At 37.9% G+C, this 144,179-nt stretch overlaps 6 protein-coding genes and 1 long non-coding RNA gene across 22 annotated transcripts; 2 read left to right on the top strand and 5 right to left on the bottom strand.

The window, feature by feature from the left end:
- Positions 1-4,293: 4,293 nt before the first annotated feature.
- Positions 4,294-33,021, bottom strand: CLEC2B (C-type lectin domain family 2 member B). 3 transcript variants are annotated; one of them, NM_001256364.1, is given in 6 exon segments: positions 4,294-5,006; positions 10,703-10,811; positions 12,091-12,185; positions 15,984-16,144; positions 18,488-18,571; positions 32,705-33,021. In NM_001256364.1, coding segments are annotated over 5 exon segments (549 nt in total). In that variant the 5' UTR covers positions 32,805-33,021; the 3' UTR covers positions 4,294-5,006.
- A 4,580-nt stretch (positions 33,022-37,601) lies between these two features.
- LOC100623691 (C-type lectin domain family 2 member E) lies at positions 37,602-51,512 on the bottom strand. Of its 5 annotated transcripts, none has more exons than XR_014803850.1 (5): positions 45,447-45,812; positions 44,587-44,679; positions 41,230-41,417; positions 40,333-40,594; positions 37,602-37,761 (listed from the first exon to the last, which is right to left on the bottom strand). XR_014803850.1 is itself a non-coding variant. In XM_021092367.2 (5 exons), exons 1-5 carry the CDS (start codon positions 51,439-51,441, stop codon positions 37,647-37,649), a joined length of 531 nt encoding a protein of 176 aa, XP_020948026.2. In that variant the 5' UTR covers positions 51,442-51,512; the 3' UTR covers positions 37,602-37,646. The 5 variants fall into 5 exon arrangements, 4 of the variants coding, with proteins under 4 accessions (XP_020948026.2, XP_084812911.1, XP_084812910.1 ...); XM_021092367.2 differs by lacking the exon at positions 45,447-45,812 and adding an exon at positions 51,414-51,512 and having other exon boundaries at positions 40,333-40,439; XM_084956785.1 differs by having other exon boundaries at positions 40,333-40,439; positions 45,702-45,831.
- A 5,512-nt stretch (positions 51,513-57,024) lies between these two features.
- LOC146403425 (uncharacterized) lies at positions 57,025-119,178 on the top strand. 10 transcript variants are annotated; one of them, XR_014803855.1, is made up of 7 exons: positions 57,025-57,259; positions 63,079-63,147; positions 72,497-72,635; positions 83,374-83,429; positions 114,337-114,490; positions 116,256-116,356; positions 116,938-117,113. It is a non-coding gene; the product is annotated as an uncharacterized LOC146403425 (long non-coding RNA). The 10 variants fall into 10 exon arrangements; XR_014803854.1 differs by lacking the exons at positions 114,337-114,490; positions 116,938-117,113 and adding an exon at positions 118,798-119,178; XR_014803853.1 differs by lacking the exons at positions 114,337-114,490; positions 116,938-117,113 and adding an exon at positions 118,937-119,067.
- On the bottom strand, positions 63,331-83,239 carry LOC100520308 (uncharacterized). The gene is made up of 7 exons (XM_021092364.2): positions 82,977-83,239; positions 81,343-81,444; positions 76,247-76,345; positions 72,696-72,809; positions 69,889-70,052; positions 65,938-66,046; positions 63,331-64,600 (listed from the first exon to the last, which is right to left on the bottom strand). Exons 1-7 carry the CDS (start codon positions 83,065-83,067, stop codon positions 64,584-64,586), a joined length of 696 nt encoding a protein of 231 aa, XP_020948023.1. The 5' UTR covers positions 83,068-83,239; the 3' UTR covers positions 63,331-64,583.
- CLEC12A (C-type lectin domain family 12 member A) lies at positions 92,867-106,564 on the bottom strand. The gene is given in 6 exon segments (NM_001301669.1): positions 92,867-93,065; positions 96,732-96,838; positions 98,391-98,542; positions 99,893-100,060; positions 100,340-100,438; positions 106,449-106,564. Coding segments are annotated over 6 exon segments (792 nt in total). The 5' UTR covers positions 106,540-106,564; the 3' UTR covers positions 92,867-92,890.
- On the bottom strand, positions 114,268-121,126 carry CLEC12B (C-type lectin domain family 12 member B). The gene is given in 6 exon segments (NM_001302088.3): positions 114,268-114,563; positions 116,266-116,381; positions 116,584-116,738; positions 117,246-117,461; positions 118,958-119,056; positions 120,768-121,126. Coding segments are annotated over 6 exon segments (828 nt in total). The 5' UTR covers positions 120,859-121,126; the 3' UTR covers positions 114,268-114,412.
- Positions 121,127-132,821: 11,695 nt separating this feature from the next.
- On the top strand, positions 132,822-139,624 carry CLEC1B (C-type lectin domain family 1 member B). The gene is made up of 6 exons (NM_001315794.1): positions 132,822-132,885; positions 133,721-133,819; positions 134,828-134,941; positions 135,101-135,252; positions 137,557-137,663; positions 139,467-139,624. Exons 1-6 carry the CDS (start codon positions 132,822-132,824, stop codon positions 139,609-139,611), a joined length of 681 nt encoding a protein of 226 aa, NP_001302723.1. The 3' UTR covers positions 139,612-139,624.
- The last annotated feature ends 4,555 nt before the right edge of the window (positions 139,625-144,179 follow it).

Below are 144,179 nucleotides of genomic sequence, written 5' to 3'. Positions count from 1 at the left end.
CTTGCTTCATGATGCCGTTCCACACTGGGGCAAGGTCTGGGCTGTGAGACACAGAGGTAGTTCAGACCTGCAGCACTATCTGAGCAGGGTGGTGCTTACACAGGAAGCACATCAGAAGCAGTCCAAGTCTTTGTCCCTGGTCAAGCTACTACTGCCCATGCCTCGGTTCAGACTGAAAGTTCATGCTGGCCCCTCTTACTCCAGCATTGCTCTCCTCTGGGGTGAGAGCACACATTTAAAGGGAAAAGTGTCAGCCTAGACCCAACCATCAAGGCTTCTGGTCCAGTAACCTGGGACCTGCCCTTGCCCCAGTAACATGATATAGGGCACTGAGCAGAGGGGAAGCCCTGGCTCACATTTAGTTCTATCCCTAGTCCCTCCATTTCTACCCCCATCTCCTAACAAGGTGACAGCTACCAGCACACCCCAAGGAAAAGTGCAATTTTGTGTTGACCTCAAATCCAGATCTTCCACCAAATCTTCTGCTCTGTGTGTGTGTGTGTGTGTGTGTGTCCATACAAAAGTGTATGTATGAAGACTGTATAGGGATGATCCCACATAAGAACAACCCTAAAAGTTGCAATAAGTAATGGGTTTCACCTAATTTCATAGACAGTTAAACAAAATGAGAAGACAGAGAAATTTGCTTCAGTTGAAAGAATGAGAATACCCTTGAAAAAACATAATAGAACAGAAATAAATAATTTACCAGATAAAGAATCAAAGCATTAGTAATAAGAATGCTAACCGAAGTAGAGGAAAGTAAACACAGAGAGACCTTTAACCAGGAACTAGAGAATATAAAAAAGAATCAGTCAGAACTGGGAAATAAAATAACTGAAATCAAAAACAAGCTAGAAGGGATTATTAGCAGAATAAGGGATACAGAAGAATACATTTGTTATTTGGAGGAAAGAATAATGAAAATCACCCAATCAGAACAATAAAAAGAAAAAACAAATTTAAAAAATGAGAAGACTTTAAGGGATCTATGGAACAACATCAAGCATAACAGTATTTACATTATAGGGGTGCTAGAAGGAGATGACAGAGAAAGGAATAAAAAATATGTTTGATGAAATTATGGCTAAAATCTTCCGAAATATGAAGAAGGAAACAGATATCCATTCAGGAAACACAAAGGTGCTTGTGTTTCTAAACAAGAAAAACTGCAAAGGACACACATCAAGACATATCATAATTAAAACAGCAAAAGTTAAAGAGAGAATTCTAAAGACAGCAAGAGAAAAACAAAGAGTCATATACAGGAACCCCCTATGAGACTATCAGTTGATTTGTTTGAGGAAATTTTACAGGACATAAGGAAGTGGCATGATATATTAAAAGTGCTGAAAGGGAAAAACCTCCAATCAAGGTTTTTCTACACATCAAGATTATCAGTTAGAATTGAGGAGAGATGAAAAAACTTCTCAGACTAGCAAAAAATAAAAAAGTTTATCAAAACTAAAAACACCCTAAAAGAAATAGTAAAGTATCTATTCTAAGTGAAAAAGAAAAGCCTATAACAAGAACTAAGAATCTATAGGAAAGAAAAAAAAAAAACACTAGTGAAGTAAATATACAATAAAGCTGAGCATCAATCACCTAAATAAGCTAGTCTGAATATTAAAAGACAAAAAAAATCAACTATGACCACAACAACCAACAGAGAGACAGATATGAAGATTTGTCTTGGAACATTCGCCAAGACAGATAACATAACTGGGCCACAAAACAAGTCAAACCAAATTTAAGAAAATAGAAACTATATCAAGCATTTAATCACAATAGTATGAAACTAGAAATCAATTGCAGGAAAATAAATAGAAAAAAGTACAAACAGGTACAGACTAAACTACATGCTATTAAAAAAAAGGTCAATGAAGAAATCAAAGAGGAAATCAGAAAATACCTCAAGGCAAATGAAAGTGGCAACACAACTTTTCAAAATTTGTGGGATTCAGCAAAGGCTGTTCCAAGAAGAAAGTTGATAGTGGTACAGGCTTACTTCAAGGAATAAACAAAAATCCCAAATAAACAACCTAACTTACCATCTAAAATAATTAGAAAAATAAAAACAAACAAAATTCAAAGTCAGAAGAAGGAAGGAAGCAATAAAAATCAGAGATGAAATAAATAAAATGAGACATTTTTTGGAGAATTTTAATGAAAACAAAAACTGGTTTGTTGAAAACACAAAATTGATTAAACTTTAGCCAGCCTCCTCAAAAAGAAAAGAGAGGACCCAAATAAACAAAATAAGAAACGAAAGAGGAAAAGCAACAACTGATACCACAGAGATAAAAAAAAAAAAAAATCATGAAAGAATACCATGAAGTTGTATTCCAACAAATTAGATAACCTAGAAGAAATGGAAAATTTCCAGAAACACATAATCTGCTAAGACTGAATTAGGAAGAAATAAACAATCTGAATAGACTATTAATAGTGAAATTGAATTTACAATTTAAAAACTCCTAGAAAACAAAAGTCCAGAACCAGGCAGCTTCATTGGGAAATTCTACCAAAAATATAAATATAAGAGAAAATACCCATCCTATTCCAACTATTCCAAAAAATTCAAGAGAATGGAATGCTTCCAGATTATTTATACAAGGTAACAGTTATCCTGACACCAAAATCAGGGAAAGCAACCACACACACACACACAAAATTCATGGCAATATCTCTGATGAATATAGAGTCAAAGTCCTCAACACAATATTATCAAACCAAATTCAACCATATATAAAAAGGATCATACACCATGATCAAGTGGGATTTATTCCAGGGATTCAAAGATGGTTTAGCATTTGCAAATCACAGTATTTGGCACAGGCATGGCCAAAAAAGAAAAAGAAAAAAAAGCATTTTCAAATCAATCAATGTGATACACCACAGTAAAAAAAGGAAGGATAAAAATCATATGGTCATCTCAATAGATGCAGAATAAGCATTTTACATAATTCAATATCCATTCATGATAAAAAGGAAAAAAACTTTCATCGAATTTGATACAGAAAGAACAAATCTCAACATAAAAAATCCACTTATGACAAATCCACTAACATCATACTCAATGGTGAAAAGCTGAAAGCCTTTCTCCTAAAATCAGGAACAAGAAAAGGATGTCCATTTTTGCCACTGCTATTTAACATAGTATTTGAAGTCCTAGACACAACAACCAGACAAAAAAAGAAAAGGCAACCAAACTGAAAGGGAAGAAGCAAAACTGTCACTATTTGCAGAGGATTTGATACTGTATATAGAAAACCCTCGTCTCCATCAAAAAAGGATTAGAGGAGTTCCTGCTGTGGCACAGTGGGTTAAGGATCTAGCTTTGCCACAGCTGTGGCATAGGTTGCAGCTACAGCTTGGATTCAATCCCTGGCCCAGGGAATTTCCATATGCTGTGGGTGGAGTCAAAACAAAGAAAAAAAAACAAACAAACAAAAAACAAGCCCAATTAGAACTAATAAATGAATTCAACAAAGTTGTAAGATACAAGATTGATATTCAGAAATCAGTTGCATTTCTATAAATTAATAATGAGCTATCAAAAAGAGAAAGAAAGAAAAAAATCCTATTTACAACTGCACAAAAAAGAATAAAATACCTCAGAAGAAACTTAACCAGTGAGGTGAAAAACCTATACTCTGAAAACTATAAAACAATGGTGAAAGAATTTGGAAATGATACAAAGAAATTGGAAGATATACCACGTTCTTGAATTGGGAGAACTAACATTATTAAAATGTCCAACTGCTCAAAAATTGACAGATTTAATGAAATCCCTATGAAAATACCCATGACAATTTTCAGAGAACTAGGAAAAAATAATTATAAAATTTATATAGAACCACAAAACATCCTGAATTGCCAAGGCAATTGTGTAAAAAAAGAACAAAGCTGGAGTTATCACATTCCCTGATGTTAGACTAGACCACAAAGCTGGCATAATCAAAGCAGTATGGTACTGGCACACACAGAAAGACCCATATAGATCAATGGAACAAAAAAGAGATCCCAGAAATAAACCCATTCACTTAAGGTCAATTAATATATATATAACAAAGGATGCAAAGACATGCCTCTAAAGACCAGAAACCATAAAACTCCTAGAAGAAACATAGTTGCCATAAATCATAGCAATATTTATTTGGTTCTCTAGGACAAAGGAAATAAAAGCAAAAATAAATAAATGGTTCTAATTAAACTTAAAAATGTTTGCATCTATTAACCCCAAACTCCAGTAGATGCAATCTATTACATTTAGAATGGATAAGTGATGAGCTCCTACTGTATAGCACAGGGAACTTTAAACAGTCTCTTGGGATAGGCCATGATGGAAGTCAAGAAAGAGAATGTGTGTGCATGTGTGTATATTATAATTTTATTAAGGTTATACATGACTAAAATTTACAAAAATAAATTCTATAACGGGATAGATTGCACTATTTTTCATATTAAATACTTTTAAATATTAAATAAATTTAACACAATTATAATTTACCCTCATTTGCAAAGATTCTGTGTAATTATTGATTGCTAGATATCTGCTCTTGTAAAGGTCTAAGAGCGAACATTTTTTTGCAGGGTCTCTGTTTAAACAAACACTTTGATTAAAGTGCATTATAGAATTTGTGAGCCTATGGGTATCACAATTTATCAATAAATACAAAATGGAAAGAGGGTATTAACTATATTTTACGTTATTGTCCAGTAACTTTATAGGGGCAAGATGTCATTTCTTCTTGTTCAGAGCTAGGGACCACATCTGCCTTCTGTATTGTCAAATGTGTTTTTCCCAATTTCATTTCTTACATCATGAGAAAATTGGAAATGCATTTTTATTGAAACAATATAAATATTCTTCAGTTTGCAGCACCCTAGCAGCAAGGTTTAATGCTGATTATATCAGTGCATCACAATATCCATGGAAACTCTTCTTTAACAATTCTCTTGAAGGGTGATGCTATTCTTCACTGAAAATCTCAAGTGCAAACCTAATAAAATATGCAGAAAATATGTGAACAATAATTAATCTTTGAGATGTATGAAATTTAGCATTTACAATTTTATAGCATAACAGTAAAGCAGCATATCTCCTCCAACCATACCTTCATTGAGTTATTTAAAACATTATCCCTGCTTTCCTAGGAAAAATTATAAGGCAACCATACAAATGAATTTAGATGTGAGAATATTAAAAAATAAATATCAGAATGAATCTAGATAAATAAATATGATGTCACATCATGACCAAATTGAATTTTACCTAGGAATGCAAAGTAGTTCTTTAACATGAGAAAATTATAAATATCATTCACTACATTAACAGATTAAGGAATAGAAACTATGAGAACATCAAAATAGATGCAGGAAACAAAAGTACATAAGAAAATTTTAAATCTCTTTCTACAAAAAAAAAATCTCTTAGCAAATGGAAGTAGAAAAGAACTGCCTTAACTTAAAAAAAAAAAAAGGACATAAGAAAACTAGACACAACACAACTAATGTTAAAATGTTACAAGCATTTTCTTTAGAACGTGGAACAAGTCTAGAACATTTACCATTAATATTGTCCTGGCTGGAGTTCCCATTGTGGTTTAGAGGGCTATGATCCTGATGCTGTCTTTATGAGGATGCGGGTTCTATCCCAGGCCTCAACCAGTGGGTTAAGGATTTGGCATTGCCACAAGCAGATGCTGCTCAGATCTGGTGCTCCCATGGCTGTGGCATAGTCCTTGGCTGTAGATCTGATTCACCTCCTAGCCCAGGAACTTCCATGTGTCACAGGTGGAGCCATTAAAAAAAAAGAGGAAAAAAAAAACCAGGGAGTTCCTGTCATGGCTCAGTGGAAACAAATCTGACTAGCATCCATGAAGACGCAGGTTTGATCCCTGGCCTCACTTAGTGGGTTAAGGATCTGGCATTGCTGTGAGCTGTTGTGTAGGTCACAGATGTGTCTTGGATCCTGTGTTGCTATGGCTGTGATGTAGGCCAGTGGCTATAGCTCCAATTTGACCCCTAGCCTGGGAACTTCCAAGTGCCATGAGAGTGGCCATTAAAAAAAAAAAAAAAAAAAAAAAAAAAAAAAAAATATATATATATATATATATATATATATATATATATATACACACACATATTGTCCTGGCAGTCCTACCCATTTTAATCAGATAGGAAATATGTAATTTTTAAAATACAGGAAAAAATAAAACTTATTACTAAATGTTATGTTTTACAGTATTTAAACGAATCCACAAACTATTAGAAATTATGAGTCTTCAGAACTAAACTTGTTAAAAAGGGCAAGAACATCCAAAAATGTTACATATCAATATAAAAACAACTATTTTAAAAGAAAATAAAATTACATAATTGCAATTATAATTGCAAAATTACACTATAAAATACAAAAACATTATATACGTATAATATATAATATATAGTAACTGGTCAGAAAAATTGTAAGTTATACAGGAAGAGAAAAATCAATAAAAATTGATTAGGGGAGAAGATGGTGGAGTAGAAGGTCTTAAGCTCACCTTCTCTCACGAAAACACCAAAATTACAACTAACTGCTGAAAAACCATCAACAAAATAGACTGGAAACTACCAAAAAAGATATTCTACACCCAAAGACAAAGAAGCCACATCAAAACGGTAGGAGGGGCACTTTCATGATTTAAGCAATCTCATACCTGCTGAGTAGGCAAACCACAGACTGGAAAATAACTATATTGCAGAGACTCTCCTAAGAAATGAGAGTTCCAAACCCCATGTCAGGTTCCCCAGCCTGGGGGTCAGGCATTGGGAGGAGGATCCCTCAGAGAATTTGACATTGAAGGCCAGCCACAGGACTGGAGGGTGCACATAGGATTTCATATGCACTGGGTCCCAGGGCAAAGCAGTAGGAACAACATAGGAATCTGGGTCAGAACCTACCTGTGGGTATTGGAAGGGTCTTCTGAGAAAGCAGGGGGCATCTGCGGATAAATATGGGAGCAGGATATTGAAGATGGAGTTCCTAGGAATATTCATTGGCATGAGCTCCCACGAAGGCTGCCATTTTGGAAAAATATGGCCCACTCATCAGGTATGAGAAGCACCAGGCCAAACAACAAACAGGGTGGGAAGACAACTCCATCAACAAACAGGCTGCCTAAAGTCCTCCTAGGCACACAGCTGCCACTAATCACATTCAGAGACAAAGCCTCACCCACCAGAGGGACAAGACTCAGCTCCACCTACCAGTCCCTTCAATCAGGAAGCCCACCACAAGCCCCTGTATCAACTTCACTCACAAGGGGGAAGACACCAAAAGCAAAAGAGGCTACAACCCTATAGTCTGCAAAAAAGGAGACCATCACACAGAAAGCTATGCAAAATGAAAAGGCAAAGAAATATGAGCTATATGAAGGAACAAGACAAAACCCCAGAAAAACAGCTAAGTGAACTGGAGATTAGCAACCTCCATAAAAGACTTTAGAGTAATGATAGTAAAGATGACCCAAGATCAAAAGAAAGCTAGAAAAGCAATACTCATATCAGACAAAATGTACTTTAAAATAAGAATGTTACAAGTGACAGAGATGGACATTACATAATGATCAAAGGATCAACCCAAGAAGATGTAACAATTGTAAATATATACACATTCGACATATATAAAGCAGCTGGTAACAGCCATAAAAGGAGAAATCAACAATAACACAATAATAGTGAGGGACTTTACCACCCCACTTACAGCAATAGACAGATCATCCAGATAAAATCAGCAAAAAAACACAGCCCTTAAATATTGCACTAGGCAGAATGGACTTAATAGATATTTATAGAATATTCTATCCAAAAGCATCAGAATATGCATACTTCTCAAGTGCACACAGAACATTCTCTAGGATAGGTCACATTCTGGGCTATACAGTGAATTTAAGAAAACTGAAATCATATCAAGCATCTTTTCCAACTATGCTGTAAAACTAGAAATCAATAAGAAAAAAATACTGCAAAAAACACAAACACATAGATACTAAACAACTTGCTACTAAAAAATGAATCAGTGAAGAAATCAAAGAGGAAATTAAAAAATAACTAGAGACCAATGACAATGAAGACACAACAATCCAAAAGCTATGGGATGCAGCAAAAGCAGTTCTAAGAGGAAAGTTTATAGCAATACTAGCCTACTTCAGGAAACAAGAAAAATCTCAAAAAAAAAAAAAAAAAAAAAAAAAAAAAAGAAAACCACCTTACCTTATTCCTACAGCAACTAGAGACAAAAGAACAAACGAATCCCAAAGTTAGTAGAAGGAAAGAAATCATATAGACCATAGCAGAAGTGAATGAAATAGAAATGAATAAAACAATATGAGATTAATGAAAGGTGGTTCTTTGAAAAGATAAACAAAATTGATAAACCATTAGCCAGATTCATCAAGAAAAATAGTGAGAAGACTCAAATCAATAAAATTAGAAATGAAAAAGGAAAAGTTATAATGGATATCACAGAAATACAAAGGACCACATGAGATTACTATAAGCATCTATATGTCATTAAAATGGCCAACCTAGAAAAAATGGACAAATTTTCAGAATGGTACATTCTTCCAAGACTAAACTAGGAAGAAATAGAACAGATGAATAGAAAAGAACTAGGACAAAATTTGTTTAAATTTGTTTTGAAACACAAAAGACATCAAATATCCAAAGCAAATCTGAGAAAGAAAAATGGAGCTGGAGGAATCAGACTCTCTGAATTAAGACTAGACTATAAAGCTACAGTCATAAAGACAGTATGGTATTGGCACAAAAATAGAAAAATGGAACAGCATAGAAAGCCCAGAATTAAACCCATGCACCTATGGTCAACTAATCTGACAAAGGAAGCAAGCATATACAATGGAGAATAGACATTCTCTTCAATAAGTGATGCTGGGAAAACTGGACAGCTACCTTTAAAGGAATGAAATTAGAACAGTATCTAACATCATACACAAAAATGAACTCAAAATTGGTTAAAGAGTTAAACATAAGACCAGATACTCTAAAGCTCTTAGAGGAAAAGATAGGCAGAACACTCTCTGACATAAATAGTGGCAATATCTTCTCAGATCCACTTCCCACAATAATGAAAATAAAAACAAAAATTAACAAATGGGACCTAATTAACTTAAAAGTTTTTGCATAGCAAAGAAAACCATAAATAAAAAGAAAAGACAAGCCACAGAATGGGAGAAAATGTTTGTAAATGAAGCAAACTGACAAGGGTTAATCTTCAACATATACAAACACCTCCTGCACCAGTTCAATGTTAAAAAAGCCCAAACAACCCAATCAAATAATAGGCAGAAGACATAAACAGGTATTTCTCCAAAGAAGAAATACAGATGGCCAAAAGACACACAAAAAGCTGTTCAACATAACTAATTATTAGAGAAATGCAAATCAAAAATACTGTGAAGTACCACCATACACCAGCCAGAATGGCCATCATCAAGATGTCTACAAAGACTAAATGCTGGAGAGGGTGCAGAGAAAAAGAAACCTCTTACACTGTTGGTGGGAATGAAAATTGTTGCAAGCATTATGGAAAAGAGTAGAAAGGGTCTTCAAAAAACTGAAAATAGAACTACCATATGATCTAATAAACCCACTCCTGGACATCTATCTGGAAAAAAAAGACCATATTTGAAAAGATACATGCACCATAATATTCATTGCAACACTATTTACAATGGCCAAGACATGGAAGCAACCTAAATGTCCATCGACAGGGGAATGGATGAAGAAGATGTGATATATGTATATATCATATATATAACACACACATATATACAATGGAATATTACTCAGCCATAAAAAAGAATAAAATAATGCCATTTGCAGATGGACCTAGAGATTGTGTATTACATATATATGTATATACACACACATTGTATATATATAATATGCGCACATCATATATATAATGGAATATTACTAAGTCATAAAAAGAGTAATATAATGCCATTTGCAATTGGACCTAGAAATTATCATATTAAGTGAAGTTAGTAAAAGGCAAACATCATATGATATCACTTATGTACAGAATCTAAAAAAAGGATACAAATGAACTTATTTGCAGAACTGAACAGATTCACAGAGTTTGGAAAACTTATGGTTACCAAAAGGGATCGGAGTGGAGGGATGGAATGGGGCTCTGGGATTGGCATATGCACACTGAGGTATATGGAATTATCGGCCAATGGGGAACTGCTGTATAGCACAGGGAACTCTATTCAATATTCTGTGATAACCAATGTAGGAAAAGAATCTGAAAGAGAATGGATATGTTCATATGTATAGCTGAATCACTTTGTTGTACAGCAGAAATTGTCACAACCTTGTAAATCAACTATAATGAAACTTAAAAAAATCAATACAAAATTATGCATTGTAAAAACAACACTCCCCAAATTGACCTATAGATTCTGTGAAATTATGTTTCTTCTAAAATTGATATAGAAAACTAAGGTCCAGTCCACTAGAAAAATAGAAAAAAAAATAAGGAAATTAACAGTTATCAAGATGTTTTATCAGGCTACAATATCATAGTGAAATGTGAACAGTTTCAACAGAGGGAAAGAAAAAATATGTTACAAATATTAAAACTGTCTTACCGATGGTTGTTAAGTCCATTCTGAGAAATACTTACTCAGCGAATTTTTTTCTTGCAAATCCATTTTCTTTCTGTATAGCATCTCGCTGTTGCAATACCATCTTCATTAAGGTAAGGACATACTTCATTCTCTTTAGTGGTAAGCCTACAATAAAGGAATTAAACACTAAGTACTAGGGACTCCTATGATTTCTCCCTTGCCCAATGACACCTTTTAAAAAGTATTTGTTCGGAGTTCTGAAAAAGTGTGCTGTGACATAGTTATCTCTTACAAGGGTTAAGATATCTGCACAAATTGGACCCTAAGAGTCTTCCTTACAAGAATTTATATTTGTTAAACTGACATTAAGTTATATGTAATGACTAGAATCGTCAGTTTGTATAAACCAATGGTTCTTAAACCCAGGGTGATTTTTGCCTTCCACCCGCCCCTGCAAGGGACACTTGGAAGTGTCTGGAGAAATTGTCGGTTGTCACAAGTGGAGGGGGCAGGGGGAATTGCTACTGTTTAGTGGGTAGAGGTCAGAGGTGCTACTGGAACCCTATGATAAACACAAAAGTGCTTCCTCCACACAACAATTATTCAGTCCAAAATGTTACTTGTGTTGCTATTGAGAAATTCTAACAGGGGAGTTCCCTTTGTGGCTCAGCAGTAACAAACCCAACTAGTAACCAGGAGGATGCAGATTCAATCCCTGTCCTCACTCAGTGTGTTAAGTATCTGGCATTGCATGAGCTGTGGTGTAGACTGCAGAGGTGGCTCGGATCCAGTGTTGCTGTGGCTGTGGCATAAGCCTGGCAGCTGTAGCTCTGATTCGACCCCCAGCCTGGGAACTTCCATATGCCACACGAGCAGCCCTAAAAAGAAGCAAAAATAAAAAATAAATTTTTTAAAAAAGAAATTCTAACATGAGCAAAATGGCTAAGTGGCTCGAAGTCACCATTTGGGGTGGTACTACTGGGGTCCTGTGTGTAGTGAACTCAATTCTTTAGATCCAATTTTTCCATATTGTGAAATGGAAAGTATAAAGTCCAAGATAAACTGCATGATCAGTGCAAATAAAATCAGGTTAAAATTTAAAAATTAAACTTGAACTGTTAACGATGTCAGCAAACAGGTAGCATGAAACTTGTGGACTAGATGCAAAATTGGAGAAAATAGGTTAAAATCAAGCAAAACTTTAATTTTCTACTGTGTATATGAATCTCAGGTCTTTATTTTTAAAATAGCCAACTAAGAGATCTTCCCTCTACTATCTTGATTTTCAGCCTCTCTGTTTGACTTTTGCAACTAATCTCAATCCTATTCCATTTTTCCAACATGTGCACAAATTGTAGCCTCCAAAGAAATGTAGCTCATGTACAGGTTCTAGAGAAGGTTGTATTACCTAAATTTAAAAAATCCCAGAAAAAAAGAAACTCACCAGTGGTTAAGTGTGCTTCTTTCTGTCCATGGTTTTGTTTGACTTCCTGGATGAATCCAGTGATCAGAAGTACACTTATATCGCTTAAGAAATTGCTTTAGAGACAAAATAAAATTCATCACTTTACTCGTCAGTTGATAACTACAACCTCTTCTGTCCCTCTTGTTTTGCAGGTTGTAAGGAGTAAGATGCCAAAATTTCAACCCCTGGTTTCACCAGAACATAGCCATGCAATTTTGAGTATTTTATCCTCTGACCCTCAGTTTTTTCATATGTGAAGCAAAGAGGTGAGATACATTTTCTTTAAGGTCCTTTTGATTCCAAATTGATAAATATTCAATATGAAAATCTATTCATCCAGAATTTTAAAACTGTAAATTCCTGGAAAGTTAGACTTTTCATTTGAACACTTGTATAGTCTCCCTAATCATCAGATATTTATTGTAATGTTTTTCCACTTCGTAGAAATATTATTACATAGAGTTTAATGTAATATTTTACCTCAACTTTTCTCGCAGAGTATTACATGCACATGCATGCGTACATACACACACACACACACACACACACACCCTCATGCATCCAGTTCCTTTATAATCTAATTCTTAAATTGCATTTTTTGCCCAATATTTACATTTCTAAAGCTATCATTCTGGGGAAATATTTTTTGCCGATATTTCTCCTCTTCTCATTCATTCAATGTTGAAAATTTTTTCCTGCCTTAGAGCCTTTTTCTCTAACCACAGAATTATATTATACACAGAAAGTTATTGAGTCGATTCTGCAGTTGAATAGCTAGGAAGCCATAAGCTTGACACTTTTATCACTCTAGTTTCAATTTTATGATAAATATAAGGGCATTATGAAAGATCACAACACTACATTCCTATTTGATAGTAGTGACATTGATAACCTTTGGCATTTTAATATACCAACATCTGTAGCATTTTATAAATTTACTTGAAAAAATATCTAGTCACTTATGATGGAGCATGATGGAAGATAATGTGAGAAAAATAATGTATACATGTATGGGTGACTGGGTCACTTTGCTGTACAAAAGTGTACAGCAACACTGTAAACCAACTATAATGGAAAAAACAAAAATCATTAAAAAAAAGGATAAAAAATCAATTCACTGGGTTAAGCTGCTGATTTACAAAGGAGTAGGTTAGGAGAGCAGTGTCCCTGGATTCACAGTCTAATTTATTTATTTATTTATTTATCTATCTATCTATCTTGTCTTTTTGTCTTTTCTAGGGCTGCACCCGTGGCATATGGAAGTTCCCAGGCTAGGGGTCTAATCAGACCTGTAGTCACCGGCCTCTGCCACAGCCATGGCAATGCGGGATCTGAGCTGCATCTTCAACCTACACCACAGCTCATGGCAATGCCGGATCCTTAACCCATTGAGCGAGGCCAGGGATTGAACCCGCAACCTCATGGTTCCTAGTCAGATTTGTTAATCACTGAGCCATGACAGGAACTCCCACAAAGTTTAATTTATAGTAAGGAAGTTTATGTAAACTTGTTAGAAAACATTCTAGTAGATGAGAAGTCTATGAGTAGAGTCAATGCAAAGTAAATTTCAGTTTACAGGAAAGAACCTCTGAGTCTATACCGGAGACTTTTGTAGAAGATGTGCTGTAAGAGATGAAACCAGAGGGGATGAGTAGAAGATTCCATGATAAACGCAGAAATCCAGGGAGAAAAGGACAATCCATATTGTAGGCTTAGGAAAGGGTTTGTTTTTAACAGAAAAAAAAAATGTAAGAAGAGATAAATGTTGGAAACCAACAGGGCGTATATTACTGGAGAACTGGGAAAATTTGGAAGACGTTCAGTAATTGTGGTCTTGGTAACGGGGAACTGGAAGTGTGTTTCCTAGAGCCTGTTCTATGAAAAATGTTGATTATTCTTTGCTTAGTAAAGGATAGCCCCTGTTAAAAGGGCAACATAAGTCTACACAGGTATGAATAAATAAGGGGAAAAATTCATGAAACAAATTTATCTCATTTTTAACTAAGAAAAATATTTTGCAATTTAAAGAAACATATGTAATATTTTAATTAAACTATTTAAACAATCCTTTAAAATTCTTCTATACATTACTTTTATCCCTTATTCACAGATACCAGATGAGGTAAAGACTATATTCTATTTTTCTCTCATTATTTCTTCATCCTGCTGCTAATTTAGAACTTTTACCCCAAGAGGAACCTTAAAGGGAAGTTTTAAGTTTTTCTCAGAATGTTCATTGCAAAAGTCTCATGAAATTCAGCAGTGAAACTATTGACTTCAGAAGCTATCAACTTAAGCCTGCATCTTACTTTTTGATTTGCTGTGTCTACTCTCTTTGTTTTCTTTTTTTGTTAGGGCCACAAGTGTGGCGTATGGAAGTTCCCAGGCTAGGGGTTGAATCGATTGGAACTGCCAGCTGCCAGCCTACACCACAGCCACAGAAACGCAGGATCCAAGCTGTGTCTGCAGCCTACACTGCAGCTCACAGAAATGCCAGATCCTTAACTCACCGAGTGAGGCCAGGGATTGAACCTGCATCCTCGTGGATACTAGTCGGATTCATTACAGCTGAGCTATAATGGGAATGCTGCTGTGTCTACTTTTAACATACCTAGTTTTTCATATTTTATTCAGGTTCCTATATCTTTTGTTGCTTCCAAAGTAGTTTAGTCTCCTTATACTCATCTCTAAATCGCTCCAGCCTAGTTCATATCTATTTAGATTGGAACTAATCTCCAGACAGACTGCATAACTATACTTGTTCCCCTAAAATTAAGACACAATTCTCATTGAACAATGTTGACCACTGTGTTGTGCTATTCACATTTAAATATATCTTAATTGCACATTTTTTCACACACAATTTTTAAGTTAATTGTCTCATATGGACTCTTTACTTAACAAAACAAAAGTACAAACATATGCTTTACTCTTAAACAAAAGTACAAACATATGCTTGCCACATAAGTCACCTAGGGAAAAAACAGATTTCACAAGTATAGAGGTCGAGAGTTTCCTGATTCCTTGTTAAAGTTCTTGGAGATTCTCTTCACTTATAGAATTCTTGCCTTGGAAATCATTATTTCTTTAACGAACATTCATTAAGCTTTTAATGTGTCTCTACCTCTACGCTGCACCAACGGATGCAATTTCAAATAAAATATGGTGTCTTCTCACTGGAAATTCATACTTCAGCCTAGGGGGAAATAGTCAATTACATGCTTATTTCATCAGTGGTAAGGAGTTTGTTCAGAGACAGACAGAAAAGCAAGATTGAGAGGTCAGAGAATGCTTCCTCAAAAGGGAGTGAAGTGGAGAACCTCATCCTTCCTGAGGCAATTCTCTCTTTGTGGCTTGTAAAAGGTTTCCAAATATGATGAAGTTCTTCTATTTATATTCCTTCGCTCTTTTTTTTTTTAATCTTTTCTTTTGTGTTTTGTTTTTTGTTTTTCAGGGCTGCAGGTGCGGCAAATGGAAGTTCCCAGGCTAGGGGTCGAATCAGAGCTACAGCTGCCAGCCTATACCCCAGCCACAGCAATGCTGGATCCTTAACCCACTGAGTGAGGCCAGGGATCGAACACACGTCCTCACAGATATTATTCAGGTTTGTTTCCACTGAGGCACAACGAGAACTCCTATTTCTATTCCTTCAAATGCAAAAGTTAATGATCAAATCTACTACTCGATATGAATCAAACAAAGTATCACTAGGTTTCTCAACTGTATTTCTCATGGCATGTTCTATACAGCTTCAATATTCTGCATATATAGACAGGCACGTTTGAAACATTTTAAAGATCATAATGGTATTTGACTATTTCCAATGTTCACACTCAATATAATTCATAAAGAATGCATATTAAATTCCTTACCATTTCTTCTGGGGTGCTAATCAAAACCAGGTCAGCATTTTCAGATAAACAGCTGTCTTTACTTGAGTTCCAATTTTTCTCTTCTTTAGAAAAATAATAGCATTTATCTTGGAAACCAATCCAATTATCTGGGCAAAAATACGGAGCATTCTGAGCTTTAACTGGAAATGAGATAAATACCTATTTTAAGAGCCAGAAGAAATAACATGCTGCTGTCTTGAGATCATTGGAAAAAGACAGGATAGCGATGTAAAAGATTATGATCATGGTCAGAATTGCACAACTACCACATAAGTTGGAAAACAAATTTCATGTTAGGTTAAATGATAGCAGCTCGGAATTTGACAGTACACACATTTCTCTCAACTTCAGACTCAGACTAGACAGGCCTTCCTAGAGCAATCGGTGTAATTTCATTTGTATTGTCACTCTTGCCATTTCTGGGTGAATGAAATATAATGCAAGCCTAGCATTATCTGACCATAATAAAAATATTAATTTATGGTAACTGTTATAAATCTAGGAAACATGTTTTAATCTCTGTGAAAACAATGAAAATAATAAAACAAAACATAATTAACAAGATTTGTATTGAGTTTCCTGCTGTCAACTAGGTACCAGCATCACTGCATAATTCTGGGTTAACCAGTAAAAAGAACCCATACGAGAGTTAGAAGGTAGAAATAAAGCAGAAGTCATTATTCTTGGAGACCTTGAGCATAGCAGTTCACAGGCCTTTTCATGAGTTTCTCTTTTGTAGTCTTGGCAGCTAGATGTCTTAGTTCCTTACACATTCCTCATCTCTGGGTTCTCCAAACACGTTAGTGCTAATTTCTTACTAATGGTGAGAAAGTGGAGGTTTTTCCCTCTAGAATAAGGCACAAGGTAAGGACATCCCTTTACAAGATATTGTGGTTGGGTTAGTAGATGCAAACTACTCATTTAGAACGGATAAGAAATGAAATCTTGGAGTTCCCTCTGTGGCTCAGCAGAAACAAACCCAACTAGTATCCATGAGAATGTGGGTTTGAACCCTGGGCTTCCTCAGTAGTTAAGGATCTGGTGTTGCCTCAAGCTGTGGTGTAGGTTATAGGTGCAGCTCAGATCTGGCATTGCTGTGGCTGTGGTGTAGGCTGGCAGCTGTAGCTCTGATTTGTCCCTTAGCCTGGGAACTTCACAGGCCACATGAAAGAAAAAGGAATGAGATCCTATGGTATAGCACAGGGTATAATATCCAATCTCTTGGGATAGAACATGATGAAAGATGATATGAAAAAAAGAAAGTATATGTATGTATGACTGGGTCACTTTGCTGTACAGCAGAAATTGGCACAACATGGTAAGTCAACTATACTAAAAAATAATAAAATAGTGATTATGATAATAATAATAATAAAATAAAATGAAAAGGAGCTTAATAGTTTTGATCATCAAGAAAATGCCAGTTAAAGTCACAACAGGTATCAACAAATTTACCAACACATACTTATCAGAATGGCTGAAAATGGGTGAAACTGACAACAAAATGTTGACAAGTATGTTGAGCCACTGGCATTTTCATACACTTTTGGTTGGATTATCTATTATCTACAAAAATTGACCTATGAATACTCTACGGCATAATGAACCTTCTCATAAATATATTTCAAATGATATCCACTATTCACTAAAAGACTAAAAATATAAGGAGGTTCAAAGCTGCAGTAGTCAAAATGTGGCACAATCTAGACATCCATCCATCAAAAGTAGAATGATTCAAAAACTAATATACAACGTGGAATACTTTACAGCGAGGATCTGCAAACTACAACCTGAGGCTAAATTTTCACATTTTTAAATAATCAAAATGACCAAAAAATTTAAAAAATAATATGTTGTGACCCTTGAAAATTATGTCATATTCAAATGTTCATGTTCAATTATATTGAAACACAGACATTCTCAATTGTTTACTCATCATCTGTGGTTGATTTTGAACTACAAATACAGAGCTGTGACAAGAGGTCATAGAGCTAGCAAAGACAAAGTTCTTCACTATCTGGCCCTTTGCAGAAAAAATTTCCTACCCTCTTCTACAAAAATGAGTCAATGGATGTCAGCTATCTGTTATGACATGGAGGAGTCATACAAACATAATGTGGAACAGAAGCAGCAAGAAGCAAAGGATATATGATTTTATTTACAGAAACATTTTTAAATGGGCAAAACTAAACTTTGGCAACAGAAGTTAAAATAGTGATTGCCACCATCATGGAAATGTTGAATGGACTGTGCAATTACCAGGGTGAATGATTTTGTCATAATTATTTTCATATCTCCTCATGTCTTAATTGGTTGTGTAATTCATGATAATGCATGAATTGATCCCATTAACTATGTGATGAGAAAGAAGTGAGAATAGTGACAAAAGATTACAATTGAGACAGAAAGGAAGAGGATCATATACTAGGAAGCTCTGAAAATGAAAGATATAAGGGAAGAAATAGAGGAAGAAATTTACTCACCCAAGCAATAACTTAAAAGCGCAATAACAACCAAAGGTATGGCAAATATCCAAGCAAGGTACACCTTACACCGGAACGTAATACCTGAAAAGAAATTAGATTGACATAAAACAGAGACTAAATTTGCATGTGTAACCATACCTAAAAAACTTCTTTAGGCAGTTTATTCTAATACTTCACAAGATGACACTTTTCTGTGTGTCAGATGGAGAAAAACAAACCAACCAACCTCATTTTACCATTTGAAAATTTCTCAGGACATACTTTTTAGCCATCCAGATGTTACTGTGGGTTTTACTGCCAGAGTCCAAGGAATCAAATATCTATGCCTCTTTAGGGTAGAGTTTCCTCAAGCTTGAAGTCAATCCCAGGCCCTCAATATCCTTCCTCTATGGTGAAATATCAGCATATCCTAACATTCCTTGAATATTTCTAAGAAAATCTACTTTATAATTAATGGAAAGTTTATTTTAAAGAATAGATAGCACAGTATATTTGAAAGATTATAGAATAACCAATCAAAAGATTTAGGATGGATATTTTTACCACAACTAAGCAAAGGGAATGTGGACAAGTTGGTTTTTTTTGGGGGGGGGGTGGTTCTGTATTCCCTGATTTGCAGATTCTTTAGAAAGGAATAAATCTCTTTTGAGGAATTGTTTTTCTCTTATTAGTGCCCATTTAGGGAAAAAGTATTGTACATGTTTCTTGATATGAAAACTTTTTATTATTTCATATGATTATAAAATAGTTATCCTTATAAAATTTCATGATATGAGAAAAATTGTAGATGATACTTTAAGATAGACTCTAAACTTATTAGGAACATATATTCTTTCTTTTTTATCTAGTTGAGAACTAGTTGTTTTGTTGAACAAAATTTTTCTTTGGCGGATATATAAAAGAAATGAAATTTAAAACAAATCTAAATTTACACTACTTAAGAGATAGCTAACATTTTCATTTGGGTTAATGCCCTTCCATCTATATATCTCTTTAATCCATTTTTACACATATCACCTCCCTCCCAAATGCATATAACTTTAAATGACTATGAGACAAGCAGAGACCGGGGACCTGGGACTCTTTGCTGCAGTGGCTGCAGTGCTAGCACCTGGACAAACATCTCCAGCAGCAGAATACAAAGAAACTATAGGGGACTAAAAGTAACTGCGTACATACCCAGCTGGGGCAAATTTGGGGCAAGATACAAAATAACTAAAAACCTAACTGCTACTTCTGAAGAGCAGAGAGTAAAAGCAGGGTGTCAGTAGCAAAAATAGGGTATTATGCAGGCCCCTAGCATACAACACCACCAAAGGGTGGGCACACCACCTAAGCCACCCCTCTGGCCTGACCCCTAGACCCACCCCTACCTTAGCTCCATGTAGGGAACCAGCTTGCCTCCCCAGCAAGGGAGCAAGCAAGGGAAACTGCTGTTTGTTTTCACTTCCTCCTGATGCAGTAGGGGCCCAAATAAAGACTTGCCTATTCTCTAAGTTTGTAAGTCTGTTTCAGTATTGTATATAGGTTCATTTTTGCCATATTTTAGACTCCACATATAAGTGATAGCATATGGTATTTGTCTTTCTCTTTCTGACTTACTTCACTTAGTATGAGAAACTTTAATTGCATCCATGTTGTTGCAAATGCCATTATTTCATTTTTTATGGCTGCATAGTATTCCATCTTACATATGGACCACACTTTCTTGGTCCATTCACCTGTTGATGGACATTTAGGTTGTTTCCATGTTCTTGGCTATTGTCACAGACCTAGAGCACAGACTTGTGGTTGCCAAGGAGGAGAGAGGAGAGAGTGGGATGGACTGGATGGGGGTTTGGGGGTTGACAGGTGCAAACTATTACATTTAGAATAGATAAGCAATGAGGTCCTACTGTATAGCACAGGGAATAATATCTAGTCTCTTGGGATAGAATATGATGAAAGATAGTATGAAAAAAAGAATGTGTATATATGTATGACTGGATCACCATGATTTACAGCAGAAATTGGCACAACACTGTAAATCAACTATACATTAATTAAAAAAAAAAAAAAAAAAAAGCCTTGCCTGAATTTTCCTCTCCGGCTTCTTATCAGTTTCCATTGATTAAGAAGGCCAAGAGCCCTGGGACAGTAATAAGTACAACCATCATGTGCCCATTGTTTTACGTTCTAATGTTTTCAGTCAACAATTTGTTGTTTTTCCCATCTGTGGCAAATTGTTAAAAAAATGGCCTCCAAAGAATCATGACTCTCTGTGTCCACCACTCCTTTGACACGTGATCTGATCTTGCTATTTCTTCCACCAAGAGGTATACTGCATTTTCCAACACTTGAATGTGAATTGATCATGTGGTCAGTTTTGACCAGCAATGTGGTAGCAGTGACGCTCTGGGACTTTAGAAAACCTTAAGAGATCTTGACCATCTCTTGACCAATAAGGCAATCTCTCTTTTTTAAATTAAAAGATATATATGTGCTGTGCTTTCAGGTCTGGGTTACAATGGAAATTAAATAAAAGAAGGTTTTATTATGTTTTCTTGGGTTAGCTCTCTGACTTTTCCATAGTTTTACTACGGGGTGGGGGAGTGAAAAATTATTTACTGCTAGATGAAGCAGAATCATTTATTTACACATATGCATTCTTTTTTCTCACATTATCATGCTCCATCACAAGTGACCAGACATAGTTCCCAGTGCTGTACAGCAGGATCCCCTTGCTTATCCATTCCAAAGGCAATAGTTGGCATCTATTAACAACAATCATTTTTTAAATATATTTTCCTATTCATTGTTTCAAGCAGGTCTTCAGGCTTTTTTGGTATCCTTTAGTCCAGAAAGATTGATTAAATAAGAGAGCCTTTCATTAAAAAAAAAAATCCGGAGTTCCCGTCTGGCGCAGTGGTTAACGAATCCGACTAGGAACCATGAGGTTGTGGGTTCGGTCCCTGCCCTTGCTCAGTGGGTTAACGATCCGGCGTTGCCGTGAGCTGTGGTGTAGGTTGCAGACGCGGCTCGGATCCTGCATCGCTGTGGCTCTGGCGTAGGCCGGTGGCTACAGCTCCGATTCAGCCCCTAGCCTGGGAACCTACATATGCCGCGGGAGCGGCCCAAGAAATGGCAACAACAACAACAACAACAACAAAATGACAAAGAAATAGCAAAAAGACAAAAAAAAAAATCCTAGCTTATTAAATGGATAATTCTGAGACTCATAGAGGGCTTTAGATCAGAGGAGAGATACCTCTAAGCCACAGGGGGAAAAACAGGTAGTTCGTATCCTGACAATATGAGAAATGATCATTTTTATTTACATATGATAATGAGTCTTTTCTATCACCAAGTTGGCTAGTTATTAGATCATTCGATCTTGTGATGTATTTAGAAATATCCCACCTGCAAATGCAACAGCCTCAATCAAGATGCATATGCCATGAATGTAGCAGACAGAGTGGCTTTCCTCATACATTCAGCGCAGATATAGCAGAACTAATGGCAAAGGGTTATTAACATTGAGATATATGTTTTTACAAGTAGTCGGTGACTAAAAAGACCCTCTTGAGATTTTAGTGTCTTATGAAACTTGGGAAATTTCATATAACCCTGGAAGAATCTCCCTACTCTCAATACCACCAAACCACCAAGACTAAAGTTCCTGTCAGCTCAGTGAAAGAAGGACTTAGAGTGACAATTAGTTTGATTTAAGGCACTAAAGAATTGGAAATTTATTGTACTTCTGAAAATGCAGAACCTGGTAGGTTTATTCTCTATTTAACCTACTTCCTAAGCCCTAAAATCTAGTTTTCTACACTCAGGATAAATAACTTTCACTTTATAAGTTCCTTCTTTCTATTCTTTTACTCAATTCTCCCTACCTGTATACTGAACAAATATCCAAAAAACAAAAATCACAGAAAATGCTGGTCTCCCACTATGAATTTAGTATTGAAAGATGAATTTCAAAGCTGTTCAGCCCTCATAATGTATTCAACTAAGGGATGTTAAAGAAAACAAAAACAGAAACAAAAACAAAAACAACAGGAGTTCCTGTCCTGGATCAGGGGAAACAAATCTGACTAGCATCCCTGAGGATGCAGTTTCTATCCCTGGCCAACTCAGTGGGTTAAGGATCTGGTGTTGCGGTGAGCTGTAGTATAGGTCACAGACATGGCTCGGATCTGGTGTGGCTGTGGCTGTGGCTGTGGCGTAGGCCAGCGGCTACAGCTCTGATTCAACCCCTAGCCTGGGAATCTCCATATGCCTCAGGTGGGGCCATAAAAAAAAGAAAGAGAAAGAAGAAAAGAAAAGAAAACCAAACCAAACCAAAAAAACAAACAGTTAACACCCCAGGGCAGCTCCATAAAAACCTATTTAATTAACAATGTAACTGAAATAGTTCTATATCCAACACTGTTATAATCTAAGCAGCTAAAGACTATAATTATTTTTCCCATAAAGAAGCTTTACTGATAAATACTGTCTTAGATTCTGATATTGATCTTCTCCAAAGAGAGATAAGAGAAAAGATCCAGGGTGACCAATGAATTTAAAACTAAACAAAGTCCCTTTTTTTCCTAGTTCACAGCTATAGAAAAAAAACATAAAATAGCAATATGTAGAAAGAATATAATAAAATATTTTAAAAATACAAAAAAAATTTAAATGAATTATATCATACCTAAGTTACTACTATTCCAATGGTGTCTACAATTTAAAATTACATATCTATATGTAATAGAGATACACATGCTGTATAATATTAAGGAACTTTGATAATATATGTAATATATATGATTTATACATAAAATACATAAATTGCTACTATTGATTGGTACATAAGGTAGATTAACACTGGTTTTATGAGTGGATAGAAAGCATTATTTATATATTTATTTATTTTTTTGAGGTTTATTTATTTTTAATTTTTTTATAATTTTTTTTATTTTCCCACTGTACAGCAAGGGGGTCAGGTTATCCTTACATGTATACATTACAATTACAGTTTTTCCCCCACCCTTTCTTCTGTTGCAACATGAGCATCTAGACAAAGTTCTCAATGCTATTCAGCAGGATCTCCTTGTAAATCTATTCTAAGTTGTGTCTGATAAGCCCAAGCTCCCGATCCCTCCCACTCCCTCCCCCTCCCATCAGGCAGCCACAAGTCTCTTCTCCCAAGTCCACGATTTTCTTTTCTGAGGAGATGTTCATTTGTGCTGGATATTAGATTCCAGTTATAAGTGATATCATATGGTATTTGTCTTTGTCTTTCTGGCTCATTTCACTCAGGATGAGATTCTCTAGTTCCATCCATGTTGCTGCAAATGGCATGATGTCATTCTTTTTTATGGCTGAGTAGTATTCCATTGTGTATATATACCACTTCTTCCGAATCCAATCATCTGTCGATGGACATTTGGATTGTTTCCATGTCCTGGCTATTGTGAATAGTGCTGCAATGAACATGCGGGTGCATGTGTCTCTTTTAAGTAGAGTTTTGTCCGGATAGATGCCCAAGAGTGGGATTGCGGGGTCATATGGAAGTTCTATGTATAGATTTCTAAGGTATCTCCAAACTGTTCTCCACAGTGGCTGTACCAGTTGACATTCCCACCAACAGTGCAGGAGGGTTCCCTTTTCTCCACAGCCCCTCCAGCACTTGTTATTTGTGGATATATTAATGATGGCCATTCTGACTGGTGTGAGGTGGTATCTCATGGTAGTTTTGATTTGCATTTCTCTTATAATCAGTGATGTTGAGCATTTTTTCATGTGTTTGTTGGCCATCTGTATATCTTCTTTGGAGAAATGTCTATTCAGGTCTTTTGCCCATTTTTCCATTGGTTGATTGGTTTTTTTGCTGTTGGGTTGGGTTGTATAAGTTGCTTTTATATTCTAGAGATTAAGCCCTTGTCAGTTGCATCATTTGAAACTGTTTTCTCCCATTCTGAAAGTTGTCTTTTTGTTTTCTTTTGAGTTTCCTTTGCTGTGCAAAAGCTTTTCAGTTTGATGCGGTCCCATGGGTTTTCTTTTTGCTCTAATTTCTATTGCTTTGGGAGACTGACCTGAGAAAATATTCATGATGTTGATGTCAGAGAGTGTTTTGCCTATGTTTCCTTCTAGGAGTTTGATGGTGTCCTGTCGTATATTTAAGTCTTTCAGCCATTTGGAGTTTATTTTTGTGCATGGTGTGAGGGTGTATTCTAATTTCATTGCTTTGCATACAGCTGTCCAGGTTTCCCAGCAATGCTTGCTGAATAGACTTTCTTTTTCCCATTTGATGTTCTTGCCTCCCTTGTCAAAGATTAATTGACCATAGGTGTCAGGGTTTATTTCCGGATTCTCTATTCTGTTCCATTGGTCTGTCTGTCTGTTTTGATACCAGTACCACACTGTTTTGATGACTGTGGCTTTGTAGTATTTCTTGAAGTCTGGGAGAGTTATGCCACCTGCTTGGTTTTTGTTTCTCAGGATTGCTTTGGCGATTCTGGGTCTTTTGTTGTTCCATATAAATGTTTGGATTGTTTGTTCTAGTTCTGTGAAAAATGTCATGGGTAATTTGATAGGGATTGCATTGAATCTGTAGATTGCTTTGGGTAGTATGTCCATTTTTACAATATTGATTTTCCCAATCCAGGAACATGGAATATCTTTACATTTCTTTACATTTTCTTTGATTTCTTTGATTAAGGTTTTATAATTCTCAGCATATAGGTCCTTTACCTCCTTGGTCAGGTGTATTCCGAGGTATTTGATTTTGTGAGGTGCAATTTTAAAAGGTATCGTATTTTTGTATTCCTTTTCTAATGTTTCATTGCTGGTGTACAGAAATGCAACTGACTTCTGCATGTTCATCTTATATCCTGCTACTTTGATGAATTTATTAATCAGTTCAAGGAGTTTTGGGGTTGAGTCCTTAGGGTTTTCTAGGTATAGTATCATGTCATCTGCATACAGTGACAGTTTGATCTCTTCTCTTCCTATATGGATGCCTTTTATTTCTTTGGTTTGTCTAATTGCTGTGGCTAGGACTTCCAAAACGATGTTGAAGAGCAGTGGTGAGAGTGGGCATCCCTGTCTTGTTCCAGATTTGAGTGAGAAGGCTTTCAGTTTTTCCCCATTGAGGATTATATTTGCTGTGGGTTTGTCATAAATGGCTTTGATTATATTCAGGAATGTTCCCTCTATACCCACTTTGGCGAGGGTCTTGATCATGAATGGATGTTGGACTTTGTCAAATGCTTTTTCTGCGTCTATTGAGATGATCATATGATTTTTGACTTTTTTTTGTTAATGTGGTATATGATGCTGATTGATTTGCGTATGTTGAACCATCCTTGTGAACCTGGGATGAACCCAACCTGGTCATGGTGTATAATTTTTTGATATGTTGTTGGATTCGGTTGGCTAAGATTTTGTTGAGAATTTTTGCATCTATATTCATCAATGATATTGGCCGCTAGTTTTCTTTTTTGGTGGTATCTGTGTCTGGTTTTGGGATTAGGGTGATGGTGGCCTCATAGAATGTCTTTGGGAGTATTCCTTCTTCTTCAACCTTTTGAAAGAGTTTAAGGAGGATGGGCACCAGTTCCTCTTTATATGTTTGATAGAATTCACCTGTGAAGCCATCTGGTCCTGGACTTTTATTTGTAGGGAGTGATTTTATGACCGCTTCAATTTCATTTCTAGTGATTGGTCTGTTCAGTTGGTCTGTTTCTGCTTGATTCAGTTTTGGAAGGCTGTAAGATTCTAGAAAATTGTCCATTTCTTCCAGATTGTCAAACTTGTTGCCGTATAGTTGTTCATAGTATTCTCTTACGGTTTTTTGTATTTCTGCTGTACCCGTTGTGATTTCTCCTTTTTCATTTATAATTTTGGTTATTTGGGTTCTTTCTCTCCTCTTTTTAGTGAGTCTGGCCAGGGGTTTGTCAATTTTGTTCACCTTTTCAAAGAACCAGCTCTTGGTTTTATTAATTTTCTCTATTGTTTTTTGAGTCTCTATTTTATTGATTTCTTCTTTGATCTTTATAATTTCCTTCCTTCTGCTGACTTTAGGACTTTTTTGTTCTTCTTTTTCTAATTCATTTAGGTGGAGGGTTAAGTTGTCAATTTGGGATCTTTCTTCTTTTTTGAGAAAGGCCTGGATTGCTATAAATTTCCCTCTGAGCACTGCTTTCGCAGCATCCCATAGATTTTGAGAGGTTGTGTCTTCATTATCATTTGTTTCAAGGTAGTTTTTAATTTCCTTCTTGATTTCTTCATTGACCCATTGGTTTTTTAGTGGTATGTTGTTTAGTCTCCATGTTGTAGGTTTTTTCTCTTTCCTTTTCCCATGGTTGGTTTCTAATTTCATGGCATTGTGGTCAGAGAAGATACTTGAGATAATTTCTATGCTCCTAAATTTATTGAGATTCGCTTTGTGTCCCAATATGTGGTCGATTCTTCAGAATGTTCCATGAGCATTTGAGAAGAATGTGTATTCTGATTTTTTTGGATGTAGTGTCCTGAAGATATCAATTAAGTCCAACTTTTCTATTGTTTCCTTTAGGATCTCTGTTGCTTTATTGGTTTTCTGTCTAGAGGATCTGTCCATTGATGTGAGGGGGGTATTAAGGTCTCCTACTATGATTGTATTCTCATCAATATCTCCCTTTATGTCTGTTAATATTTGTTGTATGTATCTGGGTGCTCCTATATTTGGGGCATATATGTTGACGATAGTAACATCCTCTCCTTGGATGGATCCCTTAATCATTAAGTAGTGTCCTTCTTTGTCTTTCTTTATGTCTTTTGTTTTAAAGTCTATATTGTCTGATATGAGCGTTGCGACTCCTGCTTTTCTGTCATGTCTATTGGCATGAAATATTTTTCCCCACCCTTTCACTTTCAATCTATATGTATCTTTTGTCCTAAGGTGAGTTTCTTGTAGGCAGCATATTGAAGGTTTTTGCCTTTTTATCCACTCAGCCACTCTGTGTCTTTTGATTGGGGCATTCAGTCCATTGACATTTAAGGTGATAATTGATAGATGATTATTTATTGCCATTTGAACCTCGTGTTCCAGTTGATTCTATGGTTCTCCATTCTTCCTTTCTTTCTGTTTTTTTGCTTTTTTTTTTTTTTGGTTGGATGGTCTCCTGTTATTATCTGCTTGAGTGTATTTTTTTTTTCATTTTTTGCAAATGCAATATTTGGTTTTGGCTTGTGGTTGCCCTGTTTTTTAAGTATGCTAACCCCTTCCCATAATTGTGTGTTTTAGCCTGATGGTCCTGTAAGTTCAAACACTTCATTACTATATTAAAATTAAGAAGAGAAACATACAAACAAACAAAAAGGCTTATTTTTTTCCTAATATTCCTTGCCCACATTTTATGGTTTTGATGACTCTTTTTTATTTTTTCTTTTTAATTTTATTTTGTTTGAAGCATGTTCATGATTAAATCTGTATGCTGGCTTATTTGAGTGACTGCTCTCTGATTGCGGTTTCCTCAGTCCTAGTTCTTCCTCTTCTTCTTTTTTTTTTTTTTTTTTCTTTTCCTTTTTCTTCCCTTTCCTTCCTTTCTTTTTGGTTTAGAGAAGCCCTTTCAATATTTCCTTTAACCTGGGTTTTGTGTTGCTGTATTCTTTAAGTTTTTGTTTGTTGGGAAAAATTTTTATTTCCCCTTCTGTTTTAAATGATATTCTTGCTGGATAGAGTATTCTAGGTTGCATATTTTTTCCTTTTAGCACTTTAAATATCTCTTGCCATTCCCTCCTGGCCTGTAGTGTTTCTGTAGAGAAATCAGCTGATATTCTTATGGGGGTTCCCTTGTAGGTAACATTCTGTTTTTCTCTTGCTGCCTTTAGGATCCTCTCTTTATCACTAACTTTTGCCATTTTTATTATGATGTGTCTTGGTGTGGGTCTATTTGGGTTCAGTTTGTTTGGGGCCCTCTGTGCTTCTTGTATCTTGAATCCAGTATCCTTTAGATTTGGGAAGTTTCCATTGATAATTTCTTCAAATATATTTTCCATTCCCTTATCTTTTTCTACTCCTTCTGGAATTCCTATTATGCGTAGATTGGCCTGCTTTATATTATCCCATAGGTCTCTTATATTGCTTTCCAGTTTTTTGATTCGGTTTTCTGTCTGTTGACCAGATTGAGTGATTTCCATTATTCTATCTTCCATATCACTGATTCATTCTTCTGCATTATTCATTCTGGTTTTTACTGCCCTTAGTTCCGTTTGCATCTCTGCAAATGAATGTTCTAGTTTTTCTTGGCTCCTCCTTATATTTTCTAGTTCCTTTCTGAGGGTATCTGCATTACTGTTCATATCTTCTCTTAATTCCTTCAGTATTTTCACTATTTCTCTTTTGATCTCCAGGTCTGGCAGACTGCAGAGATCTGTTTCATTGTTGACTGTTTTAGGTGAGTTCTCCTGTTGGTTTGACTGGGGGTGGTTTCTCAGCTTCTTCACCTTGCTTGTTGTTTTCTTTCTCCTGAGGGAGTTGTACTCTCCGTTATTGGGCAGTGTTTGCCTTGTCACTGCCGTGGAATATTTCCTGAGGGCTGGCGTTGTTGGTCAATCTTTTTTGAGGCAGTGTGGCTTTTCTGGAGTGTTGATGGGGCTAACAGTGTTTCTTTGAATAAAAGGAGGACTTCCTGAGAGCAGACAGGACTGGGAGGTCCACACCACGATGGTAGCAGATTTCACTTGGTCATGCAGAGCTTGCTCTGGTGTTTTTAGGCTGTGGGGTTCTTGCAGGGGGTTGGCGGTGTTGGGCAGCTGTTCCTCAGGAGTGCAGCACCCCCCTCGGGGCTTGAGCAGCTATCTGGGTCACTGAGAACCTAAGAGGCTCTTCCCTAGGGCAGCCCAACTCAGAAGGACGGCCTGAGAATGTAGGCAGATCTTTTCACAGTCTGGCCAAGCTTGTTGCAGCTTTTCTGGGCTGCAGGGGCTCTTCCAGGGGGCTGGTGGTACTGAGCAGCTAATCCACAGGATTGGGGCACCCCCTGGGGACTTGGATGGGCAGCAGGGCCACTGGAAACCCAAGAGACTCCTCCCCAGGGCAGCCCGACTCAGAAAGACCATCTGAGATCTTTTCCCAACTCAGCCAGGCTTGTTGCAGCTTTTCTGGGCTGCAGGGGGTCCTGCCTGGAGCTGGCAGTCCTATGCAGCTGATCCACTAGGTCTCGGCACCCCCTGGGGGCTTGGGCGGGTAGCAGGGCTGTTGGAAACCCAAGAGGCTCCTCCCTGGGGCAACCTGACTCAGAAAAACCATCCGAGAATTAGGCAGATCTATTCATGGCCTGGCTAAGCTTGTTCTAGCTTTTCTGGGCTGCAGGCCTTTTCTTGGGGGCTGGTGGTGTTTGGTGCTGCTCTGCGGAAGTGTAGCCCCTCCAAAGGGCAAGCAGGCCTGTGCAGGGACAGCCCCTGCGGTGGTAGGCTTCAGGCAATTGTTGAGGCCATCAGCCCCAGGTTCGGCGAGAGCGTAGAGGGGGGTGGGGGTGGGGGATGCACTGGGAAGCACAGCTTTCAGCTAGCTAGTGGGCTTGTAAACTTGCTGTGGTGTGGGGGGTATTCTATGGGGACCCACCCCTTCTTCTCTCCCCTCCCCAGCATGGGCGCAGACCAGGCTCTTCTCCCAGGTTCCCTCTGATGTGGCTTTCCCCTTCCCCACTCCTGGAGTATTGCTCCCTTCCTCTGTGACAGCTTTGTTTTCTAGTCTCCCAGGCAGTCTCTGCCCGGTCAAATGGTTTCTAGACCTCCCAAGCAGTTTCCGCTCCGCCCCGCCCCCCCAGCCCGTTCTCGGGGTCTAACCTCTGGAGCCGAGGTCTCGGTGCCCAGCCCCAATCCAGGTGTCCCCCGGCCCTTTCTCGGGGACTAACCTCTGGAGCCGAGGATTTGGTGCCCAGCCCCCACCCAGGCGTCTCAATTTTTGGTGACTGTGCCCGTAGTACAGATGGTCCATTCAGTTCTTGATCAGCTTTTCCATACTCCATCTTACTGCTACACTCTTCTCTGCATCTGGAGATTCCTCCGGTTCGTTTGATCTTTCCCCCGTGTAGGTGACTTTCCAGGGTGCGGGATCCCTTTCTCCTCCGCAGTTCCCTTTCAGGAGTGCCCATCCCGCTTGGATTCACCTTCTCTCACTCTCCTCTTTTCTCCCGTTCTGCCCAGTAATGTCACGAACTTCTTGCCATTATTGGAGTTTAGGTTCCTCTGCCAGTGATTGGTTGCTGTTCTGTGCGAGTCATTTATTCTGTAGATGTGCTTTTTTTGTTGTGTTTGTGGGAGAGGGCGAGCGTGTCCCCCTACTCCTCCGCCATCTTGTCCTCTTCCCTTTTTATTTATTTTTAACATTTGGGTTTCTTCTTTAATGGTTTGCCTGTTCCTAGCCCTTATTATTATTGTTTTGCTTTAATTAGATTACTTTCTTTGTCTTATCATACAGTGGGTAATCTTAGTATTTCTGAAAATTGAGTGGCTAGACTTTTCACATTTTATGAAATTATTTTAAACTGTTTAAATTTTAAACTATTTAAATTTCAATGTAGTCAAAGTTATTAATTTTTTTGGAGCTTACACATTCATGTTTGTTTAATAAACTCATTTTACTTAGAGTCCTAAATATAGGCTACCACTCTTACTTGTAGAAGTGCTACAAGTTGCTCTTTATGTTTCAGTATTTACTCATCTGAGATTTGAGAATTTTTTCTATATGAGATGATATAGAAATATAGAATTATGTTGTTTTATATGGATTACTAATTTTTCTAGCATCATTTATAATACTTCATTATTTTACTTTTGCTGAAATGCCATTTATCAATATCTGCATTCTGTGTCATTAACAGAATCTAATCAATCACTTGTTTAATTCTGCAGTTATAACCACACAATCTGAAATACTAAAGCTTATTGTCTGGTTTGGCTAATTCTTAAAACATTTGGTTTAGATATTTTCATGTTGTCATCTAATTTTTGATCCCATTTTCCCCAGCCCACTTGGATCTAACCTCAGACAGAAAAATTAAGTTGTAAAAAAAAAAAAAAAAAAAAAATGAGGGAGTTCCCGTCATGGCACCATGGTTAACGAATTCGACTAGGAACCATGAGGTTGCGGTTGGATCCCTGGCCTTGCTCAGTGGGTTAACAATCCGGCGTTGCCATGAGCTGCGCTGTAGGTTGCAGACACGGCTGGGATCCCGCGTTGCTGTGGCTCTGGCGTAGGCCTGCAGCTGTAGCTCTGATTCGACCCCTAGCCTGGGAACCTCCATATGCCGCAGGAGTGGCCCTCAAAAGGCAAAAGACAAAAAAAAAAAAGAGGACTAAAGTATTTATGCATTCTAATCTGGACTACCACAACATTTTTGAATCCTGCATACTCTGGTAGATTGAAATGAAATTAAACAGCAAATGTTTAAAACTCACTGTAGTCTCCAAATCACATATTGTAGTATGTAATGCATTTTAGTTTCATTTCCCCCCTGCCCTGCCCTTCTTCACCTTATTTGACTATAAAGAGTCCTGTTGATATAACTTCAAAAGATTACCTTGTTAGATGTAGAATTTGGATTTCACCTACTCTGAACTCGCTATTTAAAGCATCCAATGCTACCAAACTGTTTTCTAAGGTTTTTTGGTTTGGTTGTATTTTGTTTGTTTGTTTTGTTTTGTTTTAGTACATTTTCTTTTCTTTTGCATTTTAAAATAGCCAGAGATTTCTCAGGAACATCAGGGTTCCAGCAATTGTTTAGATAAGAGTAGAGGAGACAGGTAACCATTATACTCTTAAGTACTTCTAAAGTGCAATTTATCTTGACTCCACTCATGGCACATGAACAATCTTTGAAAATATTACAAATATTTGCTATTTATTTTGTATCATGTATGAATTCTAGGCGTGGACCGACTACATGGTTCACACTTAAACTTCAGTACGAGGGAAGCTAAATTTGAACTGTTATTTATAGATAATCTTCCTCCATTATCAATTAAGATAAAATGAATATGAATTGTAAGGGCAAGATATCAATTACAAATCTGAATTCCATTATAACTTTTATTTATGGTGAAGTTAACTGAAAAAGGAATTTTTTTTTTGCCTCGATGGAAGAAATTACAAAACCCAATTCCTGTCTTCTAAACTTTTGCTTAACATTTTCCTTTAGTAAATACTAATTTCAGCAAACAACCTTCATTCTAAACAAGTGAAAATGTTCTTACCTCGCTCATTTTCTGTGGTTTCTTGATTTCTTTCACTGGTTTGCTGCACTCCATCACCCATAGTAGGTAACTGGATGTCTTGTGGCCTTTGGTCCAACATCTCTCTTCAAAGTTTTAACTTTTAATATAAAAAATGTCGTTTTTACAGCACAGCTCCAAACTAGAGTGATGCAGCTTAAAGCAAAACACACTTTTAAGCAGTGTTCTCAAAACGAAAGTAATCATGTAATCATGCCGTGTGCCTCCTGCGAAATAAATGCTAAACAAAACAATTGCTGGAAATGACGGAAGTTCCAGCAAGCATCGAAACAGTCATACGGCCTTCCTTCCTCAAAAGAAGATCTTCCCCTGAACAATAAAGCAAAAAAAATTTCAAGTGGCTATTTTTTAAATTCTACCAACATTGATACAAAACTATTTTCCTTCCAGAGCCATAGGAGATAAGAATACTAATTAATTAAAAGGCATGCCTTAGGACATTATGGTTTAATCATCATGTGTTAAGAAATTACCATCTCAAGAGTGATGAAATTAAAGCAAAGAAATCTATGCTTTAAAGTGGCAACTGAAACCACAATAAGAAGTATTTCCTTTGTCAAACGTCAACATCATGTGTGACAGTCCCTGCACAGACACACACACACACACACACACACACACACACGAAAAACAAAGGAGAAAAAGGAAAAGAAAATTAAAAAGTACTCAGAATGTTATCATCAATATCCAAGATGATAATGCCATTATGCTAGTGGTATCAGGACACTCTTTCTTTTTCAAATCTGTCATCATCAGAATTTTCAAATGATTTAAAAATAAACTCAAAATGGCTTAAAGACTTAAGACAGGACACCATAAACCTCGTAGAAGAGAACATAGGCAAAACATTCTCTGACATCAACCACACAAATGTTTTCTTAGGTCTGTCTCCCAAGCAACAGAAATAAAAGCAAAAATAAACCAGTGGGACCTAATCAAATTGATAAGCTTTTGCACAGCAAGGGAAACCATACAAAAAAACCAAAAAACAACAAAAAAAAAAAACAAAAAGACAACCTATGGAATGGGAGAAAATAGTTTCAAATGATGCAACTGATAAGGGCTTAATCTCTAAAATATACAGACAACTTATACATTTCAATAGCAAAAAAAAAAAAAACCAACAAACCAACTGAAAAATGGGCAAAAGACCTGAATAGACATTTCTCCAAAGAAGATATACAGATGGCCAACAAGCACATGAAAAAATACTCAACATCACTGATTATTAGAGAAATGCAAATCAAAACTACTATGATACCAAATCACACCTGTCAGAATGGCCATCATTAATAAATTCACAAATAACAAATGCTGGAGAGGGTATGTGGAAAAAAGAACCCTCCTACACTGTTGGTGGGAATGTAAATTGGTACAACCGCTATGGGAAAACAGTATGGAGGTACCTCAGAAAAGTAAATATAGAACTAACATAGGACCCAACAATCCCACTTTTGGGCATAAACCCGGACAAAACTTTCATTGAAAAATATACATGCACCTGTATGTTCATTGCAGCACTATTCACAGCAGCCAAGACATGGAAACAACCTAAATGTCCACTGATAGAGGAATGGATTAAGAAGATGTGGTATATATACACAATGGAATACGACCCAGCCATAAAAAGAACAAAATAATGCTATTTGCAGCAACATAGATGGAACTAGAGACTCTCATACTAAGTGAAGTAAGTCAGAAAGAGAAAGACAAATACCATATGATATCACATATCTGAATCTAATATATGGCACAAATGAAACTTTCCACAAAAAGGAAACTCATGGACTTGGAGAACAGACTTGTGGTTGCCAAAGGGGAGGGAGTGGGATGGAATGGGAGTCTGGGGTTAGTTAATTGATGCAAACTATTTCACTTGGAGTGTTTAAGCAGTGAGAACACAGGGAACTATACCCAGCCACTTGTGATGGAATATGATGGAGGATAATGTGAGAAAAAGAATATATATATATATATATATATATATATATATATGACATGTGACTGGATCAGTTTGCAGTACAGTAGAAATTGACAGAACATTGTAAATCAACTACAATGAAAAAATAAAAATCATAAAATAAAAAATCACACATTCACCTCCATCACTTTTGCTCTTTTAACATGTTTTTCAGTTTTGTGGTCCTGCAGTTAAATTTGTCCAAATAGGAGGATAGAATATACAAAATTCTGTTAGCTTGTATAAATATGAATATTTAAACAACAGGATGTGTGAGCCTCAATTTGTTTTCCGGCCTCAGGCTCTGTAAATCTTACAGGAAGTCACATACAATCAGATGTATTTGGCATACGGAATTCCCTGGCCGGGGATCAGATATGAGTCATAGTTGCAACCTATGCTGCAGCTCCACCCACTGTGGTGGGCCAGATAACAAACCTGCGTCCCAGCTGTCCAGAGACACCACCAATCCCATTACACCACAGCACGAACTCCTTTTGTCCGTTTTCCATTTAGTTATTGGCTTACTACTGAGTTGTAAGAGTTCTTTATGTATTTTGGATATGAATTCCCTCATCCTACGTATGTTTTAAATGTTGATTCCCAGCCTTCTTCTAGGAAGAAGAATTAAAACAGATTTAAAAGACTGAAAATAATAAATGAATTATCTGGTAACCCAGTATAAGTAGCATGGGTGGGGGGCGATAGGCCAGGTTGGCACTGATTGGGAAAGCCAAGGAGTAAGAGTGTGTGTTGCAATTTTAATAGGGTATTCAGAGTAGGCATCACCTAGAAGAGGGGATTAGAGGAAACTTGGAGGAGAGGGAGAGAGCCATGGTAGATTTATGGGAGTTTATCATCTTAAAAGAACTGCTGAAGATCCTAAAGCTGGAATATACCTGGCACACTCTAAAAAGAAGTCATTTGTGTCTGAAGGAGGGAAAATTGTGGGAGCTGAGGTCAGATAAGCACCAAGTTAATTTTGATTTTTCCATTCTAAGGTCTTGGTTAACATGCTAAGTGAAACGGGGAACTGGTGAACTACCTTAACCAGAACAGTGTTTTCATCTGACCCACGGTCTAAAGGTTCACTGGGTGCTGTCAATTGGTAGCCTCCTGAAAATTGTGCATAGCCCTGTCCATTACAATCCTGACATTCCCTCCCTAACCCTTGTTTGCTATTCTCCTCTCTCCCTCCTTATCTATAAAATTCTCATCGAACACTGTGCTTCTTTTCAGTGTGATCTTGATCTCAGTATGAACTGATTTCAATCCCGTCATTAGGAGATGCAAGGTGGCACTCTTGAGATGTGAGTCACCATTGCAGAGACTCCTAGTGAAAATACACAAGGGCCATTTCACATCCTTCTTTTGCCGATGGTGCTTATCTTTTTGTAGCATAGTCATCCGAAAAATTTAGAAATGTTTTTCTTTTTGCACAGCATGTAAATCATACTTTAACGAAGCATGTCTTCAACCTGCTAACACATTTTACACACTATGAAATCCTAGCCCTTGTGCAGAAGAAAGAATAATGTTGAGAAAATTTGCTTCTGGTGATGCTGTACATGGTTTCTATTTTTTTCTATGCTATTTTCCATATTGTTTGAATCTTTACAATGGGCATGAGACACACCTGTGTTGAAAATGTAGTTCTCTTTGTCTAGATACTCATGTTGCAACAGAACAAAGGGTGGGGGAAAAAATGTAATTGTAATGTATACATGTAAGGATAACCTGACCCCTGCTGTACAGTGGGAAAATAAAAAAATTATAAAAAAATACAATAAAAAAAGAAAGAAAATAACAAAGTCCTATATAGCATAGAGAACTATATCCAATATCCTGTAATAAAGCATAATGGAAAAGGAAGTGAAAAAGAAAAAAAAATGTAGTTCTATCATTTAATACAGCCTTAGGTAAATAATCAAAGTTTTCATTTGTCCATTTATTTAAGAAAAATTGCTATGAAATCTTCATCTTTGAGGGGTTGAAAACACTTGGCATAGTTAAGTGTATAAACCAATACTTAGAAGAGGATTACTCATTGTGTTTGTAAATGTAAACATAACGGAAAAAAATATTAACTATTAAAAAGTTAACAGATTTGTAATGAAAACTAGATGTTGATCCTCTCCCTTTCTCTCTCAGATATATGTTGACATACTATCTGGAATCAAAATCCCATAGCTCTGTGAAAGACCAGATTTCTTCAACTCATCCAGGCTTCTTTCCTCATGTTCTGCTCCATCTCCAAATACTCCTGCTCTGCTCACCATGACTCATCCTGCAAAGCCTGACTCCTTCACTGGTGTCAGGAGCAATGGCAACCACAAACCCATTTGATGTAAATAATTCTTATGTTTAGTAACTTGAACAAAATTGTAGGGAATCATGGACAGTTGTACTTGGCTTGGTGCGAATTTATCTCCATGGGGTTTGGTCCATGAGAGGGATGCAAACTAAAACCTCAATTCATCCCAATTTATTTCGGAAAGCCTATGGGCTGTCTTTCCAAACTCTAAATGCATTATATACCATGCAAGGCTGAGAGAAACACTCAATGCTCACCTCATGCCATGCTTCATCTCTTTTGTCTCCTTTAGGCAGATGTAATTAAATTCCAGATAAGTAGAGGCATCCTTCACTCTCTTCCCTTTACCCTCTGAAGTATGCAGATTAATCAGTTATGACCAAGGCCACCATCACCCCTACAGGCTTACATGCACCAACTTGCGGGTCTAGCCACACTGTGGAAAAGCTCAGTTTAGTCTCCTGGCTTCTTAGAAAAGTAATGAATGAAGATAAATATCATTTTAAAATTTCATCAGTGAACTTAAAAGCATATGTTTGATGGGAAGGAAAATATATCTATATGAATTTATAATAGACAAAAGATAACTTTTCTAATCACTTTATTTCCTTTGTGGGGAAATTCTTTACCTAAGGACAAAAACTTCTTCTGCTGCATATGTGTTTTTTGGCATCATCGCAGTCGGCGCTGCTTATGCCTGTCTTAAAGATGTAGGCACAGTTTCCACCTCCTTCAATATTAAACCTGGAACAAAACAAAGAGATTAGTTCTTTATTCATTGAACCTCCTGAAAAATAATGAAGAATGACCTAAAATGTGTAGTGTAAACTTTCGGAGACCCTGTTTCAAAACATGCAAAGTGGAAGGCGTGGAGAAAGTGAAATAAGCTGCTTCTCTCCTTTTTTCAGGCTCTTACCTCCAAATTTTACCTCGGGATTGGGGCAATGGGAAGAAAGGGAAGTAAGGGAAGTAAACATTGTAAGTCATTTTGTGAAAGAGTGTATTCTTCCCTTTATACTCTAGAATAAAAATTAATAAATGATGTGTTTTGAAGTCTACGAGTTTGTTTCTGTTTTATAAGTTCTTTTGTGTCATTTTCATTAGATTACACATATAAGTGATATCATATATTTGTCCTTCTTTGTCTGACTTACTTCACTATAATATGAGAATCTGTAGGTCTATCCATGTTGCTACAAATGGCATGATTAATTCTTCTTCATGGCTGAATAATATTTCATTGTATATATGTACCACTCCAATAAAATTAAATAAAAAATTAAATGTGTTTAGCCATTTGAAGATTATATAGAGGAAGAAGGTAACCAACATTTAATTGACCACCCTACACATGCTGCAAAAATTGGACTACCCTAAGGTAACCACTGTCATGATGAAATGGGTGCTCTTTGATAGGCTGTGATACATGTAAATAATCATAAATACAATATTTAGCAAGGATTTCCCAAATTCCTATTTTAGGTCATACATAGGGAGAGGAAAATGAAAGTTCAAAATGAAGAAAAGAAAAATAGAATGGTGAGTTATAATAAATTCCTGACATGTAATTTCTAGTAATTAAAATGCTTTCAGGATTTGGGGGGCAGGGAACTTTGTAGCACTGGTGTATACTTCCTAACTTCTAGGGAACCTTCAAATTTTCATCCTCCCTGTTTTCAAAATATATGTGTATTTCTGTGCCTATGCATTCCCTAGTGACAATTGAGAACTCAATAATTGTTATGAGCTGAATTATTATGTGCCCCCTACCCCCAAATTCATATATTAAAGACCTAACCCCTAGTAGCTCAGAAGGTAACTATCTTAGGAGATGAAGTGTTTAAAGCAGTGGTTAAGTTAAAATGAGGTCTTTACGGTGGACCCTAATCTAGTATAACTGATGTCCTTATGCAAAGAAGAAATTTAGACACGGGTGTGTGCATAGAAAGAAGATCAAGTGAAGACACAGAAAGGGAAGGTGGCCATCTGCAAGCTAAGGAGAGAGACCTCAAAAGAAAATTCTGCCAAACCTTCACCTGAGGCTTCTAGTCTCCAAAGCTATTATTCAAGCCACCCAGTCTGTGGTATCTGTTACAGTGGCCTTAGCAAATTGATACACAAATTGGATACAAATACAATGATGACAGAAGTTACTCTAAATTAAGAAACTCCTGTTACTCTCTTTATCATACCATACACTCTATATCACATCTAGCACAAATGCCACACAATGAGGGCAGTACCTATCCATTACAGGTGCTCAATAAGTTGCATCAAGTGGCCCTTTCCATGGGGTGCTCAGTATCCTTCCAATTCCATTTTCCATCCTGAAGTTGAGGAAGGTCTTAATGGTTCAAGAACAAAAATGGAATATAACTCAGCCATAAAAAAGCATGAAACAATGCCATTTGCATTAACATGGATGCAACTAGAGAGTCTCATACTAAGTGAAGTCAGAAAGAGAAAGAAAACTACCATATGATATCACTTATAAATGGAATCTAAAATGTGGCAGAGATGAACCTATCTGAAAAACAGAAACAGACTCACAGACATGGAGAGCAGACTTGTGATTGCCAAGGAGGAGGGGGAGGGAGTGGGATGGATTGAGAGTTTGGGGTTAGTAGATGTAAACTATTACATTTAGAATGGATAAGCAATGAGGTCCTGCTGTATAGCACCGGGAACTACAACCAGTCTCTTAAGATAGACCATTATGGAATATAATATGAGAAAAATAATATATAGATATATATTTATATGTATGACTGGGTCACTTTTCTGTAGAGCAGAAAGTGGTGCAACACAGTAAATAAGCTATACTTGAATTTAAAAAATGGAGTCTAAAGGTAAAATCAATACTTCAAGTTTAGAAACAGAGAGCGGTTCTAGAATTTTAAATAAAGGTCAACTGAAGCAAATGTTTTGTCTTTCTTTCTCTCTTAAACTCTTCCATTTCAGGCCAGCAGTGGGCATGGTAAATGTAGGCTTGAGTATACTTTCTATGACTTCTTTGTCAAGGGGAGAGTCTGAAACAACAGTAAACAGACAGACAGACATACAAAAGGTAAATCCCAAGTAGAACGAGGTGAGGGTCAAACTAGATGGACTTTGGAAAAAGAAGAACCTTTGGACTCACCATATAGAAGTAAAGTTGGTATTTGGTGCCCAACTCTCGCTAAAGACCATTTATTTGTCTGAAGGTTCTCTTTGTCATCTCACTGTTGAAATCTTTTTGGCATGTGGTGTAGAGGAACTTACGGAGGTAGCTGATTATAGTGCCATTAGTAACAAATACATGTTATTAAGGCTTACCAATTTTTGAAGGCAATTCCATTTGTCCACATCCAAAGATCTCTTGCACCATGCTTTTTCAGTCCAATCCAATAAAAAGAAGATCCCAGATAAGGCATCAAAGTTTCCTTTTACAAAATACAGAGTGCTGTAATGGATCTCTCCTAGTTTTCTCATTCTTACTACCTCCAGTGCTCTGGTCCTTTTTGGAGCCCATTACTCTCTTGCTAGAGTTATTGCATCAGCCAGGTAACACACACTGTGCTTTTATACTTGTCATTCGCTGGCATATAACATTTAAAAGAAAATGATTCTTTAAAAACTTAATTCAGATCATAACACACTTTTTTTTTTTCATTTTTTGCAATAGCTCCCTAGTTTTACTCAGAGGAAGAACCAAAGTGTTTTCAGCAGCCTCCCAGACCCAAATGATCCATATCCTTCACTCACTTCCTCATTTTAGGTACAGTGACTGGCTGCCTCTTTTCTATTCCTTGACTATTCTGGGCAGATACCTACCTTAAGATCCCTGTTCTAGCTGTTTTCTTTTCTGGGACGTTTATGTCCCAGACATTCCCTTAATTAATTCCTTCATCTACATTACACTTTTGCTTAAGCGTTATCATAGTCTTAAGATAAGACTATCTTACTTGCGTCTACCGACTCAGAACATTCATAATACCCCTTAACATTTTTTTTTTGCATACAATTTACTAACTTGTAGTATAATGTATAATTTATATATTTATTATTAAGATTTTTTTATTCCTTAACGCCTCCTTTGGGGTGTAATCTCCATTAAGGCAAAGATCTTTGAATCTTTTGTTGACTGATCTATCATACCCTTGAGATATACCTGTCATGGAGTAGCTACTCAACAAATTAAATAAACTTTATATTGCAAAGGAGACATCTCACCACTTCTTCCTTGGAGTTGAATATGGCCAGAGATCCATAAACGGTCATGCAAGATGTCTGGCTATCTAGCCAAGTTTGTTCATGTTCAAACTGAAAGAAGCAATAATTACCGATTCGGTTCCAGTCTTTTGGACACACAGTTGCAGCTTCAGTGCATGTCTTGTTCTCATAGGTACTTGAGCTTTTAACTAAATTAACACAGCAATAGAGGAAAAAATGAAGAAAGTGAAAGAAAATGATATTGACCTTCAATGTAAAAGATTGTCATAAATTTCACATTGAGAAAACAAATGTTACTTCCATATTCAATTCAAATAATGTAACTTTAAACATTAATTCAGACCTTGGAGATCAAAACTGAGCATGAAATAAATCACCGGTGAAGGATGCATATCTGTGCAGACCTTAAGATGGCAATAATAAACTTCTAGGAACTCCATATTCTCTTGTCATTTTTCCTTCCATTCTTTTTCATACCACTGGTATTTTCTCTATTTATCCATTTTCTTCACTGCAATTTACTATGATGTCTGAGACATACTTCACTGTAAATGAACTATTTATCCTTATCACTAATCTCAGAGAACCAGCTCCCTACTGCTGACTTTACTAAGACTAGGTTGTCTTTTAAGAACAGCATTTCTTTTTTTTTTTTTTTTTGCATGCCAAGAATATAAGTGACTTTTATTTTCTTTTTTTTTAAATTTTTTTATTTTCCTACTGTACAGCAAGGGGGTCAGGTTATCCTTACATGTATACATTACAATTACATTTTTTTTTCCCCCACCCTTTGTTCTGTTGCAACATTAAAGCGGCTCCTTTATCCCTAAACACGAAACAAAGAAAGGGAAAAATGTTGAATGTTGAAATCTTACTAGCCTTATACCATCCACTTTTTAGTGTCCAACTTACTACCACCAGATAGATGAAATTACTTAAGTTACAATAACCTTCAGAAAAACAAGGTTTACCAAAAGGACACCTTTTGTCTACAGCCAAAATAGATGACTTGCTCCCAGTCAAGCTTGTGAATGGGAGGATCCTCAAATGGGACTAAACCAGCAGTGTGGGACTATGCACATGAGCCCTGGTATGAAAGCCAAGTAGAAAAACTCAGGTCACCAAAATTATTTAAAAGTATTAATTTCTGGAGTTCCCGTCGTGGCTCAGTGGTTAACGAATCCGACTAAGAACCATGAGGTTGTGGGTTCTGTCCCTGGCCTTGCTCAGTGGGTTAAGGATCCAGCGTTGCTGTGAGCTGCTGTGTAGGTTGCAGAAGTGGCTCGGATCCCACATTGCTATGGTTCTGTCATAGGCTGGCAGCTGCAGCTCCCATTCGACCCCTAGCCTGGGAACCTCCACATGCTGCGGAAGCGGCCCAAGAAATGGCAAAAAAGGGCAAAAAAAAAAAGTATTAATTTCAAAATGACTTTAAAATGTCAAGTTTAAATAAACTGCTCTTTTAAAAATCAAGTATTTGGTTCAGAACTTGAGTCACCAGAAAGCCAAGTTTTTTATTCACTCATTAATTTATTCATGCATTCAACAATTACTACTTGAGCCTCAAATATGTTCCAGACCCCTGTAGCTCTAGGAATACAACAGTGTACATAACATAAAAAATCCTCCCTTAACGGGACTAGTAAATTATATAGTTCATCATAAAATATATCAAAGTGAACGGGAATGAGATTGTTGGGGCATACCAGAGGTAAGAGGCCAGGGAGAAGAGAAGGAACATGCAAAGGAAACCTGAAGGAGAAACCAACTAGGCAGATGCAAAGCATGAGAGAATGATGTTTTGGAAGATTATTTCCAATAAGAAAGAGTGCTAAATGCTGCAAAGGTCAAGTAAGAAGACTGAGAATGGGCGTGGAAGTTACACCTGAACTTGAAAGACAAATTCGGTGAAAAAGGAGGAAGTGGGAGTTTTATCAGAGTAGATTTAATGGGAAATGGAAAGACAGAAATTAGAAAAAAAAAAAAAAAAACCAGCAAAGACAATTTTCCAAGGAAGTTACTGTACAGAGGAGAAAAATAAATAAATTGGTAGCCAAAGGAGGAGTAAAGTCTAGTGAGGTTTTTTGTTTGTTTGTTTGTTTGTTTTTTTCAGGGTAGGAGAAATACCACTACACCATACTGTTGGTGGGGATATTCCAGTTGAGCATGAAAAGACAGAATGTAGGAGAGAGAGAGAGGAGAATTACTAGAGTAATGTTATCAATTAGGTAAGAGGCTATAGGATCTAGTGTAGAACATGAATCTTCCATGTAAAGGAATCTAGATGGAGAACATGGGTAAAGACAGAAGTAAGAAAATAAGTATGGTGATGAGAGTATTTGAAAGTTTTCTCAATTGTTATTATTTCTAAAGTAAATTGGAAGCAAAGATATAGACTTAAGAGTGAAGAGGTGGAAAGAGGCATTAAAGATTTTGAGAGAAAGGAGAAAGTGTGAAATAATCATCTATGGGAGTGAGAGCATTAATACTCTAGGGAAGTGTAATAAGTGTCTGCCCCATTTCTTTTTAACTCTTCTAATTACACCCTGTATCATTCTCTTGACACTTGCATTTTTAAAAATAAGATATTTAATAACTGGGACTCTTGTCCATATTGTATCTTTAATTCAGGTGTTCATTACTTTCACACAAATGATATATTCACCTGTCTCCAAACACACCCTGACTTTATGTTACTTTGTTTTTTGGGTCTGGACGCTCCAGCATATGGCCCAAAGCCACATGCAGCCCATCTGAGGTGTTGGAGAAAACATTACTTCAGTAGCTACAATACGCATGACAAAGCTGCTAAGAAATTTTCGAGTTTAGATTAAATAAAGAAGAACCAGGCCACAAATGTAATGCATATATTAAAAGGTAGAAACAGACACTCATGTTCTTTAGCTCATCTAAGGTGCTCTCTGATAAATGCCGACCTGACCTTATGCTTCAGCACAAATACTTCTCCTTTCATAAAGCCTCACTCGACTACTAGAGGCAGACTTATCATCTTCTCTTCTGCTTCAAATTGAACATACTTCTATTTAGCAATTACTTTGTCATGTTACTATCTGTTGACATGCTCTTGCTTCAATTAAAGATGAATTCCTTCCAGGCCAGAAATCTCCTTTTTAAATTTTTTTTTAAAAATTTTGATATTATCACCTAGTACTATGCCTGAAGTTCATCAGATATTTATGAAAAGGATGATCATTCTAGAAAGCACAACAGGGTAACTAAGTTTGAAGAACTAGTAGATGCTCTGGTTCCATTAAGGGGAAGGAAAAGCTAGTCACTGATGTGACTGACTCCATAAAAATACGATCAAAATATTTTCAGCAGATATCGTTTACTTACATTGTCGAAATAATCCCAATACTCCCCAAAGAAGAAAGGCAATGCCTCCGCATATCAAACTTGACATGATTAGCATTTTTTTGGTCATTATGCCTATGGAAAACATGTCATTGTTTATCTTCTAGAGAAAAACAAACAACAAGCAAATACACAAAAGACCCAAGTAATGTTTATCTTTTTCCTCATCTTCTCTATGTGCTACTACTGTTCACAACTAGTAATTAATGTGTTAAAAGTGTGAGAAAGGGCACAGATGTCTAATTTTCAGCAGAAGTCTCAAAAATGATGTGGTTCTACTTTTTGGTGCCATTTCTGAGAAGTATGTTACTCAATCGTCTGTCCAGAACAGAACACCAAGTTTCTTCTTGGAAATTTTTAGTGAAATGCTGCCTTTACCAAGGGGTGGGGAGAAATCTGGTAGAGAGGGATGGATCTACCCTTTTTCAGAAGGCTTTGTTTTATTACTCAAGATTTCTTATATTTAAGGGCCAGATTACATAAGTATAAATCAAAACGCTGAGGGTGCAGACTGGGATCAGGAAAGGAAGCTCAGGGAGTTCCCTTGCTTCACCCCTCACCCCCACCCTAAGTGGTAATGAACTCAACTAGTGTCCATGAGGATGCAGGTTTGATCCCTCGCCTTGCTCAGTGGGTTAAAGATCCTGCATTGCTGGTGATCTGTGGTGTAGGTCACAGATGCAGCTCGGATCTGGAATTGCTGTGACTGTGGGGCAGGCTGGCAGCTGCAGCTCTAATTAGACCCCTTGCCTGGGAACTTCCACATGTGGCCTTAAAATCTCAAAAAAAAAAGGAAAGAAAGGAAGGAGGCTCAGGCTCAGTTCCTGTATCTGAGGCCATACCTGGCCTGTTGGCTCTCTGCCCCACCGACTGCATCTCATCTTCACTCTTAACCCTTTCATCTTCCATCTCCAATGCTCATAGAGAAGGCTCCTATGCGGTCACAGTTACTGGGATAATCCCAGGAATGAATTGCTAATTCTATCTGGTGCACCCTGAAGGAAAGTGAGGTACCAGTTTTCTCAGAGGGCAGGGCTGCAGCAAGACTGATGTGGAAACAGTGCAGCAACCTAGCAAGCTCCGCGCAGCCCCCTTACTGGATTTTGGCAAGATGGCAGGTATCATTTGTCCTTTCCCCTCCTGTTTTTTATGAGCCTGGGTAGTAACGGCTCCTTGGTAAGCACTAACCAGTACCCTGCTGCAGAGGCAGTGGCTCAGCGGCCGGGATTGGCTGGAGTACAAGGATGACTCTGAGAATTCAATCTCTGATTGGCTCCCTCCTATCCGCCTGCTAACGGCTCAAACCAGAGCCTAGAGCGGCCTGAACGCTCCAATTTCGGTGTCTTTATATAGCCTCCCTAAGATCTCAAATCAGAGACAGTTTGGCAACATGTGGGGTATTGGTCTGTACATACTCTCCCACACCACAAGGTAGCTTTGCCCATCCCCCTTCCCTAACTTTTTTTAATGCTTTTTTTTTTTTTTTTTTCTGTTCCTTTAACACTTCTGACTTCTAGGTTTACCTATGGACTGTTTAGGGAAATTTTCAGGAAACAAAGCCACTGATTTTACATGTTTCCATAGTATGTGAATAAAAATCTGTTTCATATACAGGCAGTCCTCCCTCTGTACAGCAGAACAGGGTGGTAAAAATGACTCCCCCTATGCCATGTTATTTTAATAATCAAAGGGGAACCTTATGGTAGTTCCTTAAGCTTTAATATTTTTTGTTCAAACATTGAAATCTCTCTTGCTCTCCCTCAAAACAGTAAAGTATATATATTTCGAACACTGTATTTTAAACCATTAAAAATTCGTGTTTAATTTTTTTTTTTTTTTTTTTGTCTTTTTGCTATTTCTTGGGCGGCTCCCGCGGCATATGGAGGTTCCCAGGCTAGGGGTCGAATCAGAGCTGTAGCCGCCGGCCTACGCTAGAGCCACAGCAACGCGGAATCCAAGCCGTGTCTGCAACCTACACCACAGCTCAGGGCAACGCCGGATCCTTAACCCACTGAGCAAGACCAGGGATCGAACCTGCAACCTCATGGTTCCTAGTTGGATTCGTTAACCACTGAGCCACGAGGGGAACTTCCTGTTTTTTTAATTAAAAATATAAACAGCCTATCAGGAGTCTTGCCTCCAGACTTGCTTTCTTTTTATATAACTTACAATATGAAGCAAGCATCTTTTCTGTACTGCTTCAAACTCTCATCCTTCTAACTTTGAATGAGGTTTCAACACTTGATCTTTTGCCTTTGGAGTGTTATGGAATATCTCTGAAAATTTCTTTAAAGTAAATTTTTTTTTTTTGTAGACATAACTTCTCTGGAACACCTCCATCCTGTTCATAACAACCACTTTCCTTATTTTTGTTGATATTTGCCTTCACTAAATTCCTCTGGCTCCATATCTAGAGTCTCCCACAAAGTGGAAGTATGGACATCACCCATCACCATGATAAACTATCTCCCTCTCTCTCTCTCTCTTTTTTTTTTTTTTTTTTTGACTCCACCCATGGTATATAGAAGTTCCTGAGCCAGGGATGGAAAGCTGTGGCATGCCACATCCTTAGCCTACTGCACCAGACCGGAATTGAACTCTCATCTCCACAGTGACCCAAGCCATTGCAATCAAATTCTTAACCTGCTGCACCACAACAGGAAGTCCTACTTTTGATGTTTTTAATCATACTACCTTAGTTATTGTAGAATCTTTACTACAATGTATGCTCTGTTCTGAGCACTGAGAGACCCGAATTGGATTATTACCCAAAACACCTATATAACCTCACTACTAGAATCATCTATTTTGATAAAAGGAAAGAGAATAATGAGACATGGATACTTGATTGACTTCAAACACTAGCTTTATTGAGATATTAACTGACAAATAAAAGGTGTATCTCTTTTAAGGGCCTGACTTAATGTTTTAATATATTACATTGTTTTGTTCTCTTTTTTCTCTTTCTTTTCTGTTCCTTCCTTCTTTCTTTCTTTTGGTGAGAACAGTTAAGCTCTATCCACTTAGCAAATTTCAAGTATAAGTACTGTGTCTACAGTGTCATCAACTGTAGTCACATTACAGGATATCGGCTTTTAAGAAGAAATTATTAATGTTGAACAGCTGAATCGTCTTCCCTTTGATTAACATCTCCCCCATTTCTTCCTTCCCCCAGTCCCTGGCAAGCCCTATTCTACTTTCTGCATCTATGAGTTAGACAATTTTAAATTCTACATATAAATAAGATAATGCAGTACCTGTCCTTATGTGAATGCATACACAATATAAACAGAAGAAAACTCTGAATACAAGAACACAAAGTGTGGGGGAGAGGAGACTACAAGTGTAGAGTTTTTGTATTTAATTGAAGTTAAATTGATATCCACTATTAAATCCAGTCAAAACAGTATAGATAAAATCACCTCTAACTAAAGGGAAATATATACTATATCCATCCCTCAACCCCCAAAACAGGACTCCACCTAAAATGTAGCAGAGTAGAATGGATTGGGATATGTAATCAGTAGTGTCTGATATAGTGTCATTGCTGAAGGTTTTTCAAAAAAAAAATCTGGGTGGGGGCAGGCATTGTTTATTGGTTGCAAGACACAAAGAAAGAGGAAGTATCAAAATTCCTCACATGCACTGTAACAAGGTCTTTTAAAGAGAAAACCTCTTTCTGTTCCGTTTCACCTGAGATATTAAAGGTCAAGGACAATTCAGAAGTACTAAGTACTCTGCATCCTAAAGCCAGCGGAACTGTCACTTCTGCAGGAGAGACATATGTGAGTGTGAAACCAAGCTGACTTATATTAAACCATGATTTTCCTTGAGAATACAAAGATATTTGAATACAGGAGAGAAATACATTTGTAAGGAGGCTCCTTATGCTGTGCATTACCTCAGTGAGCCATAGTGAGGGAGGGAGACTTTCCCACTCATCTCTAGACAAGGGAGAATAACTCCCAAAGGTCCAGTTCTGGACACAAATGTGTCCCCTAGAGTTTGAATGGAGTAGTGTCCATTACCTGACCCTACCATATTCATCTAAAGACTATTTATGGAGGGGCCTGAGGCTGGCAGAGCAAGGAAATAAGGGAGTAAAAGGGAGATAATCTACTTCCACCAATCACAGAGTGAAACAAGTTGTGCCTCCTATCTTGGGACACTGGCTTAGGGTGGTTATGAAATGTACCCAAAAATATACAATACAGGTTACAATGCAATCCCAATCAAAATGCCAACAGTGTTTTTTGCAGAAATGTAAAAATCCATGCAAAAGGAAACTCATGTACTTGGAGAACAGACTTGTGGTTGCCAAGGGAGAGGGGGAGGAGGAGGTGGGATGGACTGGGAATCTGGGGCTAATAGATGCTAACTATTGCCTTTGGAATGGATAATCAATAAGATCCTGCTGAATAGCACTGAGAAATATATCTAGTCACTTATGATGCAGCACGATGGAGGATAATGTGAGAAAAAGAATGCGTATATGTCTGTGTGCCTGGGTCACTTTGCTGTATAGTAGAAAATTGGCAGAACACTGTAAACCAGCTATAATGGAAAAAATAAAAATCATTAAAAAAAAAATCCATCCAAAGATTCATGTGGAAACTTAAGCAATCCTGGTCAAAACAATTTTGAAAAAAGACTGACAAAATTGGAAGTCTCAAATTTCTCAATTTCAAAACTTATTACAAAGCTACAGTAATCAAAACAGTGCACTACTGGCATCAAGAGAATTAATTACATAGGTTGATAGAATAGGTTGGAGAACTCAGAAATCACTCTTCACCTATCTGTGCAAGTGATTTTCAACGAGAGTGCCAAGACTATTCACCAGGGAAAGTACCATGTTTTCAACTAATGGGGCTGGGGAAGCTTGATATCTATGTGCCAAATAAGGAAGCAGAACCCTTATCTTACACCACCAAAAAAATTAATTTAAAATCTATCAAAGATCTAAACATAGAGCTAAAATTTTTAAAACACTTAGGGCGACACTTTATGACAATGAATTTGGCAATAATTTCTTGACTATGACACCCACATCCCCGGCAATGAAAGCAAAAATTGTCAAGTTGGACTATATCAGAATTAAAATTTTCTGTGCATCAAAGTACCTCGTCAATAGAGTGAAAAGGTCATGTACAGAACTGGAAAAAATATTTACAAGTTATATATCTGATAAGGGATTAAAATTCATCACATGTTTAAAAACTCCTCCATCTCAACAGTAAAACAAAAACAAAAACAAAATAAAACCCAATTAAAAAAAAAAGAACTTGAATAGACATTTCTCCAAAAAAGACATACAAGTGGTCATCAAATACATGAAAAGAGGCTCCACATCAGTAATCTTTAGTGAGATGCAAATCAAAATCACAGTGACATAAGACACCATTAGGAGAGCCATTAGGATCACTACTTTCAAAATATAGAAAATAACAAGTGCTAAGAGGAGGTGGATTCATTGACACCTCTATGCACAGTTGTGGGAATGGAAAATGGTGTGACCACTGTGGAAAACGCTATAGTGTTTCTTCAAAAAATTAAACATTGAATTATTATAGGATCCAGCATTTCTACTTTTGGAGATATACCCTCAAATAACTGAAAGCAATGTTTTCAAGACAAATTTATGGACCCATATTCTTTTTTTTTTTTTTTTTTGTCTTTTTAGGGCGGGACTAGTGGCATATGGAAATTCCCAGGCTAGGGGTCGAAGCAAAGCTGTAGCTGCCGGCCTATATAATAGCCAAACAATACGAGATCTGAGCCACATCTGTGACCTACACCACAGCTCTCCTCAACACCAGATCCTTAACCCACTGAGCGAGGTCAGGGATCAAACCTGCATTCTCATGGATCCTAGTTGGGTTCATTACTGCTGAGCCACAGTGGGAACCTCCTATGAATCCATGTTCAAAACATCACTGTTCACAATAGCCAAGAGGTGAAAGAAACACAAATATCCATTTATGGATGAGTGGATAAACAAAGTGTACATACCCACAATGGAATATTATTCAACATTAAAAAGGAAAAAAAAATATAACACATGCTTCAACATGGATGGATCTTGAGGATATTATGCCAGGTGAAATAAGCCATAACAAACAAAAAACACTGCATGATTCTATTGTAAGAGGGACCTAGACTGACCAAACTCATAGAAACAGAAAGTAGAATAGTGGTTGTCAGGAGTTGGGGACGGGGAGAGGAGGAAGTGGTGAGTTATTGTTTAATAGGTATAGAGTTTCATTTTGGCAATATGAAAAGCATTCCAGAGATTGGTTGCACAACAATGTGAATGTACTTAACACTACTGAACTATACACTTAAAGATGGTTAAGACAGGAAAGTTCATGTTGTATATATTGTACAATTAAAAAAAAAAAAGTATCGGAGTTCCCGTGGTGGCGCAGTGGTTAACGAATCCTGCTGGGAACCATGAGGTTGCGGGTTCAGTCCCTGCCCTTGCTCAGTGGGTTAACGATCCGGCGTTGCCGTGAGCTGTGGTGTAGGTTGCAGACGCGGCTCGGATCCCGAGTTGCTGTGGCTCTGGCGTAGGCCGGAGGCTACAGCTCAGATTCGACCCCCTAGCCTGGGAACCTCCATATGCCGGCGGGAGCGGCCCAAGAAATAGCAAAAAGACAAAAAAAAAAAAAAAAAAAAAAGTATCCAATGAGGCTCTAGACAATGAAAGCCCTAAAGCTGAGGAAGAACAGCTCAAGAAAAACATCTCTCATAGAAAGTAAGTAGCCATCAGATAAGGTGATTTCTGAGAAACCCACAAAATCACTCACTCAGTAAGGCAGCCATCAAATCACACATGTGCTCTGTTCTTCCAGTTTTCTCTCCCCATACTGGGTCAGAAACAGCAGCTAGTATGAAGAGGAACTGATGAAACTAGAGAGAAAAACAGGACACAAACAGCTCATCTCATCAGCTCCTAGGATTCCAGGTCAGAAGTAGTGTAAACTGGAGGAGGGAAGAGGTTTTCAGTTGAGGTTTAAGTTTGGATAGAAGACATCGAAGTGTTTATGTTATATTGGACATACTAATTTCTGAAATGAGAATGTTCTTGTTACTGAAAGGAACCACAGAATATATGGGACTGATCCCAAACTCTCCACGTGTGGAAGAGTCTTAGAGTGAGTTTAATGCAATGAAAGAATAAGGTTAATTTCTGTGTGCTTAGTATAGTCTTTTCAAAATACTAGATTGACCTGGTTCCCCATCCTCTAATCCCTGTCTATGCATTCTTTCCATTTTCACAAATGTGGCTGAGGGTTGTGGGTTCATGATTCTTTCTTGATCATAAATTGGGGACATCAGTTCTTGCTAGGTAAAAAGGAAGGGAGGCAGAACCTTAAAAAATATCTTAGTCTTATAAATTACTTTTTAAAAAAATACAACCTTTTGGGGAATCTCATTGTGTTGAAACTATTTTCTATTTATTTCATTATCTGTTTCATAAGTAAATATTTCCTGTGATTCCTTAGAGTGCACCTACCACATCTTTTAAGCCTTTAAATCATTGCACATGTATGTAATTTTTTCCCCATTTTTCTCTTGTTTCTAGTGTGGGTTTTGAGATGAGTTACTTCAGAATGAGTTAGTACATGTTTTAGACACAAAATAGAAAAGGTAAAAGAGTTATATTATTACTAGCTATATTTTTTGAAATTTGGACTCCAACTGCCTTGAAGTATAGTAACTAAGAACACACTACTGCCACTGTGAGAGTGACAAGAGAATGTTACCAGGCATTCGACATGTGACACAACGGATGTCTAGTTGTGTAATGATCTGAAGATGGTCTGGTTTGAGTTGTTGCCTAGCAACATTTCCTTGACATCTCACCTCCAGAGACAGCTGCTCTAAGCTTGTGGGTGCTTGTTAACCAGATCTCCAGCTGCCTTGAGAAATAATGAAGTGTAGAGATGTTCACCACTGGACCGAACACGTGGGATCTAAGTACATATCCTTCAGTTTTGTACTGTTTCCTTCCATCTGTTGCAGCCACCTGGATTGAGAAATTTGTGCTATGATGTTTCTTCTAATAACAAACTGACTTTGTAGAAACCTCAGTAGCTATGCTTCTCCTTACTCCAGTAAGGTTTCCGTGACTTGCGAAAGCCAGAGACTAAAGTGGAATTTCCCACTGTGGTGCAGTGTGTTAAGATCTGACTGTAGTTGTCTGGGTTGCTGTGGAGGCTTGGGCTTGATCCCCGGCCTGGTGCAGTGCATTAAAGGATCTGGCATTGCTGTAGCTCTGGCATAGGTCATAGCTGAGGCTTTGATTCAGTCCTTGGCCCTGGAACTTCCATAAGTCAAGGGTATGGCCTTAAAAAAAAAAAAAAAATGTAGTTGGTAGCCATTTGTTTTTGTTTGTTTGTTTGTTTCTTTTTTTTTTAAAAGAATTTCCCGATGTTTTTCAGTCATTTGAAAAATACTAACGGTACACCTAAATATCTAATAAATTCTAAGAAAAAAAATGGGATTAGGTAGTGGATACAGCAACCGATATGCATGTGGAACAGTGGGAAGAATTCGAATTAAGAGGAATGACGGAAGAAAAGCCTTCCTTCTCAATAAAATAATTTCTACCGCCTATACAAATTTGTATGAAATTTCATTTTTCTAGCCAACTCATTCCCGTGAGGTTATGGATAGGTGACCAAACTGAGCAAATTAAAGCCTTAGCATTGCCAGTTAAATTTGAATTTCAGGTCAGCACAAATATTGCAGATAAAACAAACAGAAACAGTGCATGAGGCATACATTAAAATATACCATTTTTAAACTGAATTTAAAATTTAACTGGATAGCTCGTATTTACTTGACAACCCTACTTTATTTAGGTCACAACATTTTTTGAAAAAAATCTTTTAAATTGTTAAGTACTCCAGGGCTTGGCCTGGGTTTTTCCCAATACTCTGCTTCACCTCTCTGTAAACATTTAGGGAGTAATACAGCTCAGGGACCAAGTACAAGAAAGGAAAGACAGATTGCTGCCCCTTCAAAGGATGAAAAAAGCCTAGAGAAAGCGGTAGTCAAAAATGAAGACATGGGATGCTGGGTGGTGGAACTTGAAGAATCTAGTGCAAGATGTTTACTTTGAAGGTGAGAGAAACACCGAAGAAAGATGAAAGTTGAGACGGGGGCCTGTCAAGCAAGTTCACACTGTGAATAACTAGAGTGTCATTTAGCAGAAGACAGCATAAATACCATCAGGTTGTTTCCCTCTCTGTTCCCCAGAAGTAAAGAGATGTTTCTGTTTCATTATCAACGGTCATGACAAAACCACATGCAAAACCACAGTCTGCCTGTAGCAACTTGTTAAAAGTTTGAGCTAAATTCTTTTCCTGGCTGTGCCCAAGACATGCAAAATTGCCCCAGGCCAGGGATGGAATCCCTGCCACAGCAGCGACCCAGGCTGCTACAATGAAAACACCACCAGATCCTTAACCTGCTGTACTGCCAGGGAGCTCCTGAAGTCTTCGTAACAGTTTACAAGAGTTGAATATTTATCTCCCATGTGAGCAAGATTTCATGCCTAGTCTCTTGTTGGAGGTACCTGTCTTTTCTTCCGTCTCAGCTTAATGAACTGCCCTGTGACCTTAGGATATTGATGGGTCTGAGCAAAGTTATGGATTTGTGGATTATCCAGCTCTGCTTGGTTGTTGTAAAAGCAGGAGTGACTTATTTCCCAGCTCTCCGTACGCCAAGTAGAACTGCATCTTCCCCTGATCTGTGTTCCAGGGAGCCAGCCTTGCAGCCCTTCCAGGCTGAAGTGTTTGCTTAGCTGCAGTGGGATAAACATCAGCCACACATTGGAGTCACAACTAGAACTGCTTTGCCCATACGGATTTGTTTCAGGGTAGCTCCTGTAAGTACTGCCCCTCCCTTAAAAACAAATTAAATAAATAAATAAATAGGCTGCAGTTGAGTGCTTAAGACAGTCCTTTGGTTGGTATGCTTAAGAGATGGCTCAGATGACAGGTTCTGGCACATCTTGCAGTTAACAGACATAACGTGATTTCTGTGGAGAAAATGCTGGGGCAACAGAATGGGGAAGAAGCCAGATTTTCCAATATTCTACTGCCATGACCAAACTGCTTAGAACTCAGCCCTTGATCAAGCCAGCAGGAAGTCTGCTCATTCCCCAGGCCCTCACCTAATACACCCACGTGCTGCATCAGAAACGCCTCCCCAGAATCTGACATCCAGATCTGTCAGATTTCCAGGTCACTGGACATGAGCCAGTAGGGCTCCAGAGGAGAGGAAAGCTGACCACCTGCTCTGGTTTCTGTAATATTGTCCCCTCATGAAAGTTCCCAAAAATCTGGTGTGGATGCATTTGTTTATCCTTAGCTCTTATGTATGTATAGGAGTAGCAGGTGTTATACAGTGAACGAGGTTTCCAGTTCTGGCCATAGACCTTTGGCTTGTATCACATGAAACCTCCTGTAAGTACTGCCCCTCCCTTAAAACAAAAAGTCATTATGAAATTGGATAGAATTTGGAAAACAACAGAGAAGACAGAACTCAAGAGACTTCAGTATACTGCTTATATGCTACCTATCTGCCAAAGAAAGAACCAAGACAAAACTCTCTTTGTAGAAAGATATTCATAATCATTACTGTTTTTATATACAATGGTTGGCAATGAATAAAATTATGTAGCGTCCTAAAAAAAAGAGACTAAATAGCAAAAAGCTCATTGACACGCCAAATAATTACAGAGCTGACAAACGTAGCCGGTTCAGATACTGATGGTATCCGACAGGAGATTTAAAATAAAAATGATTAGTGTGTTCAAGTAAAAAGAGAAAAGTATAAAGAATTTCCACAGCATAGAAATAATTCAGGAATCAAATGAAAATTCAGAATGTAAGTGAATAATAAAAGAAATTAAAAATAAATCTAGGATTAAGTGAGGGAAAGATGGAATTCAAGAAATAGAAGTGTTTAGTCCCTGTCATCAAATTCACCTTTTAATATTTGATCTACCTAGAAGGAAGACAAAGGCCAGTGTGTTCCCACTGTAAGAAGCACGATAGTCTGTGGATATGTATTTGAACTAGGCAGTGAGGATGCTTGGTCAGGTCCCAACTCTACCACTTATCATCACCGTGATGTTGGATAAGGACTTCACCTCTTTACAGTTCACTCTGCCACCCGTAAAATAAGGATGATAATAACAGTACTTAGTTCAAAGAGCTGTAAAGATGAAACCAGCTTAGTAAAATACATAGAATGAGATAAGCATTATATACTTAGCATATATTTTGCATATATTTTCATTGCTGGCAGTATGTTCATGGTTATATTCTTAGATCAATTTCAATATCAGGGGAAAAGTTTATTAATATTTTTATTAATTCCCCATTGAATATCTAGATGCATTTAGGGAGATTAAATTTTTTTTTACAATATTGATGTTTCTAATTTGAAAGCATGTTTTCCTATTTGCATTTTTTCAAAAATTTTAATTTTTTTTCTCACTTTGCTTATGCAAATTCCTGGTTCATTTAAATCTATTTTTGTTTGTGTTTTAATTCTTTAGTAGCTGTTATAAAAGGGGCTGATTATTTTATTTTACTTTTGCTGTCTATCAAACATAATACACCAGTTAATTTTTATTGTATACCTTAAAAAAATCTTTACATATTCTCTTTAGTTAAATACATAAATAATACCTATCCATTTATATTATTTATATGTGGCAATACCAATAAGAATTTCAGAGTAAGATTTTAAAATGAATATTAAAAAAGAACTTAGGAAGTTCCTGTTGTGGCTCAGGGGTAACAAACCTGACCAGTATCCATGAGGATGGGGGTTGGATCCCTGGCCTCCCTCAGTGGGTTAGGGATCCAACGTTGCCGTGAGCTGTGGTGTAGGCCACAGATGTGGCTCAGATCTGGTGTTGCTGTGGCTGTGGCGCAGGCCTGTGGCTACAGCTCCGATTCAACCCCTATCCTGGGAATTTTCATATGCCGCAGGTATGGCTCAAAAAAAGCAAAAAAAAAAAATTACTCAAAAACAGTCATTCCCTATCCCTAACTCTCTAACCTGTATACTTAGTAGCAAAAGGAAGGGACCTCTGCCTCCTAACAATGCTGAGTCAAATTACAAAACCCTCACCTGCAGGACCTGAAGACTTATTTCCTTTTCCCCTTATGACATGATTTCATTTGTGTTACGATTCTTACTCATCTTGCAGGAAATTCATAGGAGTGTCTTCCTGTGATCAAGGAATCTGTTACTTTAGATAAGGAATCTGTTACTTTAGATAAGGAATCTGTTACTTTAGATAAGGAATCTGTTTAGTAATACGTACAGACTTCACTAGAACACAAGGAGCCAGGGAGAGAGACAAGCCTCCGCCTGGGGTGTAACCCTTCCACTCTACAGATAGCTATCTTAAAATGAAACCTCTGAGCGGAGCAACCTGAAGTCTCTTTGTTTCAGGGTGTGACGCCACCCTGAAAGGCTGTTCTCACTGCTTGGAAGCCGCCAGCAGCTCTATCCGTGCAGAGGGCAACTTCCAGCTCACGTTTCTTTCGAGAAATGCACCGCCAGGCATAGACGTCACTCGTTTGCTGGTGCTGAATCGCTTCCTTTTGGACTCCTCAGAATGGTTCGTTATCCCCTTTTCTATTTTCACTAATTCGACTAACCCGTGTCAGGTGGTAATTGCGTGCGGTAAACTGAGTCACAGCTTGAAGGTGGTCCATGTTTTGTTTACCTGCAACCCTGCGTTTCTTACCTGGTCTTCTGCTGGGCCTGCGACAAAGCACCTCTTTTCATAGCTCAGCTGGGAACTGGCTCGAACGGGCTGGGCCAGTGTGCAGAGGTAGCAGGGCTCATCTCAGCTTCCCTGGCCCCTTGCAGGACATTTGGTCCAAGCCAAAATGAAACTGCACAACCCAGATGGGCCTCGAACCCAACCACAACTCAGATTGGAACTTGAAACCACTGTCTTTTCATTGAAATCTCACACTTGGTGTCAGGATTTACTAAAGTTCAGGTTCTTTATGTCTCAGCATAGAAGAAATTCAGGGGGAGGCAAAGTGATATGAGTAAGAGGTAGATTCATTGAGAGAGATACACATTGCATAGACAGAATGTGGTATCTGTCAAAAGGTTTGAAAGAGGCCCCTAAAGATGGCGTTGTTAGTTTTTGTGGGCCTGGTAATGTTCTTTAAGGGTTGGGCCCTGCCTCCTTCCCTCCTGTTTCAAAAAGATCTTTGAAGTTTGATCCCTTCCAATGCCCATGATCATATGTGGTTCGTGCCAAATGGTTTCAGACAGGCCCAAAGATCAAGGACTTCTTGGTGTAGACCAAATTTCGAATGGACTTTTTAGATAGGACTGAATCTCTGCCCACTGAATCCCCACATAGATTCCCTGACCTGCGGAGTCAGTGCTGTGATGGTGAGGAAAGCCTAAGTGGAAGCTGCTAGAACTGCCTATACCTAGAAAATGGTAAACCAAAACCAATATTGAATTCCTGGGGGTGGGAGGGGAGGATTTCAGGGATGAGCGCCGTCTGCTATCAAGGACTTTAACAATACAGGGTCCATGATTCCAATCCCTTTCCCATCCACCTTTCCTATTTTGCCTGTGAAGACGACAAATGGATCTTGGAGAATGATGGTAGGTTATGATAAGCTTAACCAGATTGTTATTTCAATCGCAGCCGCTGTACCTGATGTGGTTTCATTGCTTGAGCAAATTAGCACATCCCCTACTACTTGATTTGAAGCTATGAATCTGGAAAATGTCTTTTTCTCCATTCCTGCCAATAAGACTGATCAGAAGTAATTTGCTTTCAACCAGCAAGGCCAGTAGTATACCTTCCCTGTTCTACCTCAGGCATCTATCAGCTCTCAAGGGCTATGTCATGATTTAGGTCACAGGAATATTGAACACCTTTTCTTCCAGCCAATATCACCCTGGTTTGTTACATTATGCTGATTGGTCTAAACAAATAAGCAGTAGCAACTACTATAGGTTTATTAGTAAGACATTTGTGTGTCAGAGGGTGGGAAACATATTTGACAAAAAATCAGGGGTCTTCTTCGGTGCAATTTCTAGGAATCCATTTCTGCAGGGCCAATTAAGAAATCTCTTCTAAGATGAGATTAATTACTGCATCTGGCCTCTCCTACCCCTACAGAGGAGGCACAACACCTAGTGAGCTTCTTTGGATTTCGGAGACAACAAATTCCTCCTTTGGGTGTGTTTCTCTGGTCCATCTATTTCTAGTAGAAATGGGGATGTGACTATTGTCTACATTTTATATTTAAAGCTATGAACAAAGATGAGAACTTTCAGAGAAAATATATGATAAGAAAAAAATCTGTTAAAACTCTGAGCCAACCAACATTTGAAAGTCTGATTAAGGAGAATTCCACAAAAGAGCCAAAGTAATTGAAATGAAAGAACATGAAAGAAAATAAAGAGAAAATGATAATAAAGAAAAAGATAGGAGGGTTCAGAGACAGTTTATTGCCAATGCTTTGAAAAATTTGGCTAGTGTATGCTGACAAGTACACGAGGGTTTGGAAATCACTGATGCTATTTGAAAGTGTGGTTTCAGTGTAGTGATAAAGGCTGAATACAGAATATAGTGTACAGATGAGTAAAATGATATTGAAAAGTACACACAGCAAATAGGTGTCTTTTGACTCTAAGGCATTACCTGCCTTTTATTTTTGCAACTAATCTTGTATTCCCGTGTAATGCACTTGTATTTTCAATCTTATGTTTAATCCTCTATTATCGTAATTCCCTTCTTGACACTAAATATAGACTTTTTGCAACCAATTGATAAAAAGTCAGGAGATAAGAAATCATTTTACAGACTAAGGACTTCAACTGAGTAGGTCCTAGAATTTTTTAAGGAAATATGTCCTTACATATTTTTTCTCTTTCATAGTCATAGTGACTTGTATTGAATAAATAAAACCATGGAATGATATATAGTTATAGTGCTAGGATTCTTCCTGTTCTGCAAGTTCTATAGTAATGTAAGTGGGAAAAGACAGAACATTGAATCATAAGAGATAACTTGGCTTCGCCTTGTATTTAATACAACCTTAGGCATAAAACCTAAATTTTGAAGCTCCAATTTCTTCCTTTTAACTGTGAAAGTGATTAGATAATCTATGCAAATCATAAGGAGCATATGAGACTTTCAAGGAGAAAATATCTGAAAATTTATTTTTTAAATTTGTTTGAAAATTTTAAAAATTAGAAAAAAAAAATTTGGCCATACCTGCAGTACGCTTAAGTTCCTGGGGCCAGGGATCGAAACTGCACCACAGCAGCATCTGGGACCACAGCAGTGACAGTGCCAGATCCCTAACCCACTGAGTAAGGGGGATTGCCTGAAATTTTATTTTTTTCATTTTAGCGGCTGTACCCACAGCTCATGGAAGTTCACTGGCCAGGGACTGATGCTGAGCCACAGCTGTGACCTATGCCACAGCTGTGGCAATGCTGGATCCTTTAACCCACTGAACCAGGCCAGGGATTAAACCCAAACCTTGGCAGCAACCCAAGCCTTTGCAGTCAGGTTCTTAACCCACTGTGCCACAGTGGGAACTCCATGAAAATTCATATTTAAGTCAAGTACTATACAATTGAAATCTTTTCATTAAATCACCTCCTTTTCCACTCTTTGGCATAATATATGTAGAATTCCAGTAATAAACATGTAAAATTAGAGGTAGAGCCTGGTTTCACGTTATACATGAATTTAAACTTCAGATACATTAATACCTAAATGTGAAAATTTATATAACAATACTTAGAGAAAATGAAATATTATCATTTTATTTCAAAAAAGAATATCACAAAAATAATTAATACAGGATACAAAAATTGAGAAAATACATGTCCAGTGTTTAAAGATATTAGAGGGTAGAAGTTTTTGTCCTTTTAATTCACTGTTGAACTATGGGATTTTTTTTTTCCAAATTTATTTTTTATCTTGGCAGACTCTTAGCAAAGTTCAGAAATATCACTTCTTAAGCTTCCATCCTTAGTCCTGATTTAAACTTAGATTGGCCTTGTTATCTCCTTTCTCATCCGTAATTTTTTTTTTTTTTTTTTTTGGTCTTTTTAGGTCCACACTGGTGGCACATGGAGGTTCCCAGGCTAGGAGTCGAATTGGAGCTGGAGCTACTGGCCTACACCAAAGCCCCCCGAAACAGATCCGAGCCCCGTCTTTGGCCTACATTGCAGGTCACAGCAACATCAGATCCTTAAACCACTGAGCGAGGCCAGGGATCCAGCCTGAGTCCTCATGGATACTCATCAGATTCGTTTCCACTGAGCCACGACGAGAATTCCTCATCCATAATTCTTCATGAATGATCTTCCTCCACATTTTTATTTTATTACATCCTTATGAAATAGGAAGGGTATTCTTGATTTAAGAACAAAGGACTGTGCTCTAAAGTTAAGTGTCATAATGGGAAATACATTTTCTCTTCATTTTTGAACTGATTATTTTTTAGCTTTAATGAATGGCTGAAGATATTTTTGCATAATGGTAAAAGGGAGGGTGAGTGCTAGATCATGCATTCCTTAAGTATCATCATTATTGTCTTGAGAATCCTTCACAAATTTCTCATTGATAGGAATATGTATAGTCTAGAGGAAAAGAATTACTTAATTATAAAATGGAGCACACTTCTGAGGTTGTCATTTATTATTTCGATTTTTTTTTTTTTTTTACTTTTTAGGTCCACATCTGTGGCATCTGGAAGTTCACAGCCTAGGCGTCAAATCAGAGCTGCAGCTGCTGGCCTATGCCAGAGCCACAGCAACTATGGATCCGAGCCACATGTGTGACCTACACCACAGCTCATGGCAGCACCAAATTCACTGAGTGAGGCCAGTGATTGAACCCACATCCTCATGGATACTAGTTGGGTTCGTTACCACTGAGCCATAATAGGAAATCCCAGATTTTTTTAAATATCAGAAATAATACCTATTTAAAAAAATTAGTAGGCAGTGTATCTGATATTAATAAAACTAGTCCACTTCTCAGCCAGAATCAGCATAGGATTATGTCTAAAAAGAAATCACTTCTAACTTTAAAAAAATTGCAAAAATAATATTATATACATGGATGTTTTCTAGAATTTTTTTTTTTTTTTTTTGTCTTTTTGCCTTTTCTAGGGCTGCTCCCACAGCTCATGGAGGTTCCCAGGCTAGGGATCTAATCGGAGCTGTAGCCACCAGCCTACACCAGAGCCACAAGCAATGCAGGATCCCAGCCGCGTCTGCAACCTACACCACAGCTCACGGCAACACCAGATCCTTAACTCGCTGAGCGAGGCCAGGGATCGAACCCGCCACCTCATTGTTCCTAGTCGGATTCGTTAACCCTAGCCACGATGGGAACTCCTAGAATTTTAATTTTAATTGCATTTCTATTAATCTGAGAGAAGTGATGCCTTTAGAAAGCACAAATTTCTATCCAAGAATAAATTATATTATTTCTTTTGTTAAAGTCATGTTGGTATCTTTCACTACCTTTTTAAATTGTCATTTTGTATCTCATTAATTTACTCTCATTAATTTATATATCTGTTATTCAACACTATCTTTTACATTATTAGAGAGGACTATTTGCTATTCTAACAATTTTATATTTGAGTATAATAAGGCATAGACCATGGATATTTGTCATTAGATTAACCAGCTTAATGAATTATCTTGTGTTGTATAGTTTTCATTTTACTACGTAAAATTTATCTTCTATAAATCCATAATTAATATTTTGTCTTCTTATAATCAGTCATTGCTAATTTTTATTTCCCTCTTTGTGCCACTGGCTAGAATTTTGGAGCAATGTTAAATAATAATGCTGATAAGACAATTTTGGTGATTACAGAATTTATAGGAATCACTATTTTGTTTCATTTTGGCTATAATTTTAAATACAGAATCATTAGTATGTTAAAGAACTATTCTGCTATTTCTAATTCACAGAGTGATTTCTCCTTCTTTTTCCTCTTCCTCCTCTTTCTCCTGCTTCTTAAATCTGGCTTAGATGTTGAAATCTAGCAAATGCTTTTCCTCATCTATTAAGAGATCAGATGTAATCATTCAGAAAGACATGCTTCAGAAATGAATGTGTTATAAATATACAGAAACACATAGAAAAGTATGATTATGCAATACATGTTAGGTCCTTGGTGTCATGAATTGTTTGCTCAAATTTCTGGGAACATGAAATGCCAGTATTTCATATGAAAGTTGCAATCGCACAAGGAAGAATTTTACTAAAAGTAAGGCTAAAAAAAAACATATAGTTTCTAATAAAACCAACTAGAAAAACCACAGTGTTTTGTTTTGTTTTTTTTTTTTAAACCCAGATGAGGAATATCTGAATTAAAGGATAAATAAAAAAGAGTTTTTACTAATATCTTATAGGTGCACACGGAGCAGCTTGAGGGAAGAGACGAGGTCACTGATCATCTCTACATCCGGTGTTCTACACAGGTAATAACAGTGGGAGTAAGATAGACATTAATGAGTTTAAAAATTGCTGGAGTGGGCAAAGCCTCCTTGCCTGCCCGCTTGCATCTCTCACAAGCGTCCTACCTTAATCATTCTATTTCTTGCCTATCAAAAAAAGTTGCTGGAGTCAATTCAATATTAATCCAGTCAATAAATCAGAGTTACTTTAACTTTTAAAATCTTTTATCTTGGATATTTAGACAGAGTTGATAATGCAATCGTAATTTCTTTAGCTGAACTTTAGAAATATGACATGAAGCACACAGCTAAAAATATGCAGGCATCCTGGCAGGAAACAATGGTGCATAACATCTTCTTAGCAAGACAGGAACCTTTACCACACAGTGTAAATAATAACCTAAATACAGGTAAAAAACATCGCTGACCGTAGGAATGTTGACTCTGCCATTACTTTAGTCTCAACATGCAGTCGAAAGATCTTACTAAAAGAAATTTATCGTCATAAGTAAGAAAAGTAATTGTGGTGAAGAAAAACAATGTTATCTAAAGGAAATGACACCGGCAAAGAAACTTCACATTAAAGGAGCTGTTGGAAATATTTCATGTCTTTGAGCACAGAAAGGATAGAATGATAAAAGTCGATCCCAACTTAGAAAGGAGAATTTGCCTATGTGTAGAAAAGAGGTTCAATCTGTATAGTAAGTTGTACCGTAAGAACTTGTACCACTGTCTATGCTAGTCTGGGTAAACAAAATAAACCACTTTAATTCTCGACGCTTCTAATATTTTAAATTAAAATGGATTAAATAATGTTAATTTTACTTAAAATTTTTTCCTATATAATTATAATCAACCGTAAGAGGGTTTTTAATGTTTTGACAAAAAGTCTTAAAGGTCACAATACAATCACCTTTACCTCATTTGATTTTTTTTTCAAGTGAGAATTGCAACGATTTTTAATATTTATTTATTTATTTTTGCTTTTTAGGGCCGCACCTGTGGCATATGAAGATTCCCAGGCTAGGGGTCCAATCAGAGCTACAGCTGCCAGCCTATGCCACAGCTCAGATCCTTAACCCTCATTCAGTGGGTTAAAGATCTGAGCCGCATCTGCAACTTACAACACAGCTCACAGAAATGCCAGATCCTTAACCCACTGAGTGAGGCCAGGGATTGAACCTGCAACCTCATGGTTCCTAATTGGATTCATTTCTTCTGCGCCAGGACAGGGCTCCTTCATTTGATTGTGAGACTGTTTTTGCATAGTTTCAGCTTATATGGTTATTTCTATATGCCACGCTATTATAATAAACTAAGAGTGTTTGCATTTACTTGAGATTGAGAATTTGGTACATTTACTTTGTTTTCACAGATGTAATGACTAGAGTTCTTAGATTTTCAAATTATTCCATTTCCATTGAATACTGAATACGTCACTGTTCCAGCACTTGAAATACTTATGTGGGTGCCAAACCTGGAACAAAAAAGTAAATAAAAATGAGTCCTATGCTTTATCTTAAAAAACAGTTACCTCATAAATCCAATCTATTACTTCTAAAACTTATTCTTTCCTTGTTAGACTATTTTAATTAAAAGAGAAGAAAATGGCAGTAATACTGGTGATTTCTTATACTATTGTAAGAATTTGCTGGTGCTTGCAACTGTATAGGACCCCAAACCACCTCTGCCCTGTATCTACTGCCAGTTTCACCCAAGAGGCCATTGAGTAATCTTGGCTTGTCCAGGACACTGCTTATTTAGGCCTGGTATCTTGGTGTAATTATCATTAGTGCCTCTGAAAACTATTCTCCTTTGGACAATAAATCGTATGGTCACCTGCATTATAACTCACTTAAAATACTGTCATAATCTTCCTTCAGTAAAGTATATAAGCTTATATTATCAACCTAACATGAAATAGTAGAAACAAAGAGTTTCCTTGACTCCAAGGAAACACTTTATTTTTTTATTGCATTGGGTAATATCTTTGATCCTGATTTGACTCTATACCTTATACCTCATCTCCATTTCTTAGTGTCTTAGGAAAATGCGGAGCGGTTTTGGGAAATAGGGGCCATAGAGCAAAGCTTCTGAATTTTTGCCTCCTGTGCTCTTACAACCGAGCAGAACCCACCTGGACTCTTATAACTGAACAAGCCTTTCTCCCATATCCTCTGCTTCGGCTCCTCTCTGAAAGTACCTAAATAACAGTATCTGATGCACATTTCCTGAATTGTTTCACATATGTGAAAACCCCTTCACCAGGTGGAAAACGTTAACTACTTAATGACCATGAGCACATAGCCCCCAGGCCTCCTGGAGCCTAAGGACTGATGAGGTTAACCCCTGGCAATAACCTTGTTACCTCACCATTAGCCAATCAGAGAATTGTGCAAAAGGTCACCCTCAGACACCCGCTTCCTCAACCAGCTGTTAAAAGTGCTTTACTAAAGCTATTCAGGGAGTTTGGGTTTAGGGGGTGGGCATGAGCCACCTGGTCTCCTTGCAGGGCCCTGCGATAAACCTTCCTCTGCTCCAAACTCTGATGTTTGGTTTTGTTTGGTCTCACTGTGCATTGGGCACTCGAACTTGCACTAACACTCTCAGTTCCAAGCAACCCCTATATAGAATACATTTTTTACCACAAAGGAATTGACTGAGGTACAGACAAATGCTCCCGAAATTTCTTGAGTTCTCCTTCTATATCTTTGACCATATTATGGAGGATGACTTGTCAGAGAAGCATCTTTGAAATTAGCACACCAGGTATTCCTTTATTATTCACAAGAGGTAAGGGACTGGTTAACTTACAAGTCAACATGGAAATGTTTGAAACATCCTCCACTGTCTGATTTGTGTTGTCGAGAGTGAAATTCAGATCCATCCAGGAAACAGGCGATGGAAGACATCTAAAGAACAGCTATAGACAAAGGAAACATCACTTACTTTGCATGACTGCGTGTCAGTTCAGGTGCAACAGAATCATGTTTTATCATCAAAATTCCACTCAGCAGTCATTTCGGTTTTTCTTGGTTCCCTGCCCCCTTTCCCTGAATGACATTTAAAGACCTTTTTATTCTTCTCAAGTGTCCTAGGTAACACCTTCACTGCACTCTTAACACTTAGCAGACGACAGGCAAAAACAGGAAGTCACCAGATAAGCAAATAGCACCATGCAGACAACCGCGGAGGTTCTAATTTTCTTTTCTGCATTCACTGTGAAATAGCTTCACACTCCGTCAACACTCACCTTTCCAACGTGACCCCCCCCACCCCGACTCTTTCCACTTTATCTGCCTCCATCCTACTCTTATTTTTTCCCTCTTTTTCTGGGCCCTTCCCTGAACTAAGACACAGTGTCTTTAAATCTCCCCCTGGCGTCATGTATTTTCTCTCGATATATAAAAAATATCTTGTCTTCCATTAACTGCCAAGGTTCTTAAGAGAAAATCTGGAGTTTTGACTTTAATGGGTTTTCCTCTTTCAGTTTTCAAGAAATCTCTAATTAGCTTCTCTGAGCACAGACTACAGCATGGATGAACCTTGAGGACATTATGCCAAGTGAAATAAGCCAGTTAAAAACAAAAAACAAAAATGTAACATATAGTTACATTTATATGAGGTACTCCTTTTCACAGACTACTCAAATTCACAGAAAGTAGAATAGTATTTGGCAGGGCATGGAGGGAGGGGGAAGTAGGGAGTTGTGTTATAGAGTGTGTATATATATGTATATATGGTATTTAGTGTGTATATATATATAGTATATAGTGTGTGTATACATATATATAGTTGTAATATGGAGAATATAGTGTGAGTATAGCGTTTCAGTTTTGCAAGATGAAAAGAGTCCTAGAGATTGGTTGCCCAACAATATGAATGTACTTAACAGTGCTGAACTGTCCATTTTAAAATGGTTAAGAGAGGAAATTTTATCCTGTGTATATTTTACCACCGTTTCCAAAAAATATTATCTGAGAGGACTCCAGCCAGTAAAATCCTGCTAGTGAGAGTCTGTGGAACCCCAAAACTCTGGAACTTCCTTCTTTGAGGAAGAACCAGCTCCAAAGAATTATCTCTGACAAGACGTAAGTAGCAGTCAGATAAGCTCATTTTTGGAAAAGTGACAAATTCACTGGGTAAGGAAGTCAGCAATGGCACGTCTGTTCTTCTTTTCCTCAGGTTTGAGCACCATACTTTTAATTTTTTTGTAATCGTAACATCATAATTTGCAGTTAAACAGTCATTTGCAAAATTCTTAATTTGTTATTTTGACTCACCTTACATTATAAGCTTTTGTAAGATTTACAAGGTCAGGGCTTTTGGACCAGCATTTGGTCCATGTTGCAGACCTTAGTAAACACTAAAGAAATATCTGTTTGAAGAATAATAAAATGTTATCAATATTTAACCCATATTACTTACTTCATTTAAAATACTTTTGTCAAGGTCATCTTTTAATTGTTGCATTAAATAAAATAATTATTTTTAGACATATCTGGGGTTTTGGAGATAGGCAGACTAGGATTTGAGCTTGCCTTCTTCTCATTATTTGTGTGACCTGACGAAATTTATTTATCTTTTGTGAATTTCAGTTTCTGTATCTTAAATTTAGGGATAATGTTTTGAGGTTAAATAAAACATTAGATAGAAAGGTTTTTATCCAGTTTGTGGCTCCTTATAGGCAGATAGTAAATAATTTTTGTCATTACTCATGTATTATTTAACCTCTTTGAGGTGTTTTCACTGGTTGATTGCATTATTCTTGAAACTCTTTTCTTTGTTAGCTCACATGGCACCATGACTTCTTTTTTTCTCTGTTTCTTTAATTATTTATTCTTAAATACTTCTGCTAGTTTTCCTATTTTCCTCCCTCATGTATAGTGGGGATATCTAGTATTCTCTCCTTTGACTTCTTTTTTTCTCAGTCTACCAGTTATTTTGGATTGTGGTTACTCAATCTATGAATTTTACTTTTATTGACCCAAACTCTTCTTTATCAGGCTTAAATTCTCCTTGATGACATGGGTCAATTCTTTATTCATCTTATATACTCAATGAAAAATACATAATAATTACTGATAAATGATTGAGAAGTAATTAATTTTTTAGTGAAATTACAAGTGGATAATTATTTCTGGCTGTGCCCACAGCATGTGGAAGTTCTGGGAACTGGGATTGAACATGTGGCACAGCAGTAACATTTGAGCCACAGCAATGACAATGCCTGATCTTTAGGCTGATGAGCCACCAGGGAACTGCATAAGTGGATAATTTTTTAAAAAGTGATCTGTGATAGTCATCTCCCCCTTAGCTCACGCTGAAATGTATTTCATATCCACTGATTCTCAAAGCCCCATACATTTTGACGTAAAATTTGCATTCAGTATCAGTCCCAAACAGAAAAAACTGACATGAAACTAATCATTTTTTTCTTATGTATAAATTCACAATAGAAAATTTTAAATTACAATCTGCTCCCTTTTCTTCACACCTCATATCTAATTATATGTTATCAGGAAACAATTTTATCTGTATATGTTTTCTTAATTTCTTAATTTTTTTCCCCTGATTCAGATGTTTTTCTCCTTAGGAAAGTAAATTACCATGGTAATATGTTAAAACAATGAAACATTTCTGACATTCTAAGTACTCCCTTTGCCTACAGAAAAAGATCACCTTTAAAATATATATATATATATTGAAAAACCTTGTACTTTGGCCAGGCTTAAAGTGTTTTCAGTATCATAAAATATATACAGTAATGAGTAAGACACTATTTCTACCTTCAAAGAGCTAAAAGTCTAGTGGTACAAAGGATGCATTTATAGCTGTGGACTAAAAACATAATATTGTGGGAATATGAAAGAAAAAGCCACTAATTGAGCTTATTGTGATAGAAGTAATTTTTTCAAAGAAGCAATGTGGTCGAAACTTGAAAACTCAGTTGGAGTAACCAAAAATAACGGAACAATAATTCAAGCAGTAAAAACCATAAAGAGCAAAAATCACAGAGGTGTGAACCACAGTCGGGTTAATGCTGATGACAACATTTTTTTTTTTTTGATAGGCGCATGTTGTTAAATTAAACAAGAACATGTTGTTAAATTAAGCAAGAAATTAAATGAATAGATTGTTCTGAACAGAAAGGGTTTTAGCATATTACAGTTGGGAGTTTGATGCTTTTTTCTACACTCAAATATTAAGAAAAATAAGAACAGCAAAATAATCATGGGCATTGCAGTAGTTTTATCTGATTTTTTTTTTTTTGGTAGTTTAACTTTATAATACTAGGTAGGGTTTTAATATGTAGAGATAAGACAGAAAACATGATTTTATATGATTGTACCAAGTGGTTTATAGCCAAGAGTATGATTTTTCATTAGTGGACAGCAACTCTAAGGGGCAGAGAATCCCATAATTTCATTTGCATCAGTGGTCTATTAAAATATGCTTCACAATTGGAAACAAATCATTATCCTCTCCTTCCTGGTTCTGCAAAACCCACAAATCAAAGGGAATGAGAAATATATACACTTCTGTAGCTTACTTCACAGACCAGCAACTCTAATCATTATAGATCCTTACTATCTGAACCTGCAAATTCCCCAATGACTCCACCCAGAGGGACAGGGCAAAAGTAAAGGGCATGAAAGCCATTGATTAGGAACAGCCAAGGATAAGGCTATTAGCCAAATTCTCCTTACCAGTACCTTAACAACAAGACATTTCTATGGATGCATCACAAATCATAGCACAGACCTGGGTTCTATTCCAATTTTCACTGTCGTCTGTATTCATCAGGGAGAAATGATTCTTTTCGCAATCACTGTTACTCGTATTGGAAGTCTTTAGTTCGGTGGAAAAGTAGTAACAGCAGTTTCCATGCCATATCCACAGCTTGGAGCAAGAGTAAAATCCTTGGCCTGAAAAACAAATGAGGAAAGTCTGGAAAGATATGATACTGATACACACATGTGCATAATATGTATGCACTGATGTACGGTAAATAAGCACATATACCAGAATATGTAAGCATTTGCATTATGTATCAAAATGATTAACAGAAGTTATATTTCGAAAGAGACAGTTGCTTAAAATAGGAGAGAAGAAGGGAAATGTGATCTGAATGAAATGGGATTTGGATCTGTAGCAATCCAAAGATGGAAGAAAAATCATAGATACAGAGGAAGAAAAATGATGAAAAGATTATTAAAAGCACTCAGAGAAAACTTCAGTATGTTTGGATTGCTGCAACAGGACCTTAGTGACTATTCACTATTTTCTATAGAAACTTTATCACCTCACTATTTCCCACGATATTCCTATGAGAATCCACTTCAAATCTATTTCCACATAGATTTCAGGTTAAAATTCAAATTCTCTCCATTATCTATAGGAAACTAATGACATTCTAATTTCATCTCCTATCCGTCCACTTAGCTTCCTGTCATCCATTCATCCTGAATACCTTGCATTTTTCCTGCAAGTGCCATGCTATCATTCCTTTTATGACAATATGCCTCCAATTCCTGTATTGAATATTGTACCCCTATTCAGTCTGGACTGTTTCCTCCAACTGTATTGTTTCTTCCACTACATATTTATATTTATGAGCATTTATTACACTGAACTGTAATTTTTTGTTGTCTGCTTCTGTTATACCTTAAATTACTCAGGATGGGGGGATTATGCAGATAACTTTTATTCTCAGAGTTCCTCAGTCTGTGTTGGGCTTCAAGGCCACATCAAGGAGATTGAACTCAAAGACTCTGCCCAGGACAAGAATTGCCAGACCTTTATCATCGCCCCACCCATTTCATTGTAAAGCCTCCTCCCCCACATTGAGCAGCCTGGCCTACTCCTTTCTGATCCCTACTAGGATAGGTATGTGGTCCACTCCTCGCATTGCCCCTATAGTGCCCCTATATGCCCCCAACCAACCAGCAAGTGTATCATAAGACCCCTCTTTCCCCAACCCATCAGCAGGTCAGCAGGTGTATAGCAAGATCTCTCATTTCTCCCTGGGTTATAAAAACAGACATGACTATATGCTCAGAATTGGCTCGCCCTAAGTATCAGGAAGTTGTCCCATGGTGCCAGCATCTCTATTCTCAATAAACTCTTCTTTCTTTTCACCCTGATGTGAGTAGGGAAATTCTTCTTTGAACTCACATGCGCAGACCGTGACAGTGTGCAGTGATTTTTTTTTTTTTTTTTTTTTTTTTAATGAAAGAAGCTACAGACTGAAGAGAGGAAGAAGGAAAACTAGTGAGATGTATAGAATTTCCAGGAGAGGAAAGGACATAGTTGATTTCTGAAAAAATCGAATGAGCTATCTGGCAAAGCCTAGGTTTCTACTGCAACTGTTGATGCCACACTTTATATCCAGCTTCACTTGCCAGGGAAAGTTCCCTGTTCAGCACTTTTCCCTGGTCTTCCATCCTTAAAATACCAGACAGATGTTTCACCTCTGGAAAGTCTAATGGAAAAATCATCCTCTCTAAATAGCAGTGGAGTCAATCCACACTAGCTTTCACTTCCTTTCTTGAAAATGTACCGAGAAGCCAGAATTATAAGTTACATAGGAGCACCAGCATATGAAAGAGAATTCCCATGATATAAGAAAAAGAAAAATATTGTTAGAGGCTAGTGAATCTCCCAGAAGCTAAAGCTAAAAGGGACAGTAAATACTAAGAAAAGATGATAGTCTGCAAATCTGAACTTGTAAAGAAGAGAAGACATGGAAAGAATAGAGGAAATGGTATGGAGGAAAAAACAAGTTTATAAGGAACAGCACATATCTTTCCTCAATTCAAAGACATAAACTTTAAGATTGACGAGACCCACTAAGTGCACACCAAATAAATAATTAAAAAAACACTCATATCCAAGAATATCCTAAAATTTCAGGTCCCCAGCAGCTAAAGTCAGGTCATTTTTATGGAATGAAAATTACTCTGGGAACAGACTTCTTGTTTGCCAGAGACAATGAAATAACTCTCCCAATATTCACTAAGAAACTAATTTTTAACCTTCAAATTTACACCTAGACAAATCAAAGACTTTCTCAGACATGCAAGAATACAAAACATTTATCTCCCATATAAAGGACTAAACTTCACTACAGCTAAATTCCATTAAAATATGTGTAAAGGTGAGGAAAGAGGGAAGAGGTAAAAAGAAAGGATTCAAGAATTGAGTCTAGCCCAAAAAAGAGGAAAAGAAAGAACGAGAGCGAGAGAGTTTTTGTCTTTGATAAAAACAGCAAAGATATAAAGAAACCAAGTTAAGAAAGACAAAAAGGGTTTGTTTAACAGAAGAATCTGTAAGTGGTTACCATATTTCCATTTTTTTTTTTTAATTTCAGACCTATTTCAAGATTTTTGAATGCAGTGAGAAGATGAGGGAAAATTGGAGAAAACGGCGTGACTGATGAGACTCAATGAAACAGAAAGACCATTCACTCACCGTTTCCCTTCTGCTGTGAGCCTTCCGAGTACTTTGAGGTACTGTTACTCACCTCTTTCAATGTGTTTTCAAACATGTTATTGAAACGATGAGCTCACCTGAGACATTTTTAGGCACGTTCACATCTAATGTTGTGTTTCTCTCCACCTGTTCCGTGAGGACTAGTTGCATGTCAGAAGCTGTTGTGTTGCTGCTGAAGAGTTTGTAGTAATCTGGAATTCGTATTTAACATAGTCAAACTTTTCCAATAAATGATACCACTGTCACAGTAGGTGTTAAAAACTTAATGGAAAACACATATTGAAAGGATAGCTACATAAATGTAGAATACTAACTTTATATACTTTTTTTTATTCTGAAATTTTATCTTTATTTTTTACAGAATAAAATACATATATTTAAACACAATTACATTCACACAGATTATTATATCATGGATCTTAAGAGACAGATTAAGTGACTCCCACTGGAGAAGTGGAATGGAAAATTTGCCGAGATAAATAAGAAATTTATTGTATACTTTATCCCATTTTTATGGCTTTCATCTTTACTACTTAGTTTTATCTATTACATTTCCATTTTTCTTTAAAAATTAGCATTATATTAAAATTGTTATATTATGCAACTAAAATTTATAAAGAAGAAAGCCTTATATACCATTAAATATTTTATATAGCATAATAAAAAGAATAACTTAACTGGTAAGAATAACAAAAATAATACAATAACTTTACATACTTTTTAAGATTGAAATTTGAGAGAAAAATATTTCATGTTAGTCAACAGAGTACTAGTTCTTGTTAAGGAGATGCCCAGAGAAGTTTAAAAATACAAAACAAAAAAGATCCAGGGAGTTCCCGTCGTGGCGCAGTGGTTAACGAATCCGACTAGGAACCGTGAGGTTGCGGGTTCGGTCCCTGCCCTTGCTCAGTAGGTTAACGATCCGGCGTTGCCATGAGCTGTGGTGTAGGTTGCAGCCGCGGCTCGGATCCCGCGTTGCTCTGGCTCTGGCGTAGGCCGGTGGCTACAGCTCCAATGAGACCCCTAGCCTGGGAACCTCCATATGCCACGGGAGCGGCCCAAAGAAATAGCAAAAAGACAAAAAAAAAAAGATCCACATGAAGTAGGGATTTCAAAATAAAAGACAATCAAATTCAGCAGTTTTTAAATATACACACCACACTTCTGAGACTAGGTGACACCAGAACACATTGGTGAGCCTATGTTATATTTTTTAGTTCTTTGGACAGATATAACCATTATTTAAGGATGTAGAATTAGTAAACACCAGCCTCAGAATTTATTATTTATTTATTTATTTATTTATTTGCTTTTTGGGACCGCACTCACGGCATATGGAGGTTCCCAGGCTAGGGGTCCAACGGAGCTGTAGCCGCCAGCCTACACCAGAGCCACAGCCACGCGGGATCCGAGACGCATCTGCCACCTACACCACAGCTCACGGGGCAATGCTGGATCCTTAACCCACTGACTGAGTCAAGCTAGGGATCGAACCCGCAACCTCTTGATTCATTTCTGCTGCACCACAAGGGGAACTCCAGCCTCAGAATGTAAAAGAAAAGTTTCGAAAGACAGGAATCATGTCTCTAAAGAACTTCAGAAGATTCAGAAAACATAACATGTCCGTTTAGTGGACTATTACACAGAAACTGTCATTTCTACAAGACTGATATTAGTTTACTTACCAACCTTTCAACCTAATAGAATCTTTAATTTTTAAGTTTTATGAGGATGAAGTGAGAAACGATCACAAAGAATGGACACTCAAGAGATGTTAATTAATTGTTATTGTCATCCTGTATTTCCTCAGACTCCCTTTGCACCCACTGTTGCAGGAAGGAAGGGAAAAGGAAGAGCATTTCCCAGTAGCTCCCATGCTTTAGAAGAGATGCTTCCCAAATACGGAGTTGTTTGGGAAAAAAACCTTTTATTTATCAATAACATAATTAACGGATATTTAAAGAAACAAAATATCGCAGCAATTGGAAGGTAATCAAGAAACAGAAGAAAACGTGATCAACATAGCAAAGGAAAGACAATGGGATATTAAACCATAACGTGTAAAATAAAATGAGAGATGTATGATCAAATATTCCCCTCTAGTCACTTACGAACGCACAGGACTGAACACATATGTTGAGTTCTATGACCCTGGAAATTGAGACAAAACGGAACTATAAAATATGGTTGGGGTAAAGATGAAATAAGTTAATGCATGTGAAGAGCTTGAGAAAACATTAGTTCTCCAAAAAGTAAGTAAATTAATGTTATGAGAGTGTTTATATATTAATATACCTACTCTATGATACGGAAGATATTAATGTATATCTCTATATTTTCATAGCTCTTGCCTCCTATTGGCAGATACGAATTGCTTTTAGTTTCTTGTCCTTTTCTATATTCTGGAGTTTTGACAATATACAAGATCTTTATTGTAAATATATTTTAAAGTACCCTTTCTTCTTAACTGTGGAACAAACTACTGAAAAGAATAGATTGAGAGGTACCTTTTTTTGTAAAGATACTTCAGCTTTAAGAGTCAGAAGCCTACTAGTTTCTGCTTGTTTATTCATTTGTTTGTTCATTCACTCATTCATGTATTCATTTAATACATTCATTCAGCCAAAAAATACAAAGAATGAGTAATCCAGAGTCTGTGCCCTTTAAGAAGCTTGCCATATATTGGAGGAAAGCTGGCCCACAAAATACTATACTAAGGTCCAGAACAACAATTATGGATGTTCTAGAAGCAAATAATATATTATTTGGGAGAAATTATTTTTCAAATGACAGCACCATGAAACCAGGTTATATTCGGCTGAAATTGTGATTCTTAGAATAAAATAAATGGTCTATTAATCAAAAATTAGAGTAAGAAAATCAAGTAATGATAAAAGTGGAATCTAAAATATGGCATAAATGAACCTATCTACAAAACAGAAACAGACTGAAAGACAGAGAGAACAGACTTGTGTTCGCCAAGGGGGAGAGGAGAAGGAGTGGGGTGCACTGAGAGTTTGGGGTCCGTAGATGCAGAGTATTACAAGGAGAAACAACAAAGTCCTACAGTACAGGGAGATATATACAATATCCTGGGATAGACCATGATGGAAAAGAATACACACACACACACACACACATATATAAAAGTGTGTGTATATATATGTATAACTGAGTCAGTGTGCTGTACAAAAATTGGCACAATATTGTAAATCAACTATTCCTTTAATAAAAATTAAAAATCAAGCAAATGATAATGGCATCTTGCTTGTTTTAAATTAGAATCAGTTGGGCAAGGAGAAAATGTCATGAATATGAAGAATTTGTTTCAAATAAATGAAGTCATCATGAAAACTCTCAGGGTATAAATTAGTTCTACTTCTGCATTGACTTTACAATGTTTAGAACCATAGGCTTTACCGTTACCATCTTTAGCATTGGATACTCTGAAGGAAACTGATATTAAAATAGCCTTAAAAGATTGGCTAAGGTGATATGGTTGTACAGAAATGAAATCTGTTTTCCTATTTATTTTGAAATTTTACCTGTATATGTCTCAGGACTTGGATTTATTTGTGATACACCTGATTAAAGCAAGAGATGGCCACAGAGAAAAGTGGAAACTTACTCATTAGGACTAGGGTTCCCAGTCCAGCCAGCATCACCAGTTTCAGCGAGAGTGAGATGAAAGCAATAGTGCACCACACCTTTGATGGAACACTATGACCTACAAGGAAGCAGGAATTCAGGAGAATGATGTGAAACCACGCATTTTAAGCTGATTCCTCTTTCCTTAACCCCCTCCATCCCCTGCTCCTCTGAGCACAGTCCTGGACCTCTATTTTATTTTTAATTAATGAAATTGCTTATAGGCATTCTCTTGTGGTGCAGCGGTTTGAGGATCCTGTGCTGTCACTGCTGTGGTGAAAGTCTGCCGTGGTGAGGGTTTGATCCCTGGCCTGGGAATTTCATATGCTGCAGGTATAGCCAAAAAAAAAAAAAAAAATTGCCTTGCAAAGTCAAGGAGATCTTATTCATATTCAGCCAGCGTGAATACATCTGTACATTCACATCTAACAATAAAAATACAATTTCGTGTAAGTGTAATCATGTGAAATTTTCTAGATATTTTTATGAACATTCTCTTATTATATTTTAGCAGTCCTTTCCCCCTCTACCTTTTTTTTTCTTTCTTTTTTTTTTTTTTTTTTTTTTGGTCTTTTTGTCTTTTCTAGGGCTGCTCCCACGGCATATGGAGGTTCCCAGAATAGGGGTCTAATCGGAGCTGTAGCTGCTGGCCTCCGCCAGAGCCAGAGCAACGCAGGATCCAAGCCGCGTCTGCAACCTACACCACAGCTCACAGCAATGCCAGATCCTTAACCCACCGAGCAAGGCCGGGGATCGAACCCCGCAACCTCATGGTTCCTAGTCAGATTCCTTAACCACTGAGCCAGGACGGGAACTCCCCCCTCTACCTTCTTAATCTGGTTCTCGTTGGTCTACATTCCCATCTCCAGGTAACTAGTGTTAACCACCTGCGGGATCGTCTTCCTTACTTTTTCCATGCTAGTTTTGAAATATACTATTTAATACAATTTCCAATCCAATCCAGGATGATTGATGTTCTCAAATGTTCTCTTTAATATGTTGAAAGAAAATCCACTCTCCAATCTGGACTTTTATAACATCTTTATTCCCTCACCTCTTCTCTTCCTAACCCTATTATCCTGTGAGAGTTTGAAAACAATGTATTATAAGACTTTCTCTTGGAATGTATCTATTTCATTGAAAAAAATATTTAGCACTTTTATCATTATAATTTTTATATTCATTACACTATCAGTTATTATTTTTCATGCTTCTAAATTTCTCCTTAAGGTCTAATTAATTAATTGTGTGTCTGGAAATTTTCTTGAGGATTTTTCTCAGATGATAATTTTTAAATTTTGCTCTTTCAACTCATCCTCTGGAGTTGTTACAGTGAAAGTCATGTTGTTTGAAAAGAAAAAAAATTAATGCCATAATTTAATATCTTATATTATCTTAAAATATTGGTTGTTTAGTTTTATTATCTTTCTCTTTCAAGAATTCTATTTTACCAGGAACCGCTTGTTTGGGGTCTCTGGTTTTTTTTAATTCCTCCTCTGGCCTCCAGGTCCCCTAAAATTAGTAGCATTTTTTCTTGTTTTCCCTAAGTTTTATTGACTCTTGGGTTTGGCATCAAGCTTTCGAGTACTTTGAGAAGCATCAAATCATTGTGTATAAATGGAAAGCACAGTTGTTTCCTTCACTCAGTGTCAGTGGCATGCCAGATGACAAGCTGTTAATTCTATGCCCCATAAAAGAAGAAATCTGGTCCAGTGTCTTCTCAGATGCAGTCCAGGGCTCTCTATGACTTAGGAGAGCAGAGCACCTTTTCTGCAGGCCTGTTCAGTTTGCATACTAATCCTCTGAGGCCAGAAATATAAGCAAGTTCTCCGAGGACCACCCAAGAAATTTGGTACCATCTTTTTTCTATGGAGTCTAATAATCTCAAGAGACTAGGTCCTTTCTAGGCACCAGAGAGACCTGAATCTTCTCCTTAGCGTTTTTAAGGTGAATTTTTTTTTTTTTTTTTTTTTTTTTTTGGCCTTTTAAGACCACACCTGCGGCATATGGAAGTTCCCAGGTTAGGGGTTGAATTGTAGCTGTAGCTGCCAGCCTACACCACAGCCACAGTAATGTCAGATCCAAGCCAAGTCTGCGACCTACACCACAGCTCATGGCCACGCCAGATTCTTAACCCGCTGAGCGAGGTCAGGGATTGAACCTGCGTCCTCATGGATCTAGTCAGATTTGTTACTGCTGAGCCATGATGAGAACTCCTTTAAGCTGAATCTTAACTAGCACAGGGATACACAAATCCAGCACCTCTTCTCTTCACCGGAACCTCAGAAGAGTTTGATACCACAGTGTTAAATTTGAGACCTTAATGCCCTGCCTCGTTGCTAGCCCCACAGTTGCTCCTCTCACAATTGTGAGAAATGGGAAGGAAAGGGAGAAAAAATACATCTGGAATGATTGAAATGTTGATTAAAAATCAGTCTGGAATTAATAGGTAGATTTCATCCTTTTACCTTGGTTTTCTCTAAAAATTCTAATAAGATAGGGGAGTTCCCATCATGGCTCAGTAGTTAACGAATCTAACTAGGAACCATGAGGTTTCGGGTTCGATCCCTAGCCTCGATCAGTGGGTGAAGGATCTGGTGTTGCCGTGAGCTGTGGTGTAGGTTGCAGACACAGCTTGGATCTGGCATTGCTGTGGCTCTGGTGTAGCCCAGGCTACAGCTCCAATTAGACCCCTAGCCTGGGAACCTCCATATGCCATGGGTGCGGCCCTCAAAAGACTAAATAAATAAACAAATAAAAATTCTAATAAAATATAGAAAGTAGGTGAAAGGAGGTATAGATGCACAATAATAAAGAGAAAGGAAACCACAGTACTGGCATTTTGGAAGGTAAATAGCAAACACAAAATCTCTGAGTAACTTTGTGGGCCCTTAGAAACTGAATCAAAGTCAGCAATGTGGAAACAAAAGAAGCAAGCTGATTCTCACTGAAGAACCTCCAAAGCTCCATGAATTGGTGAAACCTGGCACTTTATCTTTCCAACAGGAGGTATAAGTGAGCCTGAAAACTGAAAAAGTGCTAAAAAGTTGACATAAGATACAGATACTCCCCTCATACTGTATTTTTCTCTCCATTCATGTAACTGAGTTACCTTCAGTATATTGGAGGATTCATCTCCAGAGCAATTAACTAGCCCAAGAGGGGAAAAATAAACCTATCAATATTGAAAACTGGATTTCTTAGTGACTGGCCCCATCTGTGAAGGCTACCATTTAGCAGGCACATCCCATATCCACAAAGTCTTACTACATCAATTTAGTATCACACACTTAAAAGACTACAGACAATCAAGGATCGCCAGATATTTAAAGAAAGCTGCCAACATTAAAGACTGAGGAAAGAGAAACCATAGACAAAAGAAATTTAGAAGAAAAAGAAATACAATAGGAAGACTTCAAAAATTCTGTAAATAAACTAGAACTCTCTTAGATGGCTGATGGAATTATAAACATGGACAATGGTTTGGGTCATTTTCTTATAAAATTAAACATATACCAACCATCCAATCCAGAGTTCTGCTCCTAAGTATTTATTTGATAAAATTTCTAAAAATATGTCTACACAATGACTTATACATCATAGCAGCTTTATATATACTTGCCCCAAATAGGAAGCAACTGACATGCTGATCTACAGATAAAAGGATCAATGTATTATGGCATATCCACACAATGGAATACTACTCAGCCATGAAAAATAATTCACTGCTGATACACAAAACATGGATAAATCTCAAAAATATTAGCTTAGTGAAAGAAGCCAGTCATAGTAGAACATATATATCCATTATATATCAAACTCTAGATAAGACAGAGTAGTCCAGAATGATGGAAAGTAAATCAGCAATAGCTTAAGGTTGGTGATGAGAGTGATGAGGGTAAGTTGGAAGACACAAGATGTCTTTTTGGGGTGACATAAATATTATCTATTTTAATTTTGGTGACTATATGCATATACTTTTAAGAACAGTGAACACTTAAAGTGGGCCTATTATTTTGTATTTAAATTTTACTTCAATAACATTGACTTAAAAGTACAATTTTCTGTCTTTTTTTTTTTTTTTTTTTTTTTTTAGGGTCACACCCACAGCATGTGGAAGTTCCTGCATGAGGGGTTGAATCAGAATTGTAGCCCCTGGCCTACGCCACAGTCACAGCAACATGGGATCCAAGCCATGTCTGCGACCTATACCACAGCTCACAACAAAGCTGGATCCCAACCCACTGAGAGAGGCCAAGGATTGAACCTGTGCCCTCTTGAATACTAGTCAGGTTCATTAACTGCTGAGCCACAATGGGAACTCCTAAAAGTATAATTTTTAAAACCATCAGAGAAGTTATGATTTTGCAGCCACCAGTAAGAATAGAATACCATAAAAGAAGCCTTTAGAAAACATCAGAAGTTCACTGAAAATAAAATAATGCCAGGGACACATTTTTAATAGGAAAAGATACTTTAAGAAAATCTTCCATGAAATAGATCAAAAGATAAAATGATGAAAAATGGGAGTGAATAAGTCAGTGAGGTTTAATATAAAAAATTGAGAAGATTCAGAAAAGGATATGAAAATGCTAGGGGCAGATGGAGAAAATAATCAAAAATCTGATTTTCCATAACTGAAGGACATGAGTTTATCATCTTTGGCTTATCCTCCTTACTTCTTTTCTCAAAAATTTTTTCTTTCATTTTTAACAACAGTCTTTATTTTTTATTTATTTTATTTTATTTTTGCCTTCTTGCCTTTTCTAGGGCCGCACCCGCGGCATATGGAGGTTCCCAGGCTAGGGGCCTAATTGGAGCTGTGGCCACCGGCCTACGCCAGAGCCACAGCAACGTAGGATCTGAGCCGTGTCTGCAACCTACACCACAGCTCACAGCAGCACCAGATCCTTAACCCACTGAGCAAGGGCAGGGATGGAACCCCGCAATCTCATGGTTCCTAGTCGGATTCGTTAACCACTGAGCCACGATGGGAATTCCATCTTTATTTTTCATACCCCAGCACCTCCCACAATGTCCTCTGTTGGTGTCTCTGTTTATTCAAATAGGTCTTACCTCTCATAGCTCTGCTCTCAGCGACCTTAGCTGTGGCCTCAACACTCCCTGTTCCAGTTTCAGCTTTATCTTCCAGCTCCAACTCTGGCCTGTCATGATTATCTTTTCAGGAAAAAAAAAGCAGAAGTTCTTTTTTTAAAAAAAAATCACTCTTGGGGAGTTCCCGTTGTGGCGTAGTAGAAACGAATCCGACTAGGAACCACAAGGTTGAGGGTTCGATCCCTGGCCTCGCTCCAAGGGTTAAGGATCCGGCATTGCTGTGAGCTGTGGTGTAGGTCACAGACGCGGCTCGGATCTGGCGTTGCTGTGGCTCTGGTCTAGGCCGGTGGCCACAGCTCCAATTAGACCCCTAGCCTGGGAACCTCTATATGCCACAGGTGCAGCCTTAAAAGGATAAAAGACCAAAAAAAAAAAAAAAAATCACTCTTTTCTCTAGCCTTCTTTGTACTTCCTAACTATCCAGATATTCCCAGTGTTTCTGGCTTGATTTTGATTCTGACGATAGACTTTTAAAACAGAGAGACACTTTGTGATCTTTCATAAAATGGACATCCCATCAGTTCATCCAGATGTATATAGAAAGGGATAAAAATGTTACATCAGGAAACAAATATTAGGAAATACATGGCCGAACATAAATCACCTCTCCAATTTCATAAATACCGTATATCTGTGGCCTATGATGTTGGCTGGTTGGTGAGGATGTAATACTTCTCCTAAATTCATACAGTGCCTTCGTCAAACATCATAGAGACAGAGAAGATGGCTCTCTTTGAGGTAACTAGTCCCTAAAACGTTATCTGCTAATCCAAAGCCTAAAATTCTCTAATCAGAGATATGTACATATCAAGTGCTTTTACTTCATTATTTGAATGTAATATACTTTGGGATAAATTTATTTAAAAATGTACAGATATATGATATAATTTATAATTTTACACAATGATCAAAAGGATTTCAATTTTAAAAATACAAAAATAATGGAAATAACAATTATAAATAATAAAAAACATCCAAGGGAATGCTTAAGAAACCGTGTATCTACAGCAATAAAGAAATTTCAGTGAATAGGACTTTGATGTTGCTAAAAATGATCTTCCTACTGCTTCATTGTTACTAGCTTTCTAGGAATTGAATTGCTGGATTAAACAGACAGAAATTATATTATGGTGAGATAAGGAGCCTTCAGTCTCATTTCTTCTCAGTAAGAAATATTTCCTACACCATCACTGACTGAGGCTCCATAGTCCCATGGATCTCATTGCATATGTCTATTTTATATCTTTTATCAGTTACATAAAAATACTGGACAGTTACTTTCATGTTATTTTCCTTCCCCTCATAGCTCGTGTGTAATATCATCCTAAGATATCTAAAAAATACAAGAAGTGCTATTTTGGTGACATTGGATGTCTGGATTTTCAGAGGCTTAGACCAACAGTCTTTTTCCACACAAACTAAATAAAATAGACAAAGCTATTTTAGTTATTGGCATAGTTATTGCATTACAAACTAGCCCTCCAAAATTTAAATGTCAGAGGAGACCAACAGCCTTGAGCTGAAGACACAATCACTCACCAGTTGAGTTGAATCATCTCTTCTCTGGTCTGTCTGAGTCGCATAGAGGATCTTACCTGTTCTCTTGAGACTGTGGCTGTCCTGAGGTTCGTTTGTCTTAGAATGGTTTGGAAATTTGAGAGTAGCATAAGTCACTTCTTCAGCCATTACTGAACAAATAAAGCACAATTCAAGCACCCTGATCTTCACAGAAGGTGCTCTTGTGAGGTGACCGATTTCTGCAGAGACCGAGTTGAGTATCTACCTTGGAAAAGACCAAGCAAAGAAAGTAGTATCAGAAAAGAGAACTGTTCCACTGAGGTGAGAAGGTCAGAACTGCACTCTTCTCACCTCTGTACGTCTCTCTTATATCTCCTTTCCTAACTTCCTCTAATCAAACAGCAGGTTGAAGGAATGACCAAGAGAAAAACATTGTGTTTTAAATATAAACAATCCTTTTCTTTCAACCTGTAGGAAAACCATACGGATCTCCAGAATTGAGACTACCCCATGAAAAGCCATAGAAAAAGGTACTTATTTCTGTTCTATAATCAGCTGTCAATCAGTATGTACCTGTGAGAACTGTGTTATAATTGCACGTGGTGACTCCCAGAAAACCACAGGTGAGTTAATTCTCACCAAAACATTTTCCCTTCCATGTGTGTGCGTGTGTGTGTTAAAGAGTTCTGAGAACTTAAAAGCGGAATATTAATGGAGAAATGCAAAGTCAAGAAAAGGAGGGCTGCTGTGAGTGACACTAAATAGAAATTGTTCCCCTCTCCTGCTCCAGCTCAGCCAAACACAGCAGCCACTGGAAAAGTGGCAGTGCTGTCTTTAAAGTGTACCCATCAAGTTAAGATTTGACTTTCTTTCTTTTTTTTTTTTTTTTTTTTTTTTTTTTGTCTTTTTAGAGCTGCACTCGAAGCATATGGAAGTTCCCAGGCAAGGGGTTGAAGTGGAGCTGTAGGCTACATCACAACCATAGCAACACCACATCTGAGCCGAGTCTGCGACCTACACCACAGCGCACAGCAACACCCAATCCTTAACCCACTGAGTGAGACCAGAGATCAAACCTGTGTCCTCATGGATGCTGGTCAGATTCGTTTACACTGACTTTTTACTTGAATTCTGAGAGGAAGGCGGGGTATAAATATCTACCAACCTATTTTACATATTTATTTATTTATTTGTTACAGAATTATATGCCAGCTTTTTATTTATTTATTTATTTTGTCTTTTTTAGGACTGCACCCGAGGCATACGGAGGTTCCCAGGCTAGGGGTCGAGTCAGAGCTGTAGCTGCTGGCCTGCACCACAACCACAGCAACTCCAGATCTTAGCCGCATCTGTGACCTACACCACAGCTCACGGCAGCGCCAGGTACTTAACCCACTGTGTGAGGCCAGAGATCAAACCTGCATCCTCATAGATGCTAGTCAATTTGTTTCCACTGAGCCATGACGGGAACTCCAACTATCAACCTATTTTAAAGATTGGAAAGTTGAAACCCAGGGCAATCCAGTGCCTTGTTCACAGCGCAGCATGAGATTGGTCAGTGGAGAGCGTCCTCGCTGCCTACTGAGTATTTAGCATAATGACAATCAACTCATAGATGTTCAACCACTATCTTCGAATGGATAAATTATTCATTTATTCAGATTAAACCCAAGTTAATTACGGTTGTCTTCCAAAGAAGAATATTTTTGTAAATTATTTCCTTATTCTACAATAAGGAAAAGCAATGATAAATATTGATAGTGATAATACTTTTATTGACTTTTCAAGACAGATCAATGAAAAGCAATGATAAATATTGATAGCGATAATACTTTTATTGACTTTTCAAGACAGATCGGGCCTCGTGCAATAGGCTGACAGAACCACCTTCCATAGAATTAAAAAAGAAAAAATAAATACAAGGAATTAATTTAGGAAAGTTGATACAAGGAAAAAAGACATCACCTTATACCACAGAGTCTGAGGTGTTAGTTTAAAACAGAACAGGCAAGACGCCGTAAGAAATACTCATAACTTGTTGCAATCAGATAAGAGTATAGCGAACTTTTCCTTCTCCCTCAACAGTGGGGAGAAGCTGTACTCTGACCGAGGGTTGAGGGCAGAAGCAGAGATGGGGCAGAAAATACTTGCGAAACATGAGCTTTAGTGCTTTTTTTTTTTCAGTATTAAGTAAATTAGGGAAATCTCTAGGCCTGACTCAGATTATTTACTAAAAACTAAATGGGTTGATTGAAAGTTTTTTGTTTTTGTTTTTTTTGTCTTTTTGCTATTTCTTGGGCCGCTCCTGCGGCATATGGAGGTTCCCAGGCTAGGGGTCCAATTGGAGCTGTAGCCACCAGCCTACACCAGAGCCACAGCAACACGGGATCCGAGCCGCGTCTGCAACCTACACCACAGCTCACGGCAACACCGGATCGTTAACCCACTGAGCAAGGGCAGGGACTGAACCCGCAACCTCTTGGTTCCTAGTCGGATTCGTTAACCACTGCGCAACGACGGGAACTCCTGATTGAAAGTTTTTAACCTATTTTTCTAGATGTATATGGTTCTCTAATTCTACTTCTCCTTCTAAGAGTGCATCTGTCTAACGCTTCTTTGAAGTCTACTAATCTCACAGTTTGGGCTAGACACAAAGATAGACAAAAGCCTATATACTTGCCTGTTAATCATTATTTATAGGAGTGAGAAATGATAAAAGAGTTAAATATTAAACAAAAGGAAAAATTGAAATTCTAGGGAGTTCCCGTTGTAGTCCACCATGTGAATGTGGACTAGTATCCATGAGGATACAGGTTCGATCCCTGGCCTCACTTAGTGAGTCGGGGAATCCTGCATTGCTGTGAGCTGTGGTGTAGGTCACAGATGCGGCTCGGATACCAAGTTGCTGTGGCTGTGGTGTAGACCAGCAGCTGTAGCTCTAATTCAATGCCTCGCCTGGGAATTTCCATATGACCCAAGTGTGACCCTAAAAAGAAAAAAAAAAAAAAGAAATTCTAGAATTCTAGACTATGCAGATAGTGAAATCAGCAGCCAAGTTGATGTTTTCCACCTCGCTTCTTAACAGAAAATGTGTTAAGGTGTACAATGTCTGGGGTAAAATAAAACACTATAAAGGTAGACGTTAAGGAATATTTTGTGTCTTGGGAAACAATATAAACACACACACACGAAAACCACGTTCTGGTATAAACCTTAATGAAAAGGGAAAGACTTTTAGTCTTTGTAGACTCTTACCCTGCAGCCCAGAATTTTCACTGACTTGCATTTATGCTGGAGCAACAGGTGTTTCTGCTGTCTTCCTAAATGTACATCCTTCAGGATACTCCCAGAGGAAAACTCATTCAATATTCTAAACGACTTTCTGAGAAGCTGAGTAGTATTATACCTCCTAAATCTTCAAAGGACCTGCTTTCTATTCACAGATATAGATGTTCATCCCATCCTAGTCCAATCACGACAAACTTTGTCTCCATAGATATAAATGCGGTGTATTTTATTTCATAGGTAGATTCTGCCTGTTCAACTTGGAAAAAGAAAATAAATATTTTCACTTGGGGGTTTGGAAACATTTGCATCTTCATCCATCTCCTCACTGCTTTACACAACAGCTTGAGTACCTGCTCTATGCAATGCATTATTCTAGAGCAAATGGTAGAAACTTTTTTTTTTCCTCAAGGTAATTTACATTCTATACTTCATATATTTATTTATAAATATATAGTTTTATATTCTATTTTATACACTTATTCATGGATAAGCAATATGGTATAAGGTGGTGATAAGTCCTATGGATAGAAATAAAGCAGGGCAGAAGAAAGAGTGACAGAAAAAGAGAGGAGGCTGATATCAAATAGGGTACGTACGTATGGGCGGTCTCTCTGTGGAGTAGTCATTTGGAACCACTAGAGAATAGCAATGACAAGATTATTATTCTACAAAAAACATGCTTATGTAATACTGTACTATCTCTTTTTATTGAAATTAAAGAGCCAGAAGTTACTCACTCTTCAGTTTCAAAGATTTCAGTTCCTTTTAAATTTCCTCTTTCTTTTCAATTTCATCATAATATGTTCCTCATTTACAAGTTTTGACCTCAAATTAATCCCTTGCTACATTTAACCCAGGTAGGAAATATGTCAAACATTTTGTTCTCATCAGAATAAAATAAGAATTAATTCGTGTTCTCACCTTTGGATCCACTGATCCAGTCCCAGGAACTTAGTACACGTTGACTTTTAGGTGTGTTTCACTACCAAGGATTCTTTATTGTGAAAGCCTGAATCAGAACCCCTTCACCACTGGTTATATCCAAATTGACCTATTTGCAAACACAGAACCAGCTAGGAAAATAACAAGCCTGCACAAGAAGGCAGCAACCCCAAAACTGACAGATATGGGATTTGACGAACAGCAGACAATCCTCACAAGAGCAGTGACAGATGTTTCAGGCTGGTTATTGCCATATTTCTTGCAAAATGCTTGTACAGAATGAAACAGGATGACTGGGGGCTCTGGGAAGGCGAACCATAAGAGAACAGAACATGTCACAGAGAGTGCAATATGACAATCTAAAAATCTGGAGGATATAACGTTAAAAATTTAAGGAAAGAAAAAAGAAAGGGAACTAGACAATCAAAAGGCAAAAACAAATAACTGTAGAATAACTATGACCAAATCTGAGGTAAACACAGATATGGCGTGACTGAACAATTTGTGAGACAATACTATCCATGCAAAATTTATTTATTTATTTTTTTCCACTGTACAGCAAGGTGATCCAGTTACACATACATGTATACATTCTTTTTTCTCACATTATCATGCTCCATCATAAGTGACTAGACATAGCTCCCAGTGCTACACAGCAGAATCTCATTGCTAATCCATTCCAAAAGCAATAGTTTGCGTCTATTAACCCCAAGCCCCCAATCCACCCCACTCCCTCCCCCTCCCCCTTGGCAACCACAAGTCTATTCTCCAAGTCCATGATTGTCTTTTCTGTGGAAAGTTTCATTTGTGCCGTATATTAGATTCCAGATGTAAGTGATCATCTGAAATTTATGCTCAGAATATTTTCCTTTGAGTTGCAGACCAGAGATGCAAAGGTTTGTAATTTCTGCATGCAATCGTAATATGATGAATAAATAAATGCATTTAAAAATTCATTCTTAAAATCAGCCAATGGTAAAATGAAGAAATAATTATGGCTATGGAGCAAATGTCTAGTAGCAATGTTAAAGTGGAGGATCAAGTAGCAGAGGTTAAGAGAACGTAAGATGAGAGAGAGGGAGGACAGGAGAAATAGAAGGATGTGGAGAATTTAGAGATATACCCTGTGGTTGTTAAATAAGAAATAAAGGTTTCTATGAGGCAGTGAGGGAAAGGAAGTGAAAGAGTGATAAGTGAATCATTTATCAAAATAGTCAATACATAACTTCTAAAGTTTATAAATCTATATAGAGTAGTACAAATATTGTTTAAAGCCATAAAGATAATCACCGTAAAAAATTAAAGTAGAGACTTCCTGTCATGGCGCAGTGGTTCACGAACCCTACTAGGAACCATGAGGTTGCCGGTTCCATCCCTGACCTTGCTTAGTGGGTTAAGGATCTGGCGTTGGCGTGAGCTGTGGTGTGGGTTGCAGACGTGGCTCAGATCCTGCGTTGCTGTGGCTCTGATTAGACCCCTAGCCTGGGAACCTCTATGTGCTGTGGGTGTGGCCCTCAAAAGACCAAAAAAAAAAAAAAAAATTAAAAGCAAATGCCATTGAGGAACAAGACAATCGTTTGAGGGGAGATATTTTTTATCAGCTAATAAGCTGTTCTGGTTTATTTTGTTTTAAACTTGTTACTTTGAAAAAATGAAAATAATAGCAACTGTGTACATTCACAGCTATTGACCAAGGCTCTCCCCAATTTCATAATTTGCCTTCATTCTAACTTTGTCCCAACTGGTTTCTTTACTCTTGATTCTGCACTCAATTTAAACCCCACAGATTGACATGTTAAACTTCATGCAGTGAAGTATGGGTAGGTATAGATTATGAATTTCATGTTTGTTTTATTCCTATATATATGAACTAGGTCTCTAAGAGTTAACATTTACATTTAAAATAATTGATATACATTTGATAAAAACAATATAAACGCATTACTCATTTGAATAACTTTTAAACATAAACATAGTATTGTATTGGAAATGCTTTCTTTAATGATAGACTATAATTATCATGCTGTACAGTAGATCCCTAGTAAGTACTCATTGTATAACTGGAAGTTTTTAATTTTTTTGTGTGTGTGTGTATTTTTAGGGCCACACTCGTGGCACATGGAGGTTCCCAGGATAGGGATCTAATCGGAGTTACAGCTGCTGGGCTACACCAGAGCCACAGCAACGCCGGATCCAAGCCGTGTCTTCTACCTACACCACAGCTCACGGCAACACTGGATCCTTCAACCCACTGATTGAGGCCGGGGATCGAACCCTCAACCTCATGGTTCCTAGTCACCACAACAGGAACTCCTGGAAGTTTTTACTTTTTAACCACCTCATTCCATACCCCTTCACCCCATTTCCCACTTCGGTACCTGAAAATCTGATCTCTTTCTATGAATGTGTTGCTTAGGTTCCACTTATAAGTGAGATCATACAGTGTTTCTTTCTCTGACTTAATCACTTAGCTTAATTCCTTAAAGTTCTATCCATGCTGTTGGGATTAGCAGGATTTTCTTCTTTTTCATGACTAAATCATGTTCCATTTTCCGTATATTTCACGACTGCTTTATCCATTCATCCATTGGGTGACATAGGTTCATTCCATGTCTAGGCTATTGTAAATAATGCTGCAATAAACCTCAAAGTGCATGGGTTTTTTTGAGTTAGTATTTTCATTCCTTCCAGATAAATATCCAGAAGTGGAATTACTGGATCATATGGTAGTTTTATTTTTAATTTTTTTGAGGGTCTTCCATACTCCTTTCCGTAATGGCTATACCAATTTTCCATAGCACCAACAGTGCAAGTGTTCCCTTTTCTCCCCATTCTAGCCAGCCTTTGTCATCTTTGTGATGATGGCCATTTTGACAGGTGTGAGGTGATAGCTCATTGTGGTTTTGTTTTCATTTTCCTAATGAGTAGTGAAGCACAATAGAACTCCTGAACACTGACATCAGGGATGTAAAATTGTACAAAAATTTGGAAAACTGTTTGGTGAGTTTTTAAATTCTTAACTCTACACCTGCCATATGACCAGTCACTGCACTGCTAAATATTCATCAAAAGCAATTGAAAGGGTTTGCCCATATAAAGGCATGTGCCAATGTCCAAAGCAGCTTTATTTATTGTAACTAGAAATGTCCCAAGTGGCCATGAGCAAGGGAATAGATAAACAAGCCCAAAGAATAAGAGAGAACTTGGCAACAAATAGAGTGGACAACTGATTGAAAGAGCCACTTGCAAAATCTCAAAGTAATTATTCTTATGAAGTAAAGAAGCCAGACAAAAAAGTACATATACTTCATGGTTATATTACTTAAAATTCTGAAAAGTGCAGTCTAATCTAATGTAGAGAGAAATGGCAAACTTCTGAGGATTTGGATATGTTCATTATCTTAAATGTGGTGATGATTTCATGAGTTTTTGCCTATGTCAAAACTTAACTGAATTGTTAACTTTAAATATGTGCAATCTACTGCATATTGAGTATACCCCTGAAAGCTGTTAAAATATGCAAGAATTTTTTGAGGAACATTAAATGTTCACTGAGAGATATTTAAAAGTCTTAAAAGGAAAGATATATCACGTCATTGGTTTAGAATATTACATGTGTAAAGTAGTCAGGTCTGAATTTTACTTAAAATGTGTTATAATAGTTGTAAGAGTCATACTAAATAATTTATGTAATTATTGGCAAAGTGCTGAGAGTCTTTCAGTTCAACTACAGAAGAGGAGGTTATAGTGGTTTGGGTTCTGTTTTATTGAAAAACAACTCTAAAAGGTGAATAAAATACTAAAATAGCTATTTGAGGACATTAAATATCACCTAAATTCAGCCAGGATTTATGGGTATCGAGATTGTGTACCTAAAGGAAACACTTTATGGTGACTCTGATATTCACATTTCCACATTGCTGATTCCATTTTCTGTCAGGGCCTAAAAAACGAGCAGAAACCAACCACTTTAAAAATTGAGACCATTTCACGAGCACGGGGAGACAAAATTGGAGTTCAGCAAAACAGGATAATCAGAATTTATGGGAACAAATTGACATTAAAAAAAAAAAAAAAAGGTGGCGGGGAAACCATAGAGAAGTGAGTCTGACACTCTGTGCTGCTGTTTGGCTCCAAGTGTTTCTCTTCAAGGCCATCATTACAGGGCCTGATGCCAAGAAGCCAAGTGAAAATGATGGCTTAGAGCCTTACAAGATACTGAGAGTTTATGAGTCTCATCTTGCTGCAGTGACAATAAAAACAGAGCCCTGAGGTTGAGGTCCATGAAGTCAATATTTCAGAAGAGGTATCTCTTGGAATAAAAATTAGAAAGATGCCATCCTTCACAATGACTGAAACACAACCTTACATAGCTCAACTCCTGATTGGGGCAGAGTGATTTGCCCCTACTAGAAATTTCTGTCAAAACAGAATTATATCCATTCTAGAGAAAGAGAACATCATCCATAGCTTCCATAGTTTTTCATATTATATCACAGTAATTGACTGAAGAGTAACGAGGCATGTCAGGGTTTAGGTGCAAATGACAGAAAACAATAGACTTTTTATTTTTTATTTTTTGCTTCTTTAGGGCTGCACCCACATCATATGGAAGTTCCCAGGCTAGGGGTCGAATCGGAGCTATACCTGCCAGCCTACGCCACGACCACAGCCATGTAGGATCCAAGCCACTTCTGTGACCTGTACCACAGCTCAAGGCAATGCCAGATCCTTAACCCACTGAGCAAGGCCAGGGATTGAACCCACATCTTCATGGATCCTAGTCGAGTTCATTAACCATTGAGCCATGAAGTGAACTCCCAACCATAGACTTTTAATTGATGTGCTTACTAGCATGTGCAATATGCAACAATATTGGTTTCAAGATGGGGAATGCTACTAGAGATGATGCATCTATATAAAAGAAATAGAAGTTCCAAAACTAAAAAATGCAATGACTGAAACTAAGAACTCAACCAAAGAGTCCAACTGCTGACTAGCTATAGCAAAAATACATAGAATTAGTCTGTATTTTTTTTTTTTTTTTGTCTTTTTCAGGCTGCACCTGTGGCATATGGAGGTTCCCAGGCTAGGAGTCCAAGTGGAGCTGTAGCCACCGGCCTACAGCAGAGCCACAGAAATGCAGGATCCAAACTGTGTCTGCAATCTACACCACAGCTCACAGCAATGCCAGATCCTTAACCCACTGAGTGAGGCCATGGGTCAAACCTGTGTCTCCATGGAGGCTAGTCGGGTTCGTTAACCACTGAGCCATGAAAGGAACTCTGGGTATCGAATTTTTTTTAATGCTTTTTCTACATCTACTGAAATAGTAATATAATCTTTCTTTTATTTTTTCCCCCAAAGGAAATCAACCTGTATTGCCCCAATTGGTCATGATGTAATATCCCTTCTGTATATTTATTCTAAGATTTATTTTATTTGATTTTTCCATAGGTTATTTCTGGAATAGTAGGGAAAATAAGCTTCAATTTACTGTATTTTCACCCAGAGTACTGTATTTATATTCAACAGTATCTGGCTTATATCTTGATGATAAGGTACAACTTTAGGTATGACTTTAGGTTCCAGGCACTCAGCAAATGAGGAGAAAGAAGGGTTTGAAAATGTAAATTGTTAGGAGAGAGACAGAAATTTGGTTTCACTGCATCTTTATGCCATCGTGTGGTTTACAAGATGTATTCTTCCTAATGTTGTCTGTTATTGAAGGATAATAGCTGAGGCAAAATAATTGCACTAACTACATTCTTCCAGCTGGTTCTTCACTTGTTAGTATATCCTCAATCTTCATTGGATCAGCCAATTTCTCACATATAATTCTTTTTGTCTCAGTGCAGTCAGCATAATTAACACGGTTATTATATAAGTATCCACAATACATGCTATCATTTAAGTCATTTGTATTTCTTGTAAACCTGAAAAAGAAAATAAAGAATTACAGTTGGCAAGTCAAACATTTGAAACATATTCACAGAAAACAACCAAAAAACTTTTCCAACATGCTCCTAAGGTCTGCATCATCTAAAGTAAGGTTTAATTATTATTCAGAATATCAACCATCCATCTTTTTATTGACAAATATGCCATGTCATACACTGCCTTTTCTACTCTCTCATATCTGGAATATTTGTTTTTCTTTACTTCCAGATGTAGCACCTTCTTTCCCCAATACCAAATGTGATTTAGAATAATGCAATTCCATTAAATTCTCTGTGAAAACTGGACCAGCAGTGAGTCTTTGAGGCTGTCATCCTCAAATGTTTTCAATAATCACCAAAATCAGATTAATCTAATCTATGATACTTTAAGCTCCACATAATCTTGAAGTAACATTTTCCTCTGGACATTTTTTAGAGATTTTACTATGAAGTTCAGATTTTACTATGATTTTACTATGGTAATTCAGATAATTACCAGACTCTAGTACAAGATTACTGATGAGATACTGTGCATTAAACTCAAACTTGTCATCTGAATATATTATCATGGGGAAAAAGACATAGCATCAATACTTGGGTCAATAAACAATCAATGATCATTAATAAATAATAAATGATCATTAATAAATAAACAAGTTCATCAGTTACATTTTTAAAAGTGAAATTTCCTCTTTGAAATGGCATAACACAGATATTATTGATCAAAACTCATTTCCAGAAACAAAACCCCCAAATAACATCAAGAATAAAAAGCAAAAGGAGGGAGTTCCCATCATGGTGCAGAGGGAGCGAATCCGAATACGAACCATGAGGTTGCAGGTTCGATCCCTGCCCTTGCTCAGTGGGTTAAGGATCTGGCGTTGCCATGAGCTGTGGTGTAGGTGGCAGACTCAGCTCAGATCTGGCGTTGCCATGACTGTGGTGTAGGCCATCAGCTGTAGCTCCGATTAGACCCCTATTCTGGGAATCTCCATATGCCAAGGGTGCAGCCTTAAACAGCAAAAAAAAAAAAAAAAAAAAAAAAAAAAGAAAAAAGAAAAAGGAAATTATTTCTTGATAATTTGAAATATCTACTATGATTTCTATCCCATTATATATCATCTTTCCGTTAACAATAGTTACAAATAAACACATGGAAATTTCAGGTTTTGAAACAAGATTCCACCTATACGGTCTCCTGATGCTCACACTACCTGTACTTCTAGTCCTTCAGGCCAAATTACATCTTTAGACTGTATTCTTCTCTCCTCCATTCGTACTGATCTTATTCCCTGTTCTGGACTATCACTGCATTCTGCCAAAGACGCAGCTGTCTTGTCTTTCTATCCCATACTCCTATACATACTATGTCTCTCTAATGGAAAAAGCAAATGAGAGAAAACAGAAACAATCAAAGCTCTTTACTGCTTTGCGCACCAAGGTGAGTATGGAGGAATCTTGGGCTTTAGATCCAGGGGGGCAGCACCCCAACACACTTGTCCTGAGGTCACTCCTGCTTGATGTGTCCTCAAGTGACCACTACAAACTTGTAACCGTACCTAGCAGTCTGAAGCTCTGCTTTCTTTCTTTAATCTAATTCTGTGTGCTTCCCAAATTTAAGGAATTATAAAACACAAATGGAATTTTGGCATTATTTTTTAAAAGCCTTGCCCTCTCACCCCATGACAAGCAGAACAAATACAACATATGAATCCATTTATAACCACATTTCTTAATATAGTGCACAAGATAGTTTACCTATCCCATATATGCAATATATCATGCCCATGTTCATTTCATTTTCTCTACCAGAAATGCTCTGCTAGTCAATCTCTATAGTTTTTCTTTAAAAGTAACCATTGTAAGTGTCAGTTATAACACATATCTTTTTTTTTTTCCCCACCCTTTGTTCTGTTGCAACATGAGTATCTAGACAAAGTTCTCAATGCTATTCAGCAGGATCTCCTTGTAAATCTATTTGGTGTCTGATAACCCCAAGCTCCCGATCCCTCTCACTCCCTCCCTCTCCCAACAGGCAGCCACAAGTCTTTTCTCCAAGTCCATGATTTTCTTTTCTGTGGAGATGTTCATTTGTGCTGGATATTAGATTCCAGTTATAAGTGATATCATATGGTATTTGTCTTTCTGACTCATTTCACTCAGTATGAGATTCTCTAGTTCCATCCCTGTTGCTGCAAATGGCATTACGTCATTCTTTTTTATGGCTGAGTAGTATTCCATTGTGTATATATACCACTTCTTCCGAATCCAATCATCTGTCGATGGACATTTGGGTTGTTTCCATGGCCTGGCTATTGTGAATAGTGCTGCAATGAACATGCGGGTGCATGTTCGAGTTTTGTCCAGATATATGCCCAAGAATGGGATTGCGGGGTCATATGGAAGTTCTATGTATAGATTTATAAGGTATCTCCAAACTGTTCTCCATAGTGGCTGTACCAGTTTACATTCCCACCAACAGTGCAGGAGGGTTCCCTTTTCTCCACAGTCCCTCCAGCACTTGCTATTTGTGGACTTATTAATGAGGGCCATTCTGACTGGTGTGAGGTGGTATCTCATGGTAGTTTTGATTTGCATTTCTCTTATAATCAGCAATGTTGAGCATTTTTTCATGTGTTTGCTGGCCATCTGTATATCTTCCTTGGAGAACAATCTATTCAGGTCTTTTGCCCATTTTTCCATTGGTTGATTGGTTTTTTTGCTGTTGAGTTGTATAAGTTGCTTTTATATTCTAGAGATTAAGCCCTTGTTGGTTGCATCTTTTGAAACTATTTTCTCCCATTCTGTAAGTTGTCTTTTTGTTTTCTTTTGAGTTTCCTTTGCTGTGCAAAAGCTTTTCAGTTTGATGAGGTCCCATGGGTTTATTTTTGCTCTAATTTCTATTGCTTTGGGAGACTGACCTGAGAAAATATTCATGATGTTGATGTCAGAGAGTGTTTTGCCTATGTTTTCTTCTAGGAGTTTGATGGTGTCTTGTCTTATAGTTAAGTCTTTCAGCCATTTTGAGTTTATTTTGGTGTGTGGTGTGAGGGTGTGTTCTAGATTCATTGCTTTGCATGCAGCTGTCCAGGTTTCCCAGAAATGCTTGCTGAATAGACTTTCTTTTTCCCATTTTATGTTCTTGCCTCCCTTGTCAAAGGTTAATTGACCATAGGTATCAGGGATAACACATATCTTAAAGGCAAAATTTATTTTTGGTCTTGCTGTGTAGTCTTACTGAAGCATTTATCACATTACATTCTTTTTATCTGTGGAATTGTTTAATTAATCTCCACACATAATTAAATGGTTAAGTACAAAGAGAAGAATCCATCTTTCATTCCTTTTTGAATCCAGCATTTAGCACAATTTTAAGTACAGGTTCAAGGCCAGTGAATTTTTTTGGCCTGTATAATTCTCTTAGATAAAAGCATTACAGAAATTCTCACTTATTCGGCTACTATATATTTGTTAGTTAAGGTAACAGGAAGTCATTTACAGCAACGTTTTACGTTATTAAACACATTACACGAGTTTGATGGAAAAGAGTTGTTTAAGGATGCAATTTCAGTTGAAGCTAGTTTAACTTGTACTCTACACTTCTCCTGAGGAAAACACTTTATTCCAACCTACTGTAAAAATTCAACAAGGATAAAGACTTACCAGTCAGAGGAGATAATTGTCTCATCCAGTTTCCTGCTGACTGTGTGAGTTTTTCTGGGAGATAATCCCAGCCAAGATGCATATATTTTCCTAGATTTTATAAATTCCTACAGGAAAGAGAGATGGTTTGTTAAAATTATTTGTCTCCCATTTCTGTACAGTACCTCACAATGTAGTTTCTTAACAATTACCATCCTTTTTTTTGTTTGTTTGTCTTTTTGCCATTTCTTGGACCACTCCTGCGGCATATGGAGGTTCCCAGGCTCGGGGTCCAATCGGTGCTGTAGTGACCACAGCCACAGCAGTGCAGGATCCGAGCATCTGCGACCTACACCACAGCTCATGGCAACGCCGGATCCTTAACCCACTGAGCAAGGGCAGGGATCGAACCTGCAACCTCATGGTTCCTAGACGGATTCGTTAACCACTGCACCATGACAGGAACTCCACAATGACCATCCTAAGGTGATGTCGTGGATATTCTGCTATACCTTTTCTATGCCATTAAAAGAAATTAAGACAGTGTCCCTTATGGTAAGATTTCCTTCAACACTTATGCTCAGTTACTGTCACATTGGGAAAGGACCTATTTTCCATTATGACCTTCACTTGGGGTCAATGAAGTTCACAAACTTCAGGATTCAAATACTGAACAGTAAAATACTCAGTTTGGGGGCAAAAGAGGTGGTTAATCACCAAAAACACAAGAGAAGAGAAACCCAAGGAGGAAAAATAGCAAAGTCAGATTGGTGGTTATAGAATAGAATTCAAAACCCGTCCAGAATTTTGTAGCCAATTTAATGGTTTTTCTCATATTCCAGTCATTTGTTGATAACCACGAATGGGTCTTAGTATAATAAGATAAGGAAGAAACTATGGATTTATTTCCCTTTTTCTATGAAGGAGAACAAGGATCCCTATAGCAGAAAAGCTGAAACTTTGGGGAAAATTTATTTTTGCTTAAAAATAAATATGTGATTACTATCTGAAAGCCTAGAAAAGCTGATTAATAGGTAAAACATAGAGAAACCAATTAAACGTTAGAAAAAACAAAGTAAATATATAAATAAATTTTCCAGAGAACTCACTTTCCTGGGACCCAGAAACTCCATGTAATAGCAGTTGCTTTTGCCACCCCAGCTTAATTCTACTTTTTTATATATATTTTATCCAAACTATCTTCTTATTCTAGTATATGTTGGCTTCTTTTCTCTCAGTAAAAAAAAAAAAAATACAAAATTATGGAACAAACCTTCTCTTATACAGATTTTATGGAATTGGTAATGCTCAGGAATCATTTCCAGATCTTCCGTTTTTAGATAAATGCTCAGAAATCGTGGTCTGAGAGTTGATCCTAAAGTTCCAGTTTAGAGAAGTGCACAGACCTAAAGATTTTGGGTGTCCCTTATGTACCCATCCACCCATCAGCCTCTAAGATTCCACCGATGCTGAGGTCCAAAGCTAAGGTTATATATGATTAACTCTGGCTGAGGTACCCTGAGATAAGTATACCAAGTTCCATTCACCTCCTACTCCAAACAAAATAAGCCAGACTCAGGTCTGGGCTAATACAAACCTCCCCCAACATGCCTCACTCTTCTGTTCTAGGATGGGGAAAGTGACTTCATTCCACACAAACAGAGATTTATGGGATCTTACCAACACACTTTTGTTTTTAATCTTCAACAAGCTGGCATTTTGGGCAGAACATAACATGTCACTCTTTTGCCAAGTTTCAGGAAGTTTAATTACTATGTAGCAGCTGTCCTCATGCCACATCCAGTTCTTTGGACAAGGTTTACATTTGTGCTCTGGAAGAAGAGCATGGTTTCATTTGGTTCGTGTGGATAATTTTCATTACTTTTATTATTCCCATTGTTCTCTATGTTAAATTAACCACATTGACTTGCCTTTCTACATCAAAGGTGAAGAAAATAAACACTGTGTTCCAGGCTCCCATGTACCACCACAATGTCAAAACAGAACTGGAACACATTTGAAATTAAACACTCAATTCCAGGGTATTTTTCCACCTCAGGAGCTCAGAATAGCAATTAATCTCCTCCTTCTCCTTGTCATTTTTTTTTTTTTTTGTATTTCTACATGGCAATAAAAGCTAGTCACAAGAAACATTGCCTTTTCCAAGGAGAGCATTTCCAGTTCTCTAACTTACTGAATATTTGGGAGACTTCTTAAGGGACAAAGAACATGTTTTAATTAACTACAGAAACTCTTAGGGATGTTAAAAGGCCAGGTCTTCCCAATTCCAGTGGTAACACTTGATTTCTTTTCCATTGACTCTTATCAAACATTGGCTGAAATTTAGGAGTGAAGTCAGCTATAAAGAGGTGACCTAGGAGTTCCCGCTGTGGCGCAGTGGTTAACGAATCCGACTAGGAACCCTGAGGGTGCAGGTTCGGTCCCTGCCCTTGCTCAGTGGGTTAACGATCCGGCGTTGCCGTGAGCTGTGGTGTAGGTTGCAGACGCAGCTCGGATCCCGCGTTGCTGTGGCTTTGGCGTAGGCCAGTGGCCACAGCTCCGATTCAACCCCTAGCTTGGGAACCTCCACATGCCGCAGGAGCGGCCCAAAGAAATAACAAAAAGACAAAAAAAAAAAAAAAAAAAAAAAGAGGTGACCTACCTATCTTCCACTGTTATCTTTTATGAAGGATATGAAGAGGTTATCTATTCTTTCCATCTCATATTCTATTGACCTCAGAGCCCAAAACAACAGTGGTAAATGTCAGATTAGAGGAAATGTATATTGTATAATGTTTTAGTAAGTAACTATCATCCTCTAATAATTTGGGAGCCTAAATTTATTATTCTGTTTTTCTTCTACCTACTCAGAAATATCAGTGAGTCTTCTGTCAACCACATTTAATTCTTTCCTCCAAAAAGGGTTTCCTAGGGAAAGGCTACTAACTATTGAGGAAATGCTTCTCAAGTGACTCCTAGGTTTAGTTCATTGTCTAATAAATAACTCAGAAAGAGGAGCATTGAGAACTATGTCTAGATACTCATATTGCAACAGAACAAAGGGTGGGGGGAGAAATGTATACATGTAAGAGTAACTTGATCCCCATGCTGTACAGTGGGGAAAAAATAAAAATAAATAAATAAATAAATAAATAAAATAACTCAGAAAAATGTAGGATTACCTGGTTTTTCTATAGATAGCTGATGACACAATTTGGTGGCTATTTCTTGCAGTGTGATCGAGAGGTTCCCGATCTTCTTGGCACTGTTCATGTCATGTATTAGTTGTAGAGAAACATTTCTCTGAAGTTCTTCATTGAAATTTTGTAGTTTATTCAACTTTTCCACGACTTCATGATTTAAAAAAAAGAGATGTTAAAAAATTGTAATCCTTCAATACAACCATCACCTTCCTTTTTACTGAATTGTATTAAGAATATTAAAGGTCTAAGGAGGCATTATTTCATGGGAATGAGAGAACGAGACTAAGCACCATGCTTTAAGTACCTAGTGATATGTTTCCTTTGTGGGTATTTCACCTATAATCATTCAAGGTCTCAATTCAAAGAGTAAAACTCATGCAACTCTAAGTGTTTTCTCTGTCAATAAAAAACACAGGTAATACATACGTATGCCTCCTAAGATTCCCAGTCCAATCAGCAGCAGAACACAGAGAAGAGTTAGAACCAAGGCTCTTTGACGCCACGCGTGGGGAGGAGCAGGAGGTACTGTGGGAAGCAAAATAATTAAAGATGCTTGAAATGGAACACATCCTAATTTAAATCATGCATTCATTTTATTTTGCCTTTATTTCTTTCCTCATATGTCCCTGGTAATGGAATGTATTTTTCTAGAAACTCAAGGACATTTTAAAATGACATTCTGAAGAATACATCCAGAAGAAGTCGAAAACATTTTTGTTAATTGTTTTGCATGCAGGCTAGTTCTCAAAGGAAAGGCTGTTGATAGGCTACGAAACCAAGGCGAAGTGGGATTGAAAGAAGTGAAGTGAGAAGACCAATCAATCTGAATATGACATGACGTATGCGCAAAATTGGGAAAACCGTGGCAGGCAGCTAACAGAGAGGTCAATATGGATTTTCCTTCCTTGAGTCAACAATTGCGGGGTGTCAAAAAAAGATAATTTCAGTTATTTATGTTTTCCCCAGAAAATCCTGAGTTTGGCTGTGGGACATATATGATAAGCTCTCTCCACAGTGTCTCTGGGTGTTCTCCTCTCAGCCAGATCTTAGGCTAGACCTATATTATTTCCTCAGAATTCTTTCATGCACTTAGAAAAAAACATTTGTCGAACTTCTTTTGCTGAACAGTGAAACTCCAACCAGATCATTTCCCTATTTAAAAAAAAAAAAAAAAAAAAACAGAAATATTAAACTTTATATTATAAATAAATTTTAAATTTTAAATCATATGTATGAATACTAGATATTTCAAGAAAATATAATTTGGTGATAACATAACCTTCCTATCCTTCTGATTATGTCCTACACGTCACAGTTGGTGATACAATAATATTATGAAATCTAGGGAGTTCCCGTCGTGGCGCAGAGGTTAACGAATCCGACTAGGAACCATGAGGTTGCGGGTTCGGTCCCTGCCCTTGCTCAGTGGGTTAACGATCTGGCGTTGCCGTGAGCTGTGGTGTAGGTTGCAGACGCGGCTCGGATCCTGCGTTGCTGTGGCTCTGGCGTAGGCCGGTGGCTACAGCTCTGATTGGACCCCTAGCCTGGGAACCTCCATATGCCGCGGGAGCAGCCCAAGAAATAGCAACAACAACAACAACAAAAAAGACAAAAAGACAAAAGACAAAAAAAAAAAAAAAAGAAAAAAAAAAGAAATCTAGAGAGAACTGAACATACAAAACAACTTTTTTAGACCTGGGACAATAGTTAAAAGTGAAAGAACTACATAGTCAAGATCTAATCTAAGGATAGAGTTGAAGTGCTATCGTTCTTACAAATTTTTTCTAATTTATTTAAGGATTCAATTATTAAAAATTATCTATGGAATATTGGCTGTACAATGGTGCTAACTATATAGAAATGAGCAAGACACACAGGTCCCAGCTTTCCTAGGAGATAAATTTTATTTTATTTTATTTTTTAAATTTTTTTGTCTTTTTGCCTTTTGAGGGCCGTGCCTGCAGCACATGGACGTTCCCAGGCTAGGGGTCTAATCGGAGCTACAGCTGCCGGCCTATGCCAAAGCCACAGCAATGCCAGCTCTGAGCCGAGACTACGACCTACACCACAGCTCATGGCAATGCCAGATCCTTAACCCACTGAGCGAGGCCAAGGATTGAACCCACAACCTCATGGTTTCTAGTCGGATTTGTTTCCACTGTGCCACAACGGGAACTCCCTAGGAGATAAATTTTAATTGTGAGAGAAAATAAATGGATGGTAGGTGATAGATAAATAGACAGAGGTATATATCAAATTGTTATATGGCATGCACAGATTTGAAATGGAATGTAGGATAGAGAGCAGGTAGTTCAGATCTTATGGCTACTGGGAATCAGCACACAAGGTCAGCATGAAGAACATTATAGGCAGCAAAAACATCTGGGTCAAAGACCCTAATTTGGGGAAAGGTTTCACCTATTTGAAAAATGTAAAAGATTCAGAGTATCTAAAGAATTGTGACCAAGGTGAGAAATGATGTTAGAAGAGAGCAAAGAAAAAGTCAGAAGATGGGTTTTTTGTTTGTTTGTTTGTTTGTTTTTTAGAGCCACACCCATAGCATATGGAGGTTCCCAGGCTAGGGGTCCAATCGGAGCTGTAGCAGCTGACTTACACCACAGCCACAGCAACGCAGGATCCCAGCTACGTCCGCAACGTGCACTACAGCTCATGGCAATACCGGATCCTTAACCCACTGAGCAAGGCCAGGGATGGAACCTGCATCGTCATGGATCCTAGTTGGGTTCATTAACCACTGAGCCACTAAGGGAACTCCAGAAGACAGATTATGTACAGGCTTTGTTAGCCAGAGTAAGGGCATTGGTGTTATTTGGGAAACCAGTAGAAGGATGCAATTAGGAGGGGAACATAATTGAGTTTTGTTTTTTTTTTTTAATAGAAAGATCCCTCTTACTGCACATGGAGAGTAAACTGTAGGGCTACAGTGTTGGAAGCAGGGAGAAGAGCAAGAACCCTATTTCAGTACACTATGCGTGAGAGAATTGTAGCTTGATTTTACTAGTATTAGAGAATGTGATATCCCATGGATAGATTGACAATACATCTTGAAGTCAGAATCTCTAATTCAAATTTATAAAAGGTTTTGAGGGATCTTCTACTTGATAAAGTTGGTAGGTAATAGTATATAAACATGTATATGTAGTACAGCATTATGATAACTAGCACAGCATATTCTCTGGGGCTAGTGTGTCCTGGTTCTGCTGCTTATCACCTGTGGGACCTTGGACAAGTTACTTAGCCTCTCGGTGTCTTAGTTTCTGCCTTGGTTCAAAAAAACAGGGAGTTCCCGTCGTGGCGCAGTGGTTATCGAATCCGACTAGGAACCATGAGGTTGCGGGTTCGGTCCCTGCCCTTGCTTGTGGGTTAAAGATCCGGCGTTGCCGTGAGCTGTGGTGTAGGTTGCAGACGCGGCTTGGATCCCGCGTTGCTGTGGCTCTGGCGTAGGCCGGTGGCTACAGCTCCGATTAGACCCCTAGCCTGGGAACCTCCACATGCTGCGGGAGCGGCCCAAGAAATAGCAAAAAAAAAAGACAAAAAAAAAATTTAAAAAAATTAAAAATAAAAATATAATAATAAATAAACAAAAAAACAAGCCACGAAGTATCAAAGTTAAGTGATTTAAGATTTGTGGAGTTCCCATCAGGGCGCAGAGGAAACAAATCTGACTAGGAGCCACAAGGTTGGTTCAATCCCTGGCCTTGCTCAGTGGGTTAAGTATCTGGCATTGCCACGAGCTGTGGTGTAGGTCACAGACGTGGCTCGGATCTGGCATTGCTGTGGCTGTGGCATAAGCCTGTAGCAACAGCATCGATTAGACCCTACTCTGGGGTGGCCCTCAAAAGACACACACACAAAAAAAAAAAAAAGAGAGAGAGAGAGATTCGTGATACTATTACGACAGTGTTAGCACATAGCAGACACTTGGTGATTGTGCTTATTTATATTGGTAGTTGATGAGAAGAGGATGATTGGGGCCAGGAAACAGTTTTAGAGGAAAAATAAATATTTCTATTTTTGACAGTTTGAATTTGAAATGAAATTAGAAACCCATATGAAAACCGGCACTTGTATTTTCCAATCTGGACGTCCAAGGAAAGGTCATACAGAATCATTGTATTTGAATCCAAATAACTGAATGAGGCAACATGACAAAGTATATTTAGTGATACGAGAAAAGTGGATCCAGAAGAGAGCCCTGAAGTATTCTGTCATATGGAATTTGATCCCAGGGGAAAAGTCCAAGGAGAAGACAGAGGAAGCAGCCATTGTGATAGCAGGAAATGTGAAGAGATGGCCCTGAAATGGGCAAAGAGAAGTGTTTGAAGAAGAGGGACTCTTTTCAACTCTGCAAATGCTGCAGGGAAGTCAAGTAGTACAAGAGCAGAGATGTGACTGTTGGGATGAAACAGGGAGGTTGTCCGTGACCCAGACAAGAATCTAGGTCTCCATGGAACAAGGAGAGCAGAAGCCCAGTAGAGTCCATTGAAAAGAGAGTGAGAGATGGAGAACCAAGAGTTTGTGACCAAAGACAACCTTACAAAAAGCTCTGTTGTGAAAGGAAACAAAGACATGGAAGAACAAATGCGGCATGTGAGTGGTCAAGTAAGGAGTGCATTTTGTTAAAATAGACATAGCAGAGTATGTTGGTGCACGAAGAGGGATAATCAACTAGAGGAGGGAGAGCGAACGATGACACAGGAGAGAAGGGGGAACATTGTAGAAAAAGTGTCTTTGAGAAGGACACTTGGATTGCAATTTAGAACCAGATGAGGCGGTCTGTCTTTTGATAAGAGTAAATAAGAACTTTGTAAATATTATCTAGAAGTAAGGCAGAGTGTACAAGGGAGGATATGGCAGGATGGAAATTTGGACGGTAGAAAGAAAAGGGGTAGAATGAAGTAGGAGCAAAGCTCATCAAGTGAGAGTGAACTGGGCTTGAAATTTTGTGTGTATTTTTTACTGAAAATGTTCAGCTGCTCAGGTGGGGCACAGGTGAGTGGATGTTTAAATTTAACAAGAATTGGAATTTTTCTAGAAAAAACACAAAGAAGAGATGTATAAGAGAGTCAGGTTAGACGTTATATAATACAAAGTTTACATTACATTATATAGTCTTTATAGACTGAATAATCAGAAAATTAGATAAAATTGAGAAAGTCAACAAGACATGGATGAAAAATTTCTTCAGGGTCAAAGAATTTCTGAAGTGGAAATTTAGAATGAGAATGATTAGTAGGACAGGAAAAGAGAAGGGACGTGGTAGGATTTGTAAAGAGCAATTACGGTGTATTGCGTTTATGGTATGTTCCTCTCACACCATAAAAAGAGAAATACAAACAAGAAAATTAAGACAGAAAGTATTGTGACATCCTTAGCATCCTGCCCTTTAAAAAAAAAATCAGTATTCAAGGAAAAGGCTACAGAATTAAGCTGTTATCCTTCATCAAGATTTATAATGTTCATGATAAATGAGAATGACAATGGATAAATGGGGAATGATAATGATAAGTGGATCCAAGATTAAACAGTGAAAATTCGGTTCACAGTAAGGTAGAACGTCAAAGAATGCTACATTTTTTAGAGGTAAAAAACCAATGAAAGAATACACGAGTATTTTTCTATTACTCTTTTCTCCTAATATCACTGCTTCTGTTAACTCTTTGTGTTCTCTATATCTACCATTTAATTTATACACACTGATTTTAAGTATGGGTATTCTGGGACATTAGGGATACTTTATTGAAGCATAAACTGAAAGTAAACACAAGTGGTCCATTTATATCATAATTAAATTTGACTTAAAAAATACAAACTTTCCAGGTACAGGGTGCATTTGAATTATTGTATCTTCCAATATTTATTTCTTTCCTCCCTTTAGTCTTTGATGTGTCTTTTCAGGTAACTTAACCTCTTCCATATTGTAATAAGTTGGAAAGAGATCTCCAAAGGAAGTAAGAAAAATTCTAAAAATTCTATTAGCAAATTCTAATAAAAGCTTAATTTGGTAAAAACTAAAATAAAATCCTCTAAAGGTCCCTTCTCTCTGTCTCTTTCTTTGGCTCTCTCTCCCTATCTCTTTCTTAGACACACACACACACACACACACACACACACAAATTAGCATTTTCTTCTAAAAAAAAACATACAAACCCAAGACTTTCCTGAACAACATGTTCCTAGTTCTATGGCTTCCTTTCATGGGGGAAAAATAATTCATAATCCAGTCATATGAAAATACTATCCTATCCTAATCATGATTGTGATAGATTGAAAAAAAATATAAAAGATTGTGTGTTAAATGCACTGCTTATTTTCTTTAAAAAATCCTTTAAAATCCTTTTGTATGGTCATTTTTGGTAATTTTGGTAGAAAATAAGAGGCTTAAATTAAAAATTCAAATTGAAAGGTTATTGTCAATTCATTAACACTCAAGGAGCAAGGCATCTACCCTTACACTTCTGCCACTTTCCACATTTTATCCACCTCACAACACAGCCATAGCTCAAAATCTTACCTTTTATCCCAAAGTTGCCAAACTCCTGGGTATTTTCTTTCTTACCAGAGTCCTGGAATTTTAGATCTGCATAAGTGACTTCTTCAGACATTGATGACTATGCAGGGAAAGCTTGACAAACTGTAAAAAAAAAAAGAAAAGAAAAACGAGGGTGAACTAACACAGTTTGATGGTGATCAGAGTTGTGATTTTAACCTCCGTTTATAAACCAAAGCTTAAACTTAAAAACTTCTGTTTTTAAATCGAGTCCCAATCACCCACATATCCGGAAACAAGCTGCCACCCTAAAGAGAGCAGAGTGCTGTTACAAGAAGGAACACCTTTCTTCCTCTTATCTCTTTCTTTTCTCATTTCTCTGTGTCTACCAACTACAGAAAGTAATTTTTAAAACTGTGTTTGGGTATTATTAGCGTTGTGCCAAGGGCTGCAAATCACCAGTGCTATGTGCTGCAGATATAACAAGCATTTCTTGGAGAAACACTTTTAAGGAGAGAAAGAGGAGAAAGGATACAATTCTCAAACCCTTGCTAGTCAGCCCCAGTGGCCTGGCATAGATTTTCTGTACATCTCCAGGTCCTGATAGAGAGGTTTGCCTGAGCCAAGATCACATGTGCACAGAGAGAGGAGATAAGTCCCACGCAGTCACCCTGTTATCCAGGTACAGGAGTGCCTAGAGGACCAAGAGAACACTTAGATTCTCTAGTAACAAGAAGCATAGTAAGGGATTTAGAATAGGAACTGTGCCAGGAAGTATGCATACAGATGGCTATGGGCAGTATACCCAAAGCTCCAGAAATAGCTCTGCAGGTCTGGAGGTTAGCAGATATCTGGGTCTGGCCAAATGTCTATAAGCCATTTGATCCACACCAAAAAGTCCTGGAAATTTGGTCCTGTCCAAAATGTCGATGAGCATATTTTGTTTGGAACAGAACTAAATATGACCAAGTTTCGAGGACTTTTTGGTGTGGATCAAATGGCTCATGGAGCAAATGGCTTATGCTTGTTTTGGACAAGACCCAATGTCCTTTAAGGGTGGATGCTGCCAGCTGCTGAGTGGATTTATTCCAGCTGTGCATTTTGGAAATGGACAATGACCGCAGGATGGGTTCAGGGACACACTGGGCCTACCATTACACCCACCTAAGCTAAAACCCCACTGGTTACCTGACCGCCGTAGGCCCTGACGAATGGGCCACAGTGAAGTTTGGGTCTCCTGGAATTAGTATAGGATCAGAGCCCGAGTCTAGTATTTTCCGAAAGGCCTAATCATTTCCTTTTCTGAAATGCATGGTTGCCTTCGTAGAAGGGGAATTTTTGCTTACGTCCTTACCATTTTAACATCTGCTAATCTAGAAGCCCTGGTTTCCAGAGTGGAAACACTTCAGGCATCGCAGTGAGAATCCCATTCAATTTTTTTTTGTTGTTGTCTTTTTATGGTGACACCTGTGGTATATGGAATTTCCTGGGCCAGGGGTTGAACCAGAGTGGGAGCCGCAGGGCTACTCCACAGCCACAGCAATACCAGACCCAAGCTGCGTGTGCCACCTATGTCACAGCTGTGACAACGCCGGATCCTTAACCCACTGAGAGAGGCTAGGGATCATACCTGCATCCTCAAAGAGACACTATCAGATCCTTAACCCACTGAGCCACAGTGGGAGCTCCTCATTAAGTTTTAAGCTATGTCTGCTACCCTGGGCTTCTTATGCCAGGAACACAACAGGAAAAGAAAATGAGTCACAATCCTGACAGGGCTAATTAACCTGCTTATCAGGGGACTGTAGGACTATTGTTGCATAAGAGAGAAAGTGAAGCAGGTGTTTGGCATGAAGGTGACCCACTAGGATGTCCCCTGACAGTCCCCTGATAAATTTTGACAGCTAATAGGTAAGTTCACTAGAAATGGGCTATTGTCCATATTTCATACTCTTGTAAATGTGGATCTTTTGTACTTTGAGCATATATTTTAGAAAATGTGTATGTTAAAAGGTCACCACGATGTCTTTAGGCAAGTTCACTGTGGGATAGTTTGTTTAACAGTCAGGAAAGTTACACTGGTCATTATTAATATCTAGCGCCACCAAAAATAGCCTGTAGCATCTGAGGGTGAAAAATAAATGAAGCATCTCCAGGAAAAAACAAAAAAGAAATAGTGTATTTTGCCAGGGGCTTAGGCCCCTGACTGATGGGTACCTTGGTCCCACTAGTTGGTAAAACACCTGGTCTGGTTGAGGGTGTCGTCAAGGGTGAGTGGAGTCCAGCAAGGTAGGGATGTAGGAAATGATGGATATTGGTTGCCATCCAGACAAACTGCAATGACAGGGTGTATAGTTTGTCCCACTAATCTTGTTTCTGTGAGTTTCACCAAGAAAAGGAACTGAAGAGAATACCAGAAGGGCTGGTTATAGAACGTTTTTCTACTAACCAGGCAGATGGGGCAGTGCAAGAGCAGCGTGCAGCAGGCACACTGGTTTGCTGCCCAGATGCTCTAGTCAGCACCGATATATTCATTTCCCAAGCTACTGGGAAGGTTGGCAACTGAATTCTCTCAGCTGACTCTTTCTCTGAGAAGTGCTATGCGCCTCTCAGGGACAGCCTACATCAAATGGATGGGCAGAGTGACAAGGTAGAGGAGGAAATGTCCCGCTTTTCTGGCTTCAAGAGGTGCAACTTTGAAGGACCAGCCTATCTCCAGAGGTCCCCATAGGATTCGCCGGGGCCTCTGCTGCAACTGCGTTGTGTGGATGAACCACTCCCTTTATCCAATGTTGCTCTCTCACCCTCTACGCTCTTATTCTCAACAGCATTTACCATTAAAGCTTCTATACATAAATATCAGAGTTTGAGTCTAGTTCCTAGGGAATCCTACTTATTAAAAAAAAAAACAAAAACAGTGATTATTTTCTTGATTCATTTTGTTTCATTTTATATTTTTAAGGGAATATAAACATTTTGTCCCATCATGACCCTTGTTGCTTCCTTTTAACTTAACTCTTACTGTACTCACTCTTATTTATTCGTTATCCATCCATTAAGGAAATGAGCATATGCTTAAATTGCAGAAACTATTATGCCTAAGATTAGACGATGAATAATGTACTTGTGGGTTTTGGTCTGGTGTGTGAAGAGATCAGAAATTATCACTCCCATCCACACAATAAGAAAAAATAAATAAATAAACGACCCTTCTTAAATCCATCAGAGAACTGAGATCATAAGGCAAACCACTTCACCATAAATTGAAGAGACACACAAGGAAAAGTGATGAATCACAGCTTATTGGAGCAGAGGACTAGGAGTAGGAAAATCCAGAAGCGCTGGTACCAGAGTAGGAAACTGTAATTAACAACTTTATGGGAAAAAGACTGAATGGAGGCTCTGCAAAGATAATGACAGCTCACCCAAACAAGATCAATGAGTAGAATATGTTCTGTCAATCACATATTTTCCAAAATCCAATTTCTGCATGAGTTATTTTCTTCACCAAATATGGTATTGTTAAAAACATTCCCTACCCTGCTGAATTCTTTGCCAGACAGTTTGATTATCTCCATTGTTGATTATTGATGCTTTATTTTGTTCCTTTGGTACTGTCATATTTTCCTGATTCTTTGATCCTTGTAGCCTTTCCTTAAGAGTTTAATTGAGGGAGACTTCAGGAAGCTGATGCAATAGGAGGATCTATCCATAGGGGCTGGCCAGGAACTTGCAGGGACTAATTTGGTGCTAGGAGGAGTTGAGCCTGAGTCTGTGGCAGCAGGCCTAGAGCTTGAGTCCATGGAGGCTGGATTGCAACACGGCTGGCCTGGCACCAGATTTTACTGGGGCAAGCCTGGGGCTAGGGATCACAACAAAGACAGATGCTCACTTCACTCTCAGCCAGGTGGAGGGTATCTGTCTTGTGCTGCATTTCCTGTGCTTGGGGAGAGGAAATGAGTGAGTAAAGTGAAACTGTCCTTCTCACTGTCATCAGTGTGTCCTTTCTTATTTCTATGCTCCACCTGCTGCCGTAATCTCCCACCTTGAATCCACAAGCCCCATGAAGATCTTCTCATAGGTGAATGGTTGTCAAACCAGTGTTTCTGTGAGGGACAAGGACCCTCCTATTGCATCAGCTTCCTGGTGTCTCTTCCTCAATTAAACGCTTAGGAAAGATCGTTCCTAAAATAGCTTACATTTACAGGTCTTGTACTTTATGCATCTGTCACAGATTAACCAGTACTGGCATAAAGGTGAAACTCAAATTTGCTTCCTACACTGTTTCTCTTTCTGCTGTTACTTATCTCAAATAACAACAGGTCTCTGTGACGCTTTGTGTCTACTAATTGCCAAATGAACTTAAAGTGAAATGCTCATAGTTTCCGAGAACATCTTTTTCTTAACTATAATTGTATGATGAAATTAACAATTGAATCATAAGCTGTCATAGCCATATTTTCTAAAATATTCACTGGTGCTCCCCAGTGAGAGATACATTTCCACAGTACTCTATTTCTTAGTGGAATAAGGCTCAGTTTCAGCTTTTAAGAATTAATTATATGTTCTAAATGCTAACCCATTTCCTTTTGCTGGACCAGAATATAATAAAATAAATAAATAAATGAAGATATTTTCATGTTTCTGTCTTGTTTTTTTTTTTTTTTTTTTTTTGACACTTCAGTCTTTACATAGGTCCAGAAGTTTGTTTTGATAAAGAAAAGAAGTTCATACTAAATTACACAAGGTATCATCATATTTTTGGAACTTTAAACTTCTGATGATATCTTATTTGGGCCATGAAATTACCTTGCGTGACTTGGCTAACTCTGTTGATTGATTTTGAATGCCGTCTAATGCACATTGTCACCTTGAAACAAACCAAAAAAGTACTAACAAGACCCATTTCAGACGTCTGTACATACTTAAAAATAGTAGTGGCTGTGAGCTGTATGTAGGTCGCAGACGTGGCTTGGATCCTGTGTTGCTGTGGCTGTGGCACAGGCTGGTGGCTAAGCTCTGATTAGACCCCTAGCCTGGGAACCTCCATATGCCGCCAGTGCAGCCCCCCAAAAAAAAGACCAAAAAAAAAAATAGTAATGAGTTTGGAGAAAATCTTTACAAAATCAGACATGAAAAATTTTATGATACTCATCTGAGGGCTATGTGGTTGAATCCTCTCAAATGGTTATAAAATTAAGTATAAAAAGCATATGTTGGAGTTCCCGTCGTGGCGCAGTGGTTAACGAATCCGACTAGGAACCATGAGGTTGCGGGTTCGGTCCCTGCCCTTGCTCAGTGGGTTAACGATCCGGCGTTGCAGTGAGCTGTGGTGTAGGTTGCAGACGCGGCTCGGATCCCGCGTTGCTGTGGCTCTGGCGTAGGCCAGCAGCAATAGCTCCGGTTTGACCCCTAGCCTGGGAACCTCCATATGCCGCGGGAGCGGCCCAAGAAATAGCAACAACAACAACAACAACAAAAAAGACAAAAAGACAAAAAATAAATAAATAAATAAATAAAAAAAAAATAAAAAGCATATGTTTTTAAATGTCTCCTTAAATTCAATTTCCAACTTGCCACATTATCACATAGGTAAGTTAATTAATTTTTCTATGCATCATTTCTATCCTTGTCAAACTGAGGTAATAATAGGTCCTGATTTGTACGGTTATTGTGAGAAACAAATAAATCAGTAAATGCAAAGTTTTCTTATTCCTCTTTTTTTTTTTTTTTTTTTTTTTGGCTGTGCCCATAGCATGTGGAAGTTCCCAGGCCAGGGATCAAAATCAAATCCAAGCCACAGCAAGGACAACATCTAATCCTTAACTGCTAGGCCACTAGGGAACTTGAGTAAATGTAATGTTTTAAGGGGACTATCCATGTAAATCTAATGTGAAGGCAGGTTTGGAAACCACATCATTATTCAATGATGAAGGAAAAGTTATCCAAAATAAATACAAACCTTGGCCTCTCTCCAGAAATTTTGTTGCAGGGTGTGTCTGTGTCTAATATCGCCTAGGAATTTTCACCAGGAGATGGGGAGAGAGAGATGGAAATTCTTGAGTTACACCATGCCTCATAAGCCAAGTCATCATGGAGCAATGAGGGATCAATTATTCTGACAGCAGAGGTTAATGCATCCTCAAGAGAACCTTTGGATTTACTCATCCACTGTAGACACTGCCAGGGATGATGGCAGGGGAGCAGGAGAGCAATAGGATCAGATCAAATTCCAGAGCCATTCCAAGGTCAGAAGCAGAAATAGTCTTTTTTAGTGAGTGTGAAAGTCAAGAGTGTCCATGAGATAAGAGTTAAAAGATATGATCCCATGGGGTAAACAACCTGTAAACTCTTTTTGGGAACAAAATAACCAACAAAGATATATTATTAATAGCAGATATTTTTATGGTTTGAAATAAAGGAATAATAGAAGAGATTATCTTTCCCATGGAAATAAAGAAAAACCCCGTGTGTCGGAGTCAGTTGCAGAGTTCTTGACTTTTAACGAATAATTTTATATTTGTGAGAATGACTGTGACAGCGAGCTACTAAAGAAAAGTGAGAATATAAAGTTGCTTTTTAAATCCACGTATTTGTAACTTGTATTAACTTCTCAGATAAGCGAGCACTCAAGGAAGTAAGCAATACTAACCCTACCTCATAAGAAATATTTAAGGGTCTTCTTTAAATAGAAAAGAAGCAAGAACCTATAGGAAAGGGAAAGTCACAATAGGAAAGGCGAAAATATATAAACGGATTGAAGATCGCTTAAACCAGAATGGAGATTAAAAACAATCGAAAACTGTAAAAAGTGACTGTAACTACAATAAACAGTAGAAGGATAAGCGTGAGGAGGTAAAATAGGACATCAAAATCACAAAATGTGGTAGAGGGAGGAGAACAATGTGATCTTTAAATCTTTAGAGAATAACAGCCTAAGGATGTTCTTTCAAAGAACTGTCAAAGTATTCTGAAAGAAAACTAGCTTTGAACTCAGATCATATCAGTTTTTTTCCGGTAAAATCTTGATTGGTGTAGCCAAATTAGTATCACAGTTTCGTTTACCCTCTATACTTAGCTATGCAGGTGTATGAGGAGAAAATGAAAAGTGTATCCTTTATCAGCATTCCAGAAAAACTCTTGACCTCTAAATAAATATACAGTGTTTAGGATCTCATGTGCAGCAACATTAACAAACTATGTTTCAGAAAAGACCTGAAAACCAAAAAAGAAATTTTATTTCCTTCAAATAAAATTTCAATTATAGGAGTAAACTAATAAGAACACTCAGATGACCAAATCAATAATCTTAGTTTGAATAAATTAGAATGGTGGTACTAAATGTTATGCATTTCACCAAGATATTACATTTTCTAAATTTTAAAGATTAATAAAAAAAGTCTATTTTCATAGGGAGACAGGAGAGGAAGTATTTTGCTCATGCCGGCTGATACTTAGCTGGTATACGAACTATTTGCTAAGAGACTTAAGATATTTCCAAATATTCAGTATAGCTCTGCCATCCCAGCCACCAGGACCCCTCCCCAGGGTCCTCCAAATCTCTATGTGATCCAACAACTGTCACAACAGGGTCTCCGGGACCTCGTTCCGGTGCTGTGGCCTGTGTCAGTTCTGGCTGTTAAATATCACATGCCATCCCTGTGCACTTCTGCATATGTAACAACAACGCAAGAAAAGTCTTCTATTTGTAAGACAGAGGAAGTTCCATGAAATGAGTCTGCAATCGAATAATAGAGCCATAGAACAGCGATTGCTATAGGTTCCCAGTGACTTTATGACTGAATAATAAGCACATGAGATCAGAAGGCAGCAGGCCTGGGAGACTGTTCCATGAAGCACGTTTATTTGCTGGGTAGTTCACATACATAGTCACTTTTTAATTTGTTTTTAGCTCTAGGAGTTTTGTCTTTTCTTACATCAACTTAACCACAAGTCCCTTACTTCTTGGTGAATCGGGAGGAAGCATATTAATCTAGATCTTCAATCGTCACGGATGCAGCTGTCTTCTCACAAATCCAAGAAGTTTCAGCACTGCAGCGGGAAACGTAAATACTTCCTTTTTGAAAATAGGCACATCCTCTGGATCTGTTCATCTGAGCATACTCATTAGTACTAAGTCTGCAAATCAATCGATTTTAAATTAATCACAAATGTCACATTTGATGTTGATCACAATTCCATGTTCTCAGGTCCCCTGACAACCAAATGTCATATATTTGAATGTCGAGAGGCTTCTGCTGCCACCACTCATCAAAACACCAAGAGCTAGCATATCTGAATTTTTTTTTAATTTCAAATTAAATCGTGATTCCAGATAGAAGTATTTAAGAAGGAAACTTAAAGTTTAGGTTGGGAATTTGGGTCTAAACCTTTTGTGTGCCCCAGACTGCTTTATCCAGCAGTCTGAATTACACTGTGATATTCTTTTCTTGCTTCAGGGGGGAGCTTCCTAGGTGAGATAGCATATGCATTGCTCAGAGTAGCCTTTACTCAATAGGAAATGGCTGTGTGATCCTGAGACCAATTTTACTACCCTGAGTGTAACCACTGCAGTCTCAGGGGATCAGTGTCCATAGGCTCTGAATCCTGCTCTGGGGATATCTCCTCCATACATTAACTGGAAGTGAGTGGAGGGGAGTTCCCATTGCTGCTCAGTGGGTTAAGGACCTGAGATAGTTTCTTCGAGAATGCAGTTTGATCTCTAGTCTCATGCAGTGTGTTAAGGATCCAGTGTTGCTGTGAGCTGTGGCAGAGGGTGCAGATGTGACTCAGATCTGGTGTTGCTGTGACTGTGGTGTAAGCCAGCAGCTGCAGCTCTGATTCGACTGAGAAATTTCATATGCCACAGGTATGGGAGTAAAAAGAAAATTTCATATGCCACAGGTATGGGAGTAAAAAGTAAAAAAAGTTGGCAGAGGGCCCAGGGATGAGTGAAAATCCTTCAAGAGAACTGAGACATCTTAAATTCCAAGATAGAAACAACTGCACTTATGTGTGTCATGGCATTGCTCTGTAAACCCCGAGTCTAGCAGCAAAACCTCAGATTAATTTGTAATCTTTTCATGCTCATCATTCCTCCACTTACGAAAAAGTAACTGGTGTTCTTTTTGTTTGTCTGTGTTATGTGTTTGTTACTTTGCACATGCTTTTTTCCATTATTATTTATGTGAAATTAGACCAGTTGATTTTACATGACTAGTAATGGTGATTAAAAAGTGACTATGGGTACCACATGGGATCCAAGCTGCGTCTGTGACCTACACCACAGCTCATGGCAACACTGGATCCTTAAGCCACTGATCGAGGCCAGGGATCGAACCCATATCCTCATAGATCCTTGTCAGGTTTGTCAACCACTGAGCCATTAAGGGAACTCCCCTGAGAGGCTGAAATCTTGATTGCACAAGCCAAGCCCTCAGTCCTGATTTTGCCACTCGTGAGCCAAGTGACTTCAGGCAGGTTATTTCATCTCTCTATGACAATTTTTTAAAACTCTAAAAAGGGAATATAATAATGCTTTTATCACAGGGGTTCTATTTATAAAGTGTATTGAACACAGTATTATTTGTGGTTGTTAAATAGAGAAATAAATTTAAACTAATAGACGGTGCTCTGTATCCTGCCATGAGTTTGTCACACACAGGAATCTAGTTACTCCTCCTTTTTCCATTTGTTAATGAAGCTTTCCTTTCTTTGCAGGTTGTACTCTTTTTTTTTTTGTCTCTACATTTGTAATTCTTACAAAGAACATGTATTTTCTTAGTATTCCATTTCTTAGTACCCCTAGCTTGTTTATTTCCCCAATCGTAGGGAGACTTACAAGGATGGAGAGAGGAGCGTGCCATCTTCCCACAGCCACCTTTGGCCAGATGGATCCCATGATAATCCCAACCAGAAGAAAGAAAACTTAGGTAATGGCTGTGACTTCAGAAAAACCTGTGGGAGGAAACAGGGAAAATGTTCTGTGAGAGTCACATTCCAGTTTGCAGGAGTAGGAGAGATGGGAACAGTCCTCAAATTCATGCATTAATTCTTATTCCAAACATGCTGAACCCCTACCATGTGAATCAGAAGTTCCATTTATTTACTTTCTAGAGGATGGGTCATTTCTCTAACCAGGGAAGGAGACTCAACTGACCTTTTCCTCCAAGCTATCTATCTTCACCAACGTGGAGTTCTTGTCCATGCAGCTTTTTCTACTGTTAGGCCAGGTTTTCTCCTCATTTGTTGCAAAATAATAGCAGCTGTTTCGGTGCCAATGCCACGTCTTAGGACAAGGCTTACATTTATGGTCTGAAAAAGAAATGACACCCAATAGCACGAACTCAACAGCTCTGGAGTGACTGGGGACTGGAAAGTAAATTATGTAATTTGACAATAGAGCCTCTGAGCCAGCACCCTGACAACATGCTGTTTTTAAGAAAGAGCTTCTGAAAATGAAGTCACTGCCAGTTATGCTTTAGGACCATGGTAACTGGAATTCTTTTTCCAGGGCGCAGTCTTCTGGCCTCAGAATTACCAACTACACTTTTAACTTCTTACGACAACAGGATCATCTTAAAATAGTTCATTAAACAAGGAGCAAAGTATCCAGATGGGTATCATTCCAAGATGCTTCCCAAATTCACCTCTGTGTTTTCAAAAATATTAAAAGAAATTTGCATCTTCCCTTGTCGTCTCTTAGTGCTGCATCATTAGAAGCCATTGGTTACACCCTCTCTCATACTCCAAGGTGGTACCCATAGTCAGCCTAAACCAGAGCAACAGATTTGACCTGACCAGTCAGCAGGTCCTGATTACCTGAAGTGTGAATGATTAGCTCCTGGCAGAGTTTGACGGCCATTTGTCTCTGTCTCTTCAGTAAATTGGAAATCTGTGATTTGAGTTCCTCCTCTGTGGGAAAGTTCCTGTAATAGCTCAGCTGTTGGGATAAGTTATCCTGCTGTTGGTGGATGATTTTCTGGAGCTGACTCAGTTTCTCCGAATCTGAGTTAATTTCATTAGATGTCTGCAAAACTCCAAGACATAACAGGTGACAAACACGTATCTTTCCATTCTCATGACAGCCATAGGCAATTCTCTTAACAAAGAAATACTTCTGAGATTATTTAATATTTATCAGTAACTCCTAGTAATCTAAGCATCATGGAAGAAACACACCTGATGCCTTTACATTCCAAATTGTTTAGAGTTCATCTTTATCATTTTAGTTGTATTTATGACTGTACTTATATTAAAATAATAAATTAACAATTATTTATCTCTGAAAATTCATCTAAGGCAGTGCCAGTCATTTTGCCATTCATATTGGTGGATATTTCTTTCTTTTTGTAGTTGGTTAATGTAATTGTTTTACAGAATCCTTTGGATCAAACGGTAATTCAAAGTATACTCTGCAGATTACCTGTATCAGAATCACCTAGGCTATATATATTTTTTAAAAGCAGATTTTAATGCCACACTAGATCATTTCTGGTCCTGGATCCACAGAATCTGCATTTTAAATAAGCCCTTCAAGTATTCACCAGTACAATAAATTTAATAACCACTGCACTAAAAGTACTGCATTTTAGGGAAAAAAAGTGTTCACCCTTCCATGGTGAACCAATGAATATGTATCATTGCATCTTCGTTAATTCTTTTAAACATGCATCATCGTAGAAGATCAACTGCTAATCCTCATGGTGATTGGCTACTGAATATCCATCTTTCTGGCTAGAACATCATATTTCTTTCCAAAAGAGCAATCTATATCATTAGCCTCAATTTATATACTTGAATAAGTATACTGAATTCTCATTACCCATGAGATCTTAAATATGTAAGAAGAAATGAAAATAGCAGTGAAGGTGTTAGCATTCTACAGCAAAGAAGCTTTCTTGGTACAAGTTCCCTGAAAGTTCCCATACTGTGCCCACTCATATACTTAACCGCATCCTACAAAGTGTGTATTCTTAGGATGTTTTCCCACCAACTTTCTGTTTACTGAGTAAGATATTATAAGGCAACTCTTCCTCCTTGTCTGTATCTCTTTTTCCTTCATCGGACTGTAGCTGCTGCTTAGAAGTCTTCTCTGTACCAACATAGTCTTTGGTGAGAAGATTAAGCCTTTATTGTGCTAAGTCTTAGAGGTAAATGAAATGCCATGCCTTTCCTTGAACCCACCTCCCTCAACTCTTGTTTCTCAGCATTGGAATAATGAGAGGATATGTGTCTAGGCAGAAAAGAGGCTCCTTATTCCAGTCATTAACTAGAAAAGTAAAATTTATCTTCATGGTCTAGTCTAGTTTATCAAGAGAAAACCATGTATTTAGGGCCAATTCCTCATAACAATAAAATATGTCCCTTGCAGGTTGACCTTGGAGACCTGGAGAATGAGAGGGAGATGAGGTGGCACAAGCATTAGAGGATTCTGGATGCCAGCACCTATCATATAATCTAACCTGAAATTTACACAGTTTACCAATATGTTTCCTAATCACTTTTCTCAGGCTTGATACAAGCATACTTACACATAATCCCCAAGGTCACCAGCCCAATCAGCAGCATCAGACAGAATGTGAGCAGACCCAGGGCAGCCTGACGCCATATGGAGGATGAAGCTGGATGCCCTGAAAGAAGCCGACAGAAGGATTGGCAAACAGAACTGCCTTGTGGCTGTCATACTTTGAATTGTTTATTTCTTCCACTTAGTATGCTTCCAGATAATAAAATTTCTCTCTTGCTTCTTCAATTCCCCTATCTAGTAAATACCTAAAATGATGCATAATAAGGGCCCCACCATAGTTCTCCAGTTTTTTTCCCCCAGAATTCTCTTTGAGAATCTCTGAATTTTTAGGTTTTTATTTTATATCATCACACACTTTTCTTCTTCAAGATTACTGAATTCGTGAATGAGATGTTGCGGAAATTTCTCTGGATGATACTGACAATGGAAGAGGCGCCAAGTTTTTGAGATTGCAAACCTCCATAAAGCAGGTGTGAATTCCACTTTTATCTATTACGTATTCCATCTTTCACCTAGTAGATAATCAGTTGAATTATCTAAGCTAAAAACAACAGAATAGAATAGAAAGCAACAGGATAACTCTTCAAACTTTAGCATGTTATATATATATGTGTATACGCATACACACACACATATACACACACATATTTTTTCATATTTGCTTGACATTCCTATTCTTTAATTCTGGATCTAGTGAAATCTAGCCCAAAGTTTCGGATAGATTAATACAATCTCCAGAAGCCCTGCCGCATGTACCACATTCACAACTCCCTTTTTCTCAAGGATTAGATTAAAAAAAAAAAAAAACAGGTCAAAAATGTATAACTACCTTTATTAGACACATGCAAAGTCTATTCCCATCCTTTTTTAATATATCATCCCCCCAAAGCCAGGCACACATACACATATGTGCTTAAAATAAAAATAAACCTAAAGAACAGGAGAATGTTTTAGAGGATTCACGACAACCACCTAAGCTGTCAACAGATTTTTGAAGGTAAGGGATGTAGTCTGATACCTGACGCTGGATTCCTGACCACAGAGACAGCTATTTTTTCCAACTGGGCACAAAGAAAGGAGTGGAAGATAAGAACAGAGTCTGGTCTCCATCACAGGACAGTTGTATGAACTTGGTTAAATCATTTAATGTCTTTGAGCCTCAGTTTTTTCATTAATACATTGGAGAAAGAACTAATATTATTCCATTTACTTCACAACCATATTTTGATAATGATGAGGTATAATGTATATAAAATACGATACAGATGTCACTGTTGGTTCAACATGACTAATTATACTGGAGTTTCAACTTCCCTAAAAAAGTTTCTAAATACTTATCATGCAGGAACTAGCTTTTGTCTATTTTTGACTCATTCGTCTTCCAGTGCTTCCCTTCAGTTATTTATACCTTCCGAAAGAAAAGTTCCCTCCACCGTCTTTATTTTAGAAGCCTCCGAACTGTCTTCTGAAAGAACAGTCCCCTGGCATCTCTCACAAGGTACAAATATCAAGGACTACATTTAGAAAAATGAATCTTTGAGACCCCAAACTCAATCTCTGGCATATTCAGTCAAAATGATTCATTACAGCACAGAGCCTCTTGACACATAGCAATATCACACAGTTTTAAAAGGTCCCTGAAGCCATGTATTTCTTCCTCAACGTGACCCTATTAGAAGATTCCCCAACTTGGTCTCCATTTTGGAGGTTCCAAAGCACACCTCTCTTGAGCATTCGTCTCAAAGCCAGCACTTCAAGGCACTTAACAGCTGCCCATCCCCTAAAGTCACATCTTGCTTTCTCCGAACTCCTACCTCTTTTCCTTAGGTTATTTGTATCCCGAATATTTCCTGCTGCCACAGAATCCTGAAATGTGAGTGTCGCGTAGGTCACTTCTTCGGACATCGTAGAAGAAAGCTCTACTATAAACGTAATTAGTGTTTCAATATCTACAGACCCGGGAAGAGGATGTTCTTTTCAAGGCTGGGAGGTTTTATATCCACACTGAACCAACCCGAGACACATCCCACGGCCCCTCTGTAAGGACAGAAGAACAATCAGTTTTTCTGTACAGTAAGTTAGAGAAGGTCAACTCTTCCCTGAAGAAATAAGAATACTGTAGATCTCAACTGTCTGCTCCTTCAGCGTTGTTCTTGCTGTGAAGCAAAGAACTGGTACTTTGGAGCAGGGATGCTGGTTTCAAGGGGAAGTTCCCATGATCCTCAGTGGAGAGGCTGCTCTGAGTGTTTCAGTCAAGACTCAGGTTGGCCTCTTTACCGGTATTAAAAGCAGCTAATCCTGTATGGAGACTTTGGATCTGGGTTACACTCACCCATACCAGGTATCGAGGAGATACACATACTGAGACGAAGGGCTGTCTAGCTAAAAACCAGCCACACCTCGCTGCTGATTTTAAAAACCAAACGTGGAGTTCCCGTCGTGGCGCAGTAGTTAACAAATCCGACTAGGAGCCATGAGGTTGCGGGTTCGATCCCTGGCCTTGCTCAGTGGGTTAAGGATCTGGCGTTGCTGTGAGCTGTGATGTAGGTCGCAGTCGCGGCTGGGATCCCAAGTTGCTGTGGCTCTGGCGTGGGCCGGTGGCTACAACTCCGATTGGATCCCTAGCCTGGGAATCTCCATATGCCGCGGGAGCGGCCCTAGATAAAAGCAAAAAGAGAAAAAAAAAAAAAAAAAAAAAAAAAAAACAAAAAACCGAATGTGTACGAGAGACAGTGCAGGCTATAGGCCCGGAGAAGAAATGAATAGCTATTAGAACTCGGCGTGAATGGGAGTTTCCTTCTTACATGTAGATGCCTAACAGAATAATACTCCATTAGGTAACAACCAATGCTCAGAACAAGATTTTTAAAATGACTCCCTGGTATCTTAGGAGAGTGAGAAAAGCAGGCAGGTTCTGGAGAGAAGGAGGCTGGCACATGGGAAGGTGCTTCTGCTTCTGTTTTTCATTTGTCCACTTGTTTGGCTTTTAAGGTTGAGGGAAGCCCACAGTCATTTCAGTGGGGCAGCTGAACTTCCGATAGAGGAAGTACAGGCTTCTGATAAAAGCACAGTCTTCTAGGCCTGAAAAATCAGAAGATGGGGGTTGGGGCAACTGAAGGCAGAGATGCTGTTGGATATTCGAAGGGAACACTGGATACAGGGGATTCTCCGGAAGTCTTTATGCTTGAAGTCTCTTTCAGCTACAAGTAATTTACATTTCATTAAAAAAAATGATGAAATAACCAACCTCTATCTTCTCAAAGGCCTCAAAAAGCCCTGAAAATATGTCTCAAATAAAACTGAGGGAAACTCACTGCACAAGGATTTACGCTGTGACACTGTGCGTTTCAATAGCATCACATGATCAATAAAGAGTTGACAATTTATATAGGAAGTGTTCTGGCTGTTACTTGGAAGCACACAGGAAAAAAAAGCACATTGCCCTGTGTGGCAGGTCATTTAGTCACAGCAAGCATCAGACTCACAGAGCTCTTAAAAAGGATTGCATCTTCTTCTAATCCCATGATCCTTTTTATAAAACATACTCATTTTATAATCTTCTCCTTCTAATCCCATCGTACTCTTAATCCCATAAAATGTAATAGTTTATACAAAAGAAAATAGTGCATTGCTGCCAAGAACCTGAGGTAGGCGGAATAATAGCCCCCTAAAGATGATCTTTGCCCTAATCCCTAGAACCTGTGACCATGGTAGATATGGCAAAAGGGGCATTGCAAATATGATTACAGATTTTGAAATGAGGAAATTGTCTTACATTATCTGGGTGGGTGCAATTTAATCATGGGAAAGTGGAGAACCTTTCCTAGGAGTGGACAGATACAGCAGTTGCTGTTGCTCTGTGAAGACAGAGAAAGGGGGCTGGGAAGCAAGGAGTACAAGCTAAAAGATGAACAGGCAAGTAAATTGATTCTCCCATAGAGCATTCAGAAAAGAGCCCTGCTCAGCCCTGACTGATTTTACCCCAGTGAGATCCAAGTCAAACTTCTAACCTACACAGCTGTGAGACAATAGATTTCTGTTGTTCAAGTGGCTACCTTTTTTTTTTTTTTTGACTTTTTAATCCTTTATTTTCATTTAACAATAAAGTGGCTACTTTTGGGTCATTTGGTAAAGGAGCAAATAACAGAACAAAAAAATATTTGAGCGGGGCTCTACCTGAGGAAGGAAACCGAGGAATCAATTCTAAAGCTTTCCTTTGGGGGAAGGAAGAGAAGATGATAAAAGTGTCGGAGTTCCTGTTGTGGCTCAGGGGTAACGAACCTGACTGGTATCCCCGGGGACTGGGGTTTGATCCCTGGCCCTGATCAGTGGGTTAAAGATCTGGCGTTGCCATGAGCAGCATGGCCATGCGCTGCATGGCCATGTGCTGTGGTGTGGGTTGCAGATACGGCTTGGATCCTGTGTTGCTGTGGCGTAAGCTGGCAGCTGTAGCTCTGATGCAACCCCAGCCTGGGAACTTTTTAGGGTGTGACCCTAAAAAGCCAAAAAAAAAAAAAAAAATTTGTGCTTAGGAAGCGACTGTGGTGTGGGTATTTGTTTTCAGATGGCTGGGGAGGGACCCAAAACTTCCCAAGGTTCACCTCTGTGGGGAGATTATCCTAATCAAATGTCTCCATAATGAATGGCAACCACTTTAGGAGTGTGAACAAATATCCAATGGGCTGTAGAAATGCAATGTGACATGGAGTTCCCGTCGTGGCGCAGTGGTTAACGAATCCGACTAGGAACCATGAGGGTGCAGGTTCGGTCCCTGCCCTTGCTCACTGGGTTAAGGATCCGGCATTGCCGTGAGCTGTGGTGTAGGTTGCAGATGCGGCTCGGATCCCGCGTTGCTGTGGCTCTGGCGTGGGCCGGTGGCTGCAGCTCCGATTCAACCCCTGGCCTGGGAACCTCCATATGCCGCAGGAGCGGCCCAAGAAATAACAACAACAACAAAAAAGACAAAAAAAAAAAAAAAAAAAAAGAAATGCAATGTGACAATAATAACCCTTCAGTAATATTTTTGCGTGATCTCTAAATACGTAAATGTACATGTATTTCTTGTTCATTTTTTTCGAACTGATGGAGTATTGAAGTACAAAAAAAAATATGAAGTCTCTGGGTCATGATCAACTAAACTCCACTGCCAAAAATGTGAAATGAATAATAAATCTATGGTTAAGTTTCTATTCTGGGTAAATTAGATAAAGGCAGAGAACATTGACATGGCAAAAGTTAAATCAAATAGATGATTTAAAAAATGAGAACTCAAGGCTGTTTTTTATTTTTGTTCTGTTCTTTCACTGTCACCAAATTTTGCAAAGATTAGGACTGTGTTTTCATTTTCATTTCCCCAATTCTTTTACAAACCTCAAAGTTCCTTATAAACATATTTTTAATTTCTTTCTATCTTATATAAAATAATGCTTGGATAAAACAATGATGAAGAATCTCATCTGGTTCCTAATTATTTTTATAAGAAAGAAGACTGATCAGACTTCCTACACATTTTCTACTATTATGATCTGAAAATGTTATATTATCTATTATTTGTTGATAATAGTGTTAATTTAGAAATTACTGTCTATAATTTTCTCCTTTAACAATTTCCAGCATATCTGTTGCTCATTTTATCAGATTACACTACAACACACCTTGTTGCAATCATCTACCAAATTCTAAGCCATTTCTCCTCATTTCTTTTTTTTTTTTTTTGTCTTTTGTCTTTTTAGGGCCATACCCATGGCAAATGGAAGTTCCCAGATTAGGGGTCTAATCGGAGCTATAGCTGCAGGCCTACACCAGAGCCACAGCAATGCCAGATCTGAGCTGCATCTGCAACCTACACCACAGCTCACAGCAACGCCGGATCCTTAACCCAGTGAGCGAGGCCAGGGATCGAACCCACAACCTCATGGTTCCTAGTCAGATTCGTTTCCACTGTGCCACACGGGAACTCCTCTCTTCATTTCTTTACCTTTTTTTTTCAGCTGCCTTAAATCTCATTGTTCACCTCTATTCTTGTCGTGATGATCAGTGATTTCAGCATTCTTGTAGGTGATAATTCCGATACTCTGGGCTCTCAGGTCCTAGATTTACCTCCAACAACCTTGACCAGGCCTACAAGTAAGCCATCCACTATGGTGATCACACATTAAAGCTATACTGTCCATTACTGGAGTTACTACCTGTATGTGATGATTTAAACTTAAATTAAAATTAAATATTCATTTCCTTAGACACTCTAGTCATATTTCAAGTGCTCAACAGCCAGAGGTGGCTGACGGCTATGAACCTGGACAGTACAAATACATAACATTTCCGTTATCACCAAAAATTTCATTGGACAGTGCTGGGCTGCACTGGAGTCGAGACAATTTCATTACCAAGGTGAGCACTTCCTCTGTTACTTCAGTTTTAGATTTCGACTCTCTAACCTCCAAGTCTTTACTTTCCAGCCCCCTCCCTAGAGTGAATCTATGACCTAGGATACTTTGCTGCCCACTGGGATATTAAATTAAGTGACTGTGCCATCTTTTCATTGTCCTAAATCCCTTGTGTCTCATTTCCTGTTTTACCCGGCTTAGACCATTTATCAGGGCCAGTTATCATCATCATCCCTTTACATACAACTACAAAGTCAATGCTTATCCCTTCGTCTATTGGACACATCTGGAAAATGCAGCTTGGTAAATCCCATTCTATAGACACTATACCTGCCTACAAGCAGCTGAATGTGACCAGAGTAAGCTGGCTTTATTTTGCATTTTTTAATGATAACTTGCCAGTAAGCCTACTAATCAATCTGTTCTGTGAATTTACTAGATTACTCTCACTTTGTCTTCCTTCTTCGGTTCTCAGATTTCTTCTCTACTTCCCAAATTCAGATAAAAACCTGGCTTCTTATCTTGAGAAAAATAAAAACATCAGAAGAACATTTCCTCTCCTCCACTGACCAACTCATGTTCAAGCATTTTCTGTGGTTAAATTCTAAACACTTTTATCTATGTTCAATCTTTGTCGACACAGGAAATCCATTCCATCTATTTATTCAAATTTTTTCCCTTGTAAATTCTCTTTCTCTTTCTGGATCATCGATTTTTTTTTTCATCTTTAATGGTTTACCCACCTTAACATACAAAGATGATGTAGTATATAATATCTCCTTTATAAAATTAGCAAAAAAACTTTTGTTTACACCCCTGCCACATACACACACACACACACACACACATACAATCACTCCCATTTCTCTAATTATCTTAACAAGGAAAGGGTTCAAATCTGTCTGTGCCTGCTGGATCTTCCTGTTTTTCTGAACCAACTTTAATCAGGCTTTTTCTTTCACTATTTCTATAAAGACACCAATAAGTCACAATTAACCTCTACACCGACACATACAATGGCTATTTCTCAGGTGGTTTTTTTTGGGGGGGGGCCCACACCTACAGCATATGGAGGTTCCCAGGCTAGGGGTCGAATCGGAGCTGTAGCCACCGGCTTACGCCAGAGCCACAGCAATGCAGGATCGGTGCCATGTCTTCGACCTACCCTGCAGTTCAGGGCATCGCTGGATCCTTAACCCACTGAGAGAGGCCAGAGATGGAACCTGCAACCTCATGGTTCCTAATCGGATTCGTTTCTGCTGCACCACAACGTGAACTCCCCTCAGGATTTATTTTATTCAACCTATAAACAGCATTTGACATAATTTTTATTTAAAACGCTTCTCCAAAATACTTTGTTCTCCAGGACACTGTTATCTTATTTTTCTTTTACTTTACTTCCTAATCATCCATCAGATTGGCTGATTCCTCCTTATCTGAACTTGAAATGCTTTAGAGCCACAGAGTTCAGTCCTGGGCCATCTATCTTCTGTTTATTCTCATCCGCAAATGACTTCCTCTAGACTCAGGGCTTCAGGTAACAGCCATGCATAAATGATCTTCAGATGTATGTTTTCATTCCGCAGTTTGAGCCCCAGGCCCATGTACCTGACAAGAGAGTTAGCCTAATCATATAATGTTAGAAAATTTTCAGACTTAACATATCAAAAGACAGGAACAGCTCTTTTACAACTGTTTCATTGTATACTTCTTCATTTTAGTACATGAAAACTTGATACAAAACTTCAGCCAAAAACTTAGAATCACCTTTGACTTCTATACTCTTCACATATGAAATTAAAGCCATCAGAACATAATTTTCATTGCAGAAAATAAGGGAGCATGGGAATTAAATATAGAGTTATTGTTCATCTGGGATGCATTAAAAGAAATAATGAGTTTACATGATGGGAAGTTGTATTCTCACTTCATTCTTCAGCCACTGATCATTCCATTCCCACATATTATGCTTATTTCAAAGAACACTTTTAAAGAGGGGCCTACATTGTACCCAGAGAATGGGCAGAATAGGAATAAATTCAAAATTATTTATGAAAAGAAATGGAGAAAATAAAAATTAAATCCCAAGGATCAAAGGCCTAAAGAAAAGATAAAAGCAGAAACAAACAAACAAAAAAATGACCACAAGGAGGAGCTAGAGGATGAATTATAGGAAGGAATTATTTTTGAAATGTGTATTCATCCATCAAGATAATAAAATATCCTGATTAAAATATAGAGCTATGAAGATGAACAGATTGATTCAAATCCTGGATCAGCATTTACTCATCCATTGACTTTTGGCAAGTCATTTCACCTTTTGCTTTTTTTTTTTATTAGTAAAATTGACCTACGTATAATACCTACCACAGAGGTAATTAATACAAGCGTATAGAGGCAGTAACAAATGGTATCACTACTGTTATATCAGAATTAAGTTTTAATTATTTTAGATGCTCTTATAAGTGAAAGCTTTTGCACAGTAAAGGAAATCATTGACAAAATAAAAAGAGCCTACTAAAAGGGAGAAAATATTTGCAAAATATTTAAGTTGGATAAGGGGTTAATATCCCAAATAGATATTAAAGTTCACATAATATATTGATATCACAGATATGACAATACATCATAGATATATTGACATAATTTTAAAAACCAAACAACCTGAATAAAAAAATCGGCAGAAGACCTGAATAGACATTTTTTGAAGAAAGATACACTGATGGCCAACAGGCACATGAAAAGATGTTCAAAATCACTAGTATCAGAAAAATGCAAGTCAAAACCACAATGAGATACCACTTCACAGCTGTCAGAATGGCTATCATAAAAAATACCACAAATAACAAATGTTGTCAAGGATGTGGAGGAAAAGGAACATTTGTACACTGTTAGTGAGAAAGTAAATTGGTTCAGCCGCTATGGAAAACAGTATGGAGTTTCCTCAAAAAACTGAAAATGGAATTACTATATGATCCAACAATTCCACTCCTGTATATACATCAGAAGAAAACCAAGCCATTAATTTGAAAAGATACAGAACCCCAATGTTCATAGCAATGCTATTTACTATAACCAAAATATAGAAGCAACCTAAGAGTTCATCAACAGATGAATGGATAAAAAGATCTTGTGTGTGTATATATATATATGCAATGGAATACTACTTAGCTATAAAAAAGAATGAAATTCTGCCATTTGCAACAACATGGATGGACGTGGCGAGCATTATGCTTATTGAAATAAATCAGACAAAGACAAATATCATATTATATCATTTGTATGTGGAATCTTTAATATAAAATGAATGTATATAACAAAACAGAAGCACATTCACAGATAGAACAAACTAGAGGTTAGCAGTGGGGAAAGAGAAGTGGGGAGGGCAAAATAGGGATTTGGAATTAAGAGATACGAACTACTATGTATAAAATAGATAAACAACGGGGATATATTGTACAGCACAGGAAAATATAGCCATCATTTTGCAAGAACTTAAAATAGAGCATAATCTGTAAAAATATTGAAGCACTATTGTACACCCGAAAAATAATATAATATTGTAAATCAGCTACATATACATCAATAAAAAAAAGGGAAGAAAGTTGTGCAAGTCTCCAACCCATTCTAGTAAAAGTTAGATAAACAAGTTCAATGAGCACAACCAGGGTCTCCCCCAAACCTCACTGGTATAGCTCTATTACATGGCTTTTTTCATAGCACTTATATGATCTCAAGTTGCCTCGCTCTTTTCTTTGATTCTTTGCTATCTTTTTTCACCACCCTCCACTAGATCATAAGCTTAATAAGATCACAGCTTTTGTGTGTTTCATTCACAGCTTGCTCCCCAGAAAATAGGACAGTGCTCAGGAAATACACAGTGATCAATAGATATATGTTTAAATAATTGATTGATTAGATGTCTCTGAAATGTAAGTTTTGTAGCGATTTTAATAGGACACCTTACATCCCCATATACTCTGTTCAAATAGGCTTGATCATTTCACGTGCCTTGATCACAGGTAGTGCCACATTCATTCAGACTTCCCTAGCTTTATTTCAGATGTGTGCCCTCCCTGATTCCCATCTCCTCTCTCTTATTAGGCACTTTCACCTGTCCTTCAAACCTTAACTCAAATCTATGTATCCCATTTGATTGTTATTTAAGCTTTTTACTTATAGGGATTTTTGTGCACATGTGCAAGATAAAATTCTCAGTCAGTGTTGTGAACGTGATCTAACACTTTTTTTCCCCCTCATTTTCTGCACTATGTGTAACAGACAGCTCTGCCACCATTGCTGTTTGATATATTATGCATTGCTTAGTTTATTAATTTTTTTAGGGCTGCAACTACAATATATGGAAGTTCCTGGTCCAGGAATTAAATCTGAGCCACAGCTGCGATCTCTACCACAGCTAGAGCAACCCTGGCTCCTTTATCCCACCACACGAAGCCAGGGATCGAAGCTGCACCTCTGCAGCCACTCAAGCTGCTGCAGTCGGATTCTTAACCCACTGCGCCACAGCAGGAACTCCTATTTTATTAATTTTTATTTTATTTTATTTTATTTATTTATTTGTCTTTTTGCCTTTTCTAGGGTCACCCCCGAGGCATATGGAGGTTCCCAGGCTAGGGGTCTAATCAGAGCCAGCCTACGCCAGAGCCACAGCAACGTGGGATCCGAGCCATATCTGCAACCTACACCACAGCTCACAGCAACGCCAGATCCTCAACCCACTGAGCAAGGCCAGGGATCGAACCCGCAACCTTATGGTTCCTAGTCGGATTCGTTAACCACTGTGCCACGATGGGAACTCCTTTATTAATTTTCAATGAAGCTCATTCCACCTGTCAGTCCACATGTTTTTTTTTTTCTTTTCATTTCTCACTTTTATTTATTTTTTTCATTTATAATGAGTTTTATTTTTTCCATTATAGCTGGTTTCTAGTGTTCTGTCAATTTTCTATTGTACAGCAAGTGTACCCAGTTCCTATATGTTTAAGCTTTCTGGAAGTGAATGAGAAGGCATTTTTATGACAGGAAATCCTTGCCTTTTCCAAAGATAAACAGTATTTGATATGTGTGTAGAAGGCTAGTAGGTCAAAAGTGAACCAACAATTTTAATTCGGGGGACTGAGAGAGGGGACAGGAAATCACTGATAAATGCTTTACTGTAGGTCACCTTGAAGGGTCAGCTGCAAAGTGATGTATGGTAAAGGGTCTACAAAAAGATGTCACTAACTGCAAAATGTTCATGTCCTTTATATTTTTTTCAGTTTAAAGATATTATTACCACACCCAGAAGAGTCAACATCATTTTCTTTCCATTTTTCTTTTTTACACATCCTCTGGCTCTCATTATATATTGACTAGTCTTATCCACAGCACTATTCATTCCACTGATTTCCTCTGGTTTTGCATCTATACATTGTCATTGTGGTCCTTTTAAGTGTTCTTCAGCTATGAACATGGATAATGGAGTCTGGATATTATCTACATTTGGAAGATATCATAGTGCAGTGGAAGGAACTTGGAAACTAGGTAGACGGTGATGCTTCTTACAAAAATATGACCATAGAAAATCCTCAGCTTCCTTTAACTACTCTTTCTGCATGTATAAGATTTGGATGAAAATCCCAATTTTACCCATACTCACTCATTTATTTGTTTTTTCATCAAATATATACTGGGTGGTACCTGTATGCCAGTCACTATTTAGAGCCACAGGATACAATCTTGTGAGGATATATGCCACACACACCCACACACACACAGACATATATGGGACACACACTCTCGTGGGTTGGGTAGTAATAAGTGCAGTGAAAAAGAGTGAAACAGGAAAGTGGGACAGGAATGTGGGCTAGTGTGTCACGAGGTGGGAAAGTTGTTCTAAGAGATAAAGGTTAGATAGCTCAAATCTAAGACCCCATGCTCCATAAGGACTAGTGCCATGACTTTCTCCAAGAATACTCACCCCGAATTTCAGTATTTGACACACAATTACATTGATGAAATAATTGCGTTAAAATAAGAGATCAGGAGTTCCCCTCATGGCTCAGCAGAAACAAATCTAACTAGCATCCCTCGCTCAGTGGGTTAAGGACTCGCCATTGCTGTGAGCTGTGGTGTAGGTTGCAGACGCGGCTTGGATCTAGCATTGCTGTGACTGTGGCGTAGGCCAGCAGTTACAACTCCTATTCAACCCCTAGCGTGGCCCTAGAAAGCCAAAAAAAAAAAGAAAAAAAAAAGAGAGAGAGACCATTAATGTAACACTCATTTTCTAAAATATTAAACCAAGTTTTTATTTCAAATTCAAACTCATCAGGATATTTGGAATAAAAGACTTCTTCAGCTAGATGTTCGTAAGCCAAGAAAAGAGGGAGAGAGAAAATCTGCAAGCAGAAACAAATTGTCACTGATAGGCCCTGTAGGGTGAATGAGAGCTATCTGGTAAAGCCTGTGGATTTTGGAAAAGGGGAAAAAATTTGGTATACTTATCGCTTTTCCCTGCTGTTCTTTGCTTAATTTTTGCTGAGTAATTCAGCTTATATTTGTGGGGTGTATAGAGAGATAAAGCAGAATTAAGAGTAATGTTATCAGGGCTTTCTTTGACTGTGAGAGTCTCTGTACTCACCCAGAATATTTCTAACACCATAAGGCCATGCGTGATGGACACAAATAAAGACAAACACATTTTTATGGAACAGAGGTCCAAGCATAAGATCCTCATCCTGTGGCTAGAATTATCAAAAATCCAAAAGCCATTTCTGGAAATTTATTTTAGAGTGAAAACATTACTAAAAGGCAATATATCAAGACACTACCTCTGTATTATGTCACTTTGTTTTCCTCAATGCCTAAACCTAAGCAATAGAAATCCTACCTTATATGGAGTTCTCAAACATTTAAAACTTTGATCTAAGAAAGATGCAAAAATTTGGATGAATCCTTGCTTATGATTACACCTTCTAACACTAGACCATGAAACTTTTAATACCGCTCATCTTAGAGAAAATTATATTAGATTTTTTCCTCATAATGAGCTAGGCTATATCTGCTGATGTTTTATCCATGAATTGTCATCAGAAATCAGTTTATGTAAACAATATGATTTAGACATTGTTAAGGTTAGGATGAAGCATGAACCTTTGTTCTCTGGAAGGATACACACAATGGAATATTCCTTCATTTCTAAAGGATGATAAGGAAACAGGAAACGAATGCCATATCTACTCCTTTACCACAAGTTATTATTTTTGTGTTTTTGTGTTTAAGGTCCATGTATCTCTGAGAAGCTATTAAAAGGCTTCCTGGAAAGAAACAAAACCCAAGAAACAAAAAAACCATGTGCCCCATTGCATATGGCTCCACCTTACCAGAGAGAAAGGATCACAGGCTGGTAGAAATTGAAATCGAAGTGGACCCAACATTTTGCAGTCATTGAAGCCTGAGCTCACTTGCAGTCCAAGGAAAGCCATGCAGGATGAAGACGGATATGTCACCTTAAATGTTAAAACTGAAAAACCAGCTCTCACTTCAGGTAAGAATGCCCAGAGTCAGCAACTTGGAAATTAACTGTTGAAAATGGATTCACCCTAATTTTCTTATTTCTGCTGGTGACAGCATATACAGTTTTAAGTTTCCTGAAGGACCTTCTTTATCTCCAGCATTTGAGTGCTATCTACCTACGCTCGGAAAGATTTATCTAGAATATAAACAATAAAGGATACAAGCAGGGTACATTACATTAAGGTTTACGGGTTTAAATTCTGGAGGGATGGAGTTCCCATTGTGGCTCAGTGGGTTAGGGATCTGACTTGTCGCTGTGAAGATGCTGTTTCTATCCCTGACCTTGCTCAGTGGGTAAAGGATGCAGCGTTGTCACAAGCTGTGGCATAGGTGGCAGATGCAACTTGGATCCAGTGTTGCTGTGGCTGTGGTGTAGGCTGGCAGCTGCAGCTCTAATTCAATCCCTAGCCCAGGAACTTCCATATACCTTGGGTGAGGCTGTAAAAAAAAAATGCTGGAGGGAATAGAAAGCAAGGGGATAAGAGGAGAACGTTTGGAAATTCCATTTTCTAAGATGTCAGCAAATGCCTGTGATTCTACAGTTGTTGCTTATGAATGCAATTATTTATTAAAGACAAAACCACAAGACCTTGACAGCTAGTTATATTTGGACTCATAGAGAAGACCAGGGGAAGTAGGGATGGAGTGAGTTGCGTACTTTGCTCGTTGAGGGAGCAAAGGCAGGATGTACCAATGAAGCTGTTTGTATCACTTCGATCATCCTGAGGGGGTGGGAACAGGGACACTGCTGCCCCATAGCTGTGCCATTCTGCTTGCCCCCCATTATCTTTATTGCATGCTTACAGGTGATCCTGCTGCATCCTCTCTGTGGCGTGTGATGGCTTTGACTCTGCTGGTCTTATGCATAGGGATGGTTTTTGGGCTGGTGGCTCTGGGCATTCTGTGTAAGTATCAACTGATTGCCAAAGATTTGATCTGAGGAAGATAATAACTAAGTGTCAACAATTGAACATTAAGCTCAATTGTCAGTATGTTTCTACTTGTTACTACTCTAATCATCCTATACTTAGCTGCCAAGATAGCCTCAATAAAGAACTCTGACCTTTGCCTTCTGATTAGAAATACCATTTAGATTTTTTTAATGAACTATTTTTAAGAATTTTAAGCTGGTCTTTAAGATCCTCATTTCCTCCCTATTCTGCACATCTTAAGATCCAACCAGTGTGGTTTTCTCAGTTTCATGAATAAATCCTATGTCCCCCTGCCTGAGATTTTACTCATCCTATTCCCTTTTCATGAAAATGCCCTTCTTCTCATTTTTTAAACTGAATGTATTTACTTACTTCCACTGAGAGAATTCATATCCCCCCAATTTACAAATATTTCTTCTTCCTATAAACCTAAAAGTCCCCCAATGTTACATTATCATCTGTATAATTATTGCTTGTTCATGTGCTTATTTATTTTTCAGAAGATATTTAGAACATTTCATTCACCACCTTTGATTTACCTGAATATCACAGTACTTTGAGCATTACAAGAAACTGATATGTACTTTTTAAGTGAATGGATATTTTGGCATCACATGAAAAACATAATAACAGAGGTCATTCACCTTTGTGAAATGTGCTTAGAAATCTGTGTTCAAGGAAAGGTCAGAACCGCTGCTTTGGGCATGCAATTGGATTGTGGTCTGTTCTTATTTCTGATTGTCTCCTTCAAATAATTCACTCATTCTTGTGGAGACCCCTTGGGATCATTCTGCATGGTACTTAAAGTATTCTTTGGAACCTTCTTTAGCCTGACCTCTTTCTAGCACTCATTTACTCAGATGTATCTCTAAGCACCTCGTAGACTGACAACTCTACTGAATTTAAAGTTTATTGGGAGGACTTGTTTGGCATCACCCTGGTTATCCTCACGACAAATTATTACCTAATTTTTATATCTAGCTATCACGCAGCAACACAACCTACGAGCTGAGAATGAACATCTCTCAGGAACTCTGAAGCAATTAGCAAGGAAGGTCTGCCAAGATTTAATAAAACAATCAGGACAAGAGGAAAGTAAGTACCATTTGGGCACCACGTCATCATCCCTCTTGCTGGAGTATTTTTGTAATGAGATCTGTAGGGCATCTTGAGATCTGCAGGAAACACTGAACACGGGGAAAAGGTAAGCCCAGTTCAGAACGAAAGGGATCCTATGCTTGGTTTCTCCTTAAGGACATCAGTGCAGCCCATGTGAGAAAAACTGGAGATATCATGGAGACAGTTGCTATGGATTCTTCAGGCACAACTTGACCTGGGAAGAGAGTAAGAAGTACTGTATCGACACCAGTGCTACGCTTCTGAAGATCCCCAGCCAGAATATTCTGGTAAGGAGAGCTCTATGTCAAATATTTTGGAGTCATAAGGAGACAAGTCTCAAATGGAACATGTGAGCTTTTTTTTCTACATTTGTATGTCTTCCAGTTTGTGCTAGTCTGAGAACCTTATCGATATCAGTAAAAATTGCAACATTTGAGAGTAGAAAGTGCTGAAAGAGTACTAGTGAAACCGAGTTCTGGTCTTATCTCTGCAACAAGAGTTAAGATATATTTTTTTCCTTCCTTAATTCTATTTACTAATTCAAAAAAAAAGCATCTGAAAGTATAAGAAACTCAGTATGATTGTAAAATAAAAATATCAGTATTATCCCAATATGACACATCTTCTCTGTTCTTGCTAAATTATTGGCAGTTTGAACAATCCATGGTGCAAACTCTATCTTTTCACAGGCTCGTCCAGACCAAGTTTGGGGCACAATCTTATTTGGGCAACACACAGGATTTCAGTTGAAAATTTTCTGCTAGTCAGGACGCTTCTTCCACATTTTCCCCTTTGACAGCTTCTAACAAAACCCTCCTTTCAAGTAAAATACATCCGCATCCACTACTGCACTCTCCCTTTATTATTGAATGTAACTTTTCCTTTTATAAATCCTGGGAGCAAGCCAGGAACCAAGCCTTGGAGTCTCCCTTCTATCCCGTAACAGTATGTCCAAACAATTTTTTAAACGTATACATTATTTATTGTATTTATCTTATAATTTCTAATATTGTAATTATTCAGATTTCTGCATATTAAAAATGAAAGCAAATGTGAATTGGAATAGATCAGGATTGGGGCTCTATGCGGACAGAGTCAATAGAATTCACATTTTCGGGTAAGTTGTATTCTACAGAATTGCTAGGGATGATGAGCAAAATTGGCTTGTCTCTTCCTGAGGGCTGAAGCAACCAGACATGAGGAAACCAGCCCCGTGACGTTCATGCTCATTTGTGCGCCGCTATTCCAGCTCACTGTACCTATATTTACTCTTTGCGTGGGCTCAGATTCATAGAGAAAATGTTCAGATAAATGAAAAATCCATATGTATGTATTTTAAAGAAAAAAACCCCATAAATTAACAGAAAGATGATGAGTAGCTCAAGCTGTAAATGACAGGAGTTCCTGTTGTGGCTCAATGAATGGGTTAAGGACCTGATGTTGCCACTGTGAGGATGCGGGTTTGATCCCTGACCTCACTGAGTGGGTTAAGGGTTTAGTATTGCCACAAGCTGCAGCATTGGTCACAGATGTGGCTTGGATTCAGTATTGCTGTGGCTGCGGCCTAAGTCTCAGCTGCAGCTCCGATTTGACCCCTGGTCCGGGAATTTTGTATGCCATAAATGCAGCCATAAAAAGAAAAAGAAAAAAGACTTTATGCTGCTTTCGTAGAATGTTAACTCTAGCATTTAAAAAATTCTGACTGTTGTACTATAAAGTGATTCACTTGTACAGAAACACACATCCATTCTTTTTTAGATTCTTTTCCCCTAAAGATTATCACAGAGTATTAAGTGGAATTTCCTGTGCTATACAACTATACTTCAATAAAACTTAGGAAAATAAAATAATAAAAAGTAAAAAAAAGATCTGATAAATTGATTTATTCAGCCATTAAGTCAACCAAAATGTGCTGCAACTATTCCAAGACCTGTACCTATGTGTTAATAAAAACACAGAAATTCCTAACTTCATGGAGCCTATTTTACAGTGGAGTAACTGGCAATGAACAAAACAAATAAGTATAGTATTTAGTATAGTAAATAATGATCATTTCTAAGTAGAAAAAAGTAGATGTATGTCTTTTGTAAATCTCTTTGAGAAAGATATTGTATAATTCTCCTACCAAATCAACTAAAATAAATGGATACTTCTATACTTAAGACTTTGTAGGCAAACTAAGCAACAAAACCAAAGCAAGTAGAGATGAATTCTAGGGAATATGAAGTTTCACCAACAAAAGTATCTCTTTTCATTTGTCTTCTCTAGTTCTTTACCACTTATTTCATTTAAGAACCATATTTGGTATCTTATTTGGGATTCTAATCTTCAATTGATGGAAGATGAACACATAGGAAGATTAGAATATAATCTTTCTTGTGTCCAATTTTCCCCTATATCTTACAAGTATTTTTAATGCTACAACAAGTGAACTAGGTACAATTCTAAATATCAAATATAATTAATATTAACATAGACATATAATCTAATGTTTTATGTCCAGGTAGCTTATCATGAAGCTTTGCCTTTATGTCATTACAAGAACTGTAGAAACACTCTGATCCTTTTATATTTATTTGTGTTTGTAATAGCAATACCTCACCAGCAGGACTGGATTAATCCGTTGGGTTGGATTGTCCCGCCAGAACTCCAAAGAGGCCTGGATGTGGGAAGACGGCTCAGTCCCCTCCAAAAATATGTAAGTCACTGGACCCTCAGAATACAAGGCACGACTAGCAATTTTTATTCCAGAAATCTTCTACCCTCTTGAGTGCAAACTACTTAACAAGTTGGAAGGTGACGCTATGTCGTGCTGTATGTTACCTACAAAGGGGCTGATTCATGTCCTAGTCCTAACAAGACAGCACCTGTAATAAGATTCTATTTTCCCTGCTCTCCCACTCCTCTGTTCTTTATGTAAGTCACACTCCACCCCTGTTCCTGATATTGTCCTATTCCTTTCTACCCTCACCTTTGCCATTGGAATATTTTATGTGTGCAGGTAGATGGGTGGGTGGGTGTGGAGGGGGGGTGTTAGCTTGATTTGATTCTCTTCACATAATTTCATAACAAAATGATCATCCTCACTATTTTGTGGTCGAAAGTTATTATTTTGAGGGTTCTTCTGACTTTTCAGTATCATTTTACCTCGTCTTCCTTCCTCGGGGTTTCCAAGACTCAGGCACGTCTTTCACAAGATGATTTTCATTTTCATGTTGACAGTCTCTATCCTTCAACAAACAGTCCAGGCAAAGGGCTCAATTACTCTGAGTTACTTAACTGGCTTTCCAATCTCCAATCCCCTTTTGTTTATCTTGTGCAATATCTCTCCCGTTAAAATTTAAACTGATAACCAAACTTAATCTGATCATTACTTAAATTTTAATTAATTTATTTAATAGGTATTTATTACCTACTATGCATAGGCGCCAAGACTACCACAAGTACAAGCAAGCCTCTTTATAGACCTCAGGCTTTATTCTTATCACTGGCTGCTTCATTCACAACAGTGCAGGCAAACTGTGATCCCTCTGTTCTTTCAATAAATCAAACATGTTTTAAGGTCTTAGGGCTTTTGCACTTGCTATTTCCTTCCTGAATGCTCTGTCTCAAGAAGTCCATGGTGGGTTCCCCGTTGTGACTCCAGTCTCTGCTTAAACATCACTTCCTCAATGAGACAAATTTTTATTACCCAAACTATATTAGCTTCCCTCCAGCCCATCCACTTAACTCTATCCTATCACACTGTTTTGTTTCTTCATAACTCTTAACCAAATTCTCTGAAATATTCTATTTGTTGCCTTCTTACCAACATTTCTCTCACTATAATGTAAGTTGTTTGTAGAAAGGACCCTGTCTTTGTTTACCGCTCTATCATCAGCACAGAAAACAACTTTAGCAGGTAGTAGGGATCCCAAAGATATTGGTAAATGAATTAATAAATATACATCATTTGTCCTCTTGTCATAGTGACATAGCTGGGAATATAGACAAGTTCACAAGCAAATACAGTACATGTTCTGTCTTATATCCATTATCCTCTAATATAAATCCTCACTTCAAAAATATTTCATCAGCTTGCTTTTCTCTGAACTTGTTTCCATCCTGTGCAGGTACTTGCTCTACAAGTCTCTCTCATCTCTGTTGATATAAATTCTGTCCTTCCTTCAAAACAGAACTAAAGTATAATCTCATATAAAAAGATGGAGCCTTTCTCATCATTTCAGATCCCCACCCATCTTTTCCTCTGAACTCCTATTGCACCTACTGTTCACTTCTGCTTAATCTTATCCTATAATAAATTGCTATGAGCTATTCAAAAGTCCATGCTTCATACTCCCAAGCAAATTGGAATTTCCTCAATGTTCTGAGTGTTGTTTTTTACTGTTTTTCCCCATACTTCTTGTCTTCACTTTGTGCACCAAAGTACTATACACAGAGTTTGATTGCTGCTTATTTATTTAGCTTTCCAAGGAAATCATTCTACCTTTTGCATTCACAGGATTAAGTTTTCTGGAAATGGAACAGAAAATATGAATTGTGCTTATTTTCATAATGGAAAAATCCACCCTACCTTCTGTGAGAATAAACATTATTTAATGTGTGAGAGGAAGGCAGGCATGCCAAAGGTGGACCAACTACTTTAATGCAAAGAGATGGGCAGGATGTCACAGACAAGTGCTTGATTGTATAATAAAAGATCTGGATGAAAGACTCATCAGCCATAACATTGCTTTATTTTTCCCTTTATTCCCCTTGGAGTTATCTTTACTTCGCCTTTCCTACCAACACCTTTTAGTCCCTTCTTTATAATTAGGAATAATGCCTTCTTTATAATCCAGAAGCCAGTCAGTGAATTGATTATTTAATTGTTCTCTTCCCATTAATTTTCATTCTTCTTGTCCTCCATTCACAATTGTTTCAACATACAGTGAGTCACTGCATCTTCAAACATAAACACATTTTTTTTTAGGTATTGGAAGCCTGTGTCTTGACTTGCTTTTTAATTAAATGCATACATTTTAAGTTGAAACAAGAAAAATTAAGCCTTGGAGTTCCCGTCCTGGCGCAGTGGTTAACGAATCTGACTAGGAACCATGAGGTTGTGGGTTCGATCCCTGGCCTTGCTCCGTAGGTTAAGGATCCGGCATTGCCATGAGCTGTGGTGTAGGTCGCAGACACGGCTTGGATCCCACGTTGCTGTGGCTGTGGCATAGGCCGTCGGCTACAGCTCGAATTAGACCCCTAGCCTGAGGATCTCCATATGCTGTGGGCGCGGCCCTAGAAAAGGCAAAAAGAAAAAAGAAAAAGAAAAAAGAAAAGTTAAGCCTTAACTAACTTAAACTGTGCAAAATATATAATTCGAGACTATGTAAAGCATCTAAGTTTGAAAGACAGCATAAGTTAGGGGAATGTATACTAAACTTGGAACCAGTTCAGTGATCATTTAGCTCAAGGACAATGATGGACCAGTCAGGAAGTCTCTTACCTTCCATTTTCTGATATTTAAAATAGGTTAACAGCTGCCTCATATACCTTACAATTTCACAACCTAAAATAAAATTTTCAACTATTAATTGTATCAGAAACTCCATGACTTTCCTATTTTCTCTTCTATGCCACGAAGCAAAGCTCCTGGCTCACAGGAAAGAGACAAAATATTTGCTTCTCATTTTATGAGATAGTTCATCAGAAAGCACATCAATTGATTAAAAAAAAGCAATATACAAATATAATTGGTATTCCAAGTCCACCTCTGGTCAGACTCAATAGCAATAATTTTCTGTCCAAGAGAAGGAAAATAAAATTTGCAAGAAAACTGATGAGGTTTGAAAATGAGTAAGTGTTTCTTAATAAGGCCCACAGGCTAGTTGAACAGCAAGCAAAAATGCTTTATCTCATTCTATTCCTGACAGTTCTATGTTTGGTTTTTGTGGTGTAACTCATGAAGTATTTATAGATATGTGGAGAGGCACCCTTTAACAGGCTAATAGGCAACAATTTCATTTCCTTTCATAGCTTTCCAGAAGGTACTTATTAAAACACGCTGATGTCCAAACACAAATACTTACGGTACTCAGTTGGAACCCTAGGAGACAGGGTCCTATATTTTTAATAAGCACCTCTACTTGATTCTGATACAAGCAGTCTTTAATACATTTGGAGAAACACTGCTTTAGAACTTAGTCCCTGTCTAGCTTTGGCAAGTTGGTTGGTCTCTTTAAAACTCAGTTTCTGGAATTCCTGTTGTGGTTCAGTGGGTTAAGAACCTGACATAGTGTCCATGTGGATGTGAATTCAACCCCTGGCCTCTCTTAGTGGGTTAAGGATCTGGCGTTGCCATGAGCTGTGGCATAGGCTGCACATGCAGCTTAGATCCAGCATTGCCTTGGCTATGGTATAGGCTGGCAGCTTAGCTCAGATTCAACCCCTAGCCTAGCCTGGGAACTTCCATATGCTGCAGGTGTGGCCCTAAAAAGAAACAAACAAAAACCCTCAGCTTCTTCCTGAGTGAAATGAGCTTAATATTATTACTTACTCATAAAGTAATTCTGAGACTCATTTAATATAATTATGTAAAGCACTGAGCAGAGTACTGATCCATGTAAAAATACTCAACAAATATGCATTATTTCATAGATTTGCACACTGACAAAGGTACTTGAATCTATTTTGATTTAGACTATCAATAAACAAGCAGATTTGGGAGGGGCTGAGGAAAAATAACAGAAATATCACAGATTCTGTTTCCATTTCAAATGTCCTGAGATCTTGGCTTTAGGGGCATAATAGCACTATTTTCCTAGTTTTACTTGTTGATTTAGAGAAACCAAATAGAAATTAAGAATTTATAAAACACTAAAAAAATCAGCTGTATCTCAGGAATTTAGTGTTTTATCACCCCTAAATTAAAAAGCACATATTTTATACCACTATACATGACTGCATTTCAAATAACATTATAACGAATAGCAAAAATGCAATGAAAACATAAGCCAATTAAACTGTACCTACAAATTTTTTTTTCTTGTTCTCATACCATAAGCTTATATAAGAAATAAGAACAGCGTAGATTTGGGGATTTCCTTTGTGGCACAGTGGGTTAAGGATCCAGTGGTGCCACTGCTATGGCTCAGGTTGCTGCTGTGGTGTGGGTTTGACCCCTGGCCTTGAAACTTCCACATGCTCTGGGAGTGACCAAAAAAAGGGAAGAGCTTTGCCTTTTTTTTTTTTTTTTTTCTTTAGGGCTGCACATATGCCATATGGAAGTTCACAGGCTAGGGGTTAAATCAGAGCTGCACTCGCCAGCCACAGCCTCGGCAGCACAGGATCCAAGCCGAGTCTGCAGTCTACACCACAGCTCACGGCAATGCTGGATCCTTAATCCACTGAGTGAGGCCAGGGATGGAACCCACCTCCTCATGGATACTAGTCAGGTTCGTTTCTGCTGAGCCATGATGGGAACTCCCAGAGGAAGAGGTTTGAATAGAATAGTGTCTATGCTGTTTTAACAGCATAAGTTCTATGACCAGACCACTTAGTTTATATACTAACTCTTCCACTTACTGCATAATTGAACTTCAGTAAATACTTTGACTTCTCCATGCCTCAATTTGCAATTTAGTTCCAATATACTAATTATAGTGTCTGTTTCATAGAACTGTTGTGAAACTCAAAATAATTCATGTAAAAGGCCTTTGAAACAGTACTTGGAATGTAACAAGCAATAAATAAGGTAGTATAATAAAGACATCAAAAGTAGGCATTTCCTCTGTGGCACAGTGGGTTAAGGATCAGACATTGTCTTTGGGAGGATGCGGGTTCGATCCTCGCTCAGTAGGTTAAGGATCCAGCATTGCTGTGAGCTGCAGTGTAGGTCACAGATGCGGCTTGGATTCCATACTGCTGTGGCTGTGGTGTAGACCAGCAGCTGCAGCTCCAATTCGACCCCTAGCCCAGAACTTCCATATGCCACACGTGCAGCCCTAAAATGAAAAGAAAAAAAAAATTTAAAAAGTAATACAAGTAACATACTAATCTTTGATTGGGAGAGCCCAGTGGTTCCCCCAAAGAAATTTATCAGAGAATTGTGGGGGAAAACTAGATCTTTCTGAATCTGATATTTAGCGCTGATAAAATGTGAAAGCACTTGGAAATTAATGACAACTTGCTGCACTTCCGTTCCTGTGTTCCTGACATTATTTTTCATGCACATTTGGTGTGCTTATGGTTTCTTCCTCTTTTTCACCCAAGAGAGAAATCATTGCATTGTAAAAGCTATAGAGAGCTAAGTCACACTGTTTTCCACATCAGAATCTCATTCCACGATCACATGATAGGTCTGACGAATTTGCTGAATATGCTCCATCCGCCTCTTGAGAACCTCTTGGCCCCACCCTGTGCCTTGGGAGGCAGAGCTCCAATGTACGGCACTGTCTGGGTAAACCTGGCCTCGTGTTTCCAGTTCATTTGGCGACTGAGAGGTACCAGCGGTGGTCAGAAAGGGAAAATGGGGAGTGGTCAGGGTGTTATGCCCCAGGTTCTTTCCCACCATGCTATGGTTTGGCAAATGCTGCATATTCTATCTTTTAGGCTATCAGATAGGCCACGAAGTTCCAATAAACACCCTCCCCTTAACTCTTCAGGCCTGGGGATGATAATAGCTTCCCAGTGCATAGTTCACCACCTTTCTTTGGTCCCCTGATTCCTATCCCAAACTTTATAAAAATGTCTTTTTTAGGTGCTCTCAGATTGCCCCTTCCTTGAGAGAATCACTTGTTTTCTTCCATTACGAGATCCATGATTGATCCAGTGAGATACTTAAGCAAGAGAGAGTTTTGCGGATTGTTGAGATTTGCAGACTATAAATTCCTGAGACCTGACCTCTGGCCATGAGAACAAATGGCCAATATATGAATGACAATTAAAGCATCAGATTTCTCTATACCAACGCTGTAGTCACAGGTTGTGGCAGAAAATGGCCCTCTGTCTGCTAAATAATTCATGCTTCCCTTCTAAAGTGAAATTGTCTTAGAAAGTTTGCCAACCAGGTAAAAATTTTACTTATCAGGACCAACCTTTAGATCTAAAACACAGATATTGCATAAAAGAATACATAAATGGTACACAGTACTCCAAAGCTATGCCTTTTTTTAAAATGAAAGTGTAGTTGATTTACAGTGTTGGGCCAATTTCTGCAGTACAGCAAAATGAC

The sequence above is a fragment of the Sus scrofa genome, chromosome 5 (genome assembly GCF_054392235.1).
Source record: "Sus scrofa isolate SSC_HxYL_T2T_F1_AM1 chromosome 5, Sscrofa_HxYL_maternal_Yorkshire_Landrace_v2.0, whole genome shotgun sequence".
NCBI lineage: Eukaryota > Metazoa > Chordata > Mammalia > Artiodactyla > Suidae > Sus > Sus scrofa.
This window is presented reverse-complemented; position numbering and strand designations above follow the sequence as displayed.

Coding starts and splice junctions, on each gene's coding strand:
- LOC100623691 (XM_084956784.1), bottom strand. CDS start 45,513: ATGGAAGATGAAAGGGTTAAGAGTGAAGATGAGATGCAGTCGGTGGGG. Junction 44,680..45,446: donor GCAGAGAGCCAACAGGCCAG/GTATGGCCTCAG, acceptor TGTTTTCCATAG/GCATAATGACCAAAAAAATG. Junction 40,440..41,229: donor TCAACTCCAAGGAAGAAGTG/GTGAGATGTCTC, acceptor ATTTTGTAAAAG/GAAACTTTGATGCCTTATCT.
- CLEC1B (NM_001315794.1), top strand. CDS start 132,822: ATGCAGGATGAAGACGGATATGTCACCTTAAATGTTAAAACTGAAAAA. Junction 132,886..133,720: donor AAAACCAGCTCTCACTTCAG/GTAAGAATGCCC, acceptor GCATGCTTACAG/GTGATCCTGCTGCATCCTCT. Junction 134,942..135,100: donor ACAATCAGGACAAGAGGAAA/GTAAGTACCATT, acceptor TTTCTCCTTAAG/GACATCAGTGCAGCCCATGT.
- LOC100520308 (XM_021092364.2), bottom strand. CDS start 83,067: ATGGCTGAAGAAGTGACTTATGCTACTCTCAAATTTCCAAACCATTCT. Junction 70,053..72,695: donor CGTGCCTAAAAATGTCTCAG/GTGAGCTCATCG, acceptor TTTGTTTTTCAG/GCCAAGGATTTTACTCTTGC. Junction 66,047..69,888: donor AAAATTGGAATAGAACCCAG/GTCTGTGCTATG, acceptor CTTTGTCTATAG/CTGTTCTTTAGATGTCTTCC.
- CLEC2B (XM_085024710.1), bottom strand. CDS start 32,804: ATGTTGGACCAAAGGCCACAAGACATCCAGTTACCTACTATGGGTGAT. Junction 18,572..32,704: donor AACCACAGAAAATGAGCGAG/GTAAGAACATTT, acceptor ATTTCTTTTCAG/GTATTACGTTCCGGTGTAAG. Junction 10,812..12,090: donor AGAAGCACACTTAACCACTG/GTGAGTTTCTTT, acceptor CCTTTATTGTAG/GCTTACCACTAAAGAGAATG.